At 43.1% G+C, this 130,407-nt stretch overlaps 4 protein-coding genes and 1 long non-coding RNA gene across 8 annotated transcripts in view; 4 read left to right on the top strand and 1 right to left on the bottom strand.

Annotated features, from left to right (window-relative positions):
- The first annotated feature begins 35,598 nt into the window (after positions 1–35,598).
- Positions 35,599–47,230, top strand: MPZL2 (myelin protein zero like 2). Of its 2 annotated transcripts, none has more exons than XM_040258098.1 (6): positions 35,599–35,983; positions 36,970–37,136; positions 37,610–37,820; positions 40,353–40,500; positions 43,979–44,054; positions 45,645–47,230. In XM_040258098.1, exons 1-5 carry the CDS (start codon positions 35,926–35,928, stop codon positions 44,040–44,042), a joined length of 648 nt encoding a protein of 215 aa, XP_040114032.1. In that variant the 5' UTR covers positions 35,599–35,925; the 3' UTR covers positions 44,043–44,054; positions 45,645–47,230. The 2 variants fall into 2 exon arrangements, with proteins under 2 accessions (XP_040114032.1, XP_040114034.1); XM_040258100.1 differs by having other exon boundaries at positions 35,743–35,983; positions 45,720–47,227.
- Positions 37,814–48,949, bottom strand: LOC120876317. Of its 2 annotated transcripts, XR_005724150.1 has the most exons (3): positions 48,472–48,559; positions 40,282–40,466; positions 37,814–37,991 (listed from the first exon to the last, which is right to left on the bottom strand). It is a non-coding gene; the product is annotated as an uncharacterized LOC120876317 (long non-coding RNA). The 2 variants fall into 2 exon arrangements; XR_005724149.1 differs by lacking the exon at positions 37,814–37,991 and having other exon boundaries at positions 38,339–40,466; positions 48,472–48,949.
- On the top strand, positions 48,072–72,603 carry MPZL3 (myelin protein zero like 3). The gene is made up of 6 exons (XM_040258097.1): positions 48,072–48,601; positions 59,695–59,861; positions 63,344–63,554; positions 65,575–65,740; positions 67,524–67,584; positions 69,783–72,603. Exons 1-6 carry the CDS (start codon positions 48,529–48,531, stop codon positions 69,807–69,809), a joined length of 705 nt encoding a protein of 234 aa, XP_040114031.1. The 5' UTR covers positions 48,072–48,528; the 3' UTR covers positions 69,810–72,603.
- A 288-nt stretch (positions 72,604–72,891) lies between these two features.
- On the top strand, positions 72,892–102,907 carry JAML (junction adhesion molecule like). 2 transcript variants are annotated; one of them, XM_040258095.1, is made up of 11 exons: positions 72,892–73,452; positions 73,563–73,697; positions 78,161–78,223; positions 81,408–81,562; positions 83,218–83,443; positions 88,875–88,987; positions 90,409–90,646; positions 93,914–94,052; positions 97,012–97,072; positions 98,722–98,808; positions 102,398–102,907. In XM_040258095.1, exons 3-11 carry the CDS (start codon positions 78,181–78,183, stop codon positions 102,488–102,490), a joined length of 1,155 nt encoding a protein of 384 aa, XP_040114029.1. In that variant the 5' UTR covers positions 72,892–73,452; positions 73,563–73,697; positions 78,161–78,180; the 3' UTR covers positions 102,491–102,907. The 2 variants fall into 2 exon arrangements, with proteins under 2 accessions (XP_040114029.1, XP_040114030.1); XM_040258096.1 differs by lacking the exons at positions 72,892–73,452; positions 73,563–73,697 and adding an exon at positions 73,795–73,943 and having other exon boundaries at positions 102,398–102,871.
- Positions 102,908–113,714: 10,807 nt separating this feature from the next.
- Positions 113,715–130,407, top strand: part of SCN2B (sodium voltage-gated channel beta subunit 2) — a 20,866-nt gene continuing 4,173 nt past the window's right edge. The window contains exons 1-3 of the mRNA XM_040258094.1: positions 113,715–114,060; positions 128,481–128,647; positions 128,951–129,161. Coding sequence (XP_040114028.1) covers positions 113,991–114,060; positions 128,481–128,647; positions 128,951–129,161 — 448 coding nt within the window. The 5' untranslated portion in view covers positions 113,715–113,990. The remainder of the gene's footprint in view (positions 114,061–128,480; positions 128,648–128,950; positions 129,162–130,407) is intronic.

Raw genomic sequence — 130,407 nt, 5'->3', positions numbered from 1 at the left:
CACTGCAGATGATGACTGCAGCCATGAAATTAAAAGACGCTTACTCCTTGGAAGAAAAGTAATGACCAACCTAGACAGCTTATTAAAAAGCAGAGACATTACTTTGCCAACAAGGGTCCATGTAGTCAAAGCTATGGTTTTTCCAGTGGTCATGTATGGATGTGAGAGTTGGACTATAAAGAAAGCTGAGCACTGAAGAATTGATGCTTTTGAACTGTGGTGTTGGAGAAGACTCTTGAGAGTCCCTTGGACTGCAAGGAGATCCAACCAGTCCATCCTAAAGGAAATCACTCCTGAATATTCATTGGAAGGACTGATGCTGAAGCTGAAACTCCAATACTATGGCCACCTGATGTGAAGAACTGACTCATTTGAAAAGGCCCTGATGCTGGGAAAGGTTGAAGGCAGGAGGAGAAGGGGACGACAGAGGATGAGATGGTTGGATAGCATCACCAACTCAATGGACATGAGTTTGAGTAAACTCTGGGAGTTGGTGATGGACAGGGAGGCCTGGTGTGCTGCAGTCCATGAGGTCGCAAAGAGTTGGACATGACTGAGTGACTGGACTGAACTGAGGTTTGTCATAGTTTTTCTTCCAAAGAGTAAGCATCTTTTAATCTCATGACTGCAGTCACCATCCACAGTGATTTTGGAGCCCAAGAAAATAAAGTCCATCACTGTTTCCCCATCTATTTGCCATGAAGTGATGAGACCAGATGCCACGATGATAGTTTTATGAATGTTGAGTTGTAAGCCAGCTTTTTAACTCTCTTCTTTCAATTTCATCAAGAGGCTCTTTAATTTCTATTGACTTTCTGTCATTAGAGTGGTATCATCTGCATATCTGAGGTTATTGATATTTCTCCCTGCAATCCTGATTCCAGGTTGTGCTTCAAGGAAGACTTTTCCCTCTCCTATATTCCTTTGGAGGATTCCCAGGTGGCATAGTGGTAAAGAACCTGGCTGTCAATGCAAGAGACCTAAGAGATGGGTCGATCCCTGGGTTGGGAAGATCCCCTGGAGAAGGGCATGGCAACCCAGTCCAGGATTCTTGCCTGGAATCCCACGGACAGAGGAGCCTGGCGAGTTACAGTCCATACAGTCACAAAGAGTTGGACATGACTGAAGCGACTTCACACACACACACACACACACACACACACGCGCGCACATGCACACGCACATGCAGACACATACTCTGTTGCAGGAACACAAGGGCAAGAATTCCAGGCTGCAGCTGTAGTGTGCCAATTACCATAATAGGCAGCCATGGGTTCTACCTGCATATCTTTTCACTCTCCTCTTTCATCCTCATCAAGAGGTTCTTTAGTTCCTCTTCACTTTCTGCCATTGGAGTGATATCATCTGCATATTTGAGGTTGTTGATGTTTGTACGTGGATGCTAAGTCACCTGGGTCATTTCTGACTCTTTGTGACCCTATGGACCGTAGCCCGCCAGTCTCCTCTGTCCATGGGATTCTCCAGGCAAGAATACCAGAGTGGGTTGCTGTGCCCTCCTCCAGGGGATCTTCCTGACCCAGGGATCAAACCCCTGTCTCTTATGTCTCCTGCACTGGCTGGCGGGTTCTTTATCACTAGTGCCACCTGGGAATGATGTTTGCAATGCATTGAATACGTTTAACGCCATGAGTTTATAATGACCTACAAACAAACGTATACACAAAAAATCCCTAGGTGGTAACCACTGGATGATACTAGTGAACTAGCTGGGTAACCATTTTGTAGATGAGGGAAACTCTCTTCCTAGAAGTAGCCAGGCTAGTAAATGAAGCAGGAATGATAGGATTAGAACTCACTGTTTTGTAACACCTAATGAAGGAGTAGTTCTAGACACTGAGTATCAAAGACTGCTGCTGCTGCTGCTAAGTCGCTTCAGTCGTGTCCGATTCTGTGTGACCCCATAGAGGCAGCCCACCAGGCTCCTCCGTCCCTGGGATTCTCCAGGCAAGAACACTGGCGTGGGTTGCCATTTCCTTCTCCATCAAAGACTGCTAACATCACCAAAAAAAGACAGGAAGAACACCATATCACCTATGAGGAAGAATCAACTCTGAATCGGACTGAGGCTTGGCTAAGTCTACAGCCTGACTCTTAGGTTTGGTCAGCATCACCTGACCTGTTAGAAATGTAAAATTTCAGGACTCGCCTCAGACCAGAAACAGAAGCTCTCAAGGTGAGGTCCAGCAATCTGTTTTGACAAACCATTCAGAAGAGACTATGATGCCCACTAAAGACAGAGAATCATTGTTCTAAATCCGAAAGCAATTTATAGGAAATACAGAGGAATATATTATGTAACATCCTACCAACGCAAGCCAAAAATTCAGACTGTGGAAAAATCCAGAGACAAGTGATCCAGTTTCTTTAAATGTAATTTGCAAGGAAATAAAAAAAGGGGTGAAGAGGAACATATAGATTAAAAAAGACTTAAGAAATATATAGATCAACTGCAAATTTTGCACGTTATTTGGACTGTAATTCAAATATATAAACTGAAGGGACTCCCCTGGTAGTCTAGTGGTTAAAACTCTGCACTTCCACTTGAGGGGCAGGTTCGATCGCTGGATGGGGAATTAAGATCCCACAAGCCATGTGACACAGCCAAGGAAAAAAAAAAAAAGATAAGCTGTAAAAACATTTAAAACATTTGTGATATAACAGGAAATTTTCACACTAGATACCTAATATTTAGGAAATGTTCGTCCTTTTTATGTGTGACAGTGGCATTGAAATTACATTTTGGGTGAAATGGTATCATTTCTTTAATTTGTTCAAAATAAGATTGGATGGGTAGGTCAAGGTATAAATGTGAAAAAGTTGCCTGTGGGTTGCTTATAATTGGAGCTGGGTGATAGGTACCTAGGGGTCATTATACCATTTTGTATACTGTTGTATGTGTTTGAAATTCTCTATAGTAAAAAGCTAGACAAGAAATTGCCTTTGACTCTGTGGGGCTTTGTGAAAAACCCATGGGAAAAGTTTTGGATTTAAATATAGAATTCCCAGACTGGGCCCCGATTCTTCCATATACTTTATAGGGGGACTGAGCTGGATAGCGAGGCAAATCACTTCATATCACCATTCTCATTTTCTTCATCTGTTAAAAAGAATATTGAGAATTAAAAGATGCATTGTCTTCAAATGCTTTGCACAGTGCTTTGCAGATGGAAGGTTCTAGTATCCACGATCTGAATTTCTTAAAGCTGGCTAAGGCATCTTCTAACGTTTCTTCAGCACAGTGTGGGACATATATCAGGTGATCCTTAAGCGTAGACTCAATTTCCTTAATCAAATCATTATTACTTATTAAATAAATGAGTGAAAGAGTACATTCCGAATTCTGTTGCAGAACTCTAGGTTGAATCATTCATTCAATAATTAAGACCTAGAATGACTGAATAAAAGTAGGAGACATATCCTGACAATTATCATTTAATATATTACATTATCCATTTTCAAATAGAATCTACTATATATTATAGACTATAGTTGCTCCCCTCCTTTCATGATCGCTCCTAGGCTGAAAATAGTGTAAGGTGGAAACCTGTTGATCAGTGTGTAACGTTCAATCATGAATGATCTTTGCGTGGGTGTGTGCTCAGCTGTGTTCCACTCTTTGGACTCTATGGCCTGTAGCCCGTCAAGGCTCCTCTGTCTATGAGATTTCCCAGGCAAGAATACTGGAGCGGCTTGCCATTTCCTTCTCCAGGGGATCTTCCCGACCCAGGGATCTTTGTGTGCTAAGTTGCTTCAGTGGTGTCTGACTTTTTGAGACCCTATGGACTGTAGCCCACCAGGTTCCTCTGTCCATGGGATTCTCCAGGCAAGAATACTGGAGTGGGTTGCTATTTACTTCTCCAGGGGATCTTCCCGACCCAGGGATCGAACTTCATCTCTTGCATCTCCTGCATTGGCAGTCGGGTTCTTTATGACTAGCGCCACCTGGGATCTTTGCTGAGATACAAAAATAAGCAAAGTTAAAACTGGAACTCAGTTTTAGGTCTTTAACCTGGAGCTTCTTTGGGTTCCACCAGAGGGCGCTCCATATCGCGTGCCGTTGCTGAGATGTGGAGCCCACAGGAACCTGTCCTGTAAGCATGCAGTCACCCCTTTAGCAAATGTACATTGAGCGTCTACCATGTGCCTAGAAGTTGCAGGTGCTGAGGATACAGAGGTGAAAAGACCTGGACCTGTCCTCAAGGGACTCAGACTAGAGTGGAGGCAGACATGTAAACAAGAAATGATGGCACAGTGCAGCAAGGGTATAATAAAGGTATTACCAGGTGTAAGGAACTATTAATTCTGGCTCCAGAAGTTAGGGAAGGCTTCATAGAATGTGAGATTAAATTTGAAAGGCAAGTAAGAATTCATCAGGTGGACAAAGTAGACAGAATAGCAAGTACAGATACATATGTGTGTTTATGTGTTAGTTGCTCAGTGTGTCCAACTCTTTGCAACCCCATAGACCATATCCCAGCAGGGGAAGAGCCAGGCTCCTCTGTCCATGGGATTTTCCAGGCAAGAATACTGGAGTGGGGTGCCATTTCCTTCTCCAGGGGATCTTCTCTACCCAGAGATCGAACTTGTGTCTCTTGCATTGCAGATTCTTTACTGCCTGAGCCACTAGGGAAGCCCACAGATATACATATACATGAAGGTAAGAACACACATATTGTTAGTTTGCCATGGCCAAGAATAAGTTTCAAGGAACCTGAAAAGTGGGGAGGTGGGGCTGGATAGTTGGTGGGGCCAAATCATAAAAGGCCTTATTCTGTGAAAAGGAATGCATCCCTTAGCTTTTTTTTTTTTTTTAAATTTTTAGGCCTTGTGCATGCAGCATGTGGGATCCTAATTGCCTAATCAGGGATCAAACCTGCAGCCCCTCTATTTGAAGGGTGGAGTTCTAACCAATGGACCGCCAGGGAACTCCTCCCCCTTATGGTCTGTGTTCAGCTCAGTAACTATAGGGGCAATGTTAAACTCTAGGAGAGATTATCTCTTCATCGTAGTTGTGCACAAAATGGTTCCAGAGTTTTTTGTCTTTGAAAGGATCCTTCGGGAACACATACCCTTCACAAGATCTTCATTCTCCCAATTTTATAATTAGCGGCGTTTGGTTGCTCACTTTCTCATGACTTTTAGATTTGATTAATGTGTCAGAGAATCAAACTAGCTATCAAAAGTGTGATGATTTGCCATTATTAAGGATCTAAAAAAATTGTGGTTCAAGGTGCTAAGAATCATTCTAGAAATGTTTGGAGTAATGTTAGCATCCTTAGAGTAAGAGCTTGCACTTGACAGTTTTAAACGGTCATTTTTTGCTGTTTTTCTTTGAAAATCTCGTTTCCTCTGGTTCCTGCTACAGTAACTCAGCAGACGCTAAGGCTAGTTTAGTCGCTCAGTCGTGTCCGACTCTGTGCGACCCCATGGACTGTACCCTACCAGGCTCCTCTGTCCATGGGATTTCCCAGGCAAGAGTGGGTTGTCATTTCCTTCTCCAGCTGACACTGAGAGACTGTAAACACAGGGACATTTGGGAAGAAAAAAACAGCAACGTTGCTGAGACTTTCCTCCAGTCTTCTGGGGGAAGCTGGGGTTGGGGCGTGGGGGCGGGGCGCGTGCGTGGGGCGGGGAATCCCCCAAGGGACTGGGCAGGTATTCTTAGTCTCTTACTTAACAGGAAAGACTCATATTCTGTTTGCCTGGACAAGCAGCGGGTCTGCCCTTTTTACCCAGAAACACTTCTGAGCAAACGAGTCCAACCTGCTTGTTCCCTTGCAGGCACCAGACCGCCATGGGAAGTGGAGGGGAGGGCAGAGAGGCTGAACTGCCTTCGCTAACTCAGCACCTTGGCTGCTTCTCGGCATTCAGCGGATCTGTGATGGGAAAGAGTAGTTCTGAGACCTTGTGGCATCTGAGGTTTTCTGAGCAAGACTGAACTTCATGGATGAAGCACTTTAAATCAGAACAGTAGACTCTTCGAAGGTTAAGACTGGAAGGGTGAGGACTTCCCTGGTGGTCTAGTGGCCAAGACTCTAGACTTCCAATGCAGGGGGCTGGGGTTTAACCCCTGGTCAGGAAACGAGATCCTGAATGCTGCAACTAAGACCTGAAACAGCTAAAAAAAAGGAAGAGGAGACTGGAAGAGTCCTTAAAAGTTACTTGTTCCAAACCCCTCATTTTATTAAGGTGGAAACTGAGGACATGAGAGTTTAAAACAGGATAATACTATGTTTTAGTGTCCCTGGAAAAGTTCTGGTTTATGCCTGTTTTTCCAGTGAAAATATCAATCATGCCAGTTTTACTCTCACAACTGTTCCAGTTTGGACAATAAATTATATGATCACTCACATCCATCCACCCTAAAAGAGAAGAAAGGGTGTGAATAGATGAGAAGTAGTGAAAAAGGAATGTTAGAGGAAAGAAACAGTTTGGAAAAGGTATAGAGATGAACATAAGAATAAATCTAGTACAGCAGAGTTCTTTTCCAGTTTTTCTTCTAAATTGCATTTTCTTTCATAGAGGTTTTGCTTCTCCAGATAAAATTGAGAGGAATAAATATTAAAGTCTTGGTCATTTGCAGTTTCTTGTTACTAGTACTATGGTTAAATTCTGTTTGGCTGTTATAAACAAATTACATAAATTGGTCATGTAAGAATACCAAAGAAATAAACGAGGTCAGGGGAAAATCTCAAAGTGGTAGTGTTTTTTTTTTTTTTTTGGTGAAAGAACACCTTGATTTTGGTTTTGTGAAGAAAGAATTTTTAGTCAAAACTTAGGCTTCTTCTCGGAGAAGGCAACGGCACCCCACTCCAGTACTCTTGCCTGGAGAATCCCAGGGACGGGGGAGCCTGGTGGGCTGCCATTTATGGGGTCGCACAAAGTCGGACAGGACTGAAGCGACTTAGCAGCAGCAGCAGCGTGCTTCCTCTGTTATCCTAAAAGTACTTGTTTCTGCTAATCTGAGATCAGTTTATTCAAATCACCAGTGTTTACTGAACACCTACAGTGTGCTAAATACTGTGTTTGATCAGTAAGACAGAGCATGTTTTTCCCCAAGGAGCTGGTAAACTTTTTTTTAAAATTGAAGTATATTTGATTTACAATATTGTTTTAGTTTCAGGTATATAGCATAGTGATTTTGTTTTTTGTATTTTTTTGCAGATTATATTTTATTTGGAAAACTCAGCAGTGGCCACAGGACTGGAAAAGGTCAGTTTTCATTCCAATCCCTAAGAAAGGCCAAAGAATGCTCAAACTACTGCACAACTGCACTCATCTCACACACTAGTAAAGTAATGCTCAAAATTCTCCAAGCCAGGCTTCAGCAATATGTGAACCGTGAACTTCCTGATGTTCAAGCTAGTTTCAGAAAAGGCAGAGAAACCAGAGATCAAATTGCCAACATCCTCTGGATCATGGAAAAAACAAGAGAGTTCCAGAAAAACATCTACTTTTGCTTTATTGACTATGCCAAAGCCTTTGACTGTGTGGATCACAATAAACTGTGGAAAATTCTGAAAGAGATGGGAATACCAGACCACCTGACCTGCCTCTTGAGAAATCTGTATGCAGACCAGGAAGCAACAGTTAGTACTGGACATGGAACAACAGACTGGTTCCAAATAGGAAAAGGAGGACGTCAAGGCTGTATATTGTCACCCTGCTTATTTAACTTCTATGCAGAGTACATCATGAGAAATGCTGGACTGGAAGAAACACAAGCTGGAATCAAGATTGCTGGGAGAAATATCAATAACCTCAGATATGCAGATGACACAACCCTTATGGCAGAAAGTGAAGAACTAAAAAGCCTCTTGATGAAAGTGAAAGAGGAGAGTGAAAAAGTTGGCTTAAAGCTCAACATTCAGAAAACAAAGATCATGGCATCCGGTCCCATCACTCCATGGGAGATAAATGGGGAAACAGTGGAAACAGTGTCAGACTTAATTTTTTTGGGCTCCAAAATCACGGCAGATGGTGACTGCAGCCATGAAATTGAGACGCTTACTCCTTGGAATAAAAGTTATGACCAACTTAGATAGCATACTCAAAAGGAGAGACATTACTTTGCCGACTAAGGTCCGTCTAGTCAAGGCTATGGTTTTTCCAGTTGTCATGTATGGATGTGAGAGTTGGACTGTGAAGAAGGCTGAGTGCCGAAGAATTGATGCTTTTGAACTGTGGTGTTGGACAAGACTCTTGAGAGTCCCTTGGACTGCAAGGAGATCCAACCAGTCCGTTCTGAAGGAGATCAATCCTGGGATTTCTTTGGAAGGAGTGATGCTAAAGCTGAAACTCCAGTACTTTGGCCACCTCATGTGAAGAGCTGACTCATTGGAAAAGACATTGATGCTGGGAGGGATTGGGGGCAGGAGAAGAAGGGGACGACTGAGGATGAGATGGCTGGATGGCATCACTGACTTGATGGACATGAATCTGAGTGAACTCTGGGAGTTGGTGATGGACAGGGAGGCCTGGCGTTTTGTGATTCATGGGGTCGCAAAGAGTCAGACATGACTGAGTGACTGAACTGAATTGAACTGATAGGTTATTTTAACTTATTAAAATAATTTCCTGTTCTATACAGTAAATCTGTTGCTTATCTCTTTTAAGTATTATAGTTTGTATCTGCTAATCTCATACTCCTAGTTTATTTATTCCTACCTCCCTGTTCCATTCAGTAAACATAAATTTGTTTTCTATGTCAGTGAATCTGTTTCTGTTTTGTATACAGATTAATTTGTATTATTTTTTAGATTCTACACATAAGTAATATTATATGATATTTGTCTTTCTCTGTCTTGAGTTTCTTCATATAGTATGATAATCTCTAAGTCAATCCATGTAGCTGCAAATGGCAAAATTTAATTCTTTTTTGTGGTTAATATTCCATTGTGTGTATATATATAAAAATATATATATAACATCTAAATATATATATAAGACATTATATATATATATATATAAAACATTCATCTATCGATGGACATTTAGGTTGCTTCCAAGCAGTGGCTATTGTAACTAATGCTGCTATGAACACTGGAGTGTATGTGTCTTCTCAAATTAGATTTTTTGTTTTTCCCATGTCCAGGAGTGGGATTGCTGAATCATAGGGTTTTTAGTGTTTTAAGGAACCTCCATACCATTTTCCGTAGTGGCTTCACCAATTGACATTGCTACCAACAGTACAGGAGGATTCCCCTTTCTCCATGCCCTCTCTAGCATCTGTTATTTGTAGACTTTTTAATGATGGCCATTCTGACTCACTGTTCTTTTGCTTTGCATTCCTCTAAAAATTAACGAAGTTGAGTATCTGTATGTTTTTGGAGAAATATCAATTTAGGTCTTCTGCCCATCTTTTGGTTGGGTTATTTGTTTATTTATTTATTTAGATATTGAATTGTATGAGCTGTTAGTATATTTTGGAGATTAACCTCTTGTTAGTTGCATCATTTGCAAATATTTCCTCCCAGTCCATAGGCTGTCTTTGTTTTGTTGGTGGCTTCCCTTGCTGTGCAAAAGCTTATACGTTTAACTAGGTCCCATTTCTTTCTTTTTGCTTTCATTTCTTTTGTTTTGGAAGACTTATTTGAGAAAAGATTGCGACAGGAATTCCCTGGCAGTCCAGTGATTAAGGCTCTGTGCTTACACTGCAGAAAGCATGGGTTTGATCCCTGGCTGGGGAACTAAGATCCTATATGCTGTATTAAAGAAAAAAATGTTTTAATGTAAATTCATTGTCAATATTTATAGAATGAATATTTTCACCAAAAACCCAGATTTTCTGTTTCTTTTCAAAAAATGTTGTGATAGGATCCTTATGGTGATAGAAATGCTCTGCATTTTGACTGAATCCATATCAGTATCCTGTTGTGATATTGCATTGAAAGAAAGTGAAAGTGTTAGTCGCTCAGTCTTGGCCCACTCTTTTCACCCCAAGGACTGTAGCCCACCAGGTTCCTCTGTCCATGGGGTTCTCCAGGCAAGAATGGGTTGTCATGCCCTTCTCCAGGGGATCTTTCTGACCCAGGAAACAAACCTGGGCCTCCTGCATTGTAGGTGGATTCTTTACTGTCTGAGGATATTGCACCAGAACCTGGCAATATGTTATCATTGGGGGGAACTGAGTAAAAGGTACAGCTATCTGTATTACTTCTGAGACAGACTGGGACCTGGGACCCTTTGCTGCAGTGCTTTGCACCTGGACAAACATCTCAACAACAGAATACAAAGAAACTATAAGGGATTAAAAATAACTGCATGTGCAGCTGGGGCAAATTATGAACAAGATACAAAAAGACCCAAAACCCACATAACACCACCAAGGCAGACCACCTGAGCCACCCCCTCAGGCCCCACCCTTGGACCCACCCTTACCCTTATCCCATATAAGGAACCAGCTCGCCCCTCCTTAGGGAGTGAATAAGGAAACCAGTTCTTCCTTTTGGCTCCCTCCTGCTGAGCCTTGTAAAGTCCCTGTAAAGCCTTGTCTGAATTTCTTATCTGGCCTCCTATCAATTTCTATTGATTAAGGAGGCCAAGAACCCTGGTGGGTAACACTTCTTACAGCTACATGTGCATCTGTAAGTATCTCAAAACAAAAAGTCAAAGATGAAAATAATATACTAAAAAAGATGTGACAGTGCTAGGCCTGCATTTCTCATGGCGGCAAATGGCTAGAGCTGAGGAGCAGAGGTGCCTGTGGACAAGGTCACCTTCTCTCTGGTTGGCCGTAGTCCCTGCTCGCCTCCTCCCACCTCTCCCTTGGCCAGCTTCACTCATTTGTTACCTGCCTACTCCTGAGTCTGGGTCAATGCTAGACAAAGGAAGGTGCAACACCCTGTTCTCCCACTGTTTCCAGGTATGAACTATTTCAAGACTGAATTTCTTAGCAGGTTTCAGCATTAGCTTTGTCTAGCTGACTGAATTTTCATTTTCTTTGTAGGGATCCTGGGAAGGGCTGCATGGAGACCTGCTAGATAAATGCCACTTAAAATTCAGAACCACTGTCATGAAATCATTTTCAAGTGACATTTTTCTTCTGTTTTTAATTTTTCCTTCCATCTGGCTCCCCTGGTGGGCAATCGTTAGAGTCAGCCCTTTGCTGCTGACCCTCATGACCTTGAACAAGTCACTTTATGTCTATGGGTGTCAACACCCAGTGTGTACAACAGAGATTGGGCTCATCAGTGTTTCTTAAACCAGTGATCAGCAAACTCTGCTGTGCAATCTGTATGTGATTCTGCTGCACGTGACTAGGACAAGGCTAACACCCTATGCCACCTGCCCACCTGCCCGGCAACCTGCAACACCCACACTGTTCTGTACCTTATACAACAAGCCCTTGGATATTGTGGCAATCAGATTACTCATAATAGCTTTGAACGCTTTGTCTCCGGTTTTTGTTTGTTTGCTTGTTGTTTATTTCCTGGAGGATCTGTGAGAGTTTTGGGGATTCTGCAGATCGCACTTTGAGAAGCACTGTCCCCAAGTTTTTCAGTGAACAGAGTTCTAGAAGGATTAACAGATGATGTGTAAGAAAAGTGGCTTCATGCTAGCATTTTAAAAGCGTTGAGAAATATTGTAGCGAAAACCAAAAACAAACCAGTATCTGTTCAGTTTAATTGAGCATTTCCCCATGAGTACAGAATCTTCTTTTCATTTAATACCTACTCACATCTTGGGGAGTGGTCTTTGTCTGAATGCCAATTAAGGGGCATGTGGCTCAGTGGTAAAGAAGCGACCTGCCAATGAGGAAGACATGGGTTCGATCCCTGGGTTGAGAAGATCCTGTACAGGAGGAAATGGCAACCCACTCCAGCACTTTTGCCTGGAAAACTCCATGAACAGAGGAGCCTGGAGGGCTATAGTCCATGGGGTTGCAAAGAGTCAGACACGACAGAGTGACTACATGCACGTGTGCATAGTGTAACAGGTCTCCAGACTTCTTGCAGTGCTTAGAATTTGACCTTTGATCCTGTGCTCTCTTCTTGGCTACCCTAGGATCAGACCACTCCTTTCTATTGCCTCAGTTACAGATTCCATACTTTTCCTGCTTATGACATCACCACAAACCTAGTGTGACTGAACTCCTTTTTTTCTCTGAGATGGTTGCTGCAAAAAGAGTAAAGAGCAAGAGGTGGTGTTACAATATATCAAGGACTCTGGACAGAAAATTGCTAGCGCTAAACAATAAAGTCCTACTATACAGCACAGAGAACTATATTCAAAATCTTATGATAAACCATAATGGCAAAGATATAAAAAAGAATATATATATATAACTGAATCACTTTGCTGTGCAGCAGAAACTAACACAATACTATTTTAAAAACAATCAAGTTGTTTTTTCAGTTGCTAAGTTGGATCTGACTCTTTGAGACCCCATGGACTGTAATCCACCAGGCTCCTCTGTCCATGGGATTTCCCAGGCAATAATACTCCAGTGGGTTGCCATTTCCTTCTCTAGGGGATCTTTCTGACCGAGGGATCCAACTTGTGTCTCCCACATTGGCAGGTGGATTCTTTACCACTGAGCCACCAGGGAAGCCTGTATATCAACTATATTTCAATTAAAAACAAAAACCCTATAGAGGAAAAAATAAATTGTTGATAATGAGACCAGAGAACAGAATTGATGATTTGGATTATAAGTCACTTAAAATCAAAATTTGCAAGTTTCTTTAGTCAGCTTCTACTTGCTGTTATTCTGTAAGCAGGCTAATTGCAAGGTCAGCTTCCTCCAAGAAGCTCAAGTCTCTTTCTAAAGGTAAGTGCACAGTCTCAGTGATACTTATGGAGCAAAATATATGAAGGTGTTGGAAAAGGTGAAGCTTTTCCCCACCCTACCTGGCACAGTGTTGCACATTTGGAGACTCCATCTTTTAGTGAACTAACAGATTATTCTCTTACTGTTATAATTCACTGAGTGCTTGATGCAACTACTTTTTAAAAAATTAATTAATTTTTAAATTGAAGGATAAATGTTTTACAGAATTGTGTTGGTTTTTGCCAAGTATCAACATAAGTCAGCCATAGGTATGTATATGTCCCCTCCTTCTTGAACCTCCCTCCCACCTCCCACCCCTCTAGGTTGCTACAGAGCCCCAGTTTGAGTTCCCTGAGTCATACAGCAAATTTCCTTTGGCTATCTATTTTACATAGGGTAATGTAATCAGCCTTGGGATTTCTTTGGAAGGAATGATGCTAAAGCTGAAACTTCAGTACTTTGGCCACCTCATGCGAAGAGTTGACTCATTGGAAAAGACTCTGATGCTGGGAGGGATTGGGGGCAGGAGAAGAAGGGGTCGACCGAGGATGAGATGGCTGGATGGCATCACTGACTCGATGGACATGAGTCTGAGTGAACTCTGGGAGTTGGTGATGGACAGGGAGGCCTGGCGTGCTGCAATTCATGGGGTCACAAAGAGTCAGACACGACTGAGCGACTGAACTGAACTGAGCTGAATGTAAGTTTCCATGTTACTCTCTCCATACATCCCACCCTCTCCTTCCTTCTCCCCACCCCTGTGTCCATAAGTCTGTTCTCTATGTCTGTGTCTCCCTGCAAATAATTTCATCAGTACCATCTTTCGGGTTCCATATATATGTGTTAGTATGTGATATTTATTTTTCTCTTTCTGACTTACTTCACTCTGTATAATAGGCTCTAGGTTCATCTGCCTCAATAGAACTGACTCAAATGTGTTCCTTTTTATGGCTGAGTCATATCCCATTGTGTGTATGTACCACAACTTCTTTATCCATTTATTTGTCAGTGGACATCTAGGCTGCTTCCATGTTCTAGCTACTGTAAATAGTGCTGCAGTGAACATTGCAGGTATATGTGTCCTTTTCAACTTTGGTTTCCGCAGGGTATATGCCTAGTAGTGGGATTCTTGGGTCATATGGTGGTTTTATTCCTAGTTTTTAAAGGAATCTCCACACTGTCTTCCATAGTGGCTCTGTCAATTTACATTCCCAACAACGGTGCAAGAGGGTTCCCTTTTCTCTACATTCTCTCCATCTTTTGTGGAGACTCCATCTTGTAATTAACTAACATATTATTGTCCATCCCACTTACTGTTCTACTTCATGGAATGCTTGATGCAACGACTTTAAAAAATTACTTATTTATGGCTGTGCTGGGTCTTCGTTGCTGAGCAAGGGCTTTCTCTAGTTGCGGTGGGCAGGTGCTACTCTTCATTGTGGTGTGTGAGCTTCTCACTGTGGCGGCTTCTTTTATTGTAGAGCAGAGGCTCTAGAGTGAGCAGGCTTCAGTAGTTGTGGCACACGGGCTTAGTTGCCGCGCTATGTGGAATCATCCTGGACCAAGGATAGAACCTGTGTTCCCTGCATTGACTTCTCCTGCACCGGCAGGCAGATTCTTGTCCCCTGGACCACCAGGGAAGTCCATTACTTTTGATTATCTATGCTTAAATCCTTAAATGTGTGTAAAGCCCTTTAATATCTTTCCCTTTAGAAAAAAGTAAAACCTCTTTAGCATACTGTCAAGTTGCCATTGCCTTACTCTTTTAAAAATTTCATTACTCATTAGAATTTCCCTTACTTTATTAGAGTTTAACTGAAAACCCTTGTAATGCAATGCAGATGAAAGAATCTCACCTTCAAATAGCTCCTTTCCTGCTGTTTTCCCTCTTGTTTTTCTGAACTTGTTTTATAGAGGAACAATCCTAGAGTCCAGAGTTCAAGGCCAGCTGATACATGATTTTGGGCAAGTTACTAATCTCCCAGCCTCATTTTACTCATCTGTATAATGGGGAGATTAGTGAAGTACTTTCTAGGGTTGTTGTGGACGTGAAGATAATAAAACTAAGTTATGTAACAGATGGTGGTTATTATTAGCACTATGAGCAAGCTCCAGCATCCTCCCTGGAGTTCCTACACAAGCCATGCTGGTCCACCCCTAACTCAAGGCCTTGGCCCAGAGTGCCCTCCTCTTTCGCCAACTGGTCTTCCTTTTTCAGGATGCCTTGTATATTTAACCCTTTCAGAGAAGGTTCCCTAGTGATCCCAAGCAGAGTTTATCCTTATTCTTGTGTTATCACTGGTATCTGGTATGTACTTCTGCACTGCTTCTCAGCCTGTATTGTGACTACCTTTTTTGTTGTTATTAGCCTGATCATGCCTTGAGGGCTAGGATCTTATCTTTTTTTGTTGTTCCTAAGTTCCTGAGGACAGTGCCTGACACCTGGTAGTTGCTTAAAACTATTAAAAAAAAAAAGAAGAAGAAGAAGAATAGAAACACCAACAATAAACAAATGAGTAACAAGACACAGAAGGAACAACATGGTGATATTTGGGCATAATCCTAACTGCATTTTGGACAAAATTTCCAAGTAATTTCCCACCAAATCTTTTCTTTTAGGAGAGATGCCAAGAGGAGGATGCCTAATGTTTATTTCATTTACTTGTGCTTGGAAATTCTTCCAGAATGGTGGTGATGATTGTGATGGGGAGAAGAGAAAGGCACCCCTGCTCAGAGAGTGGCCTGAACATACAATAGAGGGCTGACAGCAGACATGATAGATACATTCTAATGAGGAGGGGAGACTGGTATTGTAGAAAGAGCGCAAAGTATCTCTGGAGTTGACTTCAGAGCTGGGCAAGCCTGGTTTTGAATTCTGACCATGTCACCAGGTAGGTGACCTTGGAGATGCCACTTGACTTTGGCCAGTTTCTCCTCTCATTCCCGTCATAAACTGTCCGAATCCATCTCTCTTTCTGGCTTCTGCTCCTCCATCTCTAACAGCAGGGAAAGGGGCAGGGCACAATTTTGAAAGAATGACATAGTCCATCACTTCATGGCAAATAGATGGGGAAACAATGGAAACAGTGAGAGACTTTATTTTCTTCGGCTCCAAAATCACTGCAGATGGTGATTGCAGCCATGAAATTAAAAGATGCTCCTTGAAAGAAAAGCTACAACCAACCTAGACAGCATATTAAAAAGCAGAGACATTACTTTGCTGACAAGGGTCCATCTAGTCAAAGCTATGGTTTTTCCAGTAGTCATGTATGGATATGAGAGTTGGACCATAAAGAAAGCTGAGTGCCGAAGAATTGATGCTTTTGAACTGTGGTGTTGGAATAGACTCTTGAGAGTCCCTTGGACTGCAAGGAGGTCAAACCAGTCAGTGTTAAAGGAAATCGGTCCTGAATATTCATTGGAAGGACTGATGCCGAAGCTGAAGCTCCAATACTTTGACCACATGATGCAAAGAAATGACTCATTAGAAAAGACCCTGATTGGGGGAAAGATTGAGGGCAGAAGGGGATGACAGAGAATCACATGGTTGGATGGCATCACTGTCTTGATGGACATGAGTTTAAGCAAGCTCTGGAAGTTGGTGATGGACAGGGAAGCCTGGGGTGCTGCAGTCCATTGGGTCACAAAGAGCCGGACACAACTGAGCGAGTGAACTGAACTGAAGGACACAACATAGGCCAGTTAGAACCAAATGGGACCAAGATGGCAGACAAGACCAGACCTTGATCCTCAATCAACAAGTGAAATGACAGACCCAGAGGTGCCATGACAGTTCCAAGCACTGTCAAAAGACCAAGGAGTGGGTGGTGGCCCAAATCCTGGAAATCTCCGCCTTTTCCCCAAAATAGTTGGAATAATCCTCCCACTCATTAGCATATGAAATTACCCAGTCTATAAAAACTAACCAGGCCATATTTCATGGCTGCACTTGCCCTCTGCGATGGCCCACCCTCTGTCTGTGGAGTGTGCTTCTCTCTAAGTCTGCATAAATAAATTTCTTACTTATCACTTTGTCTCTCACTGAATTCTTTCTGTGATGAGACATCAAGAACCTGAGCTTTATTAGGCCCTAAAACCAGGTACCTTGGGTTTTGGCTGGGTTTGAGTCCCAGCCATGTGGGTTCAAGTCCCAAACTGGGTTTTGACTGGGTTCAAGTCCCAAGCAGGATTTTGGCTGAGTTTGAGTCCCAGCTACTGGGTTCGAGTCCCAAAGTGGGTTTTGGCTGGGCTTGAGTCCCTATCTGAGATAAATGGTTTCACATCTCCCTAAGACTGGGACATTTCTTCCCTAGTACACAAAGGAAGTAGAAACCACTAGATGAGAACTCTCTCAGGAGGGAGAAAAAAAAAAAAAGTAAACACACACAGATGAAAACTTCAATTTGGGGGCCCAGTTCTTTCACTTTCAACATTAGCCAAATCTGGGCCCATCCTGGGCTTCCCCTTTGTCTAGGTTGACCATAAAAATTATCTCCCACATTGTCACAGTGTGAAGTATGAAAGAGGTACTGTTAACCATTACAGTGGGACAGCAGGTATAAACCAGGTCTGTCCTGAGCATTCCAAACATTCTTAACCTCTTGTTAATAATGAGGGGGATACACTTTTTCCTGTTTACTGGCTCGTTTTAACATGCTAATACTTTACCTTCTTAAAACCAACAAATGAAGTGAAGTGAAAGTCACGTCCCACTCTTTACCAGAATACTGAGTGGGTGGCCTTTCCCTTCTCCAGGGGATCTTCCTGACCCAGGGATCAAACTCAGGTCTCCTGCATTGCAAGGCAGGTGCTTTACCAGCTGAGTCACAAGGGAAGCCCAAGAATACTGTGGTGGATAGCCTATCCCTTCTCCAGTGAATCTTCCTGACCTAGGAATCCAACCAGGGCCTCCTGCATTGCACGCTAACACTTTACCTTCTTAAAACCAACAAATGAACCCAAAACTAAAAAACTTCTTTCTCCCTTCCAACTATGAGCTTCCCAGGGAAAAGGGAACATGGGTTCAATCACTGGTCAGGGAAGATCCCACATGCCTCAGGACAACTAAGCCCGTGTACCACAACTACTGAGCCCACATACTGCAACTAGAGAGTAGCCTGCCCGCAGCAATGAGGGCCCAGTACGGCCAAAAATAAATAAGTAAATATGAAAAAAGTATTCAATAAATGACAAGACCAAATTTAGAAATACAATGTTTGAGTCATTATTTTACTTCACTCGAGTTTAGACATCATTTCTTAGAATATTGGTTATATTTTAACAAAAGTTACCATTAGTTTAAAAGTTATCATTTATCAAGTGCCTACTATGTGTACCCAGCAATGCAGCAGGCATGTCACAGATATTATTTCTGATTATCATAATTGTGAGAGAAGCAGATGTCTCCATCTTATAGATGAGAAAATTGAGGCACAAAGAAACTCATTCATTCTAATACCTATTGAACCTATTCATTCTAATACCTAGTGGAGAGAAAAAGGGAAAAAGGAGAGTGAATGACCAGGGATGGGACTGAAACTCTAATCAGGGTCCAGACCATAAAGATCCTTGATAAGGGTTAAAGAGTGTGGACTTTATCTAGAGGGCAATGGGGCAACACTGAAAACTTTTCAGGGAAAAGGGACCTGATCAGATTTGTGTAATTAAAAGAGCATAGGGATTTCCCTGGTGCTCCAGTGGCTAAGATGCCGTGCTCTCAATGCAGGGGACCCAGGTTCAATCCCTGGTTAGGGAATGAGATCCCACAGGCCACAAAGAAGATCAGCCCAACCAGATAAAGAAAATGAATAAGAATTTTTAAAAAATAATAATAAATAAAAGAGCACACAAATACAATTTGAAGAAAGACAATGGAGTGAAACAAGGCCAGAAGCAAGAAGCTGCTTCTGGGAACAGTAATCCAGACGGATGATTTGACTGGAACTGAAACAATGGCAGAGGGAATGCAGAGAAGTTAGGATCTGAGAGCTATGCAGGAGGTAGAATGCAAGAAGACTGGTTTACCACTGAGCCACCAGAGAAGCCCCTATTCAATAGTTGATGCTAAGGAAACTTGGTAAATGAGGAAGCAGATTTTTGCCAACATTTTATTATGAAAATTTTCAAACATGAAGAAAAGTTGGAAGAAGTTTATAGTGAACACCTATATTCCCTACCTAGGTTCTTTAGTTAACATTTTACTATATACATGCTTTATTGCATATCTATTCAATCTTTTTCATCCTTCTATCCACCTATCCATTAATATGTTATTTATTTATTTTTTTGATGCATTTTAAAATTGCAGACAAGGGAGGTGGGAGGGGGGTTCAGGTTGGGGGGACACATGTACACCAGTGGCTGATACAAGTCGATGTATGGCAAAAACCACCACAATATTGTAAAGTAATTAGCTTCCAATTAAAATTAATTAATTAAAAAAATAAAATTGCAGACAGTGGGACACATCTCCCTATATATTTCAGCATTAGTGAAAGTTCAATATTTGTTTACAATTCTTTTTAAGAATATACTGAAATAAAATTTGAATACAATGTAACACACAATACTTAAGCATATATATTCAAATAACTTTGGCAAATTCAAAGCCTGTGTAACCCAAATCTATATCAAGATGCAGAATATAAATATCACTCTAGAAATTCCCCTCATGCCTGTCCAGTCACTCGCCCAAGGGAAACACCATTAGGATATTTTTCCACCAAACATTAGTTTTGCCTGTTCTAGAACTTCATATAAATAGAATCAAAGAGTAAGTACTACTTTATGTCTGGCTAATTTTGTTCAGCATAATGTATTTGAGATTCATCAATGTCGCTGTATGTATAAGTAGTTTATTCCTTTTTATTGTTGGAGAAGACTCTTGAGAGTCCCTTGGACTGCAAGATCAAACCAGTCCATCCTAAAGGAAATCAGTTTTGAATATTCATTGGATGTACTGATGCTGAAGATGAAGCTCCAATAATTTGGCCACCTGATGTGAAGAACTGACTCATTGGGAAAGACCCTGATGCTGGGAAAGATTGAAGGCGAGAGAAGAAGGGGACGACAGAGGATGAGATGGTTGGATGGCATCACTGACTCAGTGGACATAGGTTTGGGTGGGCTTGGGGAGTTGGTGATGGACAGGGAAGCCTGGCGAGCTGCAGGGTCACAAAGAGTTGGATGCTACTGAGCAACTGAACTGAACTGAACTGATTGTTGAGTAGTATCCCAAGGCATGAGTACTCTACAGAGTATTTATCTGTTGACGGACCCTTGGGCTATTTCTTAGTTTGGGCTTAATATGAATAAAGCTTCTTCAAATATTCTTATACAAACCTTTTTGTGGGTATATTACTTCATCTCTCATGGATAAATACTAAGGGTTAGGGAATGGAATTGCTAAGGTGATCAGCTTTGTGGAGGAGCTGGAAGGTTTTAAGCAAATACTGAAAATGTATTTGCTCCACTCATGACAAGGTTGAAAGCTGAAACAAACATAACAAAGGGTTAACAAAGGGTTATACGCCCAGCCTTGAGGCATTCAAAGGCTTCCTTCTGACCACCTGTTTCTGGGAGCAAGGACTGTTGTTTCTTGAGAAGACTCCCTTTAGAGTTTCGCCAAAGCTATGTTATGGCTTGGGCGGTGGGAACTGTATTTTATGCTTAAATGCTTTGATGTTTATCTAAAATGGCTATGTACAAGTCTGTTTTATGCTCTATTCCCTAAAAATTATAAAACTACACAATTAGATAATAAACTTTGTCAGTCCACTAGAGGCTATCCCTAAATGTCCTTTTCAGAGCGAGGTTCTCCGAGCCTTACAAATGGCGCCCAACGTGGGGCTCAAAGCAACAGACTCATTCTAAAAAAGGGCTGCACTCCTGCAGAAGCGAGGTAAGCAGGATGGGACATCAGACAAGTAAAATTCCTTTTGTTCATCTCATGCATCATTTCTTGAAACAATACGGGGTTAATCTGCCTAAAGAGCAGTTAACTAGCTGTTACCAGACAGTGGTTGCATATAATCCATGGTTCCCGGAGGAAGGAACCTTAGATTTACAAATTTAGACTAGAGTAAAAAATAATGTTTTAAAAGCTTATAGACAGGGGGTAAAAATTCCCCCACAATGGTGGGCAACTTGGTCTCTTTTACGGGCTGTTATGGAACAATTAGATGGCTCAGGAAGAGATTTAGAGGTTAAAACTGTTTGATCCTTGCATATATGTAAATTAAAAGAAAAAGATCTATCAGAGGTTTTAAATCAAAAAAATGTCATGCTAGAACAGATTACAGACAAACAAGAGTCACAGATGCTGAAAGCAGTTAAACAATAAACTTTGCCAGAGGCCCCTGATCTGCCTTTACCTTGCTTTTCGTGAGCTCATATTCAGTTCAGTTCAGTTCAGTCGCTCAGTCGTGTCCGACTCTTTGCGACCCCATGAATCGCAGCATGCCAAGCCTCCCTGTCCATCACCATCTCCCGGAGTTCACTCAGACTCATGTCCATCGAGTCTGTGATGCCATCCAGCCATCTCATCCTGGGTCGTCCCCTTCTCTTCCTGCCCCCAATCCCTCCCAGCATCAGAGTCTTTTCCAATGAGTCAACTCTTCCCATGAGGTGGCCAAAGTACTGGAGCTTCAGCTTTAGCATCATTCCTTCCAAAGAAATCCCAGGGTTGATCTCCTTCAGAATGGACTGGTTGGATCTCCTTGCAGTCCAAGCGACTCTCAAGAGTCTTCTCCAACACCACAGTTCAAAAGCATCAATTCTTCGGTGCTCTGCCTTCTTCACAGTCCAACTCTCACATCCATACATGACTACTGGAAAAACCATAGCCTTGACTAGACGGACCTTAGTCGGCAAAGTAATGTCTCTGCTTTTGAATATACTATCTAGGTTGGTCATAACTTTTCTTCTAAGGAGTAAACTCATATTAACAAGCCTCTAACACTGGCCTTTCCGCCCGCTGCAACGCTGTCCGCTGCTGCTACTGCTCCCCTATTTCCTAGCATTCCTCCTCGGGACATGCCTCTTTGTGCATGGGTTTTTCCAGTCCAATTTAATAATCCTCAACCTGGACATAATCAATGGCAATCACCTGATTTTGGTTTGCTCACGCAATTCAAAAAGGCGTGTACATTATATGGACCTACCTCACCCTACTGTATGAAATTTCTTAGGGGCTGGGCGGATCAGTGGCTTCATGTGGATTTTTCTACAGTTGCTAAAATGGTTATGACTCCACAACAGCTACTACAATGGCAAATATGGGTCACAGATAAAGCCAGATTAATCTTGCAAGAACAACAAAGCAGGGAAAACCCTGCTAAACTAAATTTTAAAATTCTCACCAGCACCAAAACTATAGCTAAAACTGCTGCGCAATTATAATTTGTGCAGCCACCCATGTTATACTAAATTTAAAAAGTAGCTATCAGAACATGGGCTAAAATCAACAGTTCCACCTCTGATAGATCTTTTGTAAAAATATTGCAGAGACCAACTAAAGAATATGCTCAATTTACTGATAAATTAAAGGAGGCCATTGATCACAGTCTTAAAGATACATCTTTGCAAAAAATCATTTTAAAACAATTAGCCTTTGAAATGCTAATAAAGATTGTCAGGCTATTATCAGAACTATTAAGGAGCAAGAAAGAGTTATAAAATACTTAAAAGCCTGCAAAAATATGGGGACGATTCAACATAAAGCTAAAATAGCCGCTTTAGAAACCTTAAATGTTTCCCAAAAGTCTAAAGTTAAATGTTTTAACTGCGGCAAGCCGGGACACATACGAAAGCAGTGTCACTTGCCTCGGCAAACAGGTCTTTCTCCTGACAAAGGAGGGGCTATTAAAACTAAGCCCCCTGGGCTCTGCCCAAGATATAAAAAAAGAAAATCATTGGCTGAATAAATGCCGCTCTAGATTTGATAAACAAGATAATGCTTTACCCATTCAGACACCTCCTTCAAAAAACTAAAACAGGGGCTCTCCTCTAGCCCTGTTAAACAAAGAAGATGACCAAATATTACTAAATTAACAGCGGCTACCAGACAGAGCACATGTATAGACATTCCTGCTCCCTGAGATAAAAAATTATTAATGGTAAATAATCTTATGAAAATCTTAATTAGATATTTTGGTCCTATACCAAAAAATACTATAGGCCTCCTGTTAAAACGAAGCAACAGCACCATGCACAAGATAATTGTTCATACTGAGATCACTGATAAAGATTACACGGGTAAAATTGCAGTAATGTTACATGTGACTCGCAACTTGTATTTACAAAAGGGTGACAGATTTGCTCAGCTATTGCTATTACCTTATGTGCCCCCACTTAATAAAAAAACAGATATCAGAACAGGTGGCTTTGAGAGTACCAACATTACTGCAGCCCTTTCTACTGTTATAAAAAAAATCAATAGGCCCATGTTAAAATTAAAAAAAAAATTTTTTTTTAAATGTTAGACACTGGAACAAATACCTTCATCATAAAAACAACAACAAAAAAAATGGCCTTCAGATTGGCCTAAGGTTTTAGCCTCCCACCAGCTGGTGGAAATAAAAACTACAGATACAGCTCAAACTTATGTTAGTTCATCTTACTTACAAGCCCTGGGCCCTGATCAATTAATTAGTCATTTACATTAAACCATATATTGCCCCATTACCATTAAAACTGTGAAAAAAAAAGACTTTCTACAACAAACTCAGGCGACTATACAATTAAATGAACATTTTTCTTAGGGGTCACTGAGATAAAGCCACTAAAGTTAAAATAAAAGTCTGATAAACCTATCTAGATAACTCAGTGGCCCCTATCAAAAAAAAAAACTGTCCACTTTGCATACTTTGGTGGCTAAACTACTACAACAAAATAAAATAAAAACTACTCAGTCACCATGAAACTCATCAGTTTTTGTCATTAAAAAAAATCAGATAAATAAAAAATGCTAACAAATTTAAAAAATATTAACACTATAATGATTCCTATAAAAACATTACAACCAAGACTCCCAAGCCCTGCTATGGTCCCTAAAGACTGGGTCATTATGATTATTGATTTAAAAGATTGCTTTTTCACTATACCTTTACATCCAGATGAAAGGCAATGCTTTGCCTTCTCAATACCTTCTATTGATAATCAATCCCCTGTTCAACGATATCAATAGAAGGTCCTGCCCCAAGGTATGATAAACTCCCCTACGGTCTGTCAATTCGTTGTTGATAAAATTTTGCAGCCCATCAGACAACAATTCCCTGAGGCATATCTCATTCATTACATAGATGAGATTTTATTGGCTTCTCCCTCAAAATCTCAATTAAGTTTATTAAATAATGAGGTCATAACTAATTTAATTAATCATGGGCTGCTAATAACAAAAGATAAATTGCAACACCATTCCCCTTTTAAATATCTTAGATATCTTATGGACCGCTCCACTGTAAAGCCACAAAAATTTTCTATTAAAAAAAATAATTTACAAACACAATGATTTCCAAAAACTTCTTGGAAATATTAATTGGCTATGACCTACCTTAAAAATTCCCACATATGCTTTACAAAACTTATTCAAATTATTAAAAGTTTCCTCTGATTTAAATAGTCCCCGACAACTTACCTCTAAAGCTAAAAAAAATTACAATTGATAAAACAAAAAATTCAACAAACATTTGTTTACCGTATTAATTACAATTCCCCTTTTCAGATATATATCTTTGATACTAAGATATCTCCTACTGCCATTATAGTACAAGATAATCACCTTATTTAATGGGTATATCTCCATTCCAAACAGACTAAACACATTGTTTCCTATAAAGACTTAATTAAAAAAATCATTTTTCTTACATGCTCTTGCTTGTGCGCTATAGCTAGATATGACCCTACTCAAATTTACGTACCTTTGATAAAAACAAAAATTGATAATGCTCTCCAGGTGTCCACTACCATTCACATAGCCCTTGCTGATTATTCAAGAGAGTTATTGGCCAACCCACCTAAAAAAAAATTATAAAATTTCTTACAAAATACTTCTTTTATCATCAACAATATTGTTTCTAAACACCCTCTCATAAATACACCTAATTATTTTATAGATAAAAATAAGGCAAGATGGACAGCCATAATAGGTCCCAACCTACAAAAAAAATTAAGTCCTTATCAATCCGTTCAAAAAACAAAATTATTCACATTATATTGTTTACTTATTCTAATAAAAACCCCACTAAATATTTTAACTGATTCTCGCTACGTGACACACCTTTTTCCATCCTTTATAACGGCTCATTTTATATCCAATAAAAGTGATCTTATACATTTGTTCTTATTGATTCAGCAAAAAATAAAAGCTAGACTCCATCCCTTCTTTATAACTCACATTTGTGCTCATTCCCATTTACCAAGACCCCTCAGTTTAGACAATGATTTGGCTAATCGCTTCATCGCCCCTATATTTTCTTCCCCCAAACAAAAACATCAGCTCTTCCATACTAACACTAATAGACTACAAGTTCAATATAAAATACCGTTGCTGCTGCTGCTGCTGCTAAGTCACTTCAGTTGTGTCCGACTCTGTGCGACCCCATAGATGGCAGCCGCTACAAACGGCTAAAAAAATTGTTCGAGACTGTGCTACATGTTCCTCTTTTCATTTGACCACTAATCCCCAAAGGACTAATCCTAGAGGCTTACAAGCAAATAAATTATGGCAGGCTGATTTTACACATTACCTTTTCCGGCTTCATTTGGGCAGTTCCTTCCACTGCCGAGACTACTAAAGCTGCCGTCACAGCTCTTCTACAATGTTTTTCAGTGATGGAGATCCCTGCCTCCATCAAAACAGACAATGGTCCTGCTTTTACAGCCAATGCTTTTCGTGATTTCATACATCAATGGGGTATTTGCCATCTTACTGGCATCCCGTACAACCCTCAAGGTCTAGCCATCATTAAACGGGCCCACCATACACTCAAGCTCGTTCTTAATAAACAAAACAGAGAAAATAAGCTGAGACCCCTATAGACCTAAAGCCATTTTGCCTATAGTCCTTCTAACAATCAATTATTTTAATTTGCCTCTACACAGTCAAGAGACACAGGGTTAAATGTCTTAATCAATGGCGGCCAAAAACACTTAAGTTCCTAGACAAGAGATATTATCTTGTCATTTTAGATGATAAAACCAAACAGTGGGTCCCACTCAAAAGAGTCAAAAGACAGACAGATCTTGCTTCACACCCCCCGACTGGTCATAACACTAAAACAAAAATTACAACAGATGCCTTTTGAGCCCCCTTGTGACAACATATCTTTAAAAAAAAAAATCATCTGTGCCAGAGATGGACTGCTGCTGCTGCTAAGTCGCTTCAGTCCTGTCCGACTCTGTGCGAACCCATAGACGGCAGCCCACCAGGCTCTCCCGTCCCGGGGATTCTCCAGGCAAGAACACTGGAGTGGGTTGCCATTTAGAGATGGACTGATCCACCTATAAGAAAAGGTTTAAAAAAGTCTCTGTTCACGCCAACATGACTTTTGTTAATTGGGGGTCTCATAGACTCTTTGTAAATTGCTCACAATCACGAAAAAATAACACCTGCCAATAACAATGTTTCAACACCACATTTTAACAAAACACAAACAAGACTCTGACATCAACGCGATAAACTTTTAAACTGGTACAACAAAGGTCTTTCACCTCCCAGACCCGAGATAATCAGTCCAGTCCTGGGGCCTAAACACTGACATCTTTAAAAAATTCCTACTTGTTTGTCTCGATTTAGCGTCTCATATACTTATACACATGTTTCCATCCTACAAAATTATACTATTAAATATAATTATACCGGTTATGTTTGTGCTTGTATAAATGCGCCCTATCTTTTAGAGAATTTAAAAATAATGGCTCAATTCTGTCCTACACTAAGTGTCATTTATATACTTGTTTAAATCATAATGTGCCAATTAATGTTACTAAAGACAGTGTTTTTTTTAGTCTGACAAAAGACTAATTTGTGGGTTCTAGTTAAAATTTCTAAACCCTGGTCAAATTCCATGTTGTTGTCTTTTGTTCTAAAAAAATCCCTAAAAAAAACAAATGCTTTATTGGCTAGATTATAGCTGCCATAGTGAATATTATTTCAGTTGTAACTGTTGGTACAGTTTCTAAAATGGCATTACATAATTCTATTCAAAATCATAATTTCATTACTGCTTAAAAAAAAAAGATTCTCATGATCTCTGGGCCCGACAAGCTCAAATAGATCAACAAATACAAATCACGTCTACCTTCAACAACATTCCCCCTATGTAATATAACACTGACTTCTATAATACACTATCCGCTAATACTTCCTTTCTAAATCCAAAAAATTGGGTACCCCATACGATGGCTTCTTATGCGCTGATCTGTTTATTTTTTGTTATTGTTCTTATTAAATTCCAAACGTTATGTGCTCAAGCCACCGCCGCCCAAAAAACAAAAATAACCATGGCTGCAGCAGTCCTTGCTCTTAAAAAAAAAAGAAAAAATGTGGAGGAGCTGGAAGGTTTTAAGCAAATACTGAAAATGTATTTGCTCCACTCATGATGAAGGTTGAAAGCTGAAACAAACATAACAAAGGGTTAACAAAGGGTTATACGCCCAGCCTTGAGGGGTTCAAAGGCTTCCTTCTGACCACCTGTTTCTGGGAGCAAGGACTGTTGTTTCTTGAGAAGACTCCCTTTAGAGTTTCGCCAAAGCTATGTTATGGCTTGGGCGGTGGGAACAGTGTTTTATGCTTAAATGCTTTGATGTTTATCTAAAATGGCTATGTACAAGTCTGTTTTATGCTCTATTCCCTAAAAATTATAAAACTACACAATTAGATAATAAACTTTGTCAGTCCACTAGAGACTGTCCCTAAATGTTCTTTTCAGAGCGCGGTTCTCTGAGCCTTACAAGCTTTATATGAAGCTTAGCTTTATGAGAAACTGCTAGACCTTTTAGACTTCACCTTTGTGGTCCAGTGGTTAAGAATCCACCTGCCAACATAGGGGACATGGGTTCCATCCCTGGCCTGGGCAGATCCCACATGCCTTGGGAAAACTAAGCCCCAGCACCACAACTACTGAAACCCATGGGCCTAGAGCCAGTGCTCTGCAACAAGAGAAGCCGCTGTAATGAGAAGCCCGCACACCACAACTAGGAAGTAGCCCCCACTTGCCATGGCTAGAGAAAGCATGCCTGCAGCAACAAAGACCCAGCACAGCTAAAACACAAACAAAAAACTGCTAGACCTTTTTGTAACATGGTCATGGGAACAGCTTTCAAAAGACAACTAAGTATAACCACAGACAACTACATTTACTGAGTGTAAATTTCTATGGGAACTGAGCATAGAGCTTTACTTAAATATAGCATTTCATCTGATTCTTACAGCAAGCGTATGGGGAAGAAATTATTATTCTCATTTCTCACGTAAGATAATTGAGGCACAGAGAATTAAATATCTGCCCAAGGTCACACAGCTAGTAAGTGGCCAAGGTTGGATCTGGACTCCAGCTCCTCTGCCTCATGATTCTAGTATTTAATAGCAAAACAGAAGAAAAGAAGAAGGAAGTGGCTATTTCTTTTCTTAAGGATGAAAATTGGTCCTGGTAAACAAGAGATACTGAATTCATCAATAAACACTATACAAATGTAAATTGTCCTCAGTTACTTAAATGTGGTGCATATGATTAACAGGGAGATAGGCAGATACATCTATTGAAGATTCTTTATCTTCCTCGGAGACTCTTCAAGGTTATCTTAAGAACACCCCATCTATCCAGCTCTGTGAAAATCCATCTAATGTCTCTTTAGAATATGAAGGGTTAAACTTCAGAGTCTCTTCCTTGGGCTGATTAACTAGATTATGATGCCTCTTCTCTATAATTAAGAAAAGAGTCTGAGGTTTTACTGGGGAAGTGTTCACATCAGCTGCCAAAAGACGGAGAGACAGGAGTGCATTCCTGCCCACGGTTTTACTAAGTAGAGCTCAGTTTCAGATCCCAACTTGCCCTGGACCATCTGTAGGAAATTTGAGGCAAGGAGGAGGACCCAAGCGAACACATGTCTCCCTTGGGCTGAGAGCCCACCTCTCATCTAGGACTTTGACATCGTCTCTCATCTTTGAGAGACCATCCCCATGGAAAAGAAATGCAAAAAAGCAAAATGGCTGTCTGGGGAGGCCTTACAAATAGCTGTGAAAAGAAGAGAAGAGAAAAGAAAAGGAGAAAAGGAAAGATATAAGTATCTGAATGCAGAGTTCCAAATAATAGCAAGAAGAGATAAGAAAGCCTTCCTCAGCAATCAATGCAAAGAAATAGAGGAAAACAACAGAACGGGAAAGGCTAGAGATCTCTTCAAGAAAATTAGAGATACCAAGGGAACATTTCATGCAAAGATGGGCACAATAAAGGACAGAAATGGTATGGACCTAACAGAAGCAGAAGATATTAAGAGGTAGCAAGAATACACAGAAGAACTGTACAAAAAAGATCTTCACGACCAAGATAATCACGATGGTGTGATCACTCACCTAGAGCCAGACATCCTGGAATATGAAGTCAAGTGGGCCTTAGAAAGCATCACTATGAACAAAGCAATTGGAGGTGATGGAATCCCAGTTGAGCTATTTCAAATCCTAAAAGATGATGCTGTGAAAGTGCTGCTCAATATGTCAGCAAATTTGGAAAACTCAGCAGTGGCCATAAGACTGGAAAAGGTCAGTTTATATTCCAATCCCAAAGAAAGGCAATGCCAAAAATGCTCAAACTACTGCACAATTGCACTCATCTCACACGCTAGTAAAGTAATGCTCAAAATTCTCCAAGCCAGGCTTCAGCAATACGTGAACTGTGAACTTCCTGATGTTCAAGCTGGTTTTAGAAAAGGCAGAGGAACCAGAGATCAAATTGCCAACATCCGCTGGATCATGGAAAAAGCAAGAGAGTTCCAGAAAAACACCTATTTCTGCTTTATTGACCATGCCAAAGCCTTTGACTGTGTGGATCACAATAAACTGTGGAAAATTCTGAAAGAGATGGGAATACCAGACCACCTGACCTACCTCTTGAGAAACCTATATTCGGGTCAGGAAGAAACAGTTAGAACTGGACATGGAACTACAGACTGGTTCCAAATAGGAAAAGGAGTACATCAAGGCTGTATATTGTCACCCTGCTTATTTAACTTCTATGCAGAGTACATCATGAGAAACACTGGACTGGAAGAAACACAAGCTGGAATCAAGATTGCTGGGAGAAATATCAATAACCTCAGATATGCAGATAACACCACGCTTATGGCAGAAAGTGAAGAGGAACTAAAAAGCCTCTTGATGAAAGTGAAAGTAGAGAGTGAAAAAGTTGGCTTAAAGCTCAACATTCAGAAAATGAAGATCATGGCTTCTGGTCCCATCACTTCATGGGAAATAGATGGGGAAACAGTGGAAACAGCATCAGACTTTATTTTTGGGGGGCTCCAAAATCACTGCAGATGGTGATGGCAGCCGTGAAATTAAAAGACACTTACTCCTTGGAAGAAAAGTTATGACCAACCTAGATAGCATATTCAAAAGCAGAGACATTACTTTGCCAACAAAGGCCCGTCTAGTCAAGGCTATGGTTTTTCCAGTAGTCATGTATGGATGTGAGAGTTGGACTGTAAAGAAAGCTGAGCATCAAAGAATTGATGCTTTTGAACTGTAGTGTTGGAGAAGACTCTTGAGAGTCCCTTGGACTGCAAGGAGATTCAACCAGTCCAGTTTGAAGGAGATCAATCCTGGGATTTCTTTGGAGGGAATGATGCTGAAGCTGAAACTGCAGTACTATGGCCACCTCATGGAAAGAATTGACTCATTGGAAAAGACTCTGATTCTGGAAGGGATTGGAGGCAGGAGGAGAAGGGGACGACAGAGGATGAGATGGCTGGAACTCCGGGGTTGGTGATGGACAGGGAGGCCTGGTGTGCTGCGATTCATGGGGTCACAAAGAGTAGGACACGACTGAGTGACTGAACTGAACTAAGTAAGAAAAAAGTAAGAAGGGAAAGCTTTGAGTCATCAACCAGCACATACTCTACCAACTGTCTCATAGGCTCCTGGCCTAGGAGCCACAATGAAAGTTAAACTTTTTACCTGTTTTTTGAAGACTCAGACTTCTAGCCTTCCCTAACCAACAAATCCCATCTACAGCTCTTTTTTTTTTTTAACTTTTTCTGGCTTAGGAGGTCTTCTGCCTGCAATGCAGGAGTCTGGGGTTCAATCCCTAGGTCAGTAAGATCCCCTGGAGAAGGAATGGCAACCCACTCCAGTATTCTGGCCTGGGAAATCCCAGGGACAGAGGAGCCTGGTGGGCTACAGTCCATGGGGTTACAAAGACACGACTTAGCGTCTGAAAGTGAAAGTGAAGTTGCTCAGTCATGTCCGACTCTTTGGGACCCCATGGACTGTAGCCTACTAGGCTCCTCCCTCCATGGGATTTTCCAGAGTACTGGTGTGGGTTGCCATTTCCTTCTCCTGGGATCTTCCCGACCCAGGGATGGAACCCGGGTCTCCTGAATTCCAGGCAGACGCTTTAATCTCTGAGCCACCAGGGAAGAAATAACAACCCTGTGGATACCACATTCCACCCATCTGCTTCTTCTCTCTATTCATCCTTTTAGGGCTGGGTGAAAAGTCACAAAAATGGTGATTACTTGTTTACATCCACCCTCCACCTTCCAATCCTCTTCAGACTGATTCCTCCCTGCCCCAGCCCCAGGCAGAAATGTCTAATTCTACTTTGCATTTCTAGCCTAGCAACACAGTAATAAAAATTTCATAAAGCGTTTCTAGTAAGAAAGACATATGGACCAAAACTTTTGAGTAAATAAATACTTTATTTGAATCACCCTAAGAGCTAAATTATCTGTTTTCCTTGCTTCACAGAATGTTATTTTCATCCTGTAGTGGAAAAAAATTTTTTTTCCTAGGATGCTAACAAATTTTACATATATTGATACGGGTCAATTAACCTTTTTGTCTTCTGAGCCCCCAGTGAGTTTCCTCCTGACCAGAGCCTAGGTATCCATTAGAAATATTTTTAGGAGGGACTTCCCTAGAAGTCCAGTGGCTAAGAGTCTGGGCTCCCACTGCAGGGGGCCTGGGTTTGACACCAGTTGGGGAACTAGATTCCACATGCCACAACTAAGACCCAGGTATCAGTTCAGTTCAGTTCAGTGGCTCAGTCGTGTCTCTTTGCGACCCCATGAATCTCAGCACGCCAGGCCTCCCTGTCCATCACCAACTCCTGGAGTTCATCCAAACTCATGTCCATCAAGTCTGTGATGCCATCCAACCATCTCATCCTCTGTCGTTCCCTTCTCCTCCTGCCCTCAATCTTTCCCAGCATCAGGGGTCTTTTAAAATGAGTCACCTCTTCACATCAGGTGGCCAAAGTATTGGAGTTTCAGCTTCAGCATCAGTCATTCCAGTGAACACCCAGGACTGTCTCCTTTAGGATGGACTGGTTGGATCTCCTTGCAGTCCAAGGGACTCTCAAGAGTCTTCTCCAACACCACAGTTCAAAAGACCCAAGTATAGCCAAATGAAGTCGTGTCCGATTCTATTCGACCCCATAGACGGCAGCCCACCAGGCTCCCCCATCCCTGGGATTCTCCAGGCAAGAACACTGGAGTGGGTTGCCATTTCCTTCTCCAACGCATGAAAGTGAAAAGTCAAAGTGAAGTCGCTCAATCGTGTCTGACTCTTAGCGACCCCACGGCCTGCAGCCTACCAGGCTCCTCCGTCCATGGGATCTTCCAGGCAAGAGTACTGGAGTGGGTTGCCACTGCCTTCTCCGATATAAGTAGGTGAATCTGGGGGGAAAAAATTTTTTTTAGGGAATGTGTAGGGGGAGTGATAGATGGGGTGCTTTCAAAACTTAGTACACTGTAAAATTTTAATGACAATCAGAATTTTTCTCTGGAGAAGTTTAAAGAGACAAAGTGATGTCTCTGAAAACTTCACTTTTCTTCCTTTTTAACTTTTTTTTTTTGTTTCACTGGGTCTTTGTTGCTGCACGTGAGCTTTCTCTAACTGTGATGAGCGGGGGCTTCTTCTTGCGGTGGTGCTTCTCTTGTGCAGAGCACAGGCTCTAGAGTGTGGGCTCAGTAGTCGTGGCACGTGGACTTAGTTGCTCCATGGCATGTGGAATCTTCCAGGATCAGGAATTGAACCTGTGTCCCCTGCATTGGCAGGCGGACTCCTATCCACTGGGCCACCAGGAGAGTCCATTTCTCTTCCTTTCAATCTCCAGAAGTCCTCTTCTTTTTCTCTCACTTGCCCAGATACAAACTGTAACTAAAGCCTCACCCAGATGCCTCCATCTCTGATCAGAGTCCTGCTGAATGGCACCCTGGGGACTCTTAGGGACAGGCCTCCTTTTTCTTTTAGTGTTCTCTCTACTTAGCAAGTCCAGCCCTTGGCCTCTCCCCTCCCCACCCAGGGAGGGGAACCGGGTGACTCTGCTGTTAACTGGAAGGAATTGGACGTTGCTGGGCACCCCGCCAGGAACTTGAACTCTGCTGAGGAGGATTGGGCTCTGGGCAGCGGCTAACTTCCAGAGCAGCGCTGTCTGCCTATCTGCCTGCTCAAAGGGCGCCTGGCTACCTAGGGTAGGGTGGGGAGGAGGAGTCTTCCCTCCTGACAACAGTTTGTTCAGCATTTCCTGACCTGATTCCTCTCCTGCTGCTGTTTGCTGCATCCCCTGAGCCTTGTGGTAACTGCTGCTGCTGCTAAGTCGCTTCAGTCGTGTCCGATTCTGTGCGAACCCATAGATGGCAGCCCACTAGGCTCCACCGTCCCTGGGATTCTCCAGGCAAGAATACTGGAGTGGGTTGCCATTTCCTTCTCCAATGCATGAAAGTGAAAAGTCAAAGTGAAGTCGCTCAGTTGTGTCTGACTCTTAGCAACGTCATGGACTGCAGCCTACCAGGCTCCTTCGTCCATGGGATTTTCCAGGCAGTGGTAACTCCACCTCTCACCAAAAATTTGCAGTTTGTGGCAGACTTCAAAACCTTAGGCTTCTCCTCTCCTTCCTTTAGAGCTGGACTGCCCTGCAAGTTGAAAGCCAGCTGAGGCTCAAGTTTCCTTAACTGCTTTTCTTTCCGGCTCCTGGAGCTGAACTCTTTGGACCTGCATGCCAGAAAGGCTCTTTTATCCTATTACCATTTAAAATGTTTCCCCAGCATTCTGATTTGAGGTTGACTGCTGACTGCTTGTGTGTGATTTCTGACCTAGAGGTTGACAAAGGAGCCAAACATCCTGTGTTCAGGAACACTCTTCCTAGGACACTCACGCATGGACCGCCATGCCTCTTCACGTGTGGAGCCCCTGGTTTCTCAGTTCTGATGGGGGCTATTTTGGTTGTTGTTAACTTTTTTTATGACACATCTTTCTCCTGCTGCTTTTCTCTCTTTTGCTTTTTTCTTCTGTAATCTGCCTCTCTTGGTGGAATTTTCTCTTTGCTTCCTTCTTTATCCTGTTTTATTTTTTCTAGTCAGCCTGCCCCTTCCTCCAGGTCCTAGAAACTTCTTTGTTCTGTGGTTTCACTGGGAGATTTTATGAATCACTTAAGTTTCTAGATTGCTAATCCAGGGATAGCAATTTATTTCTTCTGTTCTGGGTTAGATTACCGGTCAAGCCTGCTTCTTTTCTTTTTGGCTGTGCCACACGGATTGTGGGATCTTAGTTCCCCCCTCAGGGATTAAACCCTGGACCCAGGGCAGTGAGAGATTACGTCTTAATTGCATGGGTAACCTTCATCCTCCTTCTACTGAGTTTCCATACAGCTTCACTAATTTGTAACAATTACCCATCATCCTTCCAGACAAGGAGACACCTTGTCTCACTTCAAATCTCCAGCTCTTCAGATTTCTCAGACAGTTGACTGCCCCCCAAATGGCAAATAAAACCTGAAGTACAAAAAAGTTATTAGGAAAAGCTTTTCCTTGAGGATCCTCTGTCTGATTGCTCACATGAGCTATGATTTTTGTGGAAAGAGCACTAGACTGAGTCAAAAAAGAGAACTTCCCTGGCAGTTGAGGGGTTAACAGGCATACACTTCCGCTGCAGGGGGCAGGGGTTCTATCTCTGGGGAACTAAGGTCCCGCATGCTGTGTGGCCAAAAACAAAAAAAGAGTCAAAACAAGTTCCAGTTCTGCTACCTATTGGTTGCGAAAATAAATCACCTCTGGGTTTTTAGTGTCTGTCTTCACTGGTGAAATGGGAACACTTCAGGGCAGGGTCGTGTCAATGAAAGCACTTTGCAAAGTGTCTTGAGATAGCACATGATTCCTCTTTAAATCCTTCAAACATAAAGGGTCATTAAACACTGAGATTTATTTTGGTCAGTCTGTTTTAGATGGGGTGGGGGGCGGTGTGGAGAGGGAAGGGGGTTTTCAGGGGAAATCTACCAGCTAGAAAAAGCCAGGGATCCTTGTGGTAACATGTGGTTAAAATCAAGTATACAAACTCTAGGACTTTTTGAATACAGAGGGTCCTAAGGAATTCTGATTTTTTGGAGGTGGTAATCCAGTTCAGGCTACTGTGGCCTGAGGGCGGTGCTTTGATAAGTGAAATCACTGCAGATAAGTTCAACATTCACTTCTTAGGCAAGCTTAAAACCTGTTTTTTAAAAAAATGTGTGCGTGTGGGCCAGACCCAAAGCAGCCTGGGACCTTTCAGACAGGCACCACCTCCTCTGGCTGTTTCTGAGGCCATCCAGAGGCCAGGGTCCAGATGAGCTGAAAAGACAGACCTGCAGACTCTGGGACTTTGTGTAGACGTGTCTGTAGCGCGGAGGGTGGAAGGGAGGCAAGGAACGAGGGGAGGAGGGTGTTGGGAGCTGAAGCCCCACCTTTCATTCCAGCAAAGTGCACTGGCAGAGCAGGAATGACTCACAGGCACGGGTGCTCAGGTTCCCACAGGTGAGGCGACAGACTCCTTTCTCGGGAAAGACGCCGAGGCGCTCTCTCCACCAGGAGTGGCCTTGGCAGGGTGCTGGCGTGCTTGGTCTGCCCGGTCTGGTCTCTGGGGCCAGGGCTGGGTTTCCCTCATGTATGGCAAGAGCCCTACGCGTGCTGTGCTTTTTCTCCTTGGCTTACAGCTCACAGGTAAGAGCTCCCGGGCTTTTCTGAGCATTTCCTCCACTGCCTACCCTATAAAGTTAGCTCATTGTCCCAGAAGTTGCAGGTCTTTTACTGGAGCCTGAGCCACAGTTACATTTTGCTTTAGTGTTAACTTTAATGAAACTGAAGTAGGGGGTTGTTTTGGGGGAACTGCTTTTGGAAAAACAGGTTTAGGTGTTTTCTGGTTGCCAGTGATTGGGGCACAGAAAGGGTTTTCTAATCTCAGGTTACACTCCATTTTTTTGGTGGCTGCTCTCCACCTCCCACTACAGGCAGAACCCGGCTCTTGGATTTCTGTGTGTGGGTCTTGTCTGAGACTCTGGACAGCATTGGGAAAGCGGAGCTGGTTAAGGAGAGAGACCCACTGTGGCTTGCTAACTGCCCCAACATGCACATACTAAATGTAAATATCATGCTAAAAAGCGCTATGTGGTATAAAGTTTCCAGCCGTACAAGCAAGCTAAATTGTCTGGGGATGATTAATTCCGTTTTTTTTTTTGCAGAACACTAGGAATAGTAGGAAATTCACTTAACAAGGACCCTTTCTGGAAAACTTACTGCTAGGGGACCACGATACACATAATGTATTATGGTTAATCTGAACAGAGGTCTAATTCATGTTTTGATTAGTTTTTTTTTTTTTGTTTCTGCCTTCAATCTTATTTTCCAATGCTTATAGTTTGTTAGAGCAGTTTTGAAGTGGGTACCATGAGGCTAGGGTATCCTGTTTTAGAGAAAGTGTGACTGCTAAGAAAAGTTTACTGTGTGCTATTTTTAGTTGTTAAAGGAATGGGAGGGTCAAGGTTACATGTAGGTAGGAATACGTGGTGGTTGAAGCTGAGTTTGAGTGAGAACTGGGGCATCTCAGATCTGTTGGATGCCCTATTCAGACCTTTATTTTGGTAGTGTCAGCAGAAATTCTCTTAAGACACATCTCCTGTTAACCCTTCATTGCCTTTTTTCCATTGCAGCTCTTTGGCCAATAGCAGCTGTGGAAATTTACACTCCCCGTGTGCTAGAGGCTGTCAATGGGACAGATATTCGGTTAAAATGCACTTTCTCCAGCTTTGCCCCAGTGGGTGATGCTCTCACGGTGACCTGGAATTTCCGTCCTCGAGATGGGGGCCCTGAGCAGTTTGTAAGTTGGGGCCCTGGATTAGAAAAATAAGCCAGTCCATTTCTCCTGGACCTTTTGTATTTTTCTTGGCGATAAGCACAGGGTAAAGCTGGGGCACAATTCTTGGCACAGAGACAGAGCTGAGAGGCTGGTGAAGGGGAAAGCAAGAGGTTGTTGCAGGAGAGCTGCAGACCAGACAGTCAGGCTTGCTGATGTTTCTCTTTTGAAGATTTTTCTTTTTGATGTGGACCAGTTAAAAAGTCTTTATTGGATGTGCTCCAATATTGTTTCTGCCTCATTGTTTTGGTATTTTGGCCACGAGGCACGTGGGAAATTAGCTCCCTGACCAGGGATCACACCCACACCCCGTGCACTGGAAGGTGAAGCCTCAACCCCTGGGCCACTGGGGATGCCCCTGCTGTTTCTCTTCTGCTCCTGCCACCCGTCTCCCTGCCCAGGTGCCGAGTAAAACCTCTGGCGTGACTCCTCTCTAGGTTTTCTACTACCATGTGGATCCCTTCAAACCCATGAGTGGGCGCTTCAAGGACCGAGTGGCCTGGGATGGGAACCCTGAGCGGTATGATGTCTCCATCCTCCTCTGGAAGCTGCAGTTTGATGACAACGGGACATACACCTGTCAGGTGAAGAACCCGCCTGATGTTGATGGGCTGATCGGGGAGATCCAGCTCAGCGTCGTGCAGACCGGTAGGTGACGCAGAGACAAGTGTTTCTGGAAAGTATGAGAGCTTGTAGGAAACCGAGGGGCAAAGTTTTGTGATGGCTGAAAGAGTAGAGAGGAGGACCAACTCTTTGGATCTGGAGATTGCAGAGGAAGAGTGAAGAGTCCTGGGGTAAAAAGAGAAAGGCTTTGTTTGGCTGTGGAAAGAAACAGAAAATAAGGCAAAGGGACCTAGGGAACTGGTTACAAAAATGACATTGAGATCATGAAAGGGAGAGGAAGCAACTCTCTGATAAAAGGCTAACAATAAGTCCATTCATCCACTCATCTAGTCACAAGATTGAGTACCTACTTGCTGTCCAAAGTGCTTGACATGTACCATCTCATTTAATTCTCATACTCACTGTTGGAAGTAGACACCAATAATGGTACCTATTGTTTATCGAGCCCTTCCCGAATGCTAGGAGATTTATGTAACACATCTCATCTTTGTTGTTGTTCAGTGCTAAGTCATGTCCAATTCTTTGCAACCCCAGGGACTGCAGTGACCCCATGGACTGCAGCATGACAGGCTTCCCTGTCTTCACCATCTCCCGGGGTTTGCTCAACCTCATGCTCGTTGAGTTGGCGATGCCCTCCAGTCTCTGTGTCCTCGGTCTAATCTTTACACGTCAATCCACTGTGCTCTTAGTGCTCCCTTCCCCCCATCTTACTAACGAGGAAACCAACGCTCATACAGGTTAAGTCACTTGTCCAAAGTCATGGAGCAGATAATTGGAGTCACTCAGAACTCAAACCCAAGCATCTCTATCTCCAAAACTGTGCTCCATCTAATGCACTGTATTGCCTGCAGGCCTAGAAAGGACAACCTGGAAAACTGCCAGATAACAAAAATAAAAGACCACAAAACTTAAAAGAGTTGTAAATTTGGGTCTGAGTCACTGCTACAGTTTATCAGCTGTAAATACATTTTTTTTCTTCTGTAAAGTAAGACTAATAGAGCTAAGATTATGATGAGGATAAAATGACATAATAAAAAATCCCCAAAGTCTGAATTGTACTGAAAATTATAATAGCTAACATATATTGAAAGTATTATGTGCAGGCACAGTGTGGAACAATTTACATAAGCAATTTTATTTTTTTATAAGAACTCAAGAAATGAGTATTGTTATCTCTACTTTATACATTGAAGAAACTGAGGCTCAAAAAAGTTAACTACCCAAGTCACATAGGAGCTGGTATTTTAACCTAGCTGTCGTTGGTGTATTCTCTTAACCAACACGTTACTATCCAAACATAAAAGCCTATAAAATGGTATGAATTCCTTTCAGTCCTAGCATCATCCTTCAAGGCCCTATCAATAGAGAGCTGTGTGACCTTGGAGAAGTCATCTAAGTGTTGAAAGAAGTAATGTCTTTGGATCTCAGTTTCTTCTTTGCAAAATGAACAGGTAGATAAGAACCCACGGGTCTTAAACATACTAGGATGGCTACTCTGAGGACCTCACGAAAGCTATAAGCCGTTTACCACAAACAAGGCACACAATCTGACGTGGATTTTGTGGGTTTGTTCTCCTTTTCCCTCCCTCCCCCGCCCTCTTCCTTTACAGACTTGAGGCTGGGGAACCCCTGGGCTAGATATTCGCTAATATCCTTTCTGGCTCTGTAGGTTTTTTGAAATTTAAATCAGAAACCAAGCTCAAAATCTAGAGACTCAGACTTCACAGTCTCTAACCTTGTTTAGGGACCCTTCCCTCTGGGTTGGACTTCCCTGGTGGCTCAGATGGTAAAGCGTCTGTCTACAATGCGGGAGACCTGGGTTCGATCCCTGGGTTGGGAAGATCCCCTGGAGAAGGAAATGGCAATACACTCCTGGAAACTCCCATGGACAGAGGAGCCTGGTAGGCTACAGCCCATGGGGTCGCAAAGAGTCGGACATGACTGAGTGACTTCACTTCACTTCCCTCTGGGTTCTCTCTTACATCATTGATCCACTAGATTACAGTTACTTGCCTCTCTTTCCTGTGGGCATCAGTTCCTTGAAGGTAATGTCTTTTCTGGCTTTGTATTTCCAGTGCTAGGACATAATAAACTCTTAATAAACCTGAATAAATGACTGACTGAATGACAGAGGTAAGAAGGATTCAGGGAGAAATAAACACTGGATTTGATGAGGTCAGCAATAACCTTACCCCATTAGCTAGATTACCTGCCCCAGTGATTCTCAAATTTTTTGCATGCATCAGAATCACCTGGAGAACAAGTTAAAACAGATTGCTGGGCCCCACCTGTAATTGGGTAGATCTGGGGTGGGGCCTGATGGAACTCACCTTTTGAAGTTCTCAAGTCATTTTGTAGCTGCTCCTCCTAGGACCATACTTTGAGAACCACTAAAGAAGTCTGTAAGGCTTTCCTATTGCTACTAGAGTTTACATAGTTAATATGGTAGAAGAAAGGAATATTTCATTTAAGGGTGAAAACACACCCCTATTATATCTTCAGATTTCATCACAGTCCTCCTTTTCAGAATCCCAACTTGATCTTTTCTCCTTACAGTACGCTTCTCTGAGATCCACTTCCTGGCTCTGGCCATTGGCTCCGCCTGTGCACTGATGGTCATAATAGTAATTGTGGTGGTCCTCTTCCAGCATTTCCGGAAAAAGCGACGGGCTGAAAGAGCACATAAAGTGGTGGAGATAAAACCGTAAGGCTGGGCAGTTCTGGAAAAGTCTTCTTCTAACACTGTTTTATGGCAACTGTTGGTATTTTATAGCGGGGCTAAATCATTCTTGAACAAATGCCTTTTCTTTTGGGTAAATCTCATACAGAATTCAAATTCACAGGATGGATAAATTAGGGTGTGAATTAGTAAATTTGGCTTTTTCTGTATCAAAATACAGTTGATTTACACTGTTGTGTTAGTTTCAGGTGTACAATAAAGTGATTCAATTATTTACATTTATATATATTCTTTTCCAGACTCAATTCCCTTATAGGTTATTACAAAATATTGAGTATATTTCCCTGTGCTATACAGTAGGTCCTTGTTGGTTCACTATTTTATATATTATAGTGTGTATATGTTGGAGAGGCAATGGCACCCCACTCCAGTACTCTTGCCTGGAAAATCCCATGGATGGAGGAGCCTGGTAGGCTGCAGTCCATGGGGTCGCTAAGAGTTGGACATGACTGAGCGACTTCACTTTGACTTTTCACTTTCATGCATTGGAGAAGGAAATGGCAACCCACTCCAGGGTTCTTGCCTGGAGAATCTCAGGGACAGGGGAGCCTGGTGGGCTGCTGTCTGTGGGGTAGCACGGAGTCGGACACGACTGAAGCGACTTAGTAGTAGTAGTAGTGTGTATATGTTAGTTCCAAACTCCTAACTTACCCCTCCCCCACCCTTTCATGCTTGGTAGCCGTAAGTTTGTTTCCTCTGGGGTGTTTAGTTTCTTAATTTTAGGGAAGATTTCATCATAGGCTTTCTTACTATGTAGGATTTGATACACAAAAATTTGCTTATGTAAAGCTTTTCTAGGATATTCCTTCCTTTTAATGTAAATCATACATTTCTAAGAACCACTGGGCTGCCAGCAGGGCCTCTGAATCAGTGCCTAGGAAAGTCAGCCATGCTGATGTAAGGTACATTATATATATATATATATTTTTTTTTTAGATAAAATTTCATATAATAAAATTCATTAATGTTCACAAAGTTGTGTAACCATTAACGCTAATTCCAGAACATTTTCATCACCTCCAAAAGAAACTCCATACCTTTTAGCTATCACTCCCTATCTTCCTCTCCCACCTGCCCCTGACAGCTACTAATCAATCTGCTTTCTGTCTGTATGGATTTGCCTGTTCTGGACATTTCATGTAAAGAGAATCATATAACATGTGACCTTTAAAAAAAATTATATTTTTGTAATTTGAAAATTTTTTTATTATTTAAAAAAAATGTAACCTTTTATGTCTGGCTTCTTTGACTTAGTATAATGCTTTCAAGGTTAAACCATGTTATGTCATTCCTTTTTGTGGCTGCATTATATTCCATCGTATATACATACCACATTTTAAAAAAGTATTTATTTTTAAATTTATTTGGCTGTGTCAGGTGTTAGTTGTGGCACACAGGAACTTTCCTCACAGCATGAAAGTCTTCTCTAATTGCAGGGCACATAGGCTTAGTTGCCCCAGGGCATGGGGCATTTTAGTTCCCCAACCGGGGGTTGAACCCATGTCCCCTTCATTGAAAGGAAAATTCTTAACCACTGAGCCACTAGGGAAGTCCTCACATTTTGTTATTTCATTCAATTGATGGACATTTAAAATTTCCCCACTTTTTGACTATTAGGATTAATGCTGCTGTGAATATTCATCTACAAGTTTCTGTGTAGGCATATGTTTTCAAATTTTCTGGAGTATATAAATAGGAGTGGAATTACTGGGATATATAGTAACTCTGGAGAAGGCAATGGCACCCCACTCCAGTACTCTTGCCTAGAAAATCCCATGGACAGAGGAGCCTGGTAGGCTACAGTCTATGGGGTCGCTACTAGTTGGACACGACTGAGCGACTTCACTTTCACTTTTCACTTTGATGCATTGGAGAAGGAAATGGCAACCCACTCCAGTGTTCTTGCCTGGAGAATCCCAGGGATGGTAGAGCCTGGTGGGCTGCCATCTATGGGGTCACACAGAGTTGGACACGAGTGAAGTGACTTAGCAGCATAGTAACTCTATGTTACCTTCTTGAGGAATTGCTGGACTGTTTTCCAAAACAGCTGCACCTTTTCATATTCCCACCAGCAACGTATGAGGGTTCCAGTTTGTCTACATCCTCAACACCACTTGTATTGTCTGTCCTTTTGATTATAGCCATCTAGTGTGTGTGAAGTGGTATCTCATTAAGGTTTTGATTTGTATTTTTCTAACGACTAATGCAATGGCAGCCCACTCCAGTACTCTTGCCTGGAAAATCCCATGGACAGAAGAGCCTGGTAGGCTGCAGTCCATGGGGTCGAAAAGAGTCAGACACGACTGAGCGACTTCACTTTCAATTTTCACTTTCATGCATTAGAAAAGGAAATGGCAACCCACTCCAGTGTTCTTGTCTGGAGAATCCCAGGGACGGTGGGCTGCCATCCTATGGGGTCGCTCAGAGTTGGACACGACTGAAGCGACTTAGCAGTAGCAGCAGCAATGACTAATGATGTTGGGCATCTTTCCATGTGTTTATTGGCTATTTTAATATCTAATTTGGAATGATATTATTCAAATATGTTAAATATTTGAAACCATTTCCAAATTAGGGTATTTGTCTTTTTATTGTTAAGTTTTTAAGGTCTTTATATATTTTGGAGTATACAAGAGCACCTTGTTAGATAAAGGATTGGCAATTATTTTCTCTCATTCTGTGGGTTGCCTTTCCATTATTATGATTGATGTCCTTTGCAGCACAAAAGTTTTAAATTTTGAACAATTCCAGTTTATCTTTTTTCTTTCGTTGCTTGTGTTGGTGTCATACTAAGAAACCATGGTTTAATCCAAGGTCAAAAAGATTTATGCCTGTTTTCTTCTAAGAGTTTTACAGTTTAGTTCTTATATTTAGGCCTTTGATTCTTTTTTTATTATTCTTTTTTGATTCATTTTCAATTAATTCTCATATATGTTGTGAAGTAGGAGTCCAAATTCATTCTCTCACAGTCGTAATTTTTTCAGCTGTCTCAGCATCATTTGTTTCTTTCCCTCAAGAAATATTTACTATAGTAGAATACAATTGATAAACATGATTTCTAGGTCAGTCTTTTTTTGTCTTTGTTTTGGTTTTGATTTTATGCTTTTTTCTTTTTTGAATAAGAATTAGAATTAGAAGTAGAATACTAATGCTAAACTAAAGTATCTGTTTTAAATACCTGGAGTTCCCAAGTGATATTTCCCTCTAGCAATATTCTGAAAAGTGTCTAAATCCACATACCCAGGGTCATGTGGAGGCATGAGTATTATTAGTTAGACAGTACTAGTGGTTTAGTGCTCTGTAAGCCTGATCTATTCCCAGCTGCATATAATTCTTACCCAAATTTGGGGGAATATATCTAACCTGAATCTTTGTATATAGATTTGCCTCCCTTGTTCCTAGTCTTGTTCTCCTGACAATGGTTTCTGCTTCTATGTTACAGAAAAGAAGAAGAAAAGCTCAACCAGGAAAAAAAGGCTTCTGTTTCTTTAGAATACACAGACTAACATTCTTACATGGTAAGTTTCACAACTGGGTTGATTTCTTTCCTTAGCTTACTTGCACGTCTCATCTCTAATGTAGATCTCCTAGATGATATAACTGTTCAGTGTTTCCTGTATAAAATGAGAGGAGCTGGGCAGAGAGATAAAAGTCTTTTCTTGTGTTATGGATGGCTTCCTCTTTGAGTGTGTTTTTTGCAAAGGACTAGAAAGCTAGAACCTCCTATCATTAAAGCTGAGAATTCTATGATTATTTGAAACTTTGGGGTTTTATTTACCACCTCCAAGAATAATAAATTAACTTTCAATATGTAAGTAAATTTTTTTTTAATGAATTAATATTTGCTCTTTTCTTGTAAACTAATCATGGCAGTTAAGAGAGTGACTCAATAGATATGCCTGACATTTTGACAAGAGAACTTTTGTATTCTTTGGAACTGAGTTCAACTCCTCTCATTTAGTTTTTGGGACTATGAACCTAATTTTAGTGGTGTGTAATTTTGTTTTTCCAGTTTTTAGGTTTATTAGGCTTAAAAGGTAGGTTGATTTATTTTAATATGATTATAATTTCTATTCCCTGAAGTCGGCCCACTATTATCATTTGCAAAAAGAGCCACAATTTTACAGCCTAAAGCTCCAGGGAAAGTTCACAAGAATTTATAAAAACAGAGTATGGAGAAAAATGATTCTATTGTAAACCTAGGAAAAAAATTTGGTATCACAGAGATTTTTACCAAGGGCTATTTTTAAAATCAAGCAGATTTTCTAAGTCAGGGGCATGGAAAATAAAGACAGAGGCTGTTTAAGATTAAAAGAAATTTAAGGGAGTGATACAATCAAGTGCAGTGTATGACTTTTGACTGGATGGATACTAGTTGTAAAAAGAGTTGGTACAATTGGGAAAGTCTTAATATGAAAAATGTCAATATGGATATTAGAGCATTATCATTAATTTTTATTAGGTATATTAAAGATATTGTGCTTACCCAGGAAGACATACATATTTTAAAAATGTATATTGGAGTACTTAGGGGTAAAATGTCAGTAATTTGTTTTAAAAACTCTGAAGTGAAGTGAAGTGAAGTGAAGTCGCTCAGTCGTGTCTGACTCTTTGCAACCCGTGGACTGTAGCCCACTAAGGTCCTCTGTCCATGGGATTCTCCAGGCAAGAAAACTGCAGTGGGTTGCCATTTCTAACTGCCCCCCCCATATATGTTATTTATAGCAGGTACAATTTATAGCTATACAATTAAATGAGAGTATATTCCACACACTGACTTCTTTGCTTTTCTGTATATTTGATTTTCTTTATTATAAAGGGGTTGTGGGGAGACAGAGAGAATGTATATATGTGAGTAAGCAGCTATGGATCATCCAAGGGTCTATGCAAGGCAGGGATTATGAATTAAGGACACTGACCCTGAGAACTATGTAATAAAGATCAGGAAATTTTTTTAAAAGTTAAATTAGGAGAGGACAAATATACTTAAGAATATTTTCCTTCACAATGGAAAATAGATATAGTGATATATACGTATTCACGTCAGGTATTCCTATTGTACTCTTGCCAAATGCATTATCCATTTAAACTTCTGCTTTGTATTTCAGGAAGCTGAAGATTTCCCAGAACAAGAACCCTAAGATAAGCTGGAGTTAATGGAAGCTTTTCTTTGGCTTTTTCAGTTGTGACCTGCCTTCCAACCAGCACTGCAGTATATAACCACCTAGACCAGCAATGTTCCTCTGGAGCCAGCATAGGGCCCTTCTTGAGTAAATACCACCAGACTCACAAACAGCTCTGTTACTAAGGTTTTATTTAATTTCAGAGTGCAAATATTTTTCAAATGCTCACTAGGTTTTATATACTAAGAAGCTATATTTTTGCCCTTAAACACTCCTTGAGGATTATGATTTATATTCACATATATTGGCCTCAAATGAGATAAAAACCAAACTATTATGTTTACTTTGATATATTAATTTCTTTAGAGCAGGATTTTAGCTACTAAAGTTAACATGTTTATTCTTTCCTTCTCACATGCTCGATTAAAAGGTGAGCTAATTCTCTCAACAGTTTTGATTAACAGAAAATCCTAAATTCAAACTGTTAAAGAACAGTTTGATTTTTATGACTCTCCTTAAGTATGAGACACATCTTATTTTATTGAATTTCTTTCAATACCCTAGATGGCAGGGTTTTGTTTTTGTTTGTTTTTGGTCAGTTGACCTAGGGTTTACAGTAGCAAAAACCAAAACCACAGAGTAACTAGGGAAGGTGACATAAATGCTAATAGATTGACTAATGCCACCTCAGGATGAAATGCTTGTCACCTTTTTTCTGTGCTCTGACAAGTGATAACAGCTCTGATTTTTCACGAGCAGTGAATGACAGTTTAGATTACTATATTCGCCACTTCCAATTCAATTATTTATAACAACAGAGCAAAATCTATGCTCATTTGTAGACTGGAATCATTACGCAGTTAAACGGAAGGATTCTGAAGTGGTATATTACAATTTAAAAATTTAGGGGTAATGAAAAAAAATCAACCCTAAGTGGTGATAATTTTCTCTGGTGTTATACAAAGCTCTGAGAACTGGAAGAGGTTACATTTTTTCTTTCTTTATTTTTTGTTTTAAGAAAGCTTGATACTTTGTTTTCACCAACTAGGCTGAAGATATTATTTCTTTTAACAAACTGGAATTTCAAAGCAGTTTATTTGTATTTAAAGATGATGAACTTTGATTTTTTTTCCCCCAATACTAAAAAAAACACACCCCACCCTGGTATAATTTACTTATGAACTTGAAATGCTTCTCATACCTGTCTCATTTTGCTTTTTATGCTGTCTAAAAAAGTAGTTTCAGTACCCAGTTTTGAAACTAAAAATCAGATTTAAAGTCCATATTACCTTTCATTCATATTTTCTCTTTTTCCCTCTACATTCAACCTTTGAAAATATAGTAACTGGATATTTCTTCAAACAGATAGCCTGGAGGTAGTTTAAAACTCCTGGAAGGTGTTTCCAGCAAACTTGTAGTTTCTGTGTCTTGGTTAAATGCTCAAGGGTTAATACAGCCCCATTGTTCAGTGTCTTCTACTTAAAGAGAACTTTTGTATTGTAATTTATTTTTTATTGTGCCTTAAACACTATGTAAATAACCGTCAGTAATAAAGCATTACAATTATATAATTTGCTTATACAAAAATCTAAAATTTTTACATAGCAGGTAACAGAAAACTGATGGGAATGTATTTTACCTCTATTGAAAAATTTTCTAAGGAGCAGCCTGGAAGTGAATAATAGAATTAGTTTCTACTGGATAAATAAACCTATATGAATTTCCACAGAATTTTCACATTGCTTTGAATAACAGAATTGAGCACAACAAACTACTTAGTTTGGGTACTCTTGAAGGAACAGTATCATCTATTCCATCTGATACTTTTACATTACCTTCTTAATAGAGAAAAGTACCAGCTTTCAAGTCTAGTAAAGAAATGCGAGTTGAAAAATGTAAAGTTATTAACTATTCCAAAAGCTGAAGCATATTTTCGTTCTCTTGCTTTCACTAAACATTCGTAGATTCCCGGAGAATAGACTAATAATTAAAGGAAGGTACCATCCCATTTCTTTTTCAGAAGAATCTGACACCACCTCTTCATTGCACTTCAAGCGCTGTGAAAACACTTTCTCGCTTTTCCAGCCAAAAGAAGCATAAATCTCAGCTCCTTTTTGTAATGATTTCATCATTGCTACTGTCAGCAGTAGCTTAAGTGAAAGAAAGTGAAGTCGCTCATTGGTGTCCGACTCTTTGCGACCCCATGGACTGTAGCCTACCAGGCTCCTCTGTCCATGGGATTTCCCAGGCAAGATTACTGGTGTGGGTTGCCATTGACTTCTCCAGGGGAACTTCCCGACCCAGAGATCGAACCCGAGTCTCCAGTAATTTAACACACACCTAATTTAAATTTAGGTAGGTACTGAGATGGATGCTGTATTAGCTACACACACACACAAAATACAAATCAGTCTTGTACAAACTGCCCACGAAGGCCTAATACAAATTTATCTATTCACTGAATAACCCTGTATGCTCTCCAGGGTTCCTGTGAACTCTTAAATGCATAGAAATCTATTCCGAAAGCATTCAATAAAATAATCTGTAAGGAGTTAAAGGACTTCTGGCTTAGTCAGAGGATCAAGACGATAAAGTCCTGCAGAATTCCATTACAAAAGTCAATTCTCCAAAGCCTGTCCGACTTCATTTCGAGTAAAAGAGAATAATGAACTCCTACTTGAGAGTTAAGCATCGCTGACTAGAAGTGAGCAAGCCCAGGTGTGGCTCTGGAAAGAAGCCACGTTGCTATGGCAACTTGAATCGCCATTTTAGGTCTTGCGGCCTCGCGCCCAAGCGTCACTTCCGGTGTTACCTGTGTGGTTATCGGGAGCCGTAAACAAGGTGTGCAAACTTCTGGAGACCTGTCGGGATGCAGCAGAGCGGGGTTCCTGGAAGCCGTGGCGGCGCTCTGTGCCCACTGCTGGGTGTCTTGTTCTTCCAGGGTGAGTGAGCTGGCGGCGGGCTCGACTTACACTTCCGGCCGGGGGCTCAGGGAAGATGGTCGCTTTTCCGGTTCCGGTAGGGGGTCTGAGGAAAGCCCCCACTGAGCTTCTGGGAAGGAAGGAAGTAAGCGGGAGGCGGTGGCGGGGGATGTTCTCGGAATTACCACCCACTGAGCGGAGTCGGTGGCTTGTCAGTGTTTTCCCTATCCCCTGAGAGCTCGACCACCTTGCGTGACTCTTGTATTGGGGCGAGGGGGCGACTTGATAGAAACACGGAGGGCACTGACTTTGGGGGCACCTGGCATTATCTCGTGATGAGTTATCAACGGTTGACTCGGCTGTGGTTTTGTGGGCCTTATCTCCTGCTTAGGAGAGAACAGTTCTAGTCTTCAGCAGTTTGTCCCAGTAATTTTGGGAAAGTAAATTCATGATTGTTGGCAATTTTATTTTTTGTAAGAGATTGTCAAGGCCTAGGAAGTAAAACATTTGTTAGCCGCAGCGCAGAAAGGATGTGCTTTGATCTCTTGATAGTGATGCATTTGTTGAGGAAAAGCAACTGCTTTAGTATTTTAATAACAGTTTCTTTTTTTTTAAATAGAAGGTAGGGAATGTCAGTTCTGTTAAAATTTTAATTAAATATCAGTTAATATTCACTCTATTACATAATCTTAAAATTTGGATAAGTTTTGCTTTCATGCAGTTTTCAAGTTGCATAAATTTCAGTGAACCTAATTACGTTCATCTAGGGTGCAATTATTTCCTGGATTTTTGTATATGTATGTGTTTGTCTTCCCCAGGAAATCATATGTTAGTAGAGCTACCATTAGAGTGAATTGTTAGCTTTGTAAAAAATTTCCCTGTAGGAATTTCTGAAGAGGACCTTTGACATAAAGGCTTCAGGTATTGTAAGACTCAGCAGGTAGGGCTAGGGAGTTTTTATTTATTTGATGATGACTAGTATTTATGCCGCCAGGACACTCCCTGATCCTTCCCAGCTTTTCAGCTAAATTATTTTGCAATATAATATTTAGGCTGAATTGCTGTCACTCTAAATAATCCTGGTTTCCTGTCTCCCTCTTATTCTTTCTCACACAAATGTTCACATATTACCCTATTGAAAAAAATTCTAGAACTAGTGGATGATTTTGGAGGTGTCTCAAAAATTAAATCTTGAAAGATAGATAAGAGTTAGATCTTGAAGAATAGAAAATGGAGCTTCCCTGGTGGCTCAAATGGTAAAGAATCTGCCTGCAATGCAGGAGACCCAGTTTCACTCCCTGGGTTGGGAAGATTCCCTGGAGAAGGGACTGGCTACCCCATGGACAGAGGAGCCTGGTGGGCTACAGGCCATGGGATCAAAAAGAGTCAGACAGGACTGAGCTACTAATACAACAACAACAGAGAAAGAGAGTAAGGAAAATTCCAGACATAGAAACATAAACAAGGGATGGTGGTATTAAGTAATTTTCCAAACAAATTTGATTCAGTTCAGTTCAGTCACTGTCGTGTCCAACTCTTTGCGACCTCATGAATCGCAGCACACCAGGCCTCCCTGTCCATCACCAACTCCCGGAGTTCACTCAGACTCACGTCCATTGAGTCTGTGATGCCATCCAGCCATCTCATCCTCTGTCGTCCCTTTCTCCTCCTGCCCCCAATCCCTCCCAGCATCAGAGTCTTTTCCAATGAGTCAACTCTTCGCATGAGGTGGCCAAAGTACTGGAGTTTCAGCTTTAGCATCATTCTTTCCAAAGAAATCCCATGGCTGATCTCCTTCAGAATGGACTGGTTGGATCTCCTTGCAGTCCAAGGGACTCTCAAGAGTCTTCTCCAACACCACAGTTCAAAAGCATCAATTCTTCGGTGCTCAGCCTTCTTCACAGTCCAACTCTCACATCCATACATGACCACTGGAAAAACCATAGCCTTGACTAGACGGACCTTAGTCGACAAAGTAATGTCTCTGCTTTTGAATATGCTATCTAGGTTGGTCATAACTTTTCTTCCAAGGAGTAAACGTCTTTTAATATCCCATGTTGACCCCAGATATATCTCTCTGGTCAGGAGGATGGTGTGCTGGATCTAGTTCCTACTGGCTTTCAAGAGTTGATCATGCACGTGTCTTCCTAACTCAGCATTCACAGACTTTGCATTTGTAGCTTGAAAATGGCCATGGTGGGAGTATCTGTACCACAGAAATTGTCAAACCCTACACACTTGGGTTTTCTATTTTTAGTTTTTCACCAGCACATCTTTGGATGTAATGATTAGTTTAGGTCAATCTGAAGCACCATTCAGAGCTGGGAGTGAAAGTTAAAAGTGAAAAGTGAAAGTTAAGTCGCTCAGTTGTGTCTGACTTTTTGGACCCTGTGGGCTGTAGCCCACCAGGCTCCTCTGTCCATGGGATTCTCCAGGCAAGAATACTGGAGTGGGTTGCCATTTCCTTCTCCAGAGGATCTTCCCAACCCAGGGATCGAACCCAGGTCTCCCACATTGCAGGCAGATGCTTTAACCTCTGAGCCACCAGGGAAGCTGGGAGTAGGGTCTATTTATTCTTAATTTGCTCCTCTCTCACCAAATCCATTCACTTTTCTTCTCTGTTTTTCCTGCTCCCTGGAGAGCTAACCTATAAACTGCATCATCCAGGCTCCCATCCTCTGGCTTCCAGTTAGGTTTGGTCAATGGGAGGCATTGGCAGGAGATTGGAAGGCAGGATGAGAAAGACATTTTTCTTCTGTGTTCCCTCCCTGTCATGGTGCCATGGTTGATAGTGGCTGTGTTCTACTGTGGCTATAGCTTAGTCTTAGCTGACTCTGCCCTCTGTTTCCTGCCTGGACCCTGACAGAGGCCTGCAAGCTCTTGGGCTATGTGGGAAAGCTGGATATCCCAAGAAAATCTGGGTATCGTGAGGAAAGGAGATGAGGGGAATGGGTATTGAGCTGGTAACAAACAAGAGTTCACTGCCTTCAGGTTAGAGTCCTGTGGTGGTGATAGTCAAGTGAGTATATCCTGTAATAGTTGGACACTCAGAGGCAAGTCATGGCAAACAACATACTTTGGGGAATCATTAGCCCATTGGTGGTTGTGAAATCTGTAAAATTGGATAGGGTTGTCTAAAGAGAACATGTTGAAAGAAGGACCATGGGCTCAGGGTGAACTCTGTGCAACACCAATATTTAAGGGATGGGGTAGGAAAAAAGGAGCCTTAGAAAGAAATTTGATAGAAACTCTCAGAGAAGTGGAGTGTGTACTTGTATATGTATATGTAACACAGTCAGTGTGGAGATTTGGTTGGAGGGAGACTAATGAGATTCTGATTTTATAGCTTTAATCCATATTTCTTCCTTGCTATAAACCAGGATTGGAAAACTTTTGTAAAGGGCCAGATAGTCTTTTAGGCTTTGTAGGCAACATAATCTCTGTTGCAACTATTCAATTTTGTTGGAGTAGCATAAAGGGATCCCTACACAATACATAAATAAATGGAGCTGGCTGTGTTTGAATAAAAATTTATCTATAAAAAGATGTTATGATACACACTACTTATATATAAAATAGATAACTAATAAGGACCTACTGGGTAGCACAGTGAACTCTACTAACTACTAACTCTACTAAATACTCTGTAATGACCTATGTGGGAAAAGAATCTAAAAAAATAGATACCTGTATATGTATAACTGATTCACTTTGCTGTACAGCAGAAACTAGCACAACATTGTAAATAAACAATAAAAGTTTTTAAAAAAGAACGTAGAGAATAGAATATAACCATTTTGCAATCCTAATAAATAAAGCAAATTGATGATTAAAAAAAGGATGATGTGGGCTAGATTTGGCCCATGGTCCATAGTTTGCTGACCCCTGCCCTAAATCAACTGCCTCCCGACCCCCCACCCCCCGATATTATCCCTTGGGTATCTCAAAGTCACCTTAAACTTGATCCAAAATCAAACTCATTTTCTTTCTTGCCGAGCCTGGTACTTTTCTAGTCTTCCCTGTGTCAGTGAATAGTATCACCAAGACATAAACTTGGGAGTTACCCTTGATATTTCTCTTACCCAAACATTCCACATATGACCTGTCACCAGCTCTTGCTGGTTTTACATTGTAAGTAGTGTTGTCTTCTGAGTTCTCTCCACGTCCACTACCACCAAGTTAGTTCAAGCTTTCCTTATTTCCCCCTTTAACTATTTAAGTAGCTTCTTAGGTTATTTCTTTATATATACTCTTGGCTCACTCTAAGTGTCTTTGCTAGAGTGATGTTTTAAAAATGCAGACTTCGTCATGCCCCTTCTCACTCCGTCCCATACTTAAGTATTTTCCACTTGCTTTGAAAAGTACAACTTCCCATTACTCTGAGAATAAGGACCCAAATCTCTAAAGTCCTGCCTAATCTGGTTTCTGCTTACCTCCTAGTCATGTCCTATTCTTCTCTCTTGTGCTTTTGTGTTGCTGCCGTTCTGCCTTTCTTTCTGTTCCCTGACTAACTGTCCTCTTTCTGGCACAGGACCTTTGCATATGCAGAATTTTCTGCCTGGAATGCTCCTGGTCTCCTCACCTTGTTACCCTTCCTTCAGAACTCAACCCCAAAGTAACATTTTCAGGGAAACTTTCATTAACCACTCCCTGCTCCCCTGTCATAACTGATACAGTTCTCATAGCACTCTCTTTGTCTTTTCCATGTAGTGCTTATCAGAGTTTGTAATTATACATTTGTCTTTATGATTATTTGATTAGTATATTGAACTTCTGCTACCTTTTAAAAAATATTTGTTTATTTGGCTATACTTGGTCTTAGTTACGGCATGTGAGATCTTTTGTTGCAGCTCGTGGGATCTAGTTTCCTGATGAGGGATCAAACCCCGACCCTGAGAGTGTGGAGTTGTAGCCACTGGACCACCAGGGAAGTCCCTTCTGCTGCATTTTAAACTCCCAAACAGGGAGTATATGTATTTTGCTCACATTTAATCTCGAACTCAGAGGGTGGCACAAAACAGATGCTCAATAAATCTATGTTTGAAGAATGAGTGAATGAATGAGAGTATCATCCTAGAAACTTTGAGACAGAGAAGGTCATGGAGCAAATGGTCACTCTTGCAGAGGGAGCCAGTAAAGTCAGGAGAGAAAAGTCAGTTTTGATCCCTTGGATTTTTCAGGTTTAAGACAATACTACCTTTTATTAGAGGTGGTAGTGGAGTCCAGGTTGTGCTGTAGGGGTCCAGGAGTGGATAGGCAGGAAAGAAAGGGAGATGTTAGATGTAGACAACTCTTGCACAAACTTGGCTTAGGAAAGAGAGGGCAGTGGTTGGTAATGAATAATATGACAGGGTTAAGGAAATTTTTGTTATTAAAACAATAACAAATTTTCCTTAACCCTGTCATACTGTAACTGTAATACTGTAACAATAGTTATATGTTTTTATAGATGAGAGAGACTCCTATGTTTTTAGAGGCTAAGGGAAGAGACAGCCCTTCTTGAAAGGGGTAAGTTGAAGATATTGAGAGGGTTTTTGTTTTTGTTTGTTTTTTTCTAGAGCAGGGCTTGGAAGGGAGGGATCCAGGCAGAGAAGAAGGGCTTGACCTTGCATAGAAAAAGGGACACCACACCCTTTCAGATTGGAGGTAAGCATGGGTACAGACACAGGAAGGTGTGTGACTAAGCAGTTTGTATTGCTTCAAGTTTCTCGAAGAAGAGAGATGTTTTCTTTTGAGAATGAGGTGTTTATAGGTTGTACAGGGGATAAAAGAGAATGGCAAAGTTTGAGGAGTCAGAGGAGCTGACCAAGGCTGGTTAAAGAGTCATCATAACTTGGGACTTCCCTGGTGGTCCAGTGGTTAAGACTCTGGGCAGAGAGTGTGTGTTTGATCCCTGGTCAGGGAACTAAGATCCCACATGTTGTGCAATGTGGCAACAAAACAAAACAAAACAAAACAAAAATCTAGATAATTTAAAAAAATGTCATCTTGCCTCATTAAAGGCTTAGCTGTGATGGAATTCATGAGTTTCTTATGGTAACTATTTGTGCAACGGTGTGATTTTTCTCCTTCAGTAGATACCAACTATAGTCTAGAATGGTCATTTAGGCTGTGTTTTTCCTGCTGCTGCTGCTGTTGCTGCTAAGTCGCTTCAGTCGTGTCCAACTCTGTGCGACTGAATAGGTGGCAGCCTACCAGGCTCCACCGTCCCTGGGATTCTCCAGGCAAGAACACTGAAATGGGTTGCTATTTCCTTCTCCAATGCATGAAAGTGAAAGTGAAGTCGCTCAGTCGTGTCCAACTCCTAGCGACCCCATGGACTGCAGCCCACCAGGCTCCTCCATCCATGGGATTTTCCAGGCAAGAGTACTGGAGTGGGTTGCCATTGCCTTCTCCAAGTTTTTCCTGAATCAGTGCAAAGAAAAGAGAGGTGTTTAGGAGGCTTAAAAATGTTGAAAAAAACTATAAAAATGGGAAAGGAGGAGAGTGAGGGACTAATAAGCACACTTTGCTCCTCTTTGAGAACTTTGGAGACCTGTCCACCTCTTTCTCTTAGTCTCTCTTTGCCTGCTTCTCTTCCTCTGAATTTTGCCCTTAAGTTACTTCTATTTAATGGAGGAAATCATCTTTACAAATTGAATACAAACAATGGTATATGTGCTTGAGTAGCATTATATGCTAAATTTTATGTGAAAATTGAAAAAAATAATAAACTGCATCAGAGAATTTGGGAGGGCATTGTAAGGGAGCTGATATTTGAGCTGAGTTTTGAAGGGTGTGGAGGATGTGGTGTTGTGGGAACAACCCAGGCAGGTTTGTTAGGGATGGGGAGAGCATTCTAGACAAAGACATATTCAACAAAAGTCACAGTAGCATGAAGGATATAGTGAATTTGGGAAATGGTAGGACAATTTGGGCATAGTGAAAGGGATGGGATGGGTAGTGGGTACAGTAGCAGAAGGAGGCCAGGTTGGCACTATTTAGATTTTATGTTATAGCCCAATAGAAAATTCCTGAAGGTTTTTGAATCTTTGTGGTGTTCATTTTAATGATAATAGCTAGCATTTATCGAAAGGTTCAATTTCAGGTTCTATGCTAAGCATTTTATGTGTTACCTTCTTTAATCTTATTAGATCCTCCCAGTGACTCAGTGAAATAGGTCTTTTTTATTATTCCCACTTAAAGTGAGAAAGTTGAGTCTGGAACAGATTAGGTAACTATTATCAAGATTTCATAGGCAGAAAGTAGCTAGGCTAGAACTCAAGTTCAAGTCTGTCTAATTCTAAATCCAAACTTTAAAATTTCTCTGGTATTCTTATGTGTTTGTTTGGGTTTTTCCATAAGTTCTTATGTAAAACCCAAGTGACCTTTTTGGCCAATCCAAATATATAAAGGATATGAGGAGAATGTAGATTATCTGTTTATTATTTATTTCTGCTTTCCAGTTTTTTTTTTTTTGATTTGCTTTCCAGTTTTTAGAGCTGTATCTTTAGTACAGAGACCCTGTATCTTGGATCAGGAGTGAGGGCTTAGGAGTGACAAGGTTTTGAAGGATGAAGTCTTGCCAGGCAGAGAAGCAGCATTTGCAAAGGCATGGGAGGAATGACAAGTTTAGCATGGCAAAGTCAGGATGTTTTAGATGAACCAGCCAGAAATAGTCCTCATTTTGGGATGGGCTTAGTCTTGGTCTTGTGAGCTTAGTCTTGGTCTCCTCCTTTTTAGAGGAATGTGAACAGACTGGATTGTCCAGAGAGGAGAGAAAAACGTGATTAAAAGCAGCAGAGGTAAAGGGAGTGGAATGGATGACTCATAAGTATGTCTGTGTTAAGAAAGGTTGAGAGTGTTCAGTTCAGTTCAGTTCAGTTGCTAAGTTGTGTCTGACTCTTTGCAACCCATGGACTGCAGCATGCCAGGCTTCCCTGTCCTTCACCATCTCCTGGAGTTTGCTCAAATTCACATCCTTGAGTTGATGATGCTATCCAACCATCTCATTCTCTATCACCCCCTTCTCCTGCCCTCAGTCTTTCCCAGCACCAGGGGCTCATGCAATGAGTCAGCTCCTTGTATCAGGTGGCCAAAGTATTGGAGCTTTAGCATCAGCCCATCCAGTGAATATTCAGGGTCGATTTCCTTTAGGATTTATTAGTTTGATCTCCTTACTGTCCAAGGGACTCTCAAGAGCCTTCTACAGAATCACAGTTCAAAAGCATCAACTCTTCAGTGCTCAAATTGTCTTTTTTTTTCTCTAGGCCTTCTTTTTGGTCCAACTCTCACATCCCTACTTGACTACTAGATAAACCATAGCATTGACTATATGGGTCTTTGTTGCAAAGGGATGTTTCTGTTTTTTAGTATGGTGTCTAAGTTTATCAGGACTTCCCTGGTGGCTAAGGCGGTAAAGCGTCTGTCTACAGTGATGGAGACCTGGGTTCGATCCCTGGGTTGGGAAGATTCCCCTGGAGAAGGAAATGGCAATCCCCTCCAGTACTATTGCCTGGAAAATCCCATGGACAGAGGGGGCCGGTAGGCTACAGTCCATGGGGTCGCAAAGAGTCATAGTTTTTCTTCCAAGGAGCAGGTGTCTTTTAATTTCATGGCTGAAGTCACTGTCTTTAGTGATTTTGGAAGCCAAGAAAATAAAGTCTGTCACTGTTTCCATTTTTCCCCAGTCTGTTTGCCATGAAGTGATGGGATCAGATGCCATGGTCTTAGTTTTTTTAATATTTAGTTTTAAGTCATCCTTTTCACTCTTCTCTTTCACCCTCATCAAAAGGCTCTTTAGTTCCTTTTCACTTTCTGGCATTAGGGTGGTATCCTGCATTTCTGAGGTGGTTAAGGATAGAACTAAAGAGGTGGCAGTAAGGATGATGAAGCTAGCAAATGCGCATTGATCACTTACTCTGGGTTAGGTAGGCTTCTTTAGTGTGGCACCTGTTTTAATTCAAACATTTCTCACAGTTACCTACTAAGATAAGTGTTGTTATTCTCATTCCTACTAGAACGAGAAGCTGAAGAAATCAAGTATGAAGACCACAGAGTCAGCAATTGATAGGGCTGGGATTTGTATACTGTCTCAACCAGAGGGACTGCTGGTTTTTAGGATGGTGTGTGGGTTTGTTCTCTTTTGAAAGCTTGTTGCTCTCTGCCTTTGGCCTGCCGGATAAATCATAGCTCATTGTGGTGGAGAAGGAAGCAGGAAAAACGAACTGCTAGTGGCTTACTTTCCTAAAAAGTGGCTCCCTAGTGGGAGAGAAATTTATACTACTGTTCTCTGAAAGTAGAAGGAATTGTCCAAAGAAAGTGCCACCTCTTTTAGGGGAGACAGGGTTTCAGAGTTGGATCTATGGGGGTGATTTTGGACAGAGGAAGTCTCTAGAGAGTTTTAAAATCATATTTTTACATTTTAAAATGCATTAAATTGCCTAGAGGCTATCATGCAGAGTGAGGTAAGTCAGAAAGAGAAAAAAATATCATATATTAACATATAATTGGAATCTAGAAAAATGGTACTGATGAACAGATTTGCAGGGCAGAAATAGGGACGCAGAGAATGGACTTGTGGACCCGGCAGGGGAAGGAGAGGATGGGACAAATTGACATGAGTGACATGACACATATACGCTGCCGTGCATAAAGTAGATGGCTAGTGGGACGCAGCTGGACAGCACAGAATACTAAGCTCTGCAAGGACCTAGCAAGGTGAGATGGGGCATGGGGCTGGGGGGAGGCGCAAGAGGGGAGGGATACATGTATACTTACAGCTGAATCACGTTTTTGTGCAGCAGAAATGAACACAATGTAAAGCAATTATCCTCTAATAAAAAAAAAATAAAAAGAACCTTACCAAGCCCCCCCCAAATGCATTAAATTGCAAATTTAATAAACTTTTTCCTGCCCCCGATTTACTTTTAATGAGTATGTGATTCATTCAGATTCAGATCAGTCGCTCAGTCGTGTCCGACTCTTTGCAGTCCCATGAATCTCAGCAGGCAAGACCTCCCTGTCTATCACCATCTCCCGGAGTTCACTCAAACTCACATCCATCGAGTTGGTGATGCCATCCAGCCATCTCATCCTCTGTCGTCCCCTTCTCCTCCTGCCCTCAATCCCTCCCAGCATCAGAGTCTTTTCCAATGAGTCAACTCTTCGCATGAGGTGGCCAAAGTACTGGAGTTTCAGCTTTAGCATCATTCCTTCCAAAGAATACCCAGGGCTGATCTCCTTCAGAATGGACTGGTTGGATCTCCTTGCAGTCCAAGGGACTCTCAAGAGTCTTCTCCAACACCACAGTTCAAAAGCATCAGTTCTTTGGTGCTCAGCCTTCTTCACAGTCCAACTCTCACATCCATACATGACCACTGGAAAAACCATAGCCTTGACTAGATGGACCTTAGTCAGCAAAGTAATGTCTCTGCTTTTGAATATGTTATCTAGGTTGGTCATAACTTTTCTTCCAAGGAGTAAGCGTCTTTTAATTTCATGGCTGCAATCACCATCTGCAGTGATTTTGGAGCCCCCCAAAATAAAGTCTGACACTGTTTCCACTGTTTCCTATCTTATTTCATTAACCAGCTTTAAGAAAGGAAAAAACAAAACCAAACCAGATAGAACCTCAAGGTAAATTTATAAAATTCTTTGAAAAAAATTCCAATTCTTATTTCTGCTGCTGGTTGGGACAGTGATAGCTTTAGGTTAACCGCTGAGCTGTATTTGGGGTAAATCCCTCAGATACAATAGTTGTCATACTCCTGCAGTGTAAGTGTGTCAAGGGAGTGGGTGGCATTGCCTTTTAGCCTTCTGTGGGCTGACATGCTTCATTATAGTTAATTTAACCACAAGTCTATTGGAAAAATGCTGGTATGACCAGGTTTCAATTTTTTACCCAGACTTTCATTCTATGACTTCATTTCATAAAATGATGAACCACCACCCCACTGTTAATTAATGTAGATATCCACTCCTTATCGTTTTGGGCCTGCCTGAGAAGATATTTATTCCCATGGCTTTTTGATGAGAGACCTAAAAATGATACCTAGTGCTTCTGTGTTGTTCACTCACATCTATGTATTCCATCCAATGCACACATTTTAAAAGTTTGGGCTTGCTTTGATTAGGTGTTTATGTCGTCTTTTCCCTGGAGATTAAAGCGGATGCCCATGTCCGGGGTTATGTTGGAGAAAATATCAAGTTGAGATGCACCTTCAAGTCATCCTCTTCTATCACAGACAAACTCACCATAGACTGGACATACCGACCTCCGAGCAGCAGTCGCACGGAATCTGTAAGTGTATACTTTAATTTTTACAACATTTATTTTTTTGGCTGTGTTGACTCACATGGGCTCTTTAGTTGTGGCATGTGGCTTAGTTGCCCCACAACATGTGGGGTCTTAGTTTCCCAACCAGGGATAGAACCCACGTTCCCTGCGTTGCAAGGTGGATTCTTAACCACTAGACCACCAGGGAAATCCCAGTAAGTGTATACTTTTAAGGCTGTTTCTTTGAGCTTTCTGTGGTCAACAACTCTGGAACCCTTTTATTCTAAGTCACAGGCATACTTCAGGCTGTCTCATCTTCAAATAGAAGATGAGCTTCTATTAAATAGAAGGAGATGAGCTTCTACTCTGTATGACAGCCATTTTTGGTCATGGAGGGCTTTTTCTTCTATGTAAGAATCTTGCAAATATGCTATAGGAAAAAACCAGTCAGAAGCTCAGAGGAAATGTGGTTTAATTTTGTTTCCCCTTTGTTGTTTCATTTTGCTTGGCTTCATAGCTAGAGTTTCAGATTTGTTGTATAAAAAGGGTACCTCCAGGCTGTTGGATAGAAAAATTCTATAGGTCCCAGTCTTAGACATCCTTTCACGTAATACTGCTCATTTCCTGTCATGTGAGGTCATCTCTGTGGGTGTATCTGTTTGTATATCAGCACTGTGTAGATTTATCTTGGCATCTTCTCCAGTGTATAAACATCTGCATTGATTTACATAGCTCCCTTTGAAGGAAGTGGTGGCACCTTATGTTGATGACAGATGCTGTTGGTGACAGATGGTCTTGAAATATTAGAAGCAATATATTTTAATCACACATATAAAACACATTTATGGCTCAAATCCATTGTGGATGTCTAATTGAAGATTGCAGTGCTATTAAAAAATACTTTCTCTGTATGCTTCCAGCAACATCGTAGGTCAGGATACATTTTATCAAGAAAGTGAATGTCATAGCAGTATGTAAGATTGTGTTTTTGAAAGTATCCTTCATTTGTTATCCTATTTCCTTCACTAGAAGTAATTTCTCTTTGATTTTAATATGTAAGCTTTGGATTTTGTTTTAGGAGTCATTATTGAATGCCATGTGGCATCTCCCAGTAGCTACAGTAGGTGTCCCAGTAGGTTGTTCTAGTGAAGGTAGCTCCAGGGAGGGAAGCAAGGCTGTATTTGCAGTCCCTTTTTCTTTAGACTTAAAATAGGTCACTTTATTTTGAGTGGCCAGGAAACTATGGCTGGCTTTATATGACTCTTCTTTGGCCAAAAGTAGGACAGAATAAACAATGGGGATTTTCTAGGGGTAGAAACCTGAAATGCAAACAGCAGTTCTCATAAGGTGCTGCTTTTTCTGAGGCTAGTCAGGAAATCAGCAAACGCACCCAAGCTAGAATTATTGGACCCTTAAAGTTTGCATTATGCTATGTTGCAGTTATGTGCTCAGTCAGGATTCTATCAAACTAATCAGATAACAGGATTTGAATATCACTAGTTTAACTTGAAATGTACAGATTAGATTAATCTTGAAGATTCACAGCAGGCTTTGTTTTGTCAATCAGTTCAGTTCCATTCAGTCATGTCCAACTCTTTGCGACCCCCTGGACTGCAGCATGCCAGACCTCGCTGTCCATCACCAACTCCTGGAGTTTACTCAAACTCATGTCCACTGAGTCGGTGATGCCATCCAACCATCTCATCCTCTGTCGTCCCCTTCTCCTCTCACCTTCAATCTTTCCCAGCATCAGGGTCTTTTCAAATGAGTCAGCTCTTCGCATCAGGTGGCCAAAGTACTGGAGTTTCAGCTTCAGCATCAGTCCTTCCAATGAACACCCAGGACTATCTCCTTTAGGATGGACTGGTTGGATCTCCTTGCAGTCCAAGGGACTCTCAAGAGTCTTCTCCAACACCATAATTCAAAAGCGTCAATGCTTCAGCACTCAGCTTTCTTCACAGTCCAACTCTCACATCCATACATGACTACTGGAAAAACCATAGCCTTGACTAGATAGACCTTTGTTGGCAAAGTAATGTCTCTGCTTTTTAATATGCTGTCTAAGTTGGTCATAACTTTTCTTCCAAGGAGTAAGTGTCTTTTAATTTCATGGCTGCAGTCACTATCTGCAGTGATTTTGGAACCCCCAAAATAGTCTGCCACTTTTCCACTGTTTCTCCATCTATTTGCCATGAAGTGATGGGACCGGATGCCATGATCTTTGTTTTCTGAACAAAAATTGTTTTGTCAATAAGGAGTTTTAAATCCTTTTATGCTGATGCTGATAATCTGTGATAGTTATTCTTTACCTCCATCTTTGGAACACTCAAAGAGTGTTCCAGCTGTGTAAATCAATTAGTAAATAAATATTGTTTACTAATATCTGTGTTTCCCACTAGCTGGTAAATTCCTGCCTGAATCCCACTGTATCATTTTGCTAAACACAGTGACTAAGGGCATGTAGTAGGTGTGCAACAAGTATTCATTGAATGAATGCCTGAACCAGGAAGTGATTTAGTGTCTTCTCTGGGAAATTGCTTTTCACAATTGGGCAATGCAGTGTTTGTAAAAGCCTGGGCTCCTAAGTGGGGAGGATACCAAGTAAGAAAAGAACGAGGAAAGGCTAGAGTCTTGCAAAAGAGAGAAAGATGATATTGTATTGTAGGGCCTGCCCAACCTACCATCAGGTGTAATGAGGTGTTTTTTGGTGATTAGGTATGTGATCACCAATCTGAAGCAGTGTTGTTTTAATTCAGTGTATATTCATTGAGTACCAGTCACACATCTGACTTGGGGTTTTATTAATTTCCAAGATAGATGACTTGAGAGAGGCTTATGTTATAGCCTCTTAGTGATTTTGAGGATAAATGAAAACTCCCCCCTTTCCCACTTATTTGTTGTGTGCCTTTGAGGAACTCACTTAATTTTTTGTTTTTGGCCTTGTTTCCCTGTCTACCCCATGGATAGTTCAGTGTTGTTGTGAAGGTCAGATGAGTGAATGTGTAGAGATTGATTGGACCCTATAAAGTACCATATGATAGTAGATGCTGCTTTAGAATAGGATTTATCGACTTTGGCACTATTGGCATTTTGATCCAGATAATTCTTTGTTGTGGGGGGCTAGCCTATGCACTTTAGGATTTTCAGCAATATCCCCTGGCCTTTACCCTTCAGATACCAGTAGTACAACAAAAAATATCTCCAGATGGTGCTAAATGTCTTGAGGGTAAAATTGCCCCTAGTTGAGATCTGCTACTTTAGTACTTTGGGGAGAAGAGGTTCGAGAATCAGAATCCTTGGATTCTTTCATTAGGATTGTTTTGGGGACAAGTTTCATAAACCTGTCTTTTTAACCTATAGTACAGAAGTGAACAAAGCATAAGAAAAAATTGTCCAGCTGGGAAAACCCATTATACATTTGAATTTTATTTTGGACCTACTTAGCTTTACGTTTCATTGCATTTTCCATATTAACTTTTTTTTTTCTCATTGTGTTGCTTTCCTAGATTTTTCATTATCAGTCTTTCCAGTACCCAACCACAGCGGGCACTTTTCGGGATCGGATTTCCTGGGTTGGGGATGTATACAAAGGGGATGCATCCATAAGCATAAGCAATCCTACCATGAAGGACAATGGGACATTCAGCTGTGCTGTGAAAAACCCCCCGGACGTGCACCATAATATTCCGGCGACAGAGCTGACAGTCACAGAAAGGGGTAAGCTAACTGCCACCAACCTTGTGCTGCAGTGAGTGCTCTGGGACTTCTGTAGTGGTTTGTGGAGAGATCAGTGATAAGCAGAACTTACCTTATCTTTATCAGAACATTCTGCCATCTTGAAGTGTCTTTGAGAATGAGTTCTTTATTTTGCAAACTAAAGCTTTTTTTTTTCTTCAAATATCGTTATAGTTTTGCCATGATTCTTCTTTAAATTTTCATTTCAGGTGACAAGAGTCTTGTGGAATGTAATGCAAACCCCTGAGTAAATGAAGGGTTGCTATCTGTATGAAACAGATGTCATTCTGGTTTCCCTAATGTGTTCATACCCTCAGTTATGAGACTGTGTTTTTGCCTGAGTCTTGAAAGGCTACCTCCTTTAAATATGGAGGCTGCACATTTCTTTTCCGTTGCAAAGAGCAGCTGTTTGCATTCGGTGTGAAACATGAGTGGGATAAGGACCCTTCTTTTTTCTTCCACCATTCCCTGGTGACTATTGAGTGGTCATTCTAGTCCTTATTTGGATTTGAACCAAAGATTTAGAGATAGAGACCTGCATTATGGTTCATTATAGCTACCTTGTCATTTCTCAAATCTTTCTGTATGTCCCTCTCTTTCTCCCTTCCCTTTCTTTTTCTTTATTTTTTAAGGACCACTCCTAGATTTCAAAGACATGGACACATTCATACTGCTGGTGGGAGTAGATACTGGTATAGTTTTTCTGGCAGACTGTTTAATAGTATAAATCAGATACCTTAAAATTATATATCCTTTGATCCAGCAATTCCATTTTAAACTGTTTTAAAAAATAGAGTTAAGTATGAACATTTATATACAAAGATGATCATCATTATATAACTCATAGATTCAAAGAATTGGAAACAACTTGAAGATCCAGCATTAGCAGATTGATTCAATAAATCGTTCAATATGCAGAATACTATGTAGCCCTTAAAAAAAAGTCACACCTGGACTGATGAAGCTATTTGCAGGGCAGGAAAAGAGATACAGACTTGGAGAACGGACTTTGTGGACACAGTGGGAGCAGGAGAGGATGGGGTGAATTGGAAGAGTGGCGTTGACACATGTGCACACCACAGGCAAAATAGACAGCTAGTGGGAAAGTGCTGTGGGGCACAGGGAGCTCGGCTCGGCTCTGGGATGCCTGGAGGAGTGGGAGAGGCTCAAAGGGGAGGGAGATATGAACACACACAGCTGATTCACACCGTTGCACAGCAGAAACTAACACACCATTGTAAGGCAATCACATGTGTGTGTTAGTCGCTCAGTCGTATCCGACTCTTTGTGACCCCATGGACTCTAGCCTGCCAGGCTCCTCTGTCCAAGGGATTCTCCAGGCAAGAATACTCGAGTAGGTTGCCATTTTCTCCTCCAGGGGATCTTCCCGACCCAGGGATCGAACCCGAGTCTCCTGCATTGCAGGTGGACTCTTTACCGTCTGAATCACCAAGGAAGCCACCAATTATAATCCAATGAAAAAAATTAATAAAATGGAAAAAAATCACACATGGATGGAATATTTATGGAAAATATTTATATAGTAAATAAAAAAGAGGTTAGAAAAAGTATGTAAAGTATAGTCTACACTTCTGAATATATAGTCTCCTCCCTGTTTTCCCACTCATACCCACATACTCCTGGGGACTTCCCTGGTGGTCCAGTGGTTAAGACTTCATCTTCCAACGCTGGGGGTGTGTTTTCCATCCCTGTCAGGGGAGCTAATATCCCACCTGCCTCATGGCCAAAACCCCAAAACATAAAACAGAGACACATACTCCTAGAAAGAAGAGTGAACAGGTAGATACTGACATGTTGATCCTAGGTATCCAGATTATGGGTAAATTTTAATTCTTTGTATTTTTGTGTGTTTCCTAGAATTTCTACCATGAATTTATTCCTTTTGTAATCAGAAGAAAACTGGAGCAAAAGTAAGACTATCTCATGTCATAGGAAGCACTTTGCACATCCCTCTCTTTTACCTTCTCTTTTCCTCCTTCAGGTTTTGGCACGATGCTGTCCTCTGTGGCCCTTCTTTCCATTCTTGTCTTCATTCCCTCAACTGTCGTGGTTATTCTGCTGCTGGTGAGAATGGGAAGGAAGTCTGCGGGGCTGAAGAAGAGGAGCAAGTCTGGCTATAAGAAGTCGTCTATTGAGGTTTCAGATGAGTAAGTCCAGTTGCAGTCCTGAGCCGTCAACTCTCTTCCAAACCGTGCTTTCTGGACAGCACCAGACCTCTGCATCCATGCCTTCCCTTCTTCCAGGCTGACCTCAGTTCTGCTGAAAGGGAAATTTGTGGATATTAACTTGGCGAGAAAGAGATAGAGAAGTTAATAGCATGGTCCTAGTCTCTTTTTTTTTTTGGAAATAAGATTGTACAGTGCTGTGGTTCAGAGTGTAAATTCTGAAATGAATCTCTCATTCCTTCCAAATGAGCAGGAAATCACCAAGTCAATTATTTTTTCCTTTTCCTTATTTTGGCACCAAGCTGACAGAAATGTCTGAGCAGTGAGAGAGGCTTTAAAACAGCCATGGAGAGCTACATAATTTAAATAAGCAAGAACTATTCTTGATCAGCAAATGCTCCAAAGAGGTTAACTGGATTCTGATTATCAAAAGCAGGTGAGCAGGTGTGATCCAGTATTTCCCCTAAGAACAAATCCACTAAAAAAAAAAAAAAAAAATGGTAGCAAAAGTCTACATTAAACTCTGTTGATTCTCCATTGTCAATTTCAGGGCCTTGGAACCTTGGAAGAGAAATCTTTCTTTGAGAGAATCTAAAATCTTTGTGTGTGTGTGTATGCATGTACACAATTATAAAATGGGAGTAAGAGTCCCCTTTAAAGGAATCTGTGGCCTCCCACAAGGCAAAGAACTCTTGGTAAAAAATACTAAAATGTCTTAATTTCTAAGCATGGTCTAATAAGACCTCCTTATGATCTAAGCCTGAATCACATTGTTTATTTGCTATTTCTTCTCATTGGTTCCAGTGAGCTGTTTCCTTCTCCAAACCTATTATACTCATTTAGATCTTAAAAAAAAATCATTTATTTATTTGGTTGCTCTGGGTTTTTGTTGCTGTGCACAGGCTTTCTCTAGTTGCAGCCAGCGGGGGCTACTCTCTTGTTGTGGTGCGTGGGCTTCTCATTGTGGTGGTTTCTGTTGCAGAGCGTGGGCTCTAGAGCGTAGGCTCAGTAGTTGTAGCACATGGGCCTGGTTGCCTCACAGCATGTGGGATCTTCCCAGACCAGGGACTGAACTGGTGTCCCTTGCGTTGCAAGGCAGATTCTTAACCACTAGACCACCAGGGAAGCCCTATTTAGATATTAAATTTTTTTTTTTCAGTGTGCTTCCTTCTCACCTGGTTTCCCCTCCCTCCTTCCCTTGTTTGCCTGGAAAACTCTTCCTTATCTTCCAAGACCCTGCTGCAGCTTCTCCTACTCTTGAATTTCCCTGTCTCTTTCAGGGTAAACTAATCTCTCTCTCCCCTTTGCTGCTGCAGCAGTTTGACTTTAACTCTATGAAAACATTTATCACATTGTATTGTGACATACTTGTTACGTTCTAATGGGTCTCTCACCCTCAGGAAATCAGGAGCTCAAGGGACAGTGCCCAGACATGGTTGATGCCGAATATGGTTCTAAATGAACAGTTGCCACTAGCTGTTATTTATTGAGCACTTAGTATGTGCCAAGCACTGTGGTCCATGATTTACATGTGCTTATTTTGCATATACTCCTCACCACTGTCCTTTACGTATAGCTGGTAATACCTGCATTTTGTAGATGAGGAAACAGGTTCCTGGAGCTTAAATAATTTGCTCAGTCACCCTGTTAGTAAGTGGCAGAACTGGAATTTAAAACCATACCTGTCTGACTTCAACACTTGTCCTCTTAACAGTCACTACCAAGGATGGTGACTGTCCATATTTGGTCTGTCCTCTTTCTACAGCACTGACCAGGAAGGGGATGACTGCATGGCGAAGCTTTGTGTTCGTTGTGCCGAGTGTGTGGTAAGTCCATGCCATTTCACTGTTCATGCTTTATTTTCCTGCTTATTAAGGTAATCCTTTGTCCTCAGAGAAGCAGGGGACATGCAGGTAGGTCTACAGCAAAGTATGAACCAAGGTCTTTGCCCAGAGCGTTTTAGTCTCAGGGGACCCTTCCCATTTCTAACCACTATTTTATTTTCTGTCTTGTGGGCACTGAGTGGTGGTGTCCTTAGGTTAGGGAAGGGGACTGTGTAGGCAGCCTCTGCTGACTGACAGGAAGCATCCTGAAACAGGAGTGCCTGTGTTGCTAAGGTCATACTGGGAGAGCTGGCTGAACTGGCTGAACCTAAAGCCAGTGGAACTGAGCTTTTCTGCTGAGCCTCAGTTTTTCCCAGGAAATTAGAGTGATATCACCATTTAGATGACTTGATTGTTTTGTCCATAAGAAATACCCATGTTGGAAGGCTTGAGTTTTGATTGAAATTGCGGAAAGCGCTTGCTGTGACTGGTAGGCTTGCGTGGCTGCCCCAGGATCCTAGGAGGACAGGCTTTCTGATATGGTACTGTTGGAAACAGGTCAAAAGCAACTCATGATCTAATATGAAGTATACTTGTCATTTCAGGGTTTAAGCTTGAGCCTTCTTTGTACTTACTGCTAAGCTCAGCACTTGGCCAGATGACTGCAGCCCAATTACTCATCGCAGTGTTCTTTGTTTCTCTTTCTCTCATGTACTTGAGTATTATATGTGGCTTCTCTGATGAGAGAAAGGTGGATAGTGCCAGTGGATAGAATCTAATTAAAACCCTTTGGGATTTGAATATTTTGATAATACAAAATAAGCTAATGTCCTGAAACTAACACAACATTTTTAATCAACTATATTCCAAGATAAAATAAAAACTTAAACAAAAGGGGGGGGGGAAGAATCATTTTTCTGAAACTAATACAGCATTGTTAATCAACTATATTCCAATATAAGATAAAGATTAAAAAGAAAAGGAATCACTTTGCTGTACACCGGAAACTACACAACATTGTTAGTTATGTCTCATCCTCCAGGACACAGTTGAAATGTTACCTTCTCTTAAATTGGGGTACAAATAATAGCTAACTATATCTTTTTAAAATTAGTAAGATATAGTGTCTCAGATAGTGCTTCATGCTATAGAGAAAAAATAAAATAGGAAAAACAGATGGAATGGCCAGATAAGGGGGTGTGGTACTAAATAGGATGGTTGGGGGAATTCCCTAGTGGTCCAGTGGTTAGGACTAGACACTTTCACTGTCGTGGACCAGGTTCAATCCCTGATTGGAGAACTAAGATCCCATAAGTGACATGATGTGGCCAAAAAAAATAGGATAGTTGGAGGCATCCTCATTGAGATGGTATTTAAACAGACATCTAAAACAAGAAGCAAGAGACATGGTTACCAGGGAGGAGCATTATTCTAGGCAGAGGAAATGGTTGGTGCAAAGACCCTGGGGAGTGGCCATGACTGGCATGTTCGAGGAACAGCACGGAGGCCAATGTGGCAGGAATGAAGAGAGCAAGGCAAAGAATAGCATTTCTTCAGAGAGATAACGTCATATCTTATAGAACATTGCATGACTGTAATGACCTAGACTTTCAATCCTACTGAAACAGAGTCCACTGGAGGTTTTTGCAAAGAGGACGCTGAACTGATTTAAGTGCTAAAAATGTCATTCTGGCTTCTGTGTTGAAAACAGGTGGTGAGGGACCATGACAGAAACACAGTCCACTTAGGAGACTTTAGCAATAATGGAGGTGAGGGAAAAGGGTGTTGATCTGGACCAAGATGGTGATAGTGGGGATGGTGAGAAGTGGTTGTTCTCTGGTTATAGTTTGTAGGTAAAGCCAGAAGGACTTCTTGATGAGTTGCATGTGTCTGTGAACAAATGAGAGGAGTTAAGGATAAATCTTGACCTGAGCAAATGGTAGAATAGAGTTGCCATTTTTTTAATATGTACAAGCCTGTGGGTGGAACAAGTTTTAGGCAGAAGATCAGGAGCTGAGTTTGGATATATTAAATTTGAAATACTTAGTAAATTTAGGTGGATTGAGTCAGTGCCATTTTACTGTTAATGAAGCCCCTAGCTGAGTTCCATTTGGGGGGCCCTACCATGTGGTCTTTACCTGAATTCTGACTGTGGCATGTATTTCATAGACACACCGCAACTACTATTCTTTCCTTTCCAGGATTCAGACTATGAAGAGACATATTGATGGAAGTTTGCATGATAGAAGAAGAGTCACCTAACAACAGAAAATGTCCTGTTCCACTGGCAGCTAAAGCCTCGCAGAGAAGTGGAGCTGGCTTGGACAATAATTGTGGAGAATCCTGGAAGTCATCAGTAAAGACTTTAGGAGTGACTTATTTATTGAAGAAATATTCTTTTTGTATTTATAAACTGTTCAAAAACTCTCAGAAGAGACTGATAACTACCCCTGTTAATAACTTATACTTAATTGAATGAAGGAATTCTTTTCCTAAATAGAACAATAACTTTTTGTTTAGTCTTTGCTCTTGAATGTATTACATGTTTTCTTCCAGTTTTTATGAGGGAGAATCCTATATGTTGGCCACACTGCTGATACATATATATATATGTATGTATGTATGTATTTAATGAAATGGATCTTAGAGCTTCCTGATGTGCTCCTGGACAAAATGTTTTTTGGGGATAGTTATTCTTTGTTTTTTGCTCCATGAATATTTTCAGCTGTGAGTTAGTATACAGCATATACTCATTGGTTTAATTATCTCATCATCAGTTGTGTTTGGGAGGCTTGGAGTGTATAACCCCAGTTTTTTAGAGATGGTAGGATTGGGAGTCAGTGGTTTATTTGACTGAGTTTTTAAAGTATTCAAGTGTCAACAATTTACAATTAAGAAATGCTGAGATGGAGGGGTTCCCTTCTTTTTCTCACTAGGTGCAATTTGTTATTTTACTTTCTTACAGCTGAATGGTTTATGGTTTCCTTCCTGACCTTTCAGATCAGAGGCAAGAAAAACTGTTAATAGGGTTTTTAGTGGGGATAAGTAGAATAACTTTACCAGTTATTTGCAATGAAATCATCTTTTAACCTATGCTGTTCTTAAAAATTTTCTTCTAAAATGCAGAAAATATGAGTGAAAGAAGGTATTTATAAATCCTTTTTTGCATAATATTTGAGATAAGGAAGTGAGGGTGTATACAACTTATACTTCCTTCTTCTGTTCTCTCGATACTTTCTATCAACTTCCTCCATTCTACTGCACCACATTATTTCAAATATTAATTTACATGGGCTTTTCTATAAGCCATTAAGAAGTATGTATGACATATCAGGAAGGGTTGACTGTCTAGTCCTCTGTAATAGAGGGATAGAGTTTGCTTCTTAATTGTGAGAGACAAAAAATGTCTCTCATAATTTGATTTTTTTAACAGGATAGCCCCTTTCTGTGATTCTTTGCTAGGTGACTCAGGAGGTTTCTGTATTATAGCATAATGCACTGTATGCTCTACAAAAATCACTTTTATATTTTTTTGCCAAGATCTATTTTTAAAAATTTAGGTTATTCCGTCTCATAGATTTGGCCTGGCCTTTTATGTTAATCTAGTCCATTAATGAGAGAGTCTGATTAGTTAATAGATGTTACAATTTACCTCTGATCATATAAGAAAGAAGAGGCAGAAGAAAGATTGTCAGTCTGCATCTACAGTGGTTAAGTCTCACACTCTTGGGCTACTTGTTAAGTATGCGGTTGTCTGGGGCCAATCTAGTGAGACAGTCTAGTCTGACACCTCAACACAGAAAGGAAAACAGTTTGAGCAACAAGAATAGATAATTTGGGCTCTGGGACATTTAAAGATAGAGATCTAGTTGTGAGATAGACTTCTTGTGGGTCCTCATTCTTTGAGAAAGAGATGATGTTACAGGAACCCAGGTAAAGTTATATCCCATTCAATGAGGGACCAGTTTTCACTGAGTTTTCTGGCAGTTTCCTTTCAGGCATGTTATAAGGATTCATCCAGCGGGATATGTTTATCACTTTAGGTAAATAGTGCTGTGTGAATGCCTGGTCATGTTATTTTGTAGCCTTATTATGGTTTGAATCAGTCCCTTCCTTTTTAAGTGACCAAATGATGAAATCCTTCAGGGTAGGAGAGTAAGTTGACCACTAGTCTGCTCCATGGGTTTGTGGTCACATCACAGTCTTAAGGTTGCTTTCAGGCTCCTTCTTTAGCCCTTTTATTGGGGTCTGAGTTACAGCTTTTTTTTCTTCAAAGAAACACAAAGCAGTGTTTGGATACCTGCCTTTTAAGGATGAAAGGAAAATAAAGTGTTTTTTTTAACTTACTGTTTTAATATTTTCTAAGGTGCTATTCTCTCTTTTTATTTTTTTCATTTTGCTTTTCCGTTAGTTCTTATCGGAGACCAGCCTTGTCTAGAAAGGGAATTGAATTCTGAACCTTCAGAGGGGGTTAAAAGCCTTTCAGAGTTTTTCTTTGGCTGCTGAAGTCTTTACTTGTGGCTATATTGCCTTATGAGTTTTGTGCATTGAGCTCTTAATTCTGTTACCAAATGTGAACTTATAAAATGTTTTGTGTTTCCCATGTGACCTGGTACCTCAAGCTTCTTGGGGGGTGCATTGTCTGCAGCCCTTAAACTGGGCTCTGTGCTTCACGAGGGAATGTTTCATGTCCTTGTTTAGAAAAAATTCTGGTGGCCAAATCCTGAGTCCGCATGTTCTTGGGTGTCACTCAGTTTTGATTCCAAAGGGGAGTTGTAAGAAGACCAACAGGGTGTGGCACAAGACTCTCATTTAATTGCACAATTAAAACTTTGCTGCTAGAAGAGGCAACTCCGTCCTTTTGACTCTAGTGTTGGACTGTTACCTGTGGCATTTCACTTTGTTTCTTGTTTGTTAATTTTTGTAGGAGGATATGCACTGTTGGGTCATATGCACAGACGTTGTAACTCTTGAGCTCTTTACCACATCACAGTTAATAAACTTCTTTGCACTTTCTGGCTACTTTTTGGTGTGTGTGTACATATAAGACTAGAGCTGTCACGTGAAAGAGAAGGGAGGTGGTTTATGATTTTCGGCACCCAGTAACCGTTCATCTCTGAGCCGTACCCCAGCAAAATCAGAGGTGTGCTGGAGCCAGCTCACACCTTAAGAGCTGATTGTTAAATTTTTAGGAATTTTTAACAATTGTTAAAAATGTTGGTAGTTTAAAATAGACCACACCGGGGGTATTTGCTCAGTTGCTGGCTTACCAGCATACCCATTCTCAAGAACCATGCGACATAATCCTGGAGAAGAGCAAGCATTCAACAACGTGTCAAACAATACAGAACAAGTTTCAAAAAACAAGTATGCCCATGTGTAAGTCAAACCAGTGCAGGCAAGATTGAAGGTGTGTACACTGAAAACACTTATTTTGAAGTGGTGACTTGAAAGCAAAAGATACCTTGATTCAAAGAAGCTTTGAGTTTTTAATCTAGGATGTCCAAGTCACCTGAGGGGTTCTCTGAGGAATAAAATGATTCTTGTATGCTAGAAATGCTGATGTCACATGGTCAGGGGAGATTGACATGCCTCGGTGGTGAGTTGGAGGACGGGACAGGCATATCTTTGGAAACAGGGATTGGCTATATTGCCCCTCTGTACTGAGAGGAAAAATAAAATTGCAAGATTGCTATATTTTAGATACAGAGCAAAATGTTTTGTGTTAATCTTAAATGTATTTTGTTTGCATGAAGCTGATTTCTCAGCTTGTTTACCTGGGACCATTCAACATCCCCTCCTAGGAGGCTGTCACCTAGAAGAGGAGATGACACCTGCAGAGGTCTGAAGCATGAGGCTTGCCTCAGTAAGGTGAATTTATTACCTCATTTTAGAATGAAAGTGTAAATAAAAATTGAGTAATAGGCCAGCTGACTGAAACGAGAACCTTAATTTGGAGGTTCCTGTTTGTGTCGCTGCAGCCACCTCAGGATGCACGCATATGGTTTGATCTGAGCCTGACCTTCTGTGCAGGCAGAAGTGTCTTCAGTCGGACTTGGGAACTGCAGTGGTGGGAGAATTGAGTGAGTTGCTTCTCCTGGTGTTCATCATTTTGGGTAAGCGCCTGCTTTGTATTTCTTAAGCAGTGGCTTGAACTTTTCTCACTCGGAAGAAGCTGGTTCTGAAGGTTTTCATTTAAAGGCCATCCTTTTGGGCTGTGAGGCAATCCCAGAGCTGTGAGCCTCTGCAGGAGGACTGCCATAAGGTAGACTAGTGGGTCCAGGTTTCCTTTCCGCAGTGTAGAGTAACCTGTGTTAAGATCCTCAGAGAAAAAACCAGTAAGGTTTACTCTTAATAAAAGAGTAAATGATGATGATGATGGTGACAAGCTTTAGGTTTTAAGTTGCTTGCGGCAGATAGAGCTGTGGCTGGCTGTTCCTTGGACGCATGGCAGAACTCTTCCTTTCTTTTCTCCCAATCCTGCACAGGCCAATATTTAACCTTAAGAAGTCAGGAACTTAAACCTCCCAAGAGGGCTAGGCTGTTCATGCTTGCCTCACCATCTGCATGGCCAGATCTCAGGGAAGATGGTTTAGATAGAAGCTGGTCTAGAGGAGAGAACAGGAGTAATGACTGCCTGATTGAGGGAAGGTGGTGAGGTTGTCGGTGGGCTCAGTGGTCACTTGTCCTTACTAGGGGCAAACACTTGACTGAGAGAGAGTGCCTCTCCCTTATTTTGTCCTGTAACATTGTAATATTGAGGGGGTCATTTCCACATCCTGTGTGGTTATCTCATTGCCATGAACCTCTTTTCTGAAAATTTTTTTTTTCTGTTATAATTGTGCCAAAGACAACAATTCCCTTACACTTTTAATAATAAGAAAAGGGGGTCCTGATAATTACAACTCCCCAGGGGTGATAGAAGATACTTACCAAGAGTTATATTGTGAAAGAACCGTGAGCTCAGCTGCAAACATTTGACCAACACATGAGATAACTTACTGTGCAGAATTACCTCAAGAACATGCTGGTGAGAAGATAAATCAGCATCTGGGAAGGAAGCTGGCAGAGTCGAAGATTCAGATGGAGTCCATCAAGGTGCTTAAGGTTCATCTGAGTGCTTCTGTTAGATTTTTTTAGAGACTGAGATTCATATATGTATTCTGAATTATTCACCTGAATTATAAAATTCTGAACTATATGTGTATATATATATATAAAAGCTTATCTGTCTACTATTATTTATCTATCTATATTACATGGTAGGAATTTCTGAATATCTGCCAACTAACTAGGAAACTTGAAACTTGACTCAAGTCATGTTCTTGGCCCATTTAAGTGTTTATTAATTCATCTGATCAGTGGTCCCTGGACTTTGACTCTGGATCTTACTCTGTGCTGGTGCTGGAGATGCACTGGCCAATAGGCATGGCTCTTGGCCTCATGAAGCTTATAGTCTTAGGGGGTGATGGGGTGGAGTACAAGCCTTTAATCAAACAAGCACTTAAGCAAATAGGTAATTAGAAATTGTGACAGGTGCTCTAAAGAAAGAGAAATAATAGTACTATTAAAACATTGTGGCTAGGATGTGCCCTGGATAGGGTGGTTTGGGAGAGGTTTCCTTGAGGAAATTATATTTAATTTGAGATCTGAAAGATGAACAGGAGTTAACTAGGGGCAGGAGGTGGGAAGAACAATCAGTCAGGGGGATCAGATTAATCTTGTTTTGTTAAATGAAGTTCAGGAAAGCTTTGCTCTATAACACTGATTACTTTCACATGCATGGAGGAGACGTCCGTAATAGTAAGGACACAGTCTCTGATCCAGAAGACCCTGGTTTGAATCCTGGCTCTGCCACTTGCTCTGTGCTGTTAGGCAGGTCACTTCACCAATTTGTGCCTCAGTTTCTTCATGTGTAAAACCTCATAGAGAGTTGTGAGAATTAAACTGGTTAATGTGCAGAGCACTCAGACAGTGCCTGTCACATACTCTTCTCTAGTTTAATGAGTGTCAGCTACTGACTTCTAGCGTGGTGCTATAACTAGAGGGGAAAAATCTGATCCTTTAATGTTAAGGATAAGACCTGGGGAGATGGAGTGGTTTCCCAGCTATCAAAGAATCAGTTAATGGAATATCTGATCTGGGAAGAGAATTTTTTAAAAACTTAATGCTCTTACTGTTAAGTCATCGCTTCTCTATTCATTCACACAGAGTTCTAAGGATGCCTTTGAGTACTTAGGACTGAAAATGGTTATCTTCTATTTGTCAGATTGTTGGCACATTTCTTAGAATTTGTTTGGGTGTGGCTTTGTGTGTCTTGAGTTTGGTGACTAGATTCAGAATCTTTTTGGAGTCGCTGGTTTCCTCTTAAAATAGAACAGTGCATTTGCAGGATGTCGAAGCTGATTTCAATTTGATGGTTATATTGGCAGCTATCAGCATGTATCCAGTATATGCCAGACACTTCACCAGTGCTGTAGCACAGGCATGGGACAGTCATAAATGAGATGCATTTTGGTCCTGCCTTTGAGGGTGTAGGCAAGTCTACATAAATAGTGCACTGCTTTGGGGAATATAGGACAACTATTTGCTGGAGAATGAAAGGAGTACAACCAACTTCCTGGAGAAAAAATTCATCCAGAATACAACAGGGATTTTAGTTGTCCCAGATATGATGAATTAAAGTTATACTATAAAAGAAGCCCCTTATCACACTCAGCGATGTATGTGTGGGATAAGGTGGGTGTATCTTTTATATAGAGCTGGAATAAAGCATGCTCTGGCTATCTTGAGAGAGATCTGTATTTTCATTAGAAATACTTATATTTGGGAAAACTTAACGTGACTTTGGTAGATCTGAGTCAGTGTAATTGCTATCTTCATTGTTGTAATGGATTCAAGAACCGAAACTTAAGAAGTTTCCAGTTCATTCTGATTCATCATTTGCCATTCTTATAAAGGTAGATTCTCAGAGTCCGAAATCTCCTCTAAAGCTAATAACTCTATTTCCTATATGACTTTTAGGCTTTAAAAAATAGGATCTTATATAGTAATGCTTTCTATTTTTTTAAGCACTGAAATCTACATTCTTACATCTGATTCTTGCGTCGTTATCCCCATGTTATAGGTGAGGAAATTGAAGTTCATCAAGGGCAACTGACTTTCTGCGTAAGCAAGACCTAGGAAGGGCTGCCTTGAACAGCTTGACTCTGATTTTCCAGGTGGAGAATTTTTTTAATGGTTTTATTTATTTATGGCTGTGTTGTGTGTTCGTTGCTGTGTGCGGGCTTTCTCTAGTTGTGGTGTGCTGACTTCTCATTGTGGTGGCTTCTCCTGTTGTGGGGCACGGGCTCTGGGCATGCATGCTTCGGTAGCTGTGGCTCCCAGGCTCTAGAGCACGGAGTTGTGGTGCTCAGTCTTAGTTGCTCTGCGGCATGTGGGATCTTCCCAGATCAGGGGTTGAACCCATGTCTCCTGCAGTGACAGGCAGATTCTTTACCACTGAGCCACCAGTGAAGACCCAGATGGAGAATTTTGTTGATTAAAATTCAGATAAGAAACTCTGAGGTAATCATTTTTTTATAAGTTGAAATGGCCACCATATATGTGCTGGACTTCAGCAGAGCTGGCTCGGGTAATATGATGTTAATATACCAAGAAGACCTTTCCTTTCAGCAAATTCTGAGGTGGAATTACTCCAGGATGTTAAGGGTTCAGAGATCATGGCCGAGGCCCACCACAGGAGTAGGTTGGAGCCTAAGGCTGGTTGAACTGTGACTCTTTGGAGTTAAGGTATTTCTGTTCTGTTAAGAAAACTGTGGGGCTTTGTGTAGAACAGCAGATCTATTCCCAGGAAATGGTGGATGCAGTGAAGTTTATACCACAGAGATAATAGAGATGCTTTTAAAGTACTTTTGCCCGTGTACAGTCTGATTCTCCTTCTACTCATGCTATCCTGCCTGAAAAAGTGAAAAAAATAAAATCTCGCCATGGACCTTTCAGGTGGCTTCTTTGTGTCGTAGAACTTGGTGAATGCCTTAACTGAGTTTAAAAATTTCCCCCTTATTTGTGTATCTCTTTTCTTACAAGTTCAGAACGTTCTTTATATATTTAAGGCAGTTGTTTTAATTTAGTTGGAGATATAGGTAAACATTTCAGCCTGAGTATCCTGTAATTTTTCATTTTTATGAAACTCTCAGACTGTAGATTGTTTAGAGTTGTCATCTCAAGGTTATCCTGGAATTATTTGCTTTTAATTCTCTCGAAAAGCAACTTTCATATAATCTTCCCTTACAGTCAATCTGAGGCGGCCCCCAAGTGACTCTCCAAACACCACTCTGTTTTGTTTTATCATAGCAGTTACCAGCATCCGCTGTTTCTTATTCATTCTTTTGCTGCTTTTTTCTCTCCATTTCCCTGCCACATGCAAACTGCATGTGACCCAGGACCTTGTCTTCCTTGTTCCATGCTGCATCCTAGTGCTTCAGAGAAAGACTGGCTAACAGAGGTACTCACTATTGATTGGTTAAATGAATGAACTCCTCCTAACACTATTTTCTGATTTTTTTTTTCTTTTAAGATTGAAAAATTGACAACAGCATGTTTTACCCACTGAAAGTCATCCTGATGCCAGTGTTACTGGGTAAGTAGAAGCCAAGGGACCAAGGAGGGTATTTGATTTCTTTCAAGTCTCACGTGTGTTCAGAAGCCAATTTTATGTATTTTCACTTCCCTTTGCTTTGCTGAAAACGGAAACCCCAGCCTGGAACTTTATAGTTTTGTTGAAACAGTTGTTTTAGAAGCCAGGTAGCAGACTCTTTCTTGGAAAGCTGAATATTCCTCTGTTTCTATTAGAAACAGAATGCCTTTTGGTCCTGACTGGGTGTTCTATGACCCTTCTACAGAATATGAAGAAAGTTTCTCACTGGCATTCCTGCACTTTCAACTGTTATCTTTAAAACCACAGCTTGTTGCAGATCAGGAAATGAAATCATCAAAGAGAGTCCCTACGTCCCTGTAATTGTTTTCCTGCTTTAGCCATGCCAGCCTTCTTGCAGTTCCTCAAATGCACTGAGCTCTTGCCCAGTTTTTGATAGTTTCGTTTGCTTAGTACCTTCTCTCCCCACTTCACCCTAGCAAGCCTGCCTAAGCCTTCAGTCTTCTCCTTAAGCTCTACTTCCTTTTAAAAAGCCTGCTCTGGTTGCCTCCCTGAACCGGGTTGGAGTCTCCTGTTCCTACAGTGGTCAAGGCTGCTGCTTCTTGCTCATCTGTTGTCTTTTCATCCTTTAGCTCCCTTTCATCCGTTAGCACCTTATCTCTCTCTTTATCCCATGGATATGGCTCTGTCAGAAGAATAATTAGGTGCTTTACTCTCACGACTTTTAAATTTGTTTTCTTAAAAAAATTTTTTTTTGAATTTAATTTTAAAATTTATTCTATTTATTTATTTGGCTGTGTTGGGCCTGAGTTGCAGCACTCGGGATCTTTAGTTGTGGCATGTGGGATCAAGTCTCCTGTTGAAGGATTGAACCTGAGGTCCCTGCATTGGGAGCTCAGAGTCTCAGCCACTGGACCACCAGGGAAGTCCAAAATTTTTTATTTTATTGAAGTATAGTTGATTTATAATGTTGTGTTAATTTCTGCTGTGTAGCAAAGCAATGCAGTTATACATATATACATACTTTTTCATATTCTTTTCTATTGTGGTTTATCATAGGATATTGACTGTTGTTCCCTGTAATGTACAGTAAGACCTTGTTGTTTATCCATTCCATTTTTCTCTTTTTTATTAGCTTTTTGGACTTCACATGGTGACCTAAAGAATGACTCAGCAAAGTGTACAAAAGAATGGTCTTTGCTTTAATTCCAGGCAACATAGCATTTGCACACGCATGCAGTTAGACATGTGCACGCACAAGAAAATAGTCCATATTAGAGAAGTTTTTTCACCATGGAATCAGGGTTATAATAATCTCAGGGGCTTTCCTGATATCTCAGTTGGTAAAGAATCTGCCTGCAATGCAGGAGACCTGGGTTTGATCCCTGGGTTGGGAAGATCCCCTGGAGAAGGGAACAACTAGCCACTCCAGTATTCTGGCCTGGAGAATTCCATGGACTAAAGAGACTTTCACTTTCACTTTCTTTTCTTTCCAGAGATGGGTGAAGCAGCCTGCAGCATTTTGCCCTTCCATCAGAGACTTAGCAGTCTAACCCCCTGTGGAGTTGCCTGGTGACCCTGGGCAACCGGGATTGTACTTTTTGATGGAGAGATTTTCCTCCTCTGTAGAAAGTATTGATTTCTTCAGTTATTTCTGTACAAAGGCTGCTGGTCAAGTCCAAGTTTCTCTCTGCTTTGCTTGCTGCTTTTACCTTCTAGCAAGTTCATTTAATTCTACAGTCAGCAGTCTTCATATCACATTATATAGCTTCTTATCCCTTTAACCACACTTGAAGCTGCTCAGTTCTTCCTTACAGGAAAATTCCAAATCATTTTTGGAGGTACTTTTGATTTCTTTCAAAATAATTCCCTCCAGAGGGTGGTGAGTTCATGTTTTCTTTCCCGTCTTCCCCAGTGTGTGTGCCTGCTGTTGGGAAGGAAGTTAACGCTCTTCTCTTGGGACAACAGCTTGGATGGAGAGGCCGGCACATTTTCTGTTTATACCCAACTCCATTCACTTGGCTCTTCTTTGATGGGAACTGGCCAGCATCTGATTGTGTCTTGCTGTGATTGTCTCTTTGCATAGAGCATGTCTTATGAAAACAGAAAAATCCATGTGATGGTTTTCTCTTTAGAAATGGTTTTCTCTTTAAGTGAAAAGAGAAATTACTTGAACAATGGACAGATATTGGAGGGGTATGAGGTAGACTAACCCCTAGAGGCTGGAAAGCCAGGCTGAGGGCAGAACTGGAGGGGGCAGGTGGGGGGAAAGCCGACAAAGGAGATTCAAGGGAGGGGCCGCGCTCTGTATTGACCTAATTACAAGGATCTGCACTACGGCCAGAATCAGCCAGCACATCCAGAGATACGCTTTTTTAGAGGAATGAAAAAAGGAGAAAAACGGAGGGAAGCAAAGTTGCCTGTGAACTGGCCTTTCAGTTAGGGGACTGATGGGAAACCAGGAGCCAGAGACATCATCACCTGCTTATAGGCATCTAAATTCACGGCCACAAGGGAGAGGCTTCAGGGTTTCTCTCTTTCTTCTTATTTTTGTTTTGTTTTTTGGCCCTGCTGTGTGCCTTGTAGGATCTCAGTTCCCCAACCAGGGATTGAACCTGTGCCCTCAGCAGTGAAAGCAACTACTGAATTGCCAAGGAATTCCCTCTCTTCTTTCTTTAGAAAGGACATTTCAGGATGAAGACTAGAAAAGAGGGAGGGTCTAGCTAGGAGCATTGGACAATATGAAGATTGTAGAAGTCCTTTGACTTGAGCCACGTGGGGGTAACCACAGGGTATTTTTCTTACCCTTGGGAGTGCCACGCTGGGTTGAATTAAAGGCCTCTGAATACTTTGTTCACGTTGGGTCATCTGGGGAGGGAAGATGTTAGTCGCTTAGTCATGTCAGACTCTTTATGACCCCACTGACTATAGCCCACCAGGCTCCTCTGTCCCTGGAGTTCTCCAGGCAAGAATACTGGAGTGGGTAACCATTCCCTTCTCCAGGGGATTTTCTTGACCCAGGGATTGAACCTGGGTATCCTGCATTGCAGGCAGATTCTTTACCATCTGAGCCACCAGGAAAGTCTGCATCTACTTGGAGATTAATACTAATTTTTGTTGTTGAGTGAGTTTGTCTGATGATGTCTCTCTTGTCTGTTGCCTTCTCTAGGTTATTCCTTGGGCCTGAATGACTTGACTATTTCCGCCGTGGAGCTAACAGTTCACGTGGGTGATTCAGCCCTTCTGGGATGTGTTTCCCAGAGCACAGGAGAGAAACATGTGACCAAGGTAGACTGGATGTTCTCATCAGAAGAGCACACCAAGGTAACAAGGAGGAAACCCTGCTGTGTATTAGAAGCCCCTGGTTCAATGGTGTCAGAATGTGGGGAGAGGGAGAATCAAGTCATCCCGTGCCATGAGGTGGGGTTTCAGGAGTTGGATTCTGGAGCTCACCAGAGCTGAGCCTTATCCTAGTTTGATCTCTTGGTGGTACACAGCTGATTACAGTCAGCTGGGAAAGTTACTCAACCTCTCTGAGCTTCACTTCCCCATCTGTGAATAATGGTGATACTTACTTTTCAGGTCATTGAGAAGCTAATAGGAGACAGACACATAAAGTCCTTTTAGTTTCTTTTCTTTCCTGTTTCTCCCATTTGTGGAGTAGCATAGGTGGGTGGGAGGGGTCAGAAGAATGAAAACACATTTGTCTAGACAAAAAGAGTTACGGCCCAGGCACAGAAATGATGTCACAGTAATCTTCAGGAGGGTGGAGATTCTTTCAGCACTCTGCTGATCCATTTAAGTGCTGGGGAATCATCCCTTTCTCCTTCATGGTTGCTTAAACTGTTAGGATTGGCAAGCATGGCTGAGTGAGAGAGCTCTTTGGATTAGCAAAAGTGTATGAAGCCTCATCTGAGATTCTGTGGAGATACTTGTGTATCGGGCTCATTTGTGAAATATACTCCAAGTAATGTATGACTGGCAATAAAGTCCTGAGGTTTTTCAAATGGAATATTGTTTCAGTAGTTCAGAGCATGTTATTTCCATAATATTACTATCGCTCAAATTTTTGTTACTATTTACTTTCTTCAAAGATTTTTTTCTTTTTTTGCTGCAGACCATTTTTAAAGTCTTTTTTGAATTTGTTACAATATTGCTTCTGTTTTATGTTTTAGTTTTTTGGCCCCAAGACATGTGGGATCTTAGTTTCCTGACCAGAGATTGAACCCTCCTCACCCTCTGCATTGGAAGGCAAAGTCTTAACCTCCTGACTGTTTATTGTTATAAGAGGGATATACCCATGGTCTAAGTGAAAATAAGAATTCCCTATGGCTCTCCCCCCCCAGTCTGTAAACCATTTCCTTTGATGACTCCTTCTCATGCCTTATGATGTGCTGCCTGGAGGAGGGTGGAAAGGAGAGCAGTGACAGCTAATGTGGCAGGAATTCTTACAACAGCCTGTCTGTGGGGTTGCATTTAGATGCCATTGAATCCAGGGGCCATGGCAGAACACAGGGAGGTACTTTTCAAAAGCTGTGAGTTTGTGGAATTCCCTGGAGGTCCTGTGGGTTAGAACTCTGTATGCTCACTGCCTAGAGTCCAGGTGCAACCCCTGGTTGGAAAACTAAGCTCCCACATGCCGTGCAGTGTGGCCAAACACCAAAAGTTGTGAGTTTGAATCCCCAAAGTGATTTTCAGAGTAGGTGTTACATTTTACCTTAAACTGTAAGAAATGAAAATGTGTTCACCCTGTTTCTCCAGCTGTCTTTGTCTAATAGAAGCCACAGAGTTGTGTGTCAGTTAAAGTATTGTCTGGCACATTCTTCTTCTTCTTCTTCTTAATTGGGTACCAAGTACTTCTTTGATCCTGATGGTGACGATGACTATGTTGCCTCCATGGAACAGGGGCTTTTGAACTCAGACTTCTGGGTCTGGTGCCATGGGCTTGAAATTTCCTCTGATGTTGTGTTGCCCTCCAGGATGAGTATGTGCTCTTCTATTACTCCAACATCAGCGTGCCTGTGGGGCACTTCCAGAATCGTGTGCGCTTAGTGGGGGACATCTTACACCATGACGGTTCCCTCCTGCTCCAAAATGTGAAAGAGACCGACCAAGGAAACTTTACCTGTGAAATCCGCTTCCAAATGGAGAGCCTCGTGTTCAAAAAAGTGGTCGTCCTGCATGTACTGCCAGAGGAACCCAAAGGTAACATGAATGCTTACTCAGAGAAGGGCAAAGGGCAAGAGATTTGGTGTGCAAAGAGGGATGTGAACTGATTTTGTTGAGCAAATCCTAGTCAGTGGGCTAGGTACTTACCACGAAGTGAGTCCTCAATAAATGGTGCTCGCTATTTATTATTAGTTTTCTAAAGTAACCCACGGAGGATTAAAAAAACATTATCTATTTAATACTTTTGGCTGCTCTGTGTCTTTGTTGCTGCTCGCGGGAGCGGCTACTCTCTACTTGTGGTGTGTGGGCTTCTCGTTGAGGTGGCTTCACTTGTTGTGGGTCATGAGCTCTAGGGCGTGGGCTCCGTAGTTGCGGTGCATGGGTTTAGCATGGCATGTTGGATCTTAGTTCCCAGACCAGGGATTGAACCTGTGCCCCCTGCATTGGCAGGCAGATTCTTAACCACTGGACCTCCAGGGAAGTCCCAATGGTGCTCTTTAAATAAAAGTAATGATGATCATTATTTTATCATTACTTAAAACCTATTTCATCCTTATGAAAATTCTGTGAAGGAAGTTCCGTGTTCTCCTTTTCATTTTATAGACGTGTTAACTGAGACTTAGAGAGTTTAAGTGGCTTGCCTGAGGACATATATTTATTAAATGGTATATCCAATACTTGGACCCTGGTACCTCTGTCAACATAGTTCATGTTCTTTCCATTATACCCTGATGCTCTCCATAAATTTTGCAGATTGATGTTGTCTCCATATTTTGTAGGTAACTATGTTTTCTGGGGGATATAAAAGAAATGAGCAGGTTTCCCTAACTTCCTAGGACCTCATGTTCCTATTTATAAATAGCTTCTGTAGTTTTTTGGTTTTAAAAACATGCTCTGTAGAACACTCAGGGTCCAAGGGACCCGGTGGGCCACACAGAGAGTGAGAACAAGGCAGGTGGGGACAGAGGACCTAATCACGCCAGGACCTCAGGTTTCTACCTCCACTACAACCGAGTCCTTTTCCTTTTTTCTGTTGTATTCTTGGACTTCCAGGTAAGATTTTGTTTGAAGAAAGAATTCTGCTGCTTTAAAAAGTTTGAAAATCACAGAATTAGGGATACTCTTTAAATGTGTGAAATGGAGACTTCGCTGGTGGTACAATGGATAAGAATCCACCTGCCCATGCAGGGGACATGGGCTTGATCCCTGATCCCGGAAGATTTTACATGCTGTGGAGCAACTAAGTCTGTGTGCCACACCTACTGAAGCCTGTGCACCCCAGAGCCCATGCTCCGCAGCATGAGAAGCCGCGACGGTGAGAAGCCCGCTCAGTGCAACCAGAGAGTGGTCCCCGCTCTCCACAGCTAGAATAAGCCTGCACACAGCAATGAAGACCCAGTGCAACCAAACATAAAAGATTGAAAAGAAGAAAACAACAACAAAGTGTGAAGTGGAAGAACAGTCTATGTCCTCAGGAGGGCTTGCTGTCTAGTGCAGGAGCTAGGATCTAGACTCCTCTCCCTGCCAGCTTGCTTAGGTCTGTCCTTTCAATGAGCTCCTTTGGAGCACCCAGCTCTCCTCTCTGGTGACACACTCATCACACCTGTTCAGTTGTGTCTCCCCTGTCCACCTGCATTTGTGTTCTTGGTCCCATGACCAGCCCCAGGTACAGCCCCTGGCACAGAGTACGCAGTCAATAAACATTTGTCAAATGAATGAAATCCTTAGGTTAACATCTCTCACTTGCATCTGATTTCTAAAAAAATGAAGTGGTAGACGAAATTGTGGAAGGTGGCCTCTGACATCACTCCTAACTTCATATTAATACTTTTTATCAATTGCATTTTTTCCCTTTGATTTCAAAGCTAGGGCTCTCCAGGAAGAAGAAATGAACCAGCTACCTGTGTCTCCCAAGGATTATCTTTGAGTTACCCCTTTCTTCTTTGTTCTCTGATGCTGGCCTTGAGAACATGCAAGCATGTCCTACAAAATGGTGCCTTTTCCTGCTTAGAAGAGACACAGAGGGAACAAATCCAAAGCAGGCAATTTTAAGAGTTGAGTCCATGGGAGTAGGCTAGAGCAATTTTATGGGAGGCAGGTATTTTCCAGTAGCCAGTGGAGCAACTGGTACTTACTTTTTCCTTCCAGCCAGAGTGGGAATAGCTCTGAGTGCTAACCGCTTGCCTGGTGGCCATCTACTCCCAGGTGGAAACTCATGTACGGCTTCCTCCATGAAGTTTACTCCTCAGTTTGTGATTTTTCCGTCTTTCTACTGCTTCAACTCTTCTACTCATAGTTCTTATTTTAAAAGCTAGAGACAGTTTTCTTTTTCTTTTCTTTTCTCTCTCTCTTTTTTAAGAATTTGCTTCCTTGTATTCTGTGAAAGGATTTTAAGGCATCTGAATGTGAGTGTTCACAGATTATATAGTTACACTGTATAGATATGTAATAGTTAATAAGATGTATAAAGAGAACAAAAAGTAATTGTTGCTCAAGCATGTGCGTATTATTTCAATCATGTGATCTATATTTTTAAGATTCAAAATAGAATTAAAGTTTTCATAGCAGATGAATTGCCTGAACAATGTTTTGAGTTGTTCAGGGAGAGAAAATACTCTTACTGAAGAGACTTATGCATGTGGTAGGTGGCATAGTAGGTGAGCTTTAGGTGACTTCTGGATCCTAAATTCATTCAGTTCAGTCGTTCAGTCGTGTCCAATTCTTTGTGACCCCATGGACTGCAGTATGCCAGGCCTCCCTGTCCATCACCAACTCCCAGAGTTTACTCAAACTCATGTCCACTGAGTCGGTGATGCCATCCAACCATGTTATCCTCTGTGGTCCCCTTCTCCTCCTGCCCCCAATCCCTCCCAGCATCAGGACCTTTTCAAATGAGTCAGCTCTTCGCATCAGGTGGCCAAAGTATTGGAGTTTCAGCTTCAACATCATTACTTCATTACTCTCTTTTTATTCTGTTCTAATCTCTTCTCAGTTTATGAAGGTCTGTGATACTAGAAAGAAAGAAAGTGAAGGTGAAAGTGAAAGTCACTCAGTCATGTCCGACTCTTTGAGACCCCATGGACTATACAGTCCTTGGAATTGTCCAGGCCAGAATACTGGAGTGGGTAGCCTTTCCCTTCTCCAGGAGATCTTCCCAACCCAGGGATCAAACCCAGGTTTCCTGCATTGCAGGCAGATTATTTACCACCTGAGCCACAAGGGAAGCCCAAGAATACTGGAGTGGGTAGCCTATCCCTTCTCTAGCAGATCTTTCCAACCCAGGAATTGAACTGGGGTCTCTGGCATTGCAGGCAGATACTTTATCAACTGATCTATCAGGGAAGCCCCATGATACTAGAAAAAGCCCACAAAGGTCCACCTAGTCAAAGCTATGGTTTTTCCAGTAGTCATGTATGGATGTGAGAGTTGGACCATAAAGAAAGCTGAGCACTGAAGAATTGATGGTTTTGAACTGTGGTTTTGGAGAAGACTCTTGAGAGTCCCTTGGACTGCAAGGAGATCAAATCTGTCAATCCTAAAGGAAATCAGTCCTGAATATTCATTGGAAGGACTGATGCTGAAGCTGAAACTCCAATACTTTGGCCACCTGATGCGAAGAACTGACTCATTGGAAAAGACCCTGATGCTGGGAAAGATTGAAGGCAGGAGGAGAAGGGGATGACAGAGGATGAGATGGTGGGATGGCATCACTGACTTGATGGACTTGAGTTTGAGCAAGCTCCGGGAGTTGGTGATGGACAGGGAAGCCTGGCGTGCTCCAGTCCATGGGGTTGCAAAGAATCAGACACAACTGAGCGACTAAACTGAACTGATGATACTAGAAAGGAGGGAAGATAATGAAATAATAAAAGTCCATGTTTTAGAATCACATCTGACAGGCTTTAAATTTTAGAGAAAGTTCCTAATATTTGAAAGACAAATTTCAGTTGTATAGACAGTTTTCTTACAAATAAAAATAATGTTAACTTCCTTTACTTTTGCTCTAGAATCAGCCATCTTTCCACTTATGTGAGGTGGTAACAGTAAAGGGGGTGAGAACGCGTGGGCTTTGTTTTCGCTCAGGCCTGGGTGTGAATTCTGGTCTGCCTTTTACTGGCCATGAAGCGCTGCACTCATGCAGTTTCTTCCTCTGTGAAATGGGAGGATAATAGTGCATATCTCAAAATATTGTTATGACTAGGTGATAACCTAGGTGTTTAGCACATGTCTGGTGTGTTGAAAGAATTCAGAATATTTAGTTCTTATTATTGCATTTAAAATATAGGGTTCAATTCTTGATATACTCATAGATTTAGAGGGCGTTTTCTTTGCTATTGATATTCTTTGGAGTGAATTTTAATTACTTCCAAAATAATTCCCTCCATAGAGTTCCAAGTTCATAATATTTTCTTTTGCTTTCCTCCCATTGTACATCTTTCCTGCTGAGTGGGAAGTTAGTGTTCTCTCAGTGACACAATTTGGATGAAAAAGTTAGCTGATGTACTGTGTTGCTTTGTGAGCTTTGCTCAATGCTCTTTTGAAGGAACTCTGTCCAAATAAGACCTAGACTTGTGTCTCCCTTAAATACCATCCTGCCTTTCATTTCTTGACTGACTTTGTGGTTCATTTATATAGAGCACTGGTGAAAAATCAGAAGCATCTTTCTAATTATTTTCTTTTTCAGGGACTTCTTAAAATGACATAAGTAGTAAATATATGATGGGATCAGCTGTTTACACAAATAAGCAGGAGGAAAAGACTACAGTTGGAAAGCCGAGAATGAGAGGAAGGGGGAGCAGGTGCAGAAGGGGGAACAGGTGGGGAAGTGGGGACAGGGATTAAAATGAGAGAAAAGTCAAAAGGAAAACTGCCTGTTGTTTGACCTAATTAGCAAGCAGTCCTGTGACCTGTAGTCTAGCGAGAATTGTCCTAAGCAAGTCCTAAGACAACTTGTAAAAGAATTAAGTAGAAGAGAGTCACCCATGATTCAGTTTTTCACCTGGGAGAGCCAGTGGGTTATTTATAAGAATGAGAGTTATTTCTACTTCCTGTTTATGTTAAGCAGATGTGGTTACTCAAGTGGGCGAACAGAAAGTGGAGGGCTTCATGGTTTTCCATTCTTTGTTACAGGCTTGAAGTGAAGCTGAGGCTTGTGGGAAAAGTTCTAGGAAAGGAGAAGGAGAAAGGAATTAAAGAGAAGCCAGAAAGTGTTTATTGACATCAGTGGGACCCTCAGACTTGATGTGTGCTGGCAGCTAGAGGATGCTCTCTTATCCTTGGGGTATCGTGTTGGTTTGATGAGAGGCCTCCGAATATTCTGGCCGCACAGAGGGAAAGTGTGCAGTGTATGGTGATGACATTGGTTTTACTGCTGAGGATCTTTGGCTAAACATGATCTCTTCCAGAAGTTCTTTGGCTTCTAGAGATTATACTTTGAGTGTGACTTGATTTATCATTTTATCCCCAGAGCTGATGGTTCATGTGGGTGATTCGACTCAGATGGAATGTGTTTTCCACAGCACAGAAGAGAAGCACATGAGCAGGGTAGACTGGATGTTCTCATCAGGAGAGCCTGCCAAGGTAAGGAGGAGATGCCCTCATTGTGTGGTGTCAGGACAGAGTGGGGACAGCAGGAACCTAGGCATCAGGTGCCACATGGTGGTCTTATAAGGGGTTGGACTTTGGAGTTTGTCAAAAAAGAAAAAAAAAAACAAAACAACCTGGGCCTCTTATCTTGGCTGGGCAATTTCAGCTTCCAGTTGGGAAAAATGACTCATTAAGATGGTGAAGAAGTAGATGTTGCTACTGCTCGAAGAGGGTACTTCACAGGAACGCTGAAGCAGTAAACAGCAGGTTAGTTCATTAGACCAGTGGACGTCAACTATGGCATGGTGATGTCCTGATGAGTCAAGCTGTGTCTTGAGAGACATCCCACATAACTTATTGTTAATAAAAGTTAAGATACAAAGCTTAGAAAAGATTTATCTTTTACAAATGAAGACATATTCCAGGTCATCCATACAAAATGTCATTTACACTCAGTTGATTCCTATATGCTGTCTGAGTGGATCAGAGAGGATGGCTTCATGGTGGGGTCTGGAGAATCACATGTAGTTTCAGGTTCACCTCTGGGAACTCATTGTATATTTAATTGTCATCCACCAAACTGAGTCACAGCAGAACATAGGATGATAGTTGACATTTGGGAGTTATGAATTTGAATCACAAGAGACAACAGGTTAGGTGCCACGTCTTTTCATTCATATTTGTGTCTGTATCCTCATTTCCTGTTCTTAGAAACTTCTAAAAAATAATGGTATTTATATACTTTTTTGAAAAATTCGGACACTTTTTTATTTAACAAGTATTTTTAAAGTGCCTGTTATATGGTGAACACTCAAAGCTCCTGCCCTGGTGGGAGACTTACAATCAAGATGGAGGGAGATACATAGAAACATAATGAAGAAATAGGAATTTCCCTGGTGATCCAGTGGTTAAGAATTCGTCTTGCAATGTAGGGACACTGGTTTGATCCCTGGTCAGGAAACTAAGATCCCACATTGCTGTGGGGCAACTAACACCCTATGCAGCCAAATAATAGTAATAATGAAGAAATATATACACAGTATGTCAGGTAATAGTAAGAGCTATGGAGAACAAGAAAGCAGGCTTTTGTGATTGTTATTTTATGTAGATGGTCAGGGAGGCCTCACCAAAAAGGTAACATTTGAGTAGAGGTCTTGGGGAAGTGAAGGAGGCAACCATGTGTCTGTCTAGGTGGGAAGAGTGTTCCAGGCATAGGGAGCAGCAAGTACAAAGGCCCTGAGGCCAGCACTCAGGAGCCACAAGGAGGCTGGTGTGGACACGTGTGTCCGTGGCTTTGTATTTTCTGATACTTTCTGATGATACCTTTACTGCTTCTACACGTAGGGCCTGTGAATCCTGAGAGCTCCCTCCAACCCCAGTCCTTCAGTCTCTCACATTTTGCCTTTCCCTTCTAGGAGGAGATTGTGTTGTGCTATCAGCCCAAACTCAGGGCACCCAAAGGGTACCCCCAGAACTGGGGCCGCTTCCGGAACCGTGTAAACTTGGTGGGAGACACTTCCCGCAATGATGGCTCCATAATGCTCCACGGAGTGAAGGAGTCTGATGGAGGAAACTACACCTGCCGTATCTACCTGGGGAACCTGACATTCAGGAAAACCACTGTGTTGCAAGTGATCCTGAAAGAGCCCCGAAGTATGTAACATCTGGCCGGGCGGGGAGGAGGGGCTGCCTAGCTGGTAGGCAGGGGCAGTACTAGGGTGAAGCTGGAGAGGCTTCTAGGATGCAAAATTTAAGGAGGCATCACTCTCAGGTCCTGTACTTGCCTGCCCCTGATAAGCCCACTTATCAAGCACTCCTACCCTGTGCTTACATGACCTTGAGAGTAATCCCTCCTTAAATTTGGTGCCCTGGGCATCTTGCCTGCCTCACCCTAGTGCTTCTCTGATGGTAGGTCAAGGGAAAAAAAGGTAATAATACTGAGTGAATGCCAACCCCTCTGCCAAGCCTCACTCATGGTTTCTGTAATATACCAATTTAAAGATACAGGAGCTCAGAGATGGATTGGGGTCATTTTGACTTTGGCTTCAAAGGAGATGCTCTAGGCTCTGTAGCAGAAGGGGAGATGCTCCTGAGCTGGTGAGAGACAGCAAAGAACAGAGGAAACAGGAAGGGGAAGGAACCAAAAATAGAGGGAGTTTCTGATCCAAGGTTCTTTATTCTGGCAGTGTGTATTAAGGCCATCGGTGAGGAGAGTAAAGACTCAATTGTGTTGACTGAGAGAGGTTGATAAGTAAGGGGTTAAAGTTAAACCAGAACCCTGTTAGCAGTCAGGATGTGGCCTGTGGACTTTGCCTTTTGCGAGGGCCCCAGGGGTTGGCTGTGGTTGGCTGGGGGCAGGGATAGGGGTGAGGAAGCACCTCTACCCTCAGTACCTCTGGCCAGAGACTTAAGTCCATGGAGGCACTTTCTTGTCAGTAACGGAGGATCCCAGCTGGAGAGGGAAGCAGGACAGATGGCTTTCTTCACTCTCAGAAGTCTTACCTCTGCTTCACAGGAAAGAGAAGCCATTAGCGGGAACTCATGCAACTTCTGAGCCCTCCACACCCACAAGCAGACCTACATCTACTCCATCCTCATCTTTGCCCTGCCATCCTGAGCTCCCTTCCCTTTGGGGGCTTATCTGAGCCGCTGTGCTCAGGTGGTATCCTCTCCTCCTTCTCAGGACCCTCACAACATGCCTCTTTAAGCTTACATGTTCCATGGGCTTCTGCCATTAAGCACACACATACTCTCAACTCTTCCTGGTACCCATGTCCTTGTCTACTTTAGCTCTCACCCTATGTCATACCTTTTCTTTTTTCCCCTCTTTCACTTAAACTTTATTTATTTATTTTAATTGGAGGATAATTACTTTACAGTATCGTGGTGGTTTTTGCCATACATCAACATGAATCGGCCATAGGCATACACATGTCCCTTCCCTTATGAACTGCTCCCCATGTCCCTCCTCACACCACCCCTCCAGGAGACAGAGACATAAAGAACAGACTTTTGGACTCAGTGGGAGGAATCGAGAGGGTAGGATGTTTGGAGAGAATAGCATTGAAAGATATACATTATCATATGTAAAATAGATAGCCAGTGTCTTACTTTTTCTTGAAACACCTTTATTGAGATACAACTCACACGCCACACAATTCACCCATTTAAAATGTACAACTCAGTGTTTTTAGTATATTCTGAGTTGTGTAACTTTCATCATGATACATTATACATTTCTTTCTAGACACAGTCAGATAGTTTGCTAAAGGACTGAACTCAGTGTCTTCTGTCTCATCTTGCATTAACTCCTGGCACTCTGCAGTCAGCCTTCTACTTGTACCTCTCCTCCAGTGTAGGTCACCAGTGGCACTCTAACTGTTCATCCTTGACCTTCCCTACCTCAGTAGCATTGAACACCATGTTCTGTATACATTTAATATATTCTGTTAGACACAACCTATCTGTGCATCCATCCATCCATCTATCCATCTATCTCTGTATATGAACTCCACCCAGATATTCCACAAATACTCAAACACGGATAATCCAAATCTACCACTCACACCTCTCCCCTGCCCACCTCTCCAACCTCAGTCGATGCCACCGCTATCTACACAATTATCCAACTGGGTAATTGTACTGGATATTATCCAACTGAATAATTGCCTGGGAGTTGTACTTGATTTTTCCCTTTCCCAGGACCCCTAGTCTAACAAGTCAACAGGTCCTGTCATTTCTACTGCTGACTTTGGATCTGTCTTCTTTCTCATCTGGCACCATCCCCTGGCATCATTCTGCCTGTCAACCTGTCTTAGACTGTAGGCCTCTCACCAGTCTCTGCTTTCGCTTAGTCGCTACCCCTCATTCTTGGTGCTATCTTTCTCAATCACAAATCTGAACTTCCTACAACCTTTCAATGTCTTCTCCATTGCCTACAGAAAAAAAACAAAAAACAAAGCAAAACGAAAAATTGAAACAGACTCCTCATTGAGATAATCAAGGTCCTTTATGACTTAGATCCTATTATCTACCCAGCCTCATTCCCCATCACGCCCTCAAACACAACCTTTGACCCAGAGCCGTGGACCTCTTGCTAGTTTCTCTAAGCACCATCCTGAACCTAAAGGCTCCAGATGTTGAGTATAATGTCCCTACCTCCCCCACCCCAATCCTTCTCCCATTGTTGCTAAAATCTTTGATAGTTCCTTTCACACTCAAACTTTAGAACTTTTGCTGACAAAGTCTCAGGTTCCGCTACCCGTAGAACTGGGAGCCCTTTCCTTAGTGCTGCTTTGTCCCGCATGCGGACTGCCTTCACAGTACCTATAGCCGCCCGTGGCGTTCCGTGTACACTGTCCCCCTCCTTGAGGGCACGGACCATGCGTCATTGGTCTTTGTATCTTCTGTGCCTAGTACTATCTGGCACCCAGGAGGTATTTGATGTATGTGTTTGGAGTGAATTGAGGAAATGGGTGAAGGGTGCTATATATAGATGGATGGAAGTGTCGTGCTTGGTATCACGACTATGGGGCTGTGTTGTAGCCTAGATACCTTTGAAAACAATCACTTCACCATAGAAAGGGCAGCAGCCTCTAACATGTCTGTTTTTTGTGTCATTTGGTGAACCATATTTTAAGATAGAATTGTTAATGTAAACGGAAACTCTGCTGTACGTCAGGTGATATTCTGTTTACCCACCCACCTTCATCTATATTTTAAGGGTAAAAAGGGGTGGGCAAAGGCTGGTTCTCAATCTAAAGGGGTCAGCTGGAGTCCCAGTGCTTCCATGTGGGGTGAAGTCTGGCCTTCTCCTCCTACTTCCTGGCATGGCAGTTGCTGCTTGGCACAGAACTGGTGAGACTCCCAGCTCTTCTCTGGAATGTTGAGGCTCTGTCATTGCTCTTCTCCTTTCCCAAGCATTGGTGACCCCGGTAGCCCTCAGACCAGAGATCCTGGATGGTAACCAGCTGGTGATCATCGTGGGGATTGTCTGCGCCACCATCCTGCTGCTTCCGGTTCTGATACTGATTGTGAAGAAGGCCTATGGAAATAAGAGGTACGGGGCTGCTCCCATCTCTTGGACTGGGAGGCTGAGGTGCCTTTAGCCTGAAGTGGAAGAGAGTGATAGGACCCTATGTGTACCATTTTCACGGAAGGGTGTATTTTATTTATTTTTAGAAAGATTTATTTATTTGTTGTGGTGGGTCTTCTCGTTGTGACCAGTGGGCTTCTCGTTACAGCGGCTTCTCTTGTTGCCGAGCACGGGCTCTAGGTGCTCAGACTTCAGTCATTGCAGCAAGTGGGCTCAGTAGCTATGGTGCACGGGTTTAGTTGCTCCATGGCATGTGGGATCTTCCAGGACCAGGGAATTGAGCCTGTGTCCCCTGCATTGGCTTGAGGATTTTTAACCAATGAACCACCAGGGAAGCCCAGAAGGGAGTATTTTAAACTAGCCACCATCTGGGGTAATCGTGTTAGATGTTGTCGTCTAGTGACCCCACCCCTTTTGCTCACTGTTCAGTCTCTAAGTTGTCTCTGACTCTTTTGCGACGCTATGGACTGTAGCCTGCCAGGCTCCTCTGTCCGTGGGATTTCCCAGACAAGAATAGTGGAATAGGTTGCCATTTCCTTCTCCAAGGGATCTTCCTCTTCCTGACCCGGGGATCAAACCCATGTCTTCTGCATTGGCAGGTGGATTCTTTACCACTGAGCCACCAGGGAAGCCTCCTCTGTTCTTGGTTGTCCTGAAAGGCCTTGCACATTCCCACATCATCCTCATTTTATAAGATTACAAAGACTTACAAATGTTTGTCCAAGTAGAGCATAATTAAGAGTATAAATCCTATGCAGGAACCATAATGGTGCTATTTAATGCCTGAGAGAAATGATTTTTGAATTAGCCATAGTACGTATACACTTTTTAGAGAAGCTCAGATTTTGAGGGTTGTCAGTAACTTTATTTGAAGGACCACATTTTAATTATGAGAAGCTACTTTTGAATGGACAGCCTCTCAGGTCCTAAATTATTTTTAGGGAATGTATTTTTAAAGGCTTGAAGTTCTCCTGTACATGCATGCTCAGAGTTGTGTCTGACTCTTTGCGATACCATGGACTGTAGTCCTCCAGGCCCCTCTGTCCATGGGATTTTCTAGGCAAGAATACTGGAGTGGGTTCCCATTTTCTCTACCAGGGGATCTTCCCAACCCAGGGATTGAACCTGTATTTGTTTGTTTCCTGCACTGAACAGGCAGATTCTTTACCAGCTGCACCACCTGAAGTTTCCTAGTATCTCAGAAATTCGCAGATGTTCTGGCGTGAGCACTGGCGTTTCACTGGTTTTGGCTGGGCCATACCCTTCTGTTTACCCAGCTATTGAAGAACTATGTTGCTAGGGCAAGTTGACTCTCCTTTTGAAATAGTGTCAAGGGGCAAGAACCCCCATTTAGACTGAGTAGAGCTGGCTTTTAGATCTCCTTTCCCCAGGGGACATGGATCGTACAGAAACTGCTGGTGTCTGCCAGGTTTGCATTTGACTCCCTAGGGGCTTTCTGACTTGGTTTTGAAATTGAAAGTCTTTGCTCTGGGCAGGTGGGCAACACAGAAGGAAGAGTTAGACAATGTGGCTTCCGCATCAGCTCACTTCTCTGATCTGGACCTCAGTTTCTCTCAAAATGAAGAACAGAACTCCCATGTCTGTGTATCTGTTTATTCTAAGGAATAATCAGATGGATGTGTTGAGATTTGTGCATAAACATGGTTGCTGTAACAAAGGTCATAATTAAAAACTGAAATCATTGTCAGTACCTGTCAGAAAGGTAATGATCCAATGAATTGGTATTCCAGTCAATGAAATACTGCTCAGCCCTGTATGTAATGATGGGAAAAGATGTCCAAGAAGTAATATACAATGTATAGTAAGATCTTATTTTAATAAAAAAGTAAATTATGTAATTCTCACTTCAGCAGCACACATACTAAATATATTCTGTGTGAGTATACTTATGCATTGAGAGAAGTTTGGAAGGATAATTTTAAAATACTAATAGTGCTATTTGGGAGAAAAGAAAAGGTGGGTCCTATGAGGGTAGGAGGTTTACTGGAACTTGAACTTCAGACTGTCTACATTTCTGTATTATTTGAATTATTTTACAATCAGAGCATACAACTTTATAATCAGGAAATATGATTAAAATATTTACACTTTGAGACAAAAAAACAGATTCCCTTCTAGCTTTAACCCTGGTTGTTGTTTTTGTTGTACTTCAGGCCAAAGTGGAAAAACGGAAGGCCATTCAGTAGCAAAAGCAGAAGGCCGATGGTCAAGAGATCAAAGGCCAAGGGGCAAGGAAGGGGCCAGAGCTCCTAGCCCTGGGTGTTTACGGGGTTCATTCTGCTTGTCCTTCCCCCAGGGAGAGTCCCAGAGCCTTTGAATTGGTGTCTTGCTGAGTTTCTGCTGCCCCCTGCTGGTCCAACTTCTTCTCCCTAGTCCTCGGAAATGATGAAATAGAATCCCATGGAGTCCCTCTATTAATTCACTTACAATTGTTCTGGACAGGAAGTTATTAGGGTAACAGTAGAGAGGCCGAGGGCTTCCCTTGTGGCTCAGCTGGTAAAGAATCTGCCTGCAATGTGGGAGACCTGGGTTAGATCCCTGGGTTGGGAAGATCCCCTGGAGAAGGGAAAGGCTACCCAGTCCAGTATTCTGGGCTAGAGAATTCTATGGATTGTATAGTCCATGCGGTTGCAAAGAGTCAGACACCACTGAGCAACTTTCACTTACTAGAGAGGCTGAAGCTGTCTTCAGCCCAGGCTTTCTCTAGATACTTCTCTGCTCTCCATTAAAGAGATGCAAGCCTCAGATTCTAAGCTGAGCTGTATAGTGCGGGCTGAAGTTGTCTAGAAGTGGGTCCTCCTCTGGGGTCTCTTTTTATAAAAACTGTATGTGGTCTTGTGTTATCACCCTTGACTCTACAATGCCAGGTGGTTAATTGCACGTGCTTTTCATGTCTTTGCAGTTCAGTCACTTCCACCACCCTGGTCAGAAGCCTGGAGAACACAGAGAAGGCTTGTGCAGAGGTAAGAGAAGAATTCTGCCATTTTGGAACCTCCCCGGCGGTCCAGTGGTTAAGACTCTGTGCCTCCAACACAGGGGACATGGGTTTGATTCCTGGTCAGGGAACTAAGAGCCCACAGGCCTGCAGGGCCAAATAAATAAAATAAAATAATAAAAAAAGACAAACCAAAAAACAGAATTATGCTGTTTTGCAGCTGTGCCCCATGAGGACAAGGTGGAGACTGCTCCAGCACCCAGGTGGTATCTTTATCATTCTCCTGAGAACTGTGTCTCATTCATTGTTATGTCTCAGCACCTCCAGTGCCTGGCCCAGAGCAGTGCTCAGGAGATCTCCATCACTCAGTAACAGCCCAGGAGGAGGGAAGAGCATAGTGAGTAGGGATGGGCGGGGCCAGCCCAGCAGCCTAGCCCAGTCTTGGAGGGTCCTGGGAAAGAGCACTGGACTTGGAATTGAAAAGTCCCAGTTCAAGCCCAGCTCTGCCACTCCCTGAGCCTCTGACTTCTCATCCCCCAAATGAGGATAAGGACAAACATATTTGCCCTGTTGTGAGGTTCAAATGACATGATGCTATGTGCAAGTGCTCTATAATCTCTGAGGCATTGTATCAATATGAGGGGTGATTATGATCCATTCTGAGGTTAAGTGAAGGGGTTAATAGTTCAGATTAAATATTCAGGAATCTTTAGAAAGAGAGAATCAAGAACTGTTTCTTGATCATGTTAGTTTGTGATAGTTTATATAAATAATAAATAATTGCTACTAGGAACTGAGAAATGGATTAATTTCCTTGAACTCCCCCCCTCTTTTTGTTCTTTCTCTTCTTCCCCTCTTCCTTCCCTCCTCCCTCCCTTTCCTTCTTCCTTCCTGTTTTCCTCCTTCCCGCCTTCCTTTCTTTCCTTTGAAAAACTCTTCTTACATACCTATCCATCTTTTGGGCTGTTTGTGACCCAAGAGTAGGATTTTCTCACATCATAGTACCGGGGACTCCAGAAGTCCAAGAATCTGTCACTGGATGGTATCACCTCCCCAAATAGTGACAGGGACGGGAGTCACAAAGTACCCCTGACCTCATAGACATGAAGTTCAGTGAGGGCTGTTCTTGCCAGTTAAGCCCTATTGGAAAGATGATGACAATTACGTGCTGATGAATGTTGTCCTGCCAAGACTCTAATTAGGAGGAAATAACCACAAAATTCAAATCATTAGGCAGAATAAGAAGTCTCTGCTGCTACCTCAATGCCCATCCAAACAAAGATGTTGGAATTTTTTTTTTTTTTCTGGTCATACCATGGGACAAGTGGAATCTTAGTTCCCGGACAAGGGATTGAACCCTGCCCCCTGCATGGGGAGTGTGGAGTCTTAACCACTGGACCACCAGCGAAGTCCCAGAGATATGACTTTTGAACCAAAGAATTTGGTCCTTAATATAGTGCTCTTTGCCAATGAGTTAATTTTCAGGAAGTCTGAGGACTGGATTATTGTGACCTATGTTCATTCTGCAGCTCTCAATAACCCCCAGATCCCACTGATTTGGGGGCTTGATGCCCTGTGAACATAGTGGGTCATAAGAACATAGAAAAGAAAGCCTTTTCTCTGGCATGTAAGATTTGTTGAGTTTTAAGAATGTTTATATGATTTTTTCCCCTCCAGAAACATATTTATTCCTCAATAACCACACAAGAGGTAAACGATGAGGAAGAATCAAGTGGAAAATCAGAGGCCACCTACATGACCATGGTGAGGAATATTCTGGTTCCCACTGAGCCCAGTGTCTGGAGGCAGGAAAAGGACTTGGGAAGGATATGGCAGACTCACGGGGGATGGATGTTGCTAGGTTTCCTGGTGGGAGCAGGGGTGGGGTTGAGGTGGGGTGGTGGTGGGTTGGTGGTGGGGTGGGGGGACATTCTGCTGAAGGCAAAACTTTTTCTAGGTAGTTGGAAATTGTTAAGAAGTTGAAGCTGTGCTGGATAGAAGAATAGTAACAAACATGTCCTTATACTCAATTTCAAGTCTTCTGAGCATCTCTAGGGCTAGAGAGGGTTGATCTTAGAGGTAAAAGGAAGTGCCATCATGAGGTTAGACAAAGATCTCTTCCTCATCAGCACAATACTGGTTTAACACAATGTAGTGAAGAGGGACTGGAAGATCCTTGTACAAAAATCATGTCATGAGGAACTGTTTTCCTCCCTTTCAAAAGGTCCCTTCCAACTCTTAGATTTTTTTGTTTTTGCAGCGTAAGATCATTATTTGCACTTTATTAACTGAACACAACACAAATTTGCCATGCGCATTAGATGCTTATATACACATGCCTGCAAGCCCAGCACCAATAACTTCCTAGTGCGTGTTGTGGTAAGGAATTGCTATATATGATTTAAGCCCTAGGTCCCTTAATAAATTCCATGTCTTTCCCTAAGTCCTCTTTATGCTAGTAACATTCTTTATTTGATGCACCACTAACTATGAGAACTCTACTGTTTATGCTATTTTACCCAGTGCTCCTTTATTTACAGCCCTTACAGTTTTCCTATGGTGTCGGGATATTTCATTGTTGCTGTTTAGACGCTAAGTCATATCTGACTCTTTCGTGACCCCCTGGACTGTAGCCCACCGGGCTCCTCTGTCCATGGGATCTCCAGGCAAGAGTACTGGAGTGGGGTGCCATTTCCTCCTCCAGGGGATCTTCTTGACTCAGGGATCCAACCTGTGTCTCCTGCATTGGCAGTCAGGTTCCTTGCCACTGAGCCATATCCACTGGGATATTTTATATACTTGCTAATTGCTTTATCATGTTATTAAATTTTATTTTTTTTACATTTCTGAGTATGACCTCTTCTCTGCACATGTCTTTTAGAATTCCTTAGATTACTAATGGTTTTATCTTTACACTGATTTCTGCTGCTGCTGGTGCTACTAAGTTGCTTCAGTCGTGTCTGACTCTGTGCAACCCCATAGATGGCAATGCACCAGGCTCCCCTGTCCCTGGGATTCTCCAGGCAAGAACACTGGAGTGGGTTGCCATTTCCCTCTCTCTAATGCATGAAAGTGAAAAGTGAAGTCGCTCAGTCGTGTCCAACTCTTAGCGACCCCATGGACTGCACCCTACAGGCTCCTCCATCCAAGGGATTTTCCAGGCAAGAGTATTGGAGTGGGGTGCCATTGCCTTCTCCACACTGATTTCTAGTTGGCTCCAATTCTGGATGGCCAATGTATATCCAAATATATATGTTCTAGTATGTCCTGGAGTGTTACATGTCTTCAGTGTTAGTTTGTGAGCTTCTCCTTCACTGGTATTTTCCTATAATTTTCAATGTTTACTAAACTTACCTGTGTGTGCTCAGTCACATCTGACTCTTTGTGGTCCCATGGACTGTAGCCCGCCAGACTCCTCTGTTCATGGGATTCTCCAGGCAAGAACACTGGAGTGCGTTGCCATTTCCTGCTCCAGGGAATCTTCCTGACCCAGGGATTGAATGCATATCTGCACTGGCAGGCAGATTCTTTACACTAGCTCCACATTTGCTGTTGTTTAGATGCTCAGTCATGTCCCCACGGGGACTCTTTGCCAACCCCTTGGCCTGCAGTACTCCAGGTTTCCCTGTCCTTCACTATCTCCTGGAGTTTGCTCAAGCTCATGTCCATTGAGTCGAAATTCCACTTGGGAAGCCCTAAACTAAATTTACCCACCAGTTGTATTTAAAGTGAAAGTGAAAGTCAATATTTTGCAACTCTTAGATTTTTTAATTCTGTGACTTATTATACCTTGACATAATCCAATTGCCAGAAGGCTGGATGCTGGATTTCATGTAATAATACAGAGTCTGATTCCTATGTTCTCTTTGTTCAACTCTCCAGGGAAGTCTAGCACCTAGAAAAGACACTGGCTGTGTAGTGAGTAGGGGGTAAGGACAAAAGGAATGAGCTGGCGAGGGACATGATGCTATTTGTAGATAAATAATAGCTGGTCAAGAATCCTACAGTGCGGGAGAACAGGGTTCAATCCCTGAGCTGGGAAGATCCCCTGGCGAAGGGAACAGCTATCCACTCCAGTATTCTGGCCTGGAGAATTCCGTGGACTGTGTAGTCCATGGGGTTGCAGAGAGTCAGATACGACTGAGGGACTTTCACTGAGGGCACCCCAGCCAAGGAGGGAACAGTGTTCTGCTGTGTTCAGGAAGGCTGGCCTCCTCTGTTTATAGGATGATGTCTTGCTTGTGTTTTTTTCCTGTTACACCAGCTCCAAGGACACATGACTCCCAGATGATTGCAACAGAGAAAGGTTCTGCCAGGGAAGAGTGAGATCAGAATCTGGCCTTGCTCCACCAAGTGAAACACGAGCTCCCCTCTGAAGTTGAACATAGTCATTCCCCTTCCCCCCATCCTTCTCCCATCATTGCCATGTGATGCTACAGCAACTGCCAGAACCTCGTCTTAGAGACCTGCTGATAACGGTGTCTGCTGCTCAGTGTGTCCGTCACCTGGGCAGTACCGTTTGCAGACGCTCTGTGGGACAGAGGTGACAGAGAAGTGAACCACCTTCAATGCTAGCGTCTCATGTTTAGCGCCAGGTGTTTGCGATTTAAACTCTGCAGAAAACAGGATCCAATAAAGCAAGTGTGACAGGGGACCAGGGCCACAGACTCAAAGGCCTTCAGGGGCTCATCAAGTTATTGCAAAACACTGTGTCAAATTACACAGAGCTGTGGGTGAATTCTGGCCTGTGTACCACTTGTTTGAGACTTCAGGTAGGGGGCTGTTATCTGATAGAGAGCAGGAGTAACAAAGAAATTTTGCTTAAAATTTTTTTTTTAATTTTTTATCATGGATTTTTTTACATTGATGTTTATTTTTGACTATACCTGCAGTGTGCAGGATCTTAAATCCCCAGCCAGGGATTGAGCCCTTCCCCACATGCCTCCCTGGTGTCCTGACCACTGGGCAGCCAGGGAAGTCCCAGAACCTTTGCTTTTCTATTAAATTTACTTAAATGGAGGGGCACCATACCATGTCCTCTTTCTGAGGCCGTGTGGCACAATGGTTAAGATCCCTAGCCTTGGAGTTGGACAGACCAGTGTCTGCATCTTTACCCTGACTTAGAAGCTGGATCATCTTGGGCAGGTAACTTGGTTTCTTGAGGTTCTGTTTCCTCATCCTTAATGAGAATAATATTAATAAAACCTACCTCTTGGGTGGTGAGGAACAAATGAGGTAGTGCAGCATGTGAAACTCAGAACTGGCCCAGAGAGATGGAAGGAGCTCAGTGAATGGTAACTATTATGATTGAAATGCTTCTTACAAATATGCTTTGTTTCTCTGCTCCCCACAGAACCCAGTTTGGCCTTCTCTGAGGTCAGCACCAACTAGCCCACCAGATCAAAGGTCAACTAGGGGAATGGCAAAAACAGAGCAAGCCTTCTGAGAAGAAGGGGTGGTCCTTTTACCCTTGGCTGCGCAGAGACTCTCTTTGCTGTGTGTCCTGAGTCCATCCATGTAGCAGTTGTTTCAGACCCTCTGCCCTCCCAGTTCTCTTCCTGTCTCCCTGCTTGGACAGAGGGCTGACGATGGAGGGCTCGAAGGCCTGCAAAGAGACTGGACAGCCCTGGAGGAAGACAGGCTGATAAGGGGGAGCATGGACTTGGTCCCCCTGGAGTGAGACTCTGGCCATGGGGACCCTGGTCAGCTGCCGCAGTGGCCTCGAGCGTCCCTTCAGGTCAGACCCTCTGCTTGGACGGTGCTCTCTGCAGAAGGTTCCAGAGAAGAATCAGAGATAAAAACCACCCCAAATGATTATTCCTTTGGCCAGTGATCTCTAAATAAATGCAGTCTGTGGCAATCATCCTGTGTTTCTACCCTGGCTGAAGGGCATTTGGAGTGCTGGGGAAGAATCTGTTGTTGGGAACTCCTGAAGCAACTGACGTGACTGAAGAAAGCCCTGCTGTGACTCACACATTGGGGGCCAGTTTGAGGCCTGAGGAAGTTTGTGGGCATGAATGGGTTGGAAGTGGGGTACACCTCTTCGATGTAACTCGGTGCTTCTTGATGCCGGCTGGGTATCAGAGTGGCTGGTGGCTCTTGGTTGGGCCCCACCAGAGGTCTGGATAGACTATATTGGTGGATCTGGAGCACTTGTCTTTCTCGGAAGCGACACTCCTGGGTCACCAAAACGGACAGCCACTGATTTAACTCTTGGTCTGAATGTGAGATTCCTTTCCTTTTGGTTCCTTTACTGTTGTAAGATTTAATAAGGCTAGTTGTTTGGTTGTTTTTAAATCCTCTGGTTCTGAACTCCTGTCTCTAGTCTGGGCTCAGCTCGGATCTCTTCGTCTTTACTCCCATACGGCCTGCCTCATGTACTGTGTCCCATTTTTCCCTCTTAGCCATTTAGGGCCTGGATAAAGAGCAGATCCTTTGTAGGTTTCTGATTTCTGATCCAATCTCAAGTTGAGGTAGTTTTTAATTTTTTTTAGCTGCACCCCACAGCACGTGGGATCTTAGTTCCCTGACCAGTGATCGAACCCAGGCACCTTTCATTGGAAGTGTGGAGTCTTAACCACTGGATCACCAGGGAAGCCCCAGAGCTACATTTTTGAGTAATTTCCCTAACTCTCCAGATTTCAAGGACCCTCCACTAGATACTCATCATTAACTTTCTCTTTTACCAGCTGTCCTCTGGACTCCACTTGGAGGCTTTAAGCCTCTTTTTGTTCAGCCATATCTGAGAGTCATGAAATGTTTCCTCCTCAGTGTTAGCTCTCAATAAGGAGCATGTCAGTAATTTACAATATGTGGATTAAAGCAATATCCTGTCCAAGACATATCAGAGAGGGGAGACATGTTGACATGATGAGGGAGGGACCCTCTTTCATATACTAAAAGTTCATGGGGAGGAAGTGGTTTCATTTCTGACTTATTAGGCAACATGCTCTCCTGGGCTAAGGGGCCCCTTTCCACTTCCTCAAATATTGTTTTCATGTGATGACAACCTTCAGGATACCGAGTGGAGTGGATGGATGGTGATTGTACATCTGTTGTCCGGGTAGAAAGGAATACTTGGGATAAGCGCTGAGTGGGGCAGGCAGCTTCTCCATGTGCTCCTCCCTGCAGAGGGCGCTCTGCCCCGGCAAGTGTGCACAGAGCCCTGCAGGGTTTGACTTGCGCACATCAAATATGAATTCCACTCATTCAAGGTTAAGCTTTCATTCTGAGCAGGAAGAAGAGGAAGTCTACCTCTCTCCCTCAACTCTGCCTCTCCACAAATCTTCCTCTTATACACAGGCATGGAGTCAAGGTTGAGAGTGCAAGTTCATAGCTGTCAAATACAATTTTGCCCCAAGCCAAAATAGCCCTGCATGGGCCCATGGGAAACACCTGCCTGCCCACTATGCCCTTCGCTTAGGGGTGGTTGTCTACTAAATCCAGGACCATGAAGGCATATGGTGTAGGGAATGGCTTCTAGGTGAAACAAACCTGGTTTAAATCTTGGCTCTGCCTCTTACTCTCTGTTCAATAGACAAAGTTTGTGTCAATTCTTTGAGGCTATTTGCCTGATAGAAAATAATCATGGGAACTAAGTGAGGTTGGTTAGGGGCTAGAGCCTGGTCTGGATCCTCCATCCCCTTCCAATATGTTTTCCCTAGTGGATTTGTCATCTGATGATTCAGTCCCCATCTCATTATTTTTTATTTCTATGGGCAGGAAGCCCTGCAACCCTAAATATACTAAGTCCTTCTTTTCATCCAAAGAAAGAGTTAGGAAGCCAAACTTGGGGAAGGATTTTGCATAGCTCTGAGGGGTGATGTTCTGAAGGGCAAGACACCTGCTGGAGATGGAGCAAGCTGGATCTCCTTGTAGATCCAAGCAGTTCTGTTACTGGAATTTGCAGTATTTTCAGTCTCTAGATGACCAGATGCTCCCATATTCAAAGGCTTCCAGAAGCAAGCAAATTTTTGCCAACAGAAAGCAGCCTAAGGGTGAAGGGGGTGGGGCCGCCCAGGAATAATGGAGAATCTGGCACCATCAGAGTTTGGCTACTGGAACTGAAAACAGTTCAGCCTGTCCCCTGGGGACCTACAGAAGATATGCCTCCTTTAAAAGGCTTCTGCCTTCTGCCAGCCCTTCAGTCTTTTTCTCTTTGCCACCTCACTCTTTCTCCTTTTAGCTAGTCTGTGTGCTTACATGTCTATACTGGGAATTTTTTTTATAAATAACCAGCTCTTTGTACGTGTGTGTGTGTGTGTGTGTGTGTGTGTTTGGAAGTGGTCATGCTACCACTGATTTGGCTCAGTTACTTAGACCTAGAGAACCTTAGGTTGCAAGTTTTGTCCCAACCCAGACCAGTTATCTTCTTACTGAGAACAAACCAAAGTTTCTCAGAACTCCTGACCTTCTGTCCTGGCCAGTTGGTTTGCAAATGTGGTTCGTTCTTCCTCAAGGGAGATCAGGTGGCACATTAACACTTCTATAAAAACCAGCTCTTAAAACATCCCTTCTTCATCAAAAAATAAGGGAACTTGGAGTATTCACAGAAAGCTAAACCCTTTCATATTTCCTAGATGGTGAGAGCAATAGTGATCTACTTTGTCCCAGAACTCCCCAGACCCTGGTCTGAGCTCCACATTGTATGCTCATGGCCTTCTGACACTGGGCACCATCTTGTCTACCCATCCACACCTCCCATTTTTTCCCCATGCTCCATATACCTTTGTTTTTTGTGCTTCTGAACCTTTGCTCTTGGTGTTCCCCTGTCTAGCATTCTCTTTTTCTTCTTCAGTTCAGTTCAGTTCAGTCGCTCAGTCATGTCCAACTCTTTGTGACCCCATGAATTGCAGCATGCCAGGCCTCCCTGTCCATCACCAACTCCTGGAGTTCACTCAGACTCACGTCCATCGAGTCAGTGATGCCATCCAGCCATCTCATCCTCGGTCGTCCCCTTCTCCTCCTGCCCTCAATCCCTCTCAGCATCAGAGTCTTTTCCAATGAGTCAACTCTTCGCATGAGGTGGCCAAAGTACTGGAGTTTCAGCTTTAGCATCAATCCTTCCAAAGAAATCCCAGGATTGATCTCCTTCAGAATGGACTGGTTGGATCTCCTTGCAGTCCAAGGGACTCTCAAGAGTCTTCTCCAACACCACAGTTCTTCAAGGGTCTGCTTGAGTCTTGCTTGGGTGATGGTCCATTTCTATGTATCTCTACACTTACTGGATTTTATCATCTGATGTTTTCTGATTGTTTCATGGGTGTGGGCTTTATTTTCTCTGAGAGATCTTAAACTCTTTAGAGATCGTGCTTTAGGTCTTTTCTGTGAGCGTTGCAGTATCTGACTCCATGTGGGAAAATCCTTCATTGAATGGAATTCCTAGGGAACGAGGTGGCTGAACCTGGCTCCCTGTGGGGCCCTAAATGGGAAACCTTAAAAAAGAAGGGCTAGCTTTGCTGTTTAGAGCTAAGATGGCGCCTGGCGGAAGAGATGAGGGCGTGGCCTAAGTTGTCTGTCAAAACTTTTGATTGGCTCTCTTGATTTCTGTGCATGTAGGCGTGATCACCATAGACTCCTGTTATAATGATGGCACATGACGATTTGACCTTTAATGTGATTGGTGCAACTATGGAAAGTCCCTCGCAAACCCCTCCCTGCTTGCCTTTATAAACCAAGAGCTTACAACAATAAAGCGGATCTGCTTAGACGGAACTCCTGTCGCGTCTGATTGTCTCTCACTTGCCGAGGGGCTGGGTTGGCGGACAGCAGGCTCACCTCTCCTCGGGACCCCTCAGGTTTGCTGAGGGAAGTTCCACTGCTTCTCTCTTTCTGCGGAGCGCCCCCCGCAGCTCCCTGTCCTGGTTCCACCACACTTTGGCTGTGGAAGGTCAGGTTGATGGAGTTTCTGCTCTTTCCCAAGATATGAAAGATATTCATTCATGCATTCATTCTCATCTGCTCAGGGACTAATAGTGGCCTAGCCACAAACTAAGAAGAATAAGACAGAACCCCTGTCTTTAAGGAACTACAGTCCAGTTGGGGAGGTAAGATATATGAACAAAAAATGACAATACTCCCTGGCTCAAGCAATCCCAGGGGTACCATTGATGAGGTAGATGAGAGTTGAGAAGGTAAACTTTCACAGAGTGAGTTGTATCTCATTCACGTCTATGTCTCTAGTTTCTAGCCTTGTGTCTGGCCCATAGGGGACATTAGATATTTGAGTTTGTTGTATGAAGGAACTGATAAATGAGTGAGCGGACCCAGGGTCAAGCAGCACAGAGAGAAGTATGTAGGTACAACAAGAAAGGGGTTACTTTGTAGCAGATTTAAAAAATTTATTTATGTTTTATTTGTTTATGGCTGCACTGCATCTTCATTGCTGAGAGCTGGGTTGTAATGCACGGGCTGCTCATTGCAGCGGCTTCTCTTGTTGCCGAGCACAGACTCTAGGGTGCGCGGCCTTCAGCAGTTGTGGCATTCAAGCTCTAGAGCATATGTGATTCTGTGGTTGTGGGGCACGGGCTTAGTTGCCCCACTGTATGTGGGATTTTCCTGAACCAGAGATCAAACCTGTGTCCCTTACATTTTTGGCAGGCAGATTCTTAATCACTGGACCACCAGGGAAGTCATTTAGTAGATTTTAGAAGGACTAGGAGCTAGCTGAGCAGACAAGGGAGGAAGGGCATTCCTGGAAGAGGAAACTTCAAAGGTAGGGACACCATGACGTGAAGCTCTTACATGGGGTAAGAGAAACCTCAAACCTTGCCTGGTGCAGACTGGCTTGGGAAGGGTCAGGGCAGAGAAGAAAGGTGAGTGAAATTGTTATTCCTGAGCAGGCCACTTGATGCTGTACACATTTAATCCTAAGCTTGTTCCTGCTCGCCAGCCCCTTCTTCTCAGCCTCCCATACGTGGCCTCCACACTGCTTCTTGCTCCTGGGATGCAAACCTTTTAGTATTCATTGAAGGCATTACTCCTTAACTTTCGTGTGTTCAAGAAACATCTAAAGATCTTGTTTAACATGCAGATTCTGATTGTTTGGTCTGAGTGGGACCCATGACTCTGCATCTCTAAGGAGCTCCCAGGTGAGGCTGAGGATATTGGTCCAGTAAGGCAGTGGTACCCAGGGAGGCTCTCTGTAGCCTCAACTAAGAATTCCAAAAGTGAAAGGAAACCAGCTTCCTTTGGGTTATTTGTAACATTCTTCTGCCACGCAGGATAGAAAATTGAGTGTTGTCTAATCCAGTCTTCAGGGAAAAACGGCACTGGGTAGAAATGCTGAAAAGAGGGCCTCATTCCCCAGATAGCCTGTCTTCAACAGTGGTGTCTTGTTTTGCATATTATTGATGACCTCTTTGAGTTTCTGCTTCCCAGGCTTTTATTGGCTCCTGGGGCAAGGCATACCTTTTTGAAGCAGATGGGCATCTGGAAGCCCGGTTGAGCTGTGGGGAAGCTCGAGGTCTGCTCTCCTCCCAATTCACCCTGCCAGGGTGCCTCTCCCCTGATCCAATGCCTTCTGACTCTTGGTCCTGGAGAGCTGAATTGGACAAAGGCTATACTAAGTCACAGGCTTGGCTTCTCTTAGCCAAATTCTGGATAGAGGCAAAGGAACTTCTGGATCTGTTTCTTAGATGTCCCCCAAACAGAAGCTTTTGGACCCAGTGTGAGACCAAGTGAGCTGGGTAAGCAAGCAGCTTCCCTGGGCCTCACAGGCACGCTCAACAGTGTTAAGAAAAAGGAGGAGGCCGGCTACATCAAACCAAAACTCTCCGCCTGACATGTGCCTGCGGCAACGTGGTGCTGCAGACTGGGACTGGGCTGAGGGGCTGGGAGGGAGCTGGGGCCCCTGGGCCGCTGCCGGTGTACCCCTGTGAGTGTACCTGAGAGCCAGGCCAGTGCTGATGGCAGAGGAGGCCTGGGATCTGAGGGTTGTGGCCACCAGCAGACCCTTTTCTCCTAGGCTACCCCATCTCTCCTTCTCTGATTTATCTTCCTTTGGGCTGTGAGCTCTGTGAATGAGCCAGCTAGAGCCAGACTCTGGTGAAGTGAGAGAGGCACTTTGGCGACAGAGTCTCTGTAAGATCCAGGGGTGGATAAGCACCTCTGGTGTGGACAAGCTCAGAGGTCTTCTCCCCACACCTCTGCCTTCAGCAACTGCCACCCAAATTTGACCCACTTCACTGCTCCTCAACCTAGGATGGCTTCAGTGGCCTGGACTACATTTCACTGACTTCTCGATAATGTGGATGATGTCCCATCCCCCTCCAAATTCACTCACTCATTCATTCATTCAGGGTACCCCTGGGCAGCTAGACAGTACCTGTGTCTGCTCTGAAATGAGCACTGTGCTGGCCTCTCATTTTATTCCTTTGTGCCCTGACGCTTTCTGCATTCTGTTACACACACACACACACACACACACACACACACACAGAGGCATCTTGCTTCTTCTATTCTGGTTTTCTCTTCCCTGTGTCTCTAAACAACCCAAGGAAAGTTCTCGTGTCTCCTCCCCTTGGTAACAAGTGATATGGATTACTGGATATATGCAGTGTTTCACACAGACCTTAGCTTGAGTCCTGACTCCAACCCTGCCCTTAACTATTAATATCATAGGTAACTTAAGTGGGCTTAAGTTAAAGATGGGCTCAATAAAGACAGAAATGGTATGCACCTAACAGAAGCAGAAGATATTAAGAAGAGATGGCAAGAATACAGAGAAGAACTGTACAAAAAAGATCTTCACGACCAAGATAATCACGAAGGTGTGATCGCTCACCTAGAGCCAGACATCCTGGAATGTGAAGTCAAGTAGGCCTTAGGAAGCATCACTATGAACAAAGCTAGTGGAGGTGATGGCATTCCAGCTGAGCTATTTCAAATCCTAAAGATGATGCTGTGAAAGTGCTGCACTCAATATGTGAGCAAGTTTGGAAAACTCAGCAGTGGCCACAGGACTAGAAAAGGTCAATTTTCATTCCAATCCCAAAGAAAGGCAATGCCAAAGAATACTCAAACTACCACACAATGGCACTCATCTCACATGCTAGTAAAGTAATGCTCAAAATTCTTCAAGCCAGGCTTCAGCAATATGTGAACCGTGAACTTCCAGATGTTCAAGCTGGTTTTAGAAAAGGCAGAGGAACCAGAGTTCAAATTGCCAACATCCACTGGATCATGGAAAAAGCAAGAGAGTTCCAGAAAAACATCTATTTCTGCTTTATTGACTATGCCAAAGCCTTTGACTGTGTGGATCACAATAAACTGTGGAAAATTCTGAAATAGATGGGAATCCCAGACCACCTGACCTGCCTCTTGAGAAACCTATATGTGGGTCAGGAGGCAACAGTGAGAACTGGACATGAACAACAGACTAGTTCCAAATAGGAAAAGGAGGATGTCAAGTCTGTATATTGTCACCCTGCTTATTTAACTTCTATGCAGAGTATATCATGAGAAACGCTGGGCTGGAAGAAGCACAGCTGGAATCAAGATTGCCAGGAGAAATATCGATAATCTCAGATATGTAGATGACACCACCCTTATGGCAGAAAGTGAAGAAGAACTAAAGAGCCTCTTGATGAAAGTGAAAGAGGAAAGTGGAAAAAGTTGGCTTAAAGCTCAGTATTCAGAAAACTAAGATCATGGCATCCAGTCCCATCACTTCATGGGAAATAGATGGGGAAACAGTGGCTGACTTTATTTTTCTAGGCTCCAGAACCACTTCAGATGGTGATGGCAGCCATGAAATTAAAAGACGCTTACTCTTTGGAAGGAAAGTTATGACCAACTTAGACAGTTTATTAAAAAGGAGAGATTATTTGCCAGCAAAGATCCATCTAGTCAAAGCTATGCTTTTTCCAGTAGTCATGTATGGATGTGAGAGTTGGACTATAAAGAAAGCTGAGCGCCGAAAAATTGATGCTTTTGAACTGTGGTGTGGAGAAGACTCTTAAGATTCCCTTGGACTGCAAGGAGATCCAACCAGTCCATCCTAAAGGAAATCCGTCCTAGGTGTTCACTGGAAGGACTCATGTTGAAGCTGAAACTCCAATACTTTGGCCACCTGATGCGAAGAGGTGACTCATTTGAAAAGACCCTGATGCCGGGAAAGATTGAGGGCAGGAAGAGAAGGGGATGACAGAGGATGAGATGGTTGGATGGCATCACCGACTCAATGGACATGAGTTTGAGTGAATTCTGGGAGTTGGTGATGGACAGGGAGGCCTGCCGTGCTGCAGTTCATGGAGTCGCAAAGAGTCAGACACGACTGAGCGACTGAACTGAACTGAACTTGAGAGGGTTAGGCCCTGTTGTCCTCTGTTTCCTCATTGCAATTAACAAAAAGAAAGAGAAAAGGATGAATTGAGAGAGCAGCATTGGCACATATACACTACTTATGTCAGGTGGCCTCAGCCTGCAATCGCTTGGAGGGAGGCTTGGGTTCCCAGCCACAGAGCAAGGCCAGGCTGTGGTGGTGAGTGCACCAGATCCTGGCCATTAGACCAGCAGTCAGTGACAAGGGGCCTGGCCCTTTGGCTTTGCAGAAAAGAATTTCCACAAAGACAAAAAGTAGTGACGCAAGTAGTTATCAAGAAGAAAAGAGAGTGCAGGACGTGTGCATAGACACACGTGCAAACTCAGAGGGAAAGTCCTTGAACTGTGCTCCCATGGCAGTTAAAATCACTTACATGGGGCGTTTCTTCCTGTTTTCCTTTGGCCGATCATTTTGATTTGCCTGATTCACAGTTTATATTTGGTATATCTCAGGATCCTTCCATGTGTGTACAGGCATCTCTTAGCCAAGATGAATTCTACCACAAAGGCCTGTGGGTAGAACATCCATTGACATCAATCTCCCTTTAACCTCCAAGGAGCTTTTCTGTGCACATGTGGTCGGGGAGGTCTCCTGACTTCAAGAATGAGAAGTACATTGTCTAGGCAGGGCTCAGCCTCCTCCCTTAATTGTCCTGCTCTTACAACATATTAGGGCTTCCCTAGTGGCTCAGACAGTAAAGAAGCTGCCTACAATGCAGGAGATCCAGGTTGGATCCTTGGGTTGAGAAGACCCCTGGAAAAGGGAATGGCTACCCACTCCAGTATTCTTGCCTAGAGAACTCCATGAACTGAGGAATCTGGTGGGCTACAGTATTATATCATTTTTATTATTGTAATTATTGAACAACAGCATATAATTATAATCCACTAATATAATTATTCATATATATAATGAATATTATATGAATACATAATCATATATATATTCATAATTCATATAATTATTGAACAACAACAATTATTATTATTGTGTTAGTCACTCAGTTATGTCCAACTCTTTGCACCACCATGGACTGTAGCCCACCAGACTCTTCTGTCCATGGGATTCTGTGAAATTACATTATTTCACAGGGAATTAAATTATTAATACTTATGTATATATTATATTATTATTCCACAGGGACTGAATCTCCAATTGCTTTACCCTGGGGGGTGGACATGTGTCTCCTTTTTCACTACCCTGTGTAAACTAGACAGCTAGTGGGAAGCTGCTGTATAACACAGGGAGCTGAACTTGGTCCTCTGTGACGACCTAGAGGGCTGGGATGGGGGGAGGTGGGAGGGAGGCTCAAGAGGGAGAGGATATTTGTATACTGATTCATGTTGTTGTATGGCAGAAACTAACACAACATTGTCAATAAATTATACTCTAGTTAGAAAATAAACTTAAAAACGAGAGACGAAATCACTTCTTCCCGGCTTATAATGAGGTAGAGACTTGGTACAGAGTTAATGCTCTAAGGTGCAAGTGGCTCCCTCTTGGTTCTTCAGTGGCCTGTCACAAGTGCCTGTAGTGGCTGTGTGAGTCTGTGTTCTCCTCAAATGTCTCCTTGAAAGAGTGGGTACTACACCCCAAGTTCTTTTACTTACGATTTTAGCTTTTTTCTTTTTTTTCCAAAGGAAGTATTTCCCAACATACACAACAAAAAAGTGAACATATAGTAAACCTTTGCACCCATCGCTAGTTTCAACAGTCAACAACGACTACGTCTCCTGTGTCGTCACCGACCTCCCCCCATAATTTTTTTTCTTGGAATATTTTAAAGCAAATTTCATCCATCCTATTATTTCAACTATAAACATTCCAGTGCGTATAACAGAAAAAAACATTAAAGAACATAACCACAATTTTTTATTACACCCCCAAAATGAAGCATTCTTCATTAATGTAATCTAACACCCAGTCCATATTTGTTTTCTTCCCAGTGATCTCAACAATGTCTTTTTACTATTGATTTGATTGAATCAGGATTCCCCCAAAGTTCACATTACGTTTGATTATAAGGTCTCCTAGACATTTTCACACCAATCTGCTGTTCTGTTTTCAGTGGAAATGCTAGAAAAATGAGGAAGTTCTTACTTCCTGAAAATCTCCCACCCTACTTCCTGAAACCATTCCAAGTAAACAAATATTATCATCTCCTTTTTTGGGTGTTTTTAAATGACAAAAAAGAATTCACCACAAAAAAAGGATTCAGCAGCTTTGAGATAAGCGGGTTCCTCAAACAACTTTCAAACCCCAACAATCACCCCAGTGAAGAATAAAGGCAGGCTGTACTTTAGTGCTGCTGTTGGAGGGACTTTTTCCTTTGCAGAAAGACTTTTTTATGCCCTCCCACCTGCTTTTCAAAATCCACTAACCACAAAATTTACTCCATCCACTTTTTTCTCTCTCCCTTCCACACTCCCTCTCTCTTTTTAGCAGCAACATACAAGCCGGCCATATTAGAGAGATGGAAATAAAGCTTCCTTAATGTTGTATGTGTCTTTGAAGTACATCTGTGCATTTTTTTTTTTAGCATCTAACCATTTCTCCCTCGTAGCCCTCGGCCCCTCAAATCACCCTCTCCCCTATCCCACCCGACTAACATCTCAGTCTGAAAATGCACAGAAATGCCTGGCTACCTCGCCCTGCCTTCAGTCTCACGGGGCTCAGTCTCTTTTTCTCTTTGGGTAAGTTAGACTGCACATCTGCATGCTCCTGAGGGGTCCAGAAGTGCAGCTGCAACAGGAGGAGGATGGGGGCCGGGGGCAGGAATGAAGACATTGCTTGTGCTTCCCTTGGTGTCCTTGGGGAGAGAGGTGCTGGGACTGGGGGACTGCATAACGCAGTCCGGGGACCGCATAATGCTGGGGTGATCTGGTCCCAGAAACGCTGGGTCAGGGGATCTGAGTGTTCCCCGGAGGTGTCAAGAGAAGTGATTTTTCTGTGGATTTCCCTGAAATGGACCTATGTGGGGGTGGGGGCAGAAGGTAGGTTGATCTGCAGAGCCTCTTCATGGATTTTTGCTTTCAGCTGCTACAGATGATCTGGGACTTAATGTCTGTGAATCTTCAGAATCTGGCGGATTTAGCGTATTGAAAAGAGTGTTCGGTGGTGGAATAGGGGGCAGAAAGTTGAGTCTGGGTCTGGCTTCCTGGAAATCTGTACCACTGATTTGTTGCTGTGTGTGGGGGCGTAGGTGGGAAGCAGGCTTGAGGAATGATCTCTGCATTGGGATGAGAACTGCTGAAGCAGGCACTGATGAAGAAGCTGTCTGGCTTGGGCCAGATGGAGTGGAGGAGGGGTCAGGTGAAGGGATCAGGAGAGAAAAAAAAAAGCAACTCATGGACTGAGGGTGGTTGTGGCCCTTTAGATCATGTCTCCAAACTGCCCAGCACCACCCCCAACACCCCGCTTGCAGACTGTCAAGAGATCCAAATGCTAATTTCATACCTGGCCACTCATGGACTTCCTGGTGGGTAGGTGGGCGAGGGAGTTACTTGCAAACCTGCTTTCTAGGTAGTTTCACTCTTGCTCTTAAACTTACTCATTGAGGGCATAGCAATTGAGGATCCAGTCCAAGGGCTGTCAGTGGGAATATTCCCTATCGCAAAGTCTCTCTCACTCCTTCTCTTTAACCCTCTTTCTCTCTCCTTCTCTGGCAAGCTGTGCTGGCTATTGGTGGCGCTAGAGTTAAAGAACCTGCCTGCCAATGTGGGAGACATAAGAGATGCAAATTCAATCCCTGGGTGGGGAAGATCCCCTGGAGGAGGGCATGGCAACCCACTCGAGTATTCTTGCCTGGAGATCCCATGGACAGAGGAAGCTGGCAGGCTACAGTCCATGGGGTCACAAAGAGTCGGACATGACTGAAGTGACTTAGCATATATGCTGGCTATTGGGCTGGAGTGCTAAACAGAGACAGCACAGGGCCCCTGGCAGCCTGCACAATGAGGCAAATGAGCTTTGCTGGATTATTGGATGTATTAACAGTGTTACAGAATAAGGTGGTAGAAAGAGCATGAGCCTTGGATTCCATCTGGGTTTAAAGCCACCTTTGTCATTTACTTCATACTATTGCCAAGTTACTCACCTCTTTCCTGGGTGAACTGAAGAGAATCTACTGCCTGGGTTTTTTTGAGTCTGGCACACAGCAGATGCTCAATGATAGTTAACATTTATGAATGCTTTTCATATGCCCATGCACTGGGTATCTTGTTTAGTCCTGAGGCAATTGGTAATCATGTGGGGTAGATATGCTGTGATTCTCATGTTGCTGCTGCTGCTGCTGCTGAGTTGCTTCAGTCGTGTCCGACTCTGTGCAACCCCATAGACGGCAGCCCACCAGGCTCCCCCGTCCCTGGGATTCTCCAGGCAAGAACACTGGAGTGGGTTGCCATTTCCTTCTCCAATGAATGAAAGTGAAAAGTGAAAGTGAAGTCGCTCAGTCCTGCCCGACTCTTAGCTACCTCATGGACTGCAGCCTGCCAGGCTCCTCCGTCCATGGGATTTTCCAGGCAAGAGTACTGGAGTGGGGTGCCATTGCCTTCTCCGTGATTCTCATGTTACAGATAAGGAAACAGGCACAGATAAGTAACTTGCCCAATAGGGTCACAGGAATAGTATAAAGGGAGTTGAGATTTGAACCCTTGGTTGTCTGACTTCGGCCCATTCTTAACCACTGAACTCTACTGCCCCCCAATGTTTGAGAAATGGTACTGCTATGCTAAAAATGGGCTTCTCTGTTAGCTCAGCTGGTAAAGAATCAGCCTGGAATGCACTAGACCTGGGTTTGATCCCTGGGTCAGGAAGATCCCGTGGAGAACAGATAGGTTATCCACTCCAGTATTCTGGGGCTACCCTGGTGGCTCAGATGGTAAAGAATCCGCCTGCAATGCGGGAGACCTGAGTTCGATCTGTGGGTTGGGAAGATCCCCTGGAGGAGAAAATGGCAACCTACTCCAATATTCTTGCCTGGAAAATCCAAAGGACAGAGAAGCCTGGTGGGCTACAGAGAAGCCTGGTGGGCTACAGTCCATGGGGCTGCAGTCAGACACAACTGAGCGACTAAGCACAGCACATGCTAACAATAATTTGGATTAAAGAATCTTAAATATGGGCAAAAAGAGGGGAGCTGGGTCAGTGACCAGTGTATAAGGAGATGGGGAACCAGGACAGGCAATCTCTTCCAGGAGTTAGAGAGAGCTTCCTGTGGGAGGGAGAGCCTTCCCTAAGTGAAGAAAGGGAGGGTGTTTGGGGGACCAGGTCAGGGTGTGGCTCAGGGGAAGATGGAGTCTGGGGTGAAGAAGTCAGGGTGTGGAGGCTGTGATGTGGTGGTGGGAGGAAACTAAAGCTTCTGCAAACCTGGATGGGGGGAGGATGCAAGAGTGAGGATCTTGCATCTGGCACTCCAAGGCCAAGGAGTCAGGTGGACAAGGAAACTTTGATGGCTGAAGCAGCAACAGTCCCTGAGATGGAGGGATGCCACAAGTGATAAGGGTGGGGCTATGACAGGGGCTGGGCTTGTGAGGATGACTATAGAGCTGACAAAGGGGCAGGGGACAGCTGGTCAACCTGCTGTACACACAGCAGAAGCGTGTGAGACGTTCTCAATTAGAAGCAATCCAATTGATTGATCTTTCCTAGAGTTTTTCTCAAGACCCTTGACTCTGTAGTCACTGGACTGGTCACCAAAGTCTGGATTATGTTGTTGTTTAGTCACTAAATCATGTCTGACTCTTTTGTGGACACTGTAGCCCGTCAGTCTCCTCTGTCCATGAGATTTTCCCAGGCAAGAATACTGGAGTGGGGTGCCATTTCCTTCTCTAGTGACGTTCCCGACCCAGGGATCAAACCTCTGCTTGGCAGGTGGATTCTTCACCACTGAGCCACCTGGGAAGCCCCTGGGTCATATTAGGTGAGGCCTAGAAAGTGGAGTCTGGTCCTCACTCAAGCCCACTGTACATGAACACACGGGGGAAAATGCCTTCCCTTCCCCCGACAGACTTTTATTGAGTGTCCACTGTGTGTCATTCACTGTTCTAGGTCCGGGGATGCCAAGATGGATAAGAATCAGCTCCCCAGAGTCTCCTGAAGGATTTGGGAACATAAATAACAATGCCACCTCACACGTGCTATAAAGAAACAGCAATGGTGATAGTAACAGCAGCTAACCTTTGGTGAGGCTGACCGTGTACCAGGCACTGCCATGAGCTTTATGCTTTGGTATTTAATCCTCACAACAGCCCTAGGAGGTGGGGCCTATTTTTGTCTCCCCTTTTACAGATGAGGAAGCTGACGTGCTGGGAGTGAACCATCTTGCCTGAGATCAGAGCAGGGTACGAGAGCACTGGTCTTGGCCATGATACTGCTCTGCCTCTGGGTCTGGAAGGCTGGGGAGAAGGTTCAGGCACTGGGGAAGTGACTCCTTGTTAGCTGGGGTCTGCAGGATAAGCAGGAGGGCTCAGGTGCAGCAGGGTGAATGAGCGTCCCAATCTGGAGCAAAAACTTGTGCAAAGGCATGGAGGAGTGGAAGAAGGCGGTGTTTTCAGAAAAGTAAGAACTCTGGAGAAGGGAATGGCAACCCACTCCAATATTCTTGCCTGGAGCACCCCATGGACAGAGGAGCCCGGGAGGCTACAGTCCATGGGGTCGCAAGAATTGGACGTAACTTAGCGACTAAACCACCACAAGAACTCTGGAGTCACTGGAGTGGAGGAAGTGTGGAGGGTTTGGAGCCGGAAATGAGGTTGGGATGCTGGTTGGCCCCAGATGGTAAAGGGCTTGGAAGCCCAGGAGCCTGGCCGAGGTCCTGAAAGTACCAGGGAGCCCTCGGTGGTTGGTGGTGAGGGGTGATGACGAAAAGGCTCTCATGGCTGATGGGAGTGGCCTGGCCTGGGAGGGGAGCCCTGAGGTGACGGGTCTAAATGGTGAGGCAGCCCAGAAAATGCACTGCATGTCACAGTTGCCTCTGAGTCAGGGGCGGCAGGAGGCCATGTGCTCCAGAAGGGCGGGAGGTAATTTCTCTGCTTAGACAAGCCTTTTTCTTTTAACCAAGAAAAAAATAATCTACCTCATAGACTGGAAGGAGGCATGAGGAGAATTAACTTCTAGTCTCTGTAGGAAAGTGTTTGACAGGTAATGAGCAAATGTTCATGACCTCTGCAGGGTGGGCCATTGTATGACATAGGGCCCACGGTGCCCAGATGCGCCTAGGAGAAAATGAGGGGGCCTGGGCCCTGGTAATGTTTTGGAACTAAGCTCAAAAGCCACATCCTGACTGTACCCCTGTTGATCATATCCTTTCTGTGAGCTGGAATTCAGGAGACCCAGGCTCCAGACCTGGTACCAAACGGGACAACCAGGAAGACCATGGGCTCCCCTTGTACGGTGCTCTCCATCAGCCATGAGAGCCTTGTCCTCATCACCCCTCACCACCAACCACCGAGGGCTCCCTGGTACTTTCAGGACCTCGGCCAGGCTCCTGGGCTTCCAAGCCCTTTACCATCTGGGGCCAACCAGCATCCCAACCTCATTTCCGGCTCCAACACCTAGCTAAGTCACTTCTGTCATGTCAGACTCTTTGTGGTCCTGTAGCCCACCAGGCTCCTCTGTCCATGGGATTCTCCAGGCAAGAATACTGGAATGGGTTGCCATGCCCTCCTCCAGGGGTCTTCTCAACCCAGGGATCGAACCCACATCTCTTACGTCTCCTGCATTGGCAGGCAGGTTCTTTACCACTAGTACCACCTGGGAAGCCCCCTCTTGTATGGAAGTTCATTTTAAATAAGACCATTCCCCTCTGGCCAGCCTGCGGGCTGACAGTTATGGCGCAGAACCTGCCTTGCAGACAGCAGGAGGCCTGGTCTCTGGGACCCCTTGGAATAAAACCCACACCTTCACGCAGTCTCTACCCCTCAACCCTCTCTGTCTGGAGCCTGGCAGCCTGGGTTCCAATCTAGCTTTGTCACTCACTAGCTGTGAACTTGGGCTATTCATTTAACTTCTTTGTGCTCCATTTCTTCACCTGGAAAGTGGGGGTGGTCATAGGGCGATATCTGTAGGGTGCTTAAACAGAGCCTGGCACATGGTAAGGGCCTTGTTGTTGTTATGAAGTCCTTTTGTGACCTTCGCTGTGGATTCTGCTACTTTCCTGAAGCAGCAGAGTTCATCAGGAGCCCAGAAGTTTGCTCAGAGCCTGTGTTGCACGATGACTTACTCATCTTTAAGGACTGCCTGGATTAGTGAAAGGACGTCAAGACTTTGCCCTGAGCTGGGATCCTGGGAGGCCTCAGGTGGAAGTAGGCGCTGGAGAGGGAGTCAGGGACCATGACTCAGGCCCGGCTTGTCCCTATCCGCTGTGTGTCTTTCTCAGGCCTCCCTTTCCTTGTTGGTAAGATGATGGAGCTGGATATGTTGATACAATTCCTGAGTTTCCCTCTCTGCAGTTGGGAATTGATGGTTGGCTCTGGCCCCGGCTTGTCCCTATCCACTGTGTGTCTTTCTCAGGCCTCCCTTTCCTCGTTAAGATGATGGAACTGGATTTGTTGATAACAATTTGAGTTTCTCTCTCTGCAGTTGGGAATTGACGGTTGACCTCTCTGGCCGCTAGAGGGCACAAGTGTCCGCCTGGTGCCTCCTACCGGACGTGCGGTAGGGATGCAGGAGGGACCCGCCTTGCCTATGTCTGCCTCTCTCAGGCGGGCCAGAAAAGGCCCCTCGCTCCCCAGGGTCCCGACCTTCCCGAAGGGTGCTAGCTTCTTCAAGATGGAGGAGGTTTCCTGGTAGGGTTCAAGGTCTGTGTGTGGGGTGATGTCGTGGGCTGGGGCGGGACAGAGGCAGGGATGGGTCACCCAGATTCACCCGACCTACTTCCTAACGTCAGGTGGAGGCTCATTTTGCTCAGGAGCTCTGGGAAAGGGCAGACCCTTCCCAGGGAAGGTGCTAGAGAAGCAAGGTGTTCCCGGGATATGAGGTAAGCTCAGGACAAGGCCCTGCCAGGCTCCTTCCCTGCAGATTCCTCCGCCTCTGCAGAGCGGGGGTGGAGATGGCATTTTCCTCACACCTCCTAGCCTGGCGCTATGCTCGGTGCTTTCATAACGGCTGTGAGTGAGGAGGTAGGAACTGGGCTTTGTTCTTCTGGGCCGGTGCTCAGCCTCCCCAGTTCATATTCCCCTGACGTGCACGTCAGCACACCTAGCAGCCTGTCCTTGCAGGCGGGCCGCCTGTCTGCCCCCGCTGTCTATGGTTAGATCCTGACCTCCGGGGCCAGCGTTTCTGAGGATCCCCTATTCTTAAGTGGTGCATGCTGGGCCCTGGCCACTCATCCCAAGGGATGAGCTGAGCGGAAGGACTTTGCTATCCCTGCTTCTAGGCTGCAGTGCCTGGGGTGGGGCCTCCGCAGCTTGGCACAAAAAACAGCTTCTGCAGAAGGAGCGCCATGTGCCAGATCCCAGGGAGTTCCAAGGGGTGTCCTGAGGGGCCAGGCTCCAAGGTGCCCCTGCCAGGAGAGTGCCCTGGAAGCCCTTCCTTCTATGGGACAGAGCTTGAGGGGAATTTAGACTACCTTTTGCTTTATTTTTTATTTTTGGGGGGCCCATGCTGTGCAGCTTGTGGGATGTTAAGTTCCCCAACCAGGGGTTGACCCTCCAGCCACTGCAGTGAAATGTGGGTCCTAAGCACTGGACTGCCAGGGAATTCCTCTACCCTTTGGTTTATATCTTTTTTGGGGTGTTAGTTCTAAAAGGTCTTGTAGGTCTTCATAGAACCGTTCAACTTCAGCTTCTTCAGTGTTACTGGTTGGGGCATAGACTTGGATTACTGTGATATTGAATGGTTTTCCTTGGAAATGAACAGAGATAATTCTGTCGTTTTTGAGATTGCATCCAAGTACTGCATTTCGGACTCTTGTTGACCATGATGGCTACTCCATTTCTTCTAAGGGATTCCTGACCGCAGTAGTAGATATAATGGTCATCTGAGTTAAATTCACCCATTCCAGTCCATTTTAGTTCGCTGATTCCTAGCATGTCGACGTTCACTCTTGCCATCTCCTGTTTGACCACTTCCAGTTTGCCTTGATTCATGGACCTGACATTCCAGGTTCCTATGCAATATTGCTGTTTACAGCATCGAACCTTGCTTCTATCACCAGTCACATCCACAACTGGGTATTGCTTTTGCTTTGGCTCCATCCCTTCATTCTTTTTTTAAAAAATATAAATTTATTTATTTTAATTGGCAGTTAATTACTTTACAATATTGTATTGGTTTTGCCATACATAAACATGAATCTGCCACAGGTATTCACGTGTTCCCCATCCTGAACCCCCCTTCCTCCTCCCTCCCCGTACCATCCCTCTAGGTCATCCCAGTGCACCAGCCCCAAGCATCCAGTATCATGCATCAAACCTGAACTGGTGATTCGTTTCATATATGATATTACACATGTTTCAATGTCATTCTCCCAAATCATCCCACCTCTCCCTCTCCCACAGAGTCCAAAAGACTGTTCTATACAACTGTGTCTCTTTTGCTGTCTCGCATACAGGGTTCTCGTTACCATCTTTCTAAATTCCATATATATGTGTTAGTATACTGTATTGGTGTTTTTCTTTCTGGCTTACTTCACTCTGTATTATAGGCTCCAGTTTCATCCACCTCATTAGAACTGATTCAAATGTATTCCTTTTAATGGCTGAGTAATACTCCATTGTGTTTATGTACCACAGCTTTCTTATCCATTTGTCTGCTGATGGACATCTAGGTTGCTTCCATGTCCTGGCTATTATAAACAGTGCTGCGATGAACATTGGGATACACGTGTCTCTTTCAATTCTGGTTTCCTCGGTATGTATGCCCAGCAGTGGGATTGCTGGGTCATAAGGCAGTTCTATGTCCAGTTTTTTAAAGAATCTCCACACTGTTCTCCATAGAGGCTGTACTAGTTTGCATTCCCACCAACAGTGTAAGAGGGTTCCCTTTTCTCCACACCCTCTCCAGCATTTATTGCTTGTAGACTTTTGGATTGCAGCCATTCTGACTGGCGAGAAATGGTACCTCATTGTGGTTTTGACTTGCATTTCTCTGATAATGAGTGATGTTGAGCATCATCCCTTCATTCTTTCTGGGGTTATTTCTCCACTGATCTCCATATTGGGCGCCTACTGACCTGGGGAGTTCCTCTTTCAGTATCCTATCATTTTGCCTTTTCATACTGTTCATGGAGTTCTCAAGGCAAGAATACTGAAGTGGTTTGCCATTCCCTTCTCCAGTGGACCACATTCTGTCAGACTTCTGTTTGCACTGGTCATAGCAAACACCCTCTTCCAACAACACAAGAGAAGACTCTACACATGGACATCACCAGATGGTCAACACTGAAATCAGATTGATTATATTCTTTGCAGCCAAAGACGGAGAAGCTCTATACAGTCAACAAAAACAAGACCAGGAGCTGACTGTGGCTCAGATAATGAACTCCTTATTGCCAAATTTAGACTGAAATGGAAGAAAGTAGGGAAAACCACTAGACCATTCAGGTATGACCTAAATCAAATCCCTTATCATTATACAGTGGAAATGAGAAATAGATTAAAGGGACTAGATCTGATAGAGTGCCTGATGAACTATGGATGGAGATTCGTGACATTGTACAGGAGACAGGGATCAAGACCATCCCCATGGAAAAGAAATGCAAAAAAGCAAAATGGCTGTCTGAGGAGGCCTTACAAATAGCTGTGAAAAGAAGAGAAGTGAAAAGCAAAGGAGAAAAGGAAAGATATAAGCATCTGAATGCAGAGTTCCAAAGAATAGCAAGAAGAGATAAGAAAGACTTCCTCAGCGATCAGTGCAAAGAAATAGAGGAAAACAACAGAATGGGAAAGACTAGAGATCTCTTCAAGAAAATTAGAGATACCAAGGGAACATTTCATACAAAGATGGGCTCGATAAAGGACAGAAATGGTATGGACCTAACAGAAGCAGAAGATATTAAGAAGAGGTGGCAAGAATACACAGAAGAACTGTACAAAAAAGATCTTCACGACCAAGATAATCACAAAGGTGTGATCACTCACCTAGAGCCAGACATCCTGGAATGTGAAGTCAAGTAGGCCTTAGAAAGCAACCCTATGAACAAAGCTAGTGGAGGTGATGGCATTCCAGCTGAGCTATTTTGCCGGGGTCCAGCCCCCGCAGGATCCAAGGGAACCTGAAGGAAAAATGGCGTCGGCGGATGATTTAGAGAGAGATAAGGAAAGAATATTGTAGATAAGAAAATAGAGGAGAGAAAGAGGCTGATATTCCTTGGTTTACATAGAAAGCCAATAAAACTTGGAGACAAGAAGTTTGCCCTGTTCACGGAGGCCACAGGTGCCTTCCCGGTCTCCCGAGGGAGTGAAAATGCAGAACGTCTTCCCGTTCAGGTCTTAGAAACCCGGGCAGATAAGTGAACGCAGGGAGCCTCTATGCTCCAAGGGATCAGCCTGAAAAAGAAAGTAAGAGAGAAAAAAAAGAGAAAAAAGAAAAACATGGGGTGACCAAGCTTCTTCAAGTGAGGCCCATTGTTTTTATTTTTAAAAGGGTCTTTTATACCTTTACTTGTACATAGAGGGAAATGAAAGATGCAAAATCATACAGAGTCAGCCCAAACATTATATCTGTTTTGTCTTTATCGAAACTAGGATTTTTCTGCAAACCTTTCCCATAAACAATATTGTGTACATTATCTTGTGTCCTTGGAGGCCTGTGAACATTTTATGACCCTCTTTTGATAAAGGCTTCTCAACCAGAAAACTTATTTTCCCTTGAAATGTTTTTTCTTATATTTCTAATCTATGTCAGCCTCAAAAAGTATTAAACAAGTTACATTTCTCACAAAGCAAAGGTGTAGTGAGTTACAAGAAAGAACCAATTAGCTCAAAAGTCTGATGTGGTTAATTTCAAGGCTACACTTGTTTTTCTTACTTTCCAACTATGTTAACTAATGCACTCCCAGGTGCACAGTGGATAAGAGATATGGGAACTTAGCAACAAGCATTGGCCCAATAATGAAATCCTACATTAGCACTACTCTAATAACTTTTAACTCTTTGAAAGGCTCTATGTTTTAGGCTTTTTGTGCCTCTCACACTTGGGAGGTTGTAAATAATCATATGCATAGCTGCAAGGGTCTGGATATACCTGCCAAGCAAGCTATAATGCTAACAGAGGGGGTTTGATTTAAAATATTTCTCTCACGTCCAGGAGACTTATTAGCTATAGCCCTAAGTTAACTTTCTCCAGAGAAAGGTGGTCAGGAATAGACCCCTGTTAATGTCAGAGGAGTTGGTGAAAGTCATAAAATAGTAAAACAGACAGATTCTGGTTTTGGGGTAGATGCTCGAGAAAGCCTAGGGAGCCCGTTGAGTTCTGAAGCCTTGCTCAACAGTTCTCTTCCACATGACCTTGTCATGGGTGGGATCTTCCGTGGTGGCTCCCAGCACTATTTCATATCCTGAAAGATGATGCTGTGAAAGTGCTGTACTCAATATGCCAGCAAATTTGGAAAACTCAGCAGTGGCCACAGGACTGGAAAAGGTCAGTTTTCATTCCAATCTCAAAGAAAGGCAGTGCCAAACTACCGCACAATTGCACTCATCTCACACGCTAGTAAAGTAATGCTCAAAATTCTCCAAGCCAGGCTTCAGCAATACGTGAACCGTGAACTTCCAGATGTTCAAGCTGGTTTTAGAAAAGGCAGAGGAACCAGAGATCAAATTGCCAACGTCCGCTGGATCATGGAAAAAGCAAGAAAGTTCCAGAAAAACATCTATTTCTGCTTTATCGACTATGCCAAAGCCTTTGACTGTGTGGATCACAATAAACTGTGGAAAATTCTGAAAGAGATGGGAATACCAGACCACCTGACCTGCCTCTTGAGAAACCTGTATGCAGGTCAGGAAGCAACAGTTAGAACTGGACATGGAACAACAGACTGGTTCCAAATAGGAAAAGGAGGACGTCAAGGCTGTATATTGTCACCCTGCTTATTTAACTTCTATGCAGAGTATATCATGAGAAACGCTGGACTGGAAGAAACACAAGCTGGAATCAAGATTGCTGGGAGAAATATCAATCACCTCAGATATGCAGATGACACCACCCTTATGGCAGAAAGTGAAGAGGAACTAAAAAGCCTCTTGATGAAAGTGAAAGAGGAGAGTGAAAAAGTTGGCTTAAAGCTCAATATTCAGAAAACGAAGATCATGGCATCCGGTCCCATCACTTCATGGGAAGTAGATGGGGAAACAATGGAAACAGTGTCAGACTTTATTTTTTGGGCTCCAATATCACTGCAGATGGTGATTGCAGCCATGAAATTAAAAGACACTTACTCCTTGGAAGGAAAGTTATGAGCAACCTAGATAGCATATTCAAAAGCAGAGACATTACTTTTCCGACGAAGGTCCGCCTAGTCAAGGCTATGGTTTTTCCTGTGGTTATGTATGGATGTGAGAGTTGGACTGTGAAGAAAGCTGAGTGCCGAAGAATTGATGCTTTTGAACTGTGGTGCTGGAGAAGATTCTTGAGAGTCCCTTGGACTGCAAGGAGATCCAAGCAGTCCATTCTGAAGGAGATCAGCCCTGGGTGTTCTTTGGAAGGAATGATGCTAAGGCTGAAACTCCAGTACTTTGGCTACCTCATGCGAAGAGCTGACTCATTGGAAAAGACTCTGATGCTGGGAGGGATTGGGGGCAGGAGGAGAAGGGGATGACAGAAAATGAGATGGTTGGATGGCATCACTGACTTGACGGACGTGAGTCTGAGTGAACTCCAGGAGTTGGTAATGGACAGGGAGGCCTGGCGTGCTGCGATTCATGGGGTCGCAAAGAATCAGACATGACTGAGTGACTGAACTGAACTTGGTTTATATGTTTTGTCTTATTTAATTGTTATAATAACCCCAGGAGGTAGGTATCACTGGTGCATTTTACACAGGAGGTGCCTGAGCCTCAGAAGGTGGAAGAACCTGCCCACATTCTCCCAGCTGACAGAAGGCAGAGCTAGGATTGAACCGGGTCTAATGGGAACTCCGTGCCTCCTAGCTGCTCCCTGGGCACCCTCTAGTGGCTTCCTATCTCAGAAGAATGGCAGCCTGGTCCCTGCCTAAGTCTGGGGCCTCAGCTGTTTCCAACTGCCCCTTTGATCACCTCCTGGGTTGTGCCCCAGACACGTGATGCTTATTCCAACCACTGGAACTTTCCTCTGGATGTTCTGCTGCCCCAGATTCCTTCAAAATTTGAAAACTTCTCACTCCCTCACTTTAGTGGGGCCCACCTACAGGGCACCCCTTGGGGGAGCCTTCCCTGACTTTTGATGTCAAACAGCACCCTGCACCTTATATTATTTACAGCCCTTGCCGTGTATCACTAAAGTTACATTATTATCTTTTCCCTGTTAACATCTGCCCCCCCTCCCTAGAATACAAACTCAGTTATAGCATCTCTGCCTGTATCACAGCAATAACCCTGGGGCCTAGACTGAGTGTCTGGGGGGCGGGGCAGAGAAGGTGATTTAGAAATGTTTGGTAAATATTTGGTAAATGGGTGAATGAATGATTGATACTTAGTATTACTATTTCTCTTCTATGTTGTTGTTTAGTCACTCAGTCCTGTCTGACTCTTTGTGACCCCATGGACTGCAGCATGCCAGGCTTCCCTGTCCTTCACTATCTCTCAGAGTTTGCTCAAAGTCATGTCCATTGAATCGATGATGTCAGCCAACTATCTCGTCCTCTGTCACCTTCTCCTCCTGCCCTCAATCTTTCCCAGCATCAGGGTCTTTTACAATGAGTCAGCTCTTCACACCACGTGGCCAAAGGATTGAAGCTTCAGCTTCAGCATCAGTCCTTTCAATGAATATTCAGGGTTGATTTCCTTTAGGATTGACTGGTTTGCTCTGCTTGCTGTCCAAGGGACTGTCAAGAATCTTCTCCAGCACCACAGTTCAAAAACATCAGTTCTTTGGCACTTAGCTTTCTTTATGGTCCAATTCTCACATCCCTACATGACTATAGAAAAACCATAGCTTTGACTATATGGACCTTTGTGAGTAAAGTAATGTCTCTGCTTTTTAATATGCTGTCTAGGTTTGTCATAGCTTTTCTTCCAAGGAGCAAGCTTTTTTTAAATTTCATGGCTGCAATCACTGTCCACAGTAATTTTGGAGCCCAAGAAAATATAATCTGCCACTGTTTTCATTTTTTTCCCCCATATTGTTTCCATGAAGTGATGGGATCATATGCCATGATCTGAGTTTTCTGAATGTTGAGTCTTAAGCCAGCTTTTTCACTCTCCTCTTTCACCTTCATCAAGAGGCTCTTTAGTTCCTTTTCACTTTCTGCCGTAAGTGTGGTTTGTTAATATTTCTCCCGGCAATCTTGATTCCAGCTTGTGATTCATCCAGCCTGGCATTTCGCAGTCCAGGCCTGATGTCTCCAAAAGGGACTCCTGTCCTTGTAGACCCATTGGTCGATCCCTTCGAACTGTGCTTGTTCTTCTGGGGTATTGCTTCCCTCCTGTTGTTCATCTGCCATCCCCACCAGGACCCTGGGGAAGAGGAGGGAGCTGGGCTGGGCTGAGTGCCCAGGCTTTCCTCTGCCCTGGGGTATGTGGGTCGAGGCCTCTGCATCTGTCTTCCAGGCTGCCTGCCCCTGGAGACCCCGCAGTTGCAGCTGGAAGGGCATGGGCTCTGCTGAAACGGTTGGAAGCGGTGGGAAGAAGGGGAAAGCTAGGCCAGCACAGTGCAGGCCTTGTCCAAGGTCTTCAGCCTCCAGGTGGCCATGACAATCGTCAGGTGGAGGGAGGGCTTGAGGCCATCTGTCTATCCCTGGCTTGACAGATGCTTGATTTCTCTACACCCCAGCCTTGTTCTTCCCCTCACTTCTCTCCAAGGGTCACATTAGGCACCCCTTATGAGTTTTGCCCCCCTCTCCACTCCCCTCTGACAAATTGCAGCCACAAGGGACTCAGCTAGCTGCCCGAGCTCTGCTCCACTCCGCACCAGGCGCACCTGTCCCCTCCCCGGCAGTGTCAGCCAGAATCCTCACTGGGTGTGACTTTGTCCACAGTGCCACCAGGGAGGAGCATGGAAGTCACAGTACCTAACACCCTCAACGTCCTCAATGGCTCTGATGCCCGCCTGTCCTGCACCTTCAACTCCTGCTACACCGTGAACCACAAACAGTTCTCCCTGAACTGGACTTACCAGGAGTGTAACAACTGCTCCGAGGAGATGGTGAGCCCTGGGATGGTGGCAGGGGATGGGGGAGGAGGCAGGAGCCCCACAGCATGAAGCCCCTCTTTCCCACCACCTGTCCCTGCCTTGGACCAGGACTGCGGCATACCCTGGTGGGCTGTCTGCTCCCCAGGGCGTCAGCAGAGGTGTGTTGTCACACCTGGGTGGCCCTGGGAGGGCGGCAGAGATCTGGAGGTGACTGCCTCCCTTCCAGGCAAAGGAGGGGGGAGGGAGGAAGGGGTTCCTGCTGTCCTTGCAGCTCCTCGCTCATCCAGCACCCCCTACCCCGTCACCCCCACTCAGTTCCTCCAGTTCCGCATGAAGATCATTAACCTGAAGCTGGAGCGGTTCCGAGACCGCGTGGAGTTCTCGGGGAACCCCAGCAAGTATGACGTGTCAGTCACCCTGAAAAAAGTGCAGCTGGAGGATGAAGGCACCTACAACTGCTACATCATGAACCCGCCTGACCGCCACCGTGGCCACGGCAAGATCTATCTGCAGGTCCTCATGGAAGGTGAGAGGCTGCTGGGGGGGCCCTGCCCATTCCCAGCCTGCTACTCTCCAGCAGGGCTAGTGGGAGCCTTGGGAGAAGCTGTGCCCTCCGGAGGGGTGGGAGCCATAGCATGTGCTGGGTGGAAGGCATCTGTTTTACTCCTTCCAGTCCTTAAGGACTGTGTCTCTGAGAGTCCTGATGGTGCTATCCATCATGATCATGACCTTGAGAATCTTGAGAACAGCTTTCATTTATTGGACACTTACTATGTCTCAGTTATAGGTACAGGTAAACTCTCTATATGCATTATCTCATTCCATCTTCATACAACCCTTTCTCATCCCCATTTTACAGATGAGAAAACCAAGGCTATGTAAGGTACCTAAGGTCACACAATAAATAGTATAGCGACTTCCCTGGTGGTCCAGTGGTTAAGACTCTGCATCCAGAGGGCTTAGGTTCCATCCCTGGTCAGGAAACTAGATCACACATGCTGTAACTAAGACTTTGCATGCTGCCGCTAAAGATCCCACATACCACAACCAAGGATCCTACACACAGCAGCTGAGATTCGGTGCAAATAAATAATTAATTAAAACAGAGAACTTAAAAAAATAGTGCAATCAGACATTGCTATATTTAAAACGGATCACCAGTGAGAATCTACTGTAGAGCCTAAGGAACGCTGTTCCATGTTATGTGGTAGCCTGGAAGGGAGGGGAGTTTCAGGGAGAACAGATACATGTACGTGTGTGGCTGAGTCCCTTCGATGTTCACTTGAAACTGTACACCACTGTTTATCGGCTATGCCCCAATATAGAATAAAAAGTTTAAAAAACAAATTGGCAAATTTGTTAGCGTTGCCAAAATGTTAATAATTGGTGAAACTGTGGAGAGTATACGGGAGTGCGGCAGCTTTTGTATATTTTACTTTTTAAAAATTAAAAAATTTTAAGAGAAGTTTTTAAGAAAAGAAATGTTACTAAGGAAATGTGAGAAAAAAAAAAAGGAAAAAGAGTACAACTGGGACTCAGATTGGGTCCATTGGCCTCAAAGCCCATCCTCTTGGATACAGTATTGGACCACCCATTCCTGGCGATTTCAGGTGCCCTGGGATTATGGGGTGGGCGGGGCGCTGAGAGGCTGGGTTGGTTTTGGGCTGCGACTAGCTTTCCCGCGGAGAAGGCAATGGCACCCCACTCCAGCACTCTTGCCTGGAAAATCCCATGGACGGAGGAGCCTGGTAGGCTGCAGTCCATGGGGTCGC

The sequence above is a fragment of the Oryx dammah genome, unplaced genomic scaffold (genome assembly GCF_014754425.2).
Source record: "Oryx dammah isolate SB20612 unplaced genomic scaffold, SCBI_Odam_1.1 HiC_scaffold_17, whole genome shotgun sequence".
In the NCBI taxonomy this organism is placed as follows: Eukaryota; Metazoa; Chordata; class Mammalia; order Artiodactyla; family Bovidae; genus Oryx; species Oryx dammah.
This window is presented reverse-complemented; position numbering and strand designations above follow the sequence as displayed.

Excerpts from the sequence above, each read along its gene's own strand:
- MPZL2 (XM_040258098.1), top strand. The coding sequence starts at position 35,926 with ATGTATGGCAAGAGCCCTACGCGTGCTGTGCTTTTTCTCCTTGGCTTA. Across the intron at positions 37,137-37,609 it reads ATGGGGGCCCTGAGCAGTTT|GTTTTCTACTACCATGTGGA; the intron begins GTAAGTTGGGGC and ends ACTCCTCTCTAG. Across the intron at positions 40,501-43,978 it reads AAAGTGGTGGAGATAAAACC|AAAAGAAGAAGAAAAGCTCA; the intron begins GTAAGGCTGGGC and ends TCTATGTTACAG.
- MPZL3 (XM_040258097.1), top strand. The coding sequence starts at position 48,529 with ATGCAGCAGAGCGGGGTTCCTGGAAGCCGTGGCGGCGCTCTGTGCCCA. Across the intron at positions 59,862-63,343 it reads GCAGCAGTCGCACGGAATCT|ATTTTTCATTATCAGTCTTT; the intron begins GTAAGTGTATAC and ends TTGCTTTCCTAG. Across the intron at positions 67,585-69,782 it reads TTCGTTGTGCCGAGTGTGTG|GATTCAGACTATGAAGAGAC; the intron begins GTAAGTCCATGC and ends TTTCCTTTCCAG.
- JAML (XM_040258095.1), top strand. The coding sequence starts at position 78,181 with ATGTTTTACCCACTGAAAGTCATCCTGATGCCAGTGTTACTGG. Across the intron at positions 83,444-88,874 it reads ACTGCCAGAGGAACCCAAAG|AGCTGATGGTTCATGTGGGT; the intron begins GTAACATGAATG and ends TTTTATCCCCAG. Across the intron at positions 94,053-97,011 it reads AAGGCCTATGGAAATAAGAG|TTCAGTCACTTCCACCACCC; the intron begins GTACGGGGCTGC and ends ATGTCTTTGCAG.